The following is a 138156-nucleotide window of genomic DNA, read 5'->3' on the forward strand; positions in this document are numbered from 1 at the left end:
GATGGAGGGAGAACAGGGTCACACACACCTGACGGTGCTCAGGGGTTCCTCCTGGCTCTGAGCTCAGAAATTACTCCTGGAGATGCTCAGGGACCATATGAGAGATGCTGGGGATTGAACCCTGCTCGGCTGCATGCAAGGCAAATGTCTTCCCCACTGTTCAATGGCTCCAGCCTCACGCCTCAAATTTGTGGGCACTCTTTCCTGCCTCCAGTATTGGGGGGCATTCCTCCCTCCACATGGCCATGACCCATTCCTGCCGCACCTGGCCCTGAGCTGACTTCACAGTTCCCCATCTCTGCCCCTCCACCCCAGTCTCTCTGGCCTCTCCTGGCTCCCCACAGGTCCCCCCAAATCCTGCTTTGCCTGTTACAGCTTTAACCCTGAGACAGCTCGGTGGGCGGGGCATGACTCAGTGGGCGTGGTGTGTTGCTCAGTGGGAGGGGCATGTGGCTCAGTGGGCAGGGCACACATCTCATGGGGTGGGCACACACCAACTCTCTGGGTCCCCTTTAGCAGTGTCTGGTCCACAGCATGTCCCAGCACTGCCCTATGTAGCCCTGAAAGGCCCCACTTCTGCAGGGCCTGAGCACTAACCACTCTTGAGGAAACTACCCCAAAAAAGAAAAGGGGGAAGCAGAGAAAAGACTGTAATTCAGGCTTTGCATAGGGAGCACCCTAGACTGACTTGCAGCATTATGGTCCCTGAGAACTGAATGAGGAGTAGTTGCCTGAACACTTCTAGGTGTGGTCCCCAAATACAAAGCCCTGAGAGCTCATGATGTCCACTCTTTCCTTGTGATGCCTCAGATTGGCTCAACAAGATTCAGCAGACGCTGAACCCCTAAAGAACCTTGGGGTGCTGGAGGCAGGGCCTGTGCCTCCACCTTCAGAATGGGACTTCTCCTTAGGACTTTCCTTTCATATCAGATTGAGAACATCCTCAGAGCAAGAACTATGCCTCTACCATTAGTCTGGAGCCCTCCACTGCTCCAGTCACTGGACTGACCCCTTCCCAGGGTGTTCCATTCCCTACAGCCAGGTTGATTCCAGGACAGGGGGTGTCCAGGCTACAGTCTGACACTGCAGGACCAGCAGAGGGTAGCTGGGAAGGAATGAACCAAAGTGAGGTCTTTCTAAGGCCTTGCAGTCCACCTGACCAGCAGGGGCATCAGAGCTCCGGCCCAGGGTGGGAGATTTTGGGGGTCACCACTTAGAGAGGAGAACAGCTGTTTGGGGTATCTCCACTCTGGGGGAACTGGGGAGACCTGGTGAGGGGCTGACTTTCAGGGTTAGCGTGTGCCTGGCATGAACCCTACAAGGAAAGCTGAGATGAGATCCAGAGTCTGCACCTGGCTTGGAAATGAACGTGAAGTCCCACTATCGAAGATCACATCAGATCTAGACCCAGACAACCAGGCAGAGGAATCTGGGCCATAACTGATGCTTTGGGGCAACTCAACCCCAACTACTGGGGGCATCAGTGGGGGGGGGGCTGGCTGCACCCAATATCTCACCCAGTGGTGTGAACTGGGCAGAGGCATGGCTCGAAGCTGGACCTCGGGAGGGGTCCCCTCCCCACACTCGCCCTGCTCTGGCCTCCGGGCAGCTTAGGTGTCAGCCGGCGCCAGGCCGGTCCTCGGTCCCTTGGCCTCACAATCCCAGCCTTTGTCCAGCTGGGCCAGGACTGGCCGGCTCCCACCGGCCCCAGGGCCCCTGGAAACCAGAGCAGCTGGCCTGCCACCAAGTATTTTTCCAGGCTGCGCCAGGGGCCCTGGGGAGACAGGGCAGGATGGGAAGGGATGGGTGCTCATTCATCCGTGTTCATTCATTGCTCCCTTGGACAGAAACTATTTATTGAGCGCCCAATTGGAAGTGGGGAGTAGGGGCAGGCACTGAACTGGCAGAGGCAAAGGGAGGTGGGGTGGTATCGGGGAGACACATTCCTGGGTGAGCCCAGACCCTCCATTCATCTTTGATATTACGTTCTAGATGCAAATATAGATGCCAACGCATGCCAACAACCTCTCCAGTGGGGGGAAAGAGGCCAAGGGGTGGGATGCAGGGTGCTACCATTAAGGCCCATCTACCCACACCAGGGCAGCAGGGTTCAGGGTGGGGAGAAGATGGGAGTCAAACTCAGGGCTCCACCCACAAGCTGCTGTTGGTCACCCGGGCCCCAAACCAGCCCTTCCAGTAGACAGAGTCCTGGCCCGCGTGTTCGAAGCGAACGAAGCGGACGCCGGGCCCGTAGTCGGTGAAGGTGTGGGAGATCTGGGGGAGCGGGGTATGAAGGGAAGAGTCAAGTTCAGAACCCCAGAGGCCATCTCACCTATACCCCTAAACTGACCCAAGCTAAGGGGATGCCTGTGTCCCGCCCAGTTCCTCTAGCCATGTCCACTTGGGCTGCCAATGGAGGATGGGTGAGATAGGGGTGTGTCTACCCCAGGCCCCACCCCTCTCACACCTGCCAAGAGCTGCCATTCCATTGGAGGATGAGCAAGGTGTGGTGGGTGGGGTTGTGGATGGCCCCGCCCCAGTCCTGCCCACCAAGAACTGCCATTGGAAGATAGGCATGGCATGGTGGGCATGGTGTGGGTAGTCCTGCCCATCTAAAGCTGCCATTGGAGGATGAGCAAGGTGTGGTATGGGTGGCCCCTCCCCCTTATGCTAGGCCCCGCCCCTTGTGCCAGGCCCCACCCCTTGTACCAGGCCATGCCCCTTTGTACATCACCTCAGTCCAGCCATCCTCGCTGTCCTGTGGCACAGCCACCTGCCCGCTGTTAAACTCTGCCAACACATCCTCATGCTCAGACAGCAGCTTCACCGTGAGCTCGTATAGACAGCCCGCATCGCTGCGGCCCGAGTACCTGAACCCAGGGAGCAAGAGGAGTGTGGTGGGCACTGCTAGATGGACAGTCTCATCTACCACCCACCCCTGTGCCCCTTTCACAAATCAAGAAAGTAAGGCCAGACAGAAAAGGCTCCAGGGGAGCTGTGACCAAGGACTGACTCAAGCCCAGGTGGGCTCCACCAACCCCATCCAGAGACCCATCCAAGGTCTGTACTGACCCAACACACGCCACCCAGTTCTATCCCGGGCACAGCTAGAAGTGACCCCAAAAAGAGCGATGCTGGACATCACCCCAAACCCAAAAGACCTCAGGAGGGAGGTGGTTCTGCCACCCGCAAGCCCAGGCCCATGTGGCCGCAGTACCGGCCGACCCAGGACTCACCAGTCCTTCACCACGATAGCCGGCTGGGTGGTGTCCAGTAGCTCCTCCCAGTAGCCCTCGGCCTGCAAGTCGATGACCTGCGCTTTGCGACACCACCTGGATGGGGACTGGCGTTAGGAGCAGGCTGGAGGGCACAGGTGGGGGGACCCCCAATCCCAAGGCTCACTTCTCGGCTTACTCAAAGGAGGAGGCGAAGAACTTCCTGACACTGTCATCCTGGCTGAACTCGGCGCCACAGTCCCCGGGCAGCTCCTCTACCCTCCAGCCGTCCCCACCGTGCTCCACGTCACACCAGCCCTCCAGGTCCTCTGCAGAGACAGACTGCTCAGGTCTCTCTGTCTCTGTCTCTCTCTTCTCTTCTCTTCCCATCTCCCCCCTCCACCTCTTACTTACACACACACACACACACACACACACACACACACACACACACACACACACACACATAGTTTCCAGGACAAAAGCAGAGAAGGCTGGTAGCCATCTTCCTGGACACACATACACACACACACTCGCCTTGCATGCTGCCACCTGGTTTGACCCTCTGACACCAGGTCCTCCAGGGCTGAACCCTGAGCACAGCGCAGGAGTCTGCCTTGAGCACTGCCAGTGTGCTTCTCCCCCAAATAAAAAGATACAACTAGGGGGCTGGAGAGATAGCACAGTGGTAGAGCATTTGCCTTGCACACAGCAACCCAGGACTAATGCTGGCTCAAATACCAGCATCTCATATGGTCCCAAAACCCCAAAACCAAAAAAATAAAGATACAATTAGCCTGAGCCACTGGGTTTGAAATCTGCCTGCCCATCTCTAGGCAGTTTTGTTTGTTTGTTTGAATTTGAAATTGCAAATTTTGAAATTGCAAATTTGAAATCTCCAGGCAATTTTGTTTGTTTGAATCTGAAATTGCAGATTCAACTGGTCCTGCAAGACAGGGGCTGGATCTGGGGGTGCAGAAACATCTGTACCCAGGACCAGAGGGGTTTGGAAAGCATGATGGGCAGGGGCACCCATGGCCAGTTGTACTCCTGAGGGTTCCTGGGGTTCATCACATACACACACCATTTTCACCCCACACTTACCTTCCCCGCAAGGGTTGCGCAGTAGGTTGCGCCGCCGCTTGCTGAGAAAATAGAACTGCTGCCAGTGGTCGCGCTCCTCCTCAGTGCCCTCGGCCACCAGGCCCTCCTGCTGGCACTTGAGCAGCCAGAGGGGGGCACCGTCCACTAGCTCCTTCCAGCGCAGGCACACCAGGCGGCAGGCCTGCACTAGCTCGGACCCGGGCAGCTCGGCCAGCACGCGCAGCAGCAGCTGCTCTGGCAGCTCCTCCAGGTGGCCGCCCGCCTCGGCCTCCACCTCGGCCGCAGCCTGGTCTCCCTCCTCCGGCCGCTCCTCCCCAGCACTTGGCTCCTCTGTGCCCGCTGCCTCCTCCGGCTGCTCCTCCTGAGCGGCTTCCTCGGGCTGGCCCACGCTCTCTGTGAAAGGATGGAGGGTTTGGGGACTGGGGTGCCAAGTACACCCCTAGCAGGCCAGCCCCCTGGCTTCAGAGATAATGCGGGGTTTCTGCACACCCACTGATGCCACTGCAGTTGGGGAAGGAGTTTGTGCCCCAAGACTGCCTCAAGTACTAGAACCAGGCCCAAGATTGGTTTCCCAGAGGTAAGACAGCAGGGAAGACTTTTGCTTGCCTTGCACACAGCCAATCCGGGTTCAATCCCCAGCATGAGAGCAGAGCTGGGAGTAATCCCTGAGCATCTTCAGGTATGACAAATAAACACTGGTTTCTTTTTTTGTTTTGTTTTGTTTTGTTTTGGGGCCACACCCGGCGGTGCTCAGGGGTTACTCCTGGCTTTCTGCTCAGAAATAGCTCCTGGCAGGCACGGGGGACCATATGGGACACCGGGATTCGAACCAACCACCTTTGGTCCTGATCGGCTGCTTGCAAGGCAAACGCTGCTGTGCTATCTCTCTGGGCCCTAAACACTGGTTTCTAAGGTCTCAGTTTCCGTTGCAGTCAGGCCCTGCATGAGCCCATAATAGCATTTTTCTTTTTGGTTTTTGGGCCACACATGGTGGCGCTCAGGGGTTACTCCTGGCTCTGTGCTCACAAATCACTCCTGGCAGGCTCGAGAGACCATATGGGATGCCAGGAGTCAAACCCAAGTCCGTCCTGTGTCGGCTACGTGCAAGGCAAATGTGCTATCTCTCCGGCCCCAGGGATTAATTTTATTAGTGGCCTCCATCTACTTCAATTCCCCCACTGTCCTTTACCAACTCCAAGTAAGCCCTCATGGGTTTTCCTCTCTAACATCTTCTCGAAATCCAAGCTACTGTCCTATCTAGCTTCTGACTAGGTTATGCTGTTTTGTAAACACCTGCTCAGAGCCAAACTGAGGGCAGAAGCAGACACTCCCTCCTCCCCAGAGCCCGGCATCTGCAACCCCTGCTCAGCACAGTCTGTGGCTCGGATCTAGGGACACTTGGCAATTGGTGCCATTTTAAGCAGCTTTGTCTCATTTACTCTTTAAATCCTCTCTACCTCTCAAAGGTTGTCCCTCAGGCTGGGCCTAATTTACTGAGAAGGAAGCTTGGGCACCCAGAGGTGAGACAGCAGAGAAGCACTTAGCAAAAGAGTGGCTGCAGCTGTCTTTTACCCCCGGCTGATGCCTTAAGGGCAGCAGAATTACCATCACTGCTGCCTCAAGAAGAGTCATAGCATCGGGGCCAGAACTGGAGCACAAAGAGGAGGGTGTTTGCCTTGCACACAGCTGACCCGGGTTTGATCTCTGGCATCCCATATGGTCCCCTGAGCCAGGAGTGTTCCCTGAGTACAGAACCAGGAATAACCCCTGAGCATCATCAGGTATGGCCCCCAAACCGAAAAACAACACAAAGTCATTGCATGGGTCAGTGAGATCCAGTACAGTAGGTAAGGCGGATGCTTTGATGCCTTTGGTATGCCCCATATGGTGCCCCCAAGGCACCACCAGGACTGATCCCTGAGTAAAGAGCCAGGAGTACAGAGCAGAGCCAGGGCACTGCCAAGCATGATGCAGAAACAAATTAAAGTTGAGGCCAGAGCGATAGTGCAGTGGGTAGGGCGCTTGCCTTGCATGTATCTGGCCCAGTTTGGATTTCCCGGCATCCCATATGGTCCCCCAAGTACTCCAGGTATAATTCCTGAACTCAGAGGCAGAAATAAAGCCCTGCACAGTACCAGAGTTCTCAGAGCTGGAGCGATAGCACAGCAGCAAGGCATTTGCCTTGCACGCAGCCAACCTGAGACTGACCTGGGTTTGATCTCTGGCATCCCATATGGTCCCCTAAGTCTGCCAGGAGCGATTTCTGAGCAGAGTCAGGAGAAATCCCTGAACACTGCCGAGTGTGGCAAAAAAAAAAAAAAAAAAAAAAGGCAAAAGAAAAAGAGAATAGAGAATAGAAGTTCTCATAGGTGCTATCAGGATGGGGTCCTGTAGATCAGAGATGCAAAGTGTTGCCAGTGGTCAAAGGTCACACAATCGTTCCTGATAGGGATTGGGGGTCTAAGATAGGGGCCCCAGAAGGAAAAGGAGCTGGTCTCTGTGTTTCATGGCCAACCCAAGGGTTAGTATGAGAGAGGGTTCACTTCACTCCTTTCCTCTCCCTGGCCTCAGTTTCTTCACCTATATCACGGGGCTTTCCTTGGATGTATGGTTGGTTGGGGGTGGCGGTGCCCAGGGCTACCCCCAGCTCTGTGCTCAGGGATCCCTCCTGGCATCCACCATGGACAAAGTGAGTACCTTGACCCCTGCCCCGTCTCTCTGGGCCTAGGTTTATCTGAGCTCATTACTCAGGCTTTTATTCTTTTCCAGTTTTGGGGCCCACACCTGACGATGTTCAGGGGTTACTCCTGGCAGGCTCAGGGGACCATATGAAATGCCGGAGATCAAATATAGGCCTGTCCTGGGTTGGCCAAGTGCAAAGCAAACTCCCTGCTGCTGTGCTATCACTCCTGCCCACAGCGGTAGGGCATTTGTTCCATCGTAGGGCATTTGTTCCATCGCCAGCATCCCATATGGTCCCCCCGAGTCTGCCAGGAGTGATTTCTGAGTGCAGAGCCAGGAGTAACCTCTGAGCGCTGCCGGGTGTGACCCCCCCCCCAAAAAAAAAAACAACCCAGAAATGATCACCTTGGGGGTGATGGGGGAGACCCAGAGAAAGGGGAGGGGTCTCAGGGCCATGCTCGGGAAAGCTAGCACCAGGGCAAAGAATAGGCAGCACACACACACACACACACACACACACACACACACACACACACACACACACACACACACACACACACACACACACACAGCCAGGGTCTGGGCAGTCGAGTTTCCTTCATCAGCAGCTTTTTGTTTTGTTTCTGTTTAGGAGCCACACCTGGTGGTTCTCAGGGCTTACTCCTGGCTCTGTGCTCAGGAATCACCCCGGGCAGGGCTCCGGGCACCATATGGGATGTTGGGGAACTAACCCCGATCAGCCGGGTACAAGGCAAGCGGGCCCTCGCAGCTGTGCTACGGCTCGGGTCCACATCACTAGTCGTTCTGATCTCCACGGTGGGGGTTTTGGCAAATAGGCGCAGAGAAAGCTGACTGGCATCTCCAAGTGAACCAGGGCGAAGGATGAGGAGCAGAAATACGGCTCGACACCCCATAGCCTGCCTCTGGAGACCTGGGCCCCATGTCCTCACCTCTCTACCCCCTCCCCCTGCCCTGCCCTGGCCCCGAGGATACCTGATGCTATTCCGAAAGGTGCACCTCACCCGGCCTCCCCCCTCGGGGCCCCAGGCCTGGCACTCAGGCCCCAGATCTGATTACAGGCCCCCCACCCCCGCTTGAACCCAGACAACTCTCCACATTGTTGCTGTCGGAAAGTTATCTGGCCTCTAGCAGCCTCTCCCCGACTCCCTCACTCACCTGGGCTGGGCCCAGAGTCCAGGGAATAGGGGGACCCTGGAAAAACACAGGAGCCCACTTGGGGCCCTCGAAAAGGTGTGGCCAGAGGGGCTGAGAGCAAGAATGGGGGTTGAAGCAAAGGTTTTGGGGATGGGAGGTGGCCTGAGTGGCCTCTATAGGTATCAATCTGGCCCCATTCATTGCCTCCCCCAAGTAGTGTCCCCCATACTCATAGAGATCTGCTGAGGGCCAGTGGGGGGCATGCAAGTAAGTCCTGCTCCTACCCTGACTCAGCAGGTCCCCCCTTGCAGGCCCGGCAGGCAATGAGAGAGATTGGGGGGTTTGGGGCTGGTGCCAGACTGGATGACTGAGCAGTCTCCAAAAACCCTGAGACTGTCCCAGCACCCCCAGCAGCATCCAGCCACTGGCACGAAGCCCTGCAGACAGGAGAGCCCAGAAGGAAGGTTCCCCAAGGGGGAGACACCGGGAACCCCAAGAAATCCCCAAGACGGGGAGCACAGAGGACAGACAAGAAGTTAATGGGAGGACACGCTTACCGCTCCTACATCTCCCCAGACGCGGATCTGGGGTCCTTAAACTCTCCGAAAGAGGGAAGAGAAATTGGGGTCACTCCCCTGCTATATAGGTGGGGGGTCCCCAAAATCCCCCTTCCCTGCCTGACAGCCACCTCTCCAGGCTTCCCCCCCCCACCGAGATCCCCCTTAAAAGACGGGGTCTTAAGGATCTTGCTTAGGTAGAAGTTTGGGGCGCTGAGTCTCTCTCGGGTTTGGGGGTGATGGGGAGCCCCGTGTTCCCTCCAGGCTGCAGCCAGCGAGTCCGGGCAGTGGCGGCGGCTACCTGGGTCCCCGTCTCCGTCCATCGCTGCAGAGGGCGGCCGCTGGAGGAGAAGGAGGAGCCGGAGCTGCGGGGCTGCGGGTGTCCGAAGGCTGGCGCTTGCCCGCGTCTGGGTCGGGGACCGGCGGCCGCGCTTCTTAAAGGCTCCCGGGGGCCCCGCCCCGCCCCGCCGCCCCGCCTGGGGCCTCCTGGCGCCCCGCCGGCCCGGAGGCTGGGCAAGGTCAGGAGTGCGATCTGGTTTGTGATTTTTTTATTGGGGTCCGAATTGGGGCGCTTCCCAGCTTAGCTGCTCCCGGGGGTGGACTCCAGGGAGAGTCGAATTGGTTGGACGCAGGATGCGGGCACCTGGCCCAGTGGAGGGATGGAGGGAAGGAGGGAGGGAGGCTCCGCCCCGAACACGCGCCCCAGGTAAAAGACCGGTTGGGGCGTGGCCTTGTTGGAGAAGGGGCTGATTCTGATTGGAGAAGAGCCACTTGGGCGTGGCTTGGTTGAAAGAGGGGGCGGTGATTGGTGGGAAGCGCCTAGAGGGCGGGACGAGTCTAATTAGGAAGCGGGGACTTGTTGACAGTGGGGCGGAGCCTGGTTGGAAGACGCGCAGGGGCCTCATTGAAGATGGTTGGAGGCAGGGTAGATCCTGATTGGGGGAGAGCCCACGAGGAGGCGTGGTCTGGTTAGAGGAGGGGCGGAGATTGGTGGGAAGTTCTTAGAGGGGCGTGGTTAGTCTAATTAGGAGGCCGTGTTAGTCTGGTTGGAAGACGCTCGGGGCCTCATTGAATATGGGGCGTGGCCTGGCTGGAAGAGAAGCGGGGCTTGATGGGGGACAAGTTATGGAGGGGCGTGGCTTGGTAGGGGCGGGGCGGGCTTATTGGAAGAGAAGAGAAATCTGATTGGAGGCCGCGCAAGGCCTCATTAAAAATGGGGCGGGGCCTGCTAGGAACCGGAACTGTACCCAGCCGGGCTAGGAAGCGAGTCCTTGAGGGGGCGGGGCCCGTCTGGGGGCGGGGCTGAGGTCGGTTGACGTGAGCCCTGATTGGTTGCGAGTTATTGAGAGGCGTGTCCTTCTGGGGGCGGGGCCTACTCACCTCCTGCAGGCCTGACCGACTCCTCCAGGGCGTCCTGGCCGGGTTGACGTCGCAGCTGCCGGGCTCGGGGACCACTCGGTGGGAGCACCGCGGCGGGTACGTGAGCCGGCCTAGGCGGGCCTGGAGGGCCGAGGATCGGCGGGGCCGGGTGGCGACGCAGAGCTCGAAGGACCGCCTGGTGCAGACCAAGGCCTGGCCGCTGAGGATGCTTGGGGATCCGGGTCCCAGTTTTGGGGGACATTTGGAAGTCTTCGCGTGGAGCCTAAAGTGATGGGGGTCCTGGGGGGAAAACTTAGCCCACGGGGATGGGAGGGATAGGAAAAAGACGTTGCCTTCCCCCTCCCCACATTGGCCTCTCCTGCACAGGAGACTGTGATCAATGCACCCCCAAATTTTTCCCCTTTGGGGGGTTCTGAGGGTGGGAGAGAGATTGGGAAAAAGCAGACCAAGGTCTCCAACCCACAGACTCGGCTCCTTCCTGTCCTGCCCGTGTCCCTGACCTCTGTGTAGGTCCCTCTGTCCTTTCAAAGCTGTCACAGGTCAGTAAAAATCAGTGCTCTGAGATGGAGACACCGCAGCATGGAGGGCACTTAACTGGTCTTGCATGAATCCAACCCAGCAGCACCCCATGTGATCCCCGGAGCCCTTGCCAGGAATGATCCCTGACTGAGTTCAGAGCCAGGAGTCGGCCCTGAGCTCCTCCATGGGTGCCCCCACCCCAACAACAGCCACAGAAATCAGCTCAGGGGAAGATGGAAACAGAATCCTGTGCTCCCCCTTATTGGAACACACCCCAGAAAGCAAACACCTGACCTGGCTGCATTGTCCAGGCTCCCAGGACTGTGACTTCCTGAGACAGTGAATAGCAGAGCTGGGATGGGGAACCTCCACCCCACCCTGGCCTGGCCTGGAGGGAACCCAGTGTTCAGCCATGCTTTTTCCTTTTCCCTGATCACAGGAGGAGGCCCAGAGAGAGGCCACAGCCATGGCCCTAGAGAACATCAACGAGCTGCCTGAGAACATCCTCCTGGAGGTGTTCGCCCATGTGCCCGCCCGCCAGCTGCTGCTGCGCTGCCGCCCTGTCTGCAGCCTGTGGCGGGACCTCATCGACTTGGTGACCCTGTGGAAGCGCAAGTGCCTGCAGGAAGGCTTCGTCACCGAGGACGGGGACCCAACGGTGGCCGACTGGAAGGTCTTCTACTTTCTGCGTAGCCTTCGTCGGAATCTCCTTCACAACCCCTGTGCCGAAGGTGGGGTGCAGAACATGACTGGCATCCCCCCCAACTCCGTACACATACTGTCATGACAAATCAATGCACATTTCTTCAGCACTTACTGTCAATGAGTTACACGGGGCAATTTAACTCCTTTTCTCCTGAGGCTGGAATGATAGCACAGTAGGTAGGGTGCATGTGGCAGAACCGGGTTGAATACCCGGCATCACATATGGTCCCCCGAACCTGTAATTTTTTAGCACAAAGTCAGGAGTAACCCCTGAGTGCCACTTGGTGTGGCAAACAAAAACTATCTCCTATCCTCCTCTTGGTGGTCCTAAGCAGTAGGTGCCATGGTGTGGACCCATTTCCCACATGCATAAACAGGCCACAAATAGTCTTTTCTGATTCTATTCTTCAGGTTGTTTATTTCCCCCCAGAACCTTGGAAAATGTTCACCAGTGGGGACTAATTGTGCCCAAGATATAGGAAACCAGGATTCCTCTCTGATGGCCTGGTGCCCACACTGCAGGGCTGGTCTTGGGGCCATCTCAGTGGGAACAGATGGCTCTGCAAACCAGTGTTGCAGGTCTCTGTAAGCAGATCACAGCCCAGGCAGACCCAGGCTCTGTCACCGAACTCTGTCTTTACTAATTGGCTAGACACTGGGCTGAGCTGGGCATGTCACTCTGCAGCCTCAGCCCACATTTGGGAGCAGAACAATGACCAAGCAGCTCCTGGGTGCCCTCCAGATGTCTCTTTCACTGGACTCTCCGCCGCAATGCTCTCCAGCAGCTGCTGGCATCCTATAAGGTCCCTGCGCCAGGTCTGCCTTGGAGCTCAGAACCGCTTTATCTTTCCTCGTTTATTTTATTCTGGAGAGGGGTACATGTGGAGATGCTCAAAATTGCATTACTCCTGGATCTCCCTAAGATCATAGGGAATGCTGGAGATCTAACCAGAGTTAGATGCAAGACCAACAAGACATGCAAGACCAACGCCCTCCCAGCTTTCCTCGCTAGGCCTCAACTCCTTTTAGAGGGTTCTCTCTCTCTTTTTGTTTGTTTCTGGGCCACCCCCAAAAACAACGTTGGTGCTCAGAGGTTCTGAGCTCAGAAATTATTCCTGGGCCGGGCGGTGGCGCTAAAGGTAAGGTGCCTGCCTTTCCTGCGCTAGCCTTGGACGGACCGCGGTTCGATCCCCCGGTGTCCCATATGGTCCCCCAAGCAAGGAGCAACTTCTGAGCACATAGCCAGGAGTAACCCCTGAGCATTACCGGGTGTGGCCCAAAAATCAAAAAAAAAAAAAAAAAAAGAAATTATTCCTGGCAGTGCTCAGGGGATCAGATGGGATACCAAAGATAGAACCCTGGTTGGCCGGATGCGAGGCAAATGCCCTACATCGCTGGGCTATAGGTCCAGCCTCTAGAGGCTTCTCTTAAAATGTAAGTATAAGGATTAGAGTGATACTTGACTTGTACATGGCTGACCCGGGTTTAATCCTTGGCACCACATATGGTCCTCCGAGTCCACCAAGAGTGGCCCCTGAGCCCAGAGCCCGAATAAACTCTGAGCATTTCTAGATGTGACCCAGAAACAAACAAAAGAAAAACTTGGGGGCCGGAGCAATAGCACAGTGGTAGGGCGTATGCCTTGTATGCAGCTGATCCAGGATGGACCTTGGTTCGATCCCCGGCATCCCATATGGTCCCCTGAGCCAGGAGTGATTTCTGAGCACAGAGCCAGGAGTAACCCCTGAGTGTCACAGGGTGTAGCCCAAACAAGAAAAAGAAAAAGAAAAACTCTGTGTGTAAGTGATAGAAATAGTATTAAACCACAAAACCTAAAAGACTTTTGGCTGGGGCCGGAGAGATGGCGCTAGAGGTAAGGTGTCTGCCTTGCAAGCGCTAGCCAAGGAAGGACCGCGGTTCGATCCCCCGGCGTCCCATATGGTTCCCCTAAGTCAGGGGCAATTTCTGAGCGCTTAGCCAGGAGTATCCCCTGAGCATCAAACGGGTGTGCCCCCCCCCCAAAAAAAAAAAAAAAAAAAACAACGAAAACTATTGGCCTTTACAGAAAAACTGCTCAGTCAGTCCCTGTTCTAACCCCCAGGTTCTGAGAGGGAAAGCAACTTCCATTGGGTCACACAGTCCACTGGTGACTGACTGGGGCGAGCAGACCCATTTTGTAGAGGGAGGCATCAGGGCACTCTGTCATGGGGGTGGGTGGGCACTAGGAATTCTAGAAAGCATTCACGCTGGCACCATTGGCATCTGATGGGAAGCAGGCTCTGGGCCTGCAATGCCGCCCAGTCTGACGGTGACGAGCAGGACCCCCTCTCCCCACAGAGGGCTTTGAGTTCTGGAGCCTGGACGTGAACGGAGGGGACGAGTGGAAGGTGGAGGATCTCTCCAGAGACCAGAGGAAGGAATTCCCCAATGACCAGGTCAAGAAATACTTCGTGACTTCTTATTAGTAAGATCCAAGACTGGGGGAGGGGGTGCGGTGGGGCCAGCCCCAGTCCCTTCACGGATCAGGGGCCTCTCCTGGCCCCCTGGTGCCCTAGAACTGAGCCCCAAGCCCGCCCACCACTCCCCTGCCCCTCCCCAGCACCTGCCTCAAGTCCCAGGTGGTGGATCTCAAGGCCGAAGGGTATTGGGAGGAGCTCATGGATACCACACGTCCGGACATCCAGGTCAAGGACTGGTGAGTGTCTGGGGCAAGGGCCTGGGGGGGGCTGCCATGCAGGCACCCCATCCCCACCCTGCCCCCCACCTCCACGGCTCTATGCTGATGGAGGCGCTGACCCTCTGCTTTGCAGGTTCGCAGCCCGGCCAGACTGCGGGTCCAAGTACCAGCTGTGTGTTCAGCTGCTGTCGTCCGCCCATGCTCCTCTAGGGACCTTCCAGCCAGACCCGGCCACCATCCAGAAGAAGAGCGATGCCAAGTGGAGAGAGGTGTGTGGCCTGACTCTGGAGCAAGGAAAGACACCTCCCCATGACGTCTCACAGGTCTGGGTACCCATCCCAGCTCTGTGGACCCATCCCAGCTCTGCCACTCCAGCCCAAGGCTCTGGTATAGTTCTTGAGTGCTGAGATCCCCAAGAGGTCAAAATGTTTGTTGCTGCTTATTATTTGTTATTAATATTATTCATGACTGCTGAAAAGGCCCTAGATAAGAATTTTAGGTTCAGGGCCAGCACGAACAATATACCAGCTAGACCATTTGCCTTACATACTGCTAACCAGGGTTCGATCCACAGCATCACATATGATCCCTTAAATACCGCCAGGTATGGCCAAAAAAAAAAAAAAAAATTAGAACTTTTAGGTTCTACAGATGATTCTGTCACATCCAATCAGTTCTTTAGCTCAGACTTTGTGTTAGGAGAGTAGCTTTAGACAATATGTAACCAAAAAGAAAAATAATAATAATAGCAATAAAGGTAGCAGTATTCCAATAAAACTTTATAAAAATAGGCAGTGGATGGGACCAGAGCAAAGCACAGTAGGTAGAGAATTTGTCTTGCATGCAGCTGGCCCAAGTTCAATCCCCAGCATTTTTTTTATGGTCCCCCAAGCCTGCCAGAAATGTTTTCTAAGTGCAGAGCCAGGAGTAACCTTTGAGCAATGCCAGATATGGCTCAGCAAAAAAAAAAAAAAAAAAAAATGCAGTGGGCTCAAAGGCCTCTGGGTGCCAATTTCTGAACCAGTCAAGTGTGGTTCAATAGAATATGCCATGGTGATAGAAAAGATCTCAACCGGACTGACCCCAATGGCAGCCAGTGCTCTTCTAGGCCTGCAGTATGGACTGAATTATTCATTGGTTTACAGGATCATTTATTGTGGCAGAAGTGGCCACACAGGCTCAGCCATGGCCAGTGACAACCAGCCAGTGCGCCTTTGGTTCCTTGGAGCTGTGACATGTTCCCAGCAGGGTGTTGTTCTATTTTACCTCTGAGGCAGAGAACAGGGAGAAGCAGCTCTGCTGACTTCTACATGGGTGGTATCCCATAGCTCGGCCCATCCTGACCTCTCTCCTCCTCTGCCCGCCTCCCCTCACCCCAGGTCTCCTACACGTTCTCCAACTACCCGCCTGGCGTCCGCTACATCTGGTTCCAGCACGGTGGTGTGGACACTCACTACTGGGCCGGCTGGTACGGTCCGAGGGTCACCAACAGCAGCATCACCATTGGGCCCTCTCTGCCCTGACGCCCCAGGGGCCCCTGGCTGCAGTACCCTGGCTGGGAATCTGCTGTCAGGGAAGGGCTGGCCCTGCATGGGGAGGTGGCGCATGGGATCCCCAAGTTTCCTAGTGTCTCCTGTGTCTCCATTCTTTTGATCTGCAGAACCCCCAAAAATGCTGGGGTTAGAGGGAGCTTTTTCACCCCAACCATAACCTGCAGGACAGGCCTTCAGAGGCCCTTTTAAGAGCGAGGGCCCATGATTGAGGTAGTATTCGTCACTCCTTTCTCTGCCATTGCCCCCAGAAACTCCCAGAACAGACAACTTTGCCTGGCCACCTGATGGTGCAAGTAGCAGGAAAGGTCATGTCTGGCTGATCACCCTGAGCGTGGAGGACAGGCCTGGTCAGGGGGTGCAGCCCTGGGCTCTGGGGTGGGGAGGAAGGCCAGATGGAGATTTTTTTCATGGTCAGTCAACTCCAGATATCCCCGGACTCCTGAGAAGTTCAGACAGGCCGGGCTGGTTCTAGGAGCTGGGCTATGTGAGCCCTGAAGTGGTGGGATGGATTTGGGGTTTCAGGGAGCTCCACCACCCCCGTCCACCTCCATGCCATGACCAGCTCTCTGAGGCTTGGAGAGCACATCAAGCCCCCACACCACCGTGAACAGCTCCGTCCTCTCCCTTCTCTTGGAAGGACTTGGAATTCCAATCCAACCCACCGTGCTTTGCGCGGCCCAATAAAAGCTGTTGGTATCAGATAGTGTCTGATAGAGGGCAAACTTTACCTGGGGGAGGGTTGGATACTGACCCAGTTCGTGGCCAGCCAGAAATGTGGAAAGGGATCAAGACACCCCAAAACCAAGTATCTGGAACACACCTTGAGTGAGCGATCCTGCAACGGCTCCATCTAGATCTTCCCCTGGACTCTGGCCAGTTATGCTGGGGCCTTGGTGCTGCTTTTGCCTCTCTGCCAAGAGCACTGAGAAAATGCCCGGCACCCAGTAGGTGCTAAGTTAAATGTTCATGGTTCCAGCTATACCACTCCTAGGAATATACCCTAGGAACACAAAAATACAATACAAAAACCCCTTCCTTACACCTATATTCATCGCAGCTCTATTTACCATAGCAAGACTCTGGAAACAACCAAGATGCCCTTCAACAGACGAATGGCTAAAGAAACTGTGGTACATATACACAATGGAATATTATGCAGCTGTCAGGAGAGATGAAGTCATGAAATTTTCCTATACATGGATGTACACGGAATCTATTATGCTGAGTGAAATAAGTCAGAGAGAGAGAGAAAAACGCAGAATGGTCTCACACATTTATGGGTTTTAAGAAAAATGAAAGACATTCTTGCAATAATAACTTTCAGACACAAAAGAGAAAAGAGCTGGAAGTTCCAGCTCACCTCAGGAAGCTCATCACAAAGAGTGATGAGTTTAGTTGGATAAGTAACTACATTTTGAACTGTCCTAATAATGAGAATGTATGAGGGAAATTGAGAACCTGTTTAGAGTACAGGCGGGGGTCGGGTGGGGAGGAGGGAGACTTGGGACATTGGTAATGGGAATGTTGCACTGGTGATGGGTGGTGTTAAGAAAAAAAAAAAGAAAAAAAGAAAAATAATTGTGCCATTTTGATAGGACAAACAGACATTACTTCAGTTATACACCAATTACTTTATGAATCACAAGCTACAGAATACTACAGTTGGGGGCCGGAGAGAGAGCACAACAGTGTTTGCCTTGCAAGCAGCCGACCCAGGACATAAGGTGGTTGGTTCAAATCCCAGTGTCCCATATGGTTCCCCATGCCTGCCAGGAGCTATTTCTGAGCAGATAGCCAGGAGTAACCCCTAAGCACTGCTGGGTGTGCCCCCTCCCCCAAATAAAAAATACTACAATTGTCTCATCTTTGCTAAAAAAAAAAAAAAATGTTCATGGTTCCAGGGGTCTTTGCGCTCATAGTGCCCAGAGACTGCCCAGCTGCCCTGATGGGGAGCACAAGGCAGGGTTTCCCCATCAGAAGCCACCTCTTTGGGTATGTCCTCTGGGAAAAGGGAAATACTAAAAACCACTGGGAAGTTGGTGCCTCCTTCGCCTTTGCTGGATGTCCGTCATCCCCGGAGGCCAATCCCAGGAGGGACGAGAACTGGCCCCAGGGCTGGGGATGAGGCTCTAGGAGGGCCTGGGCAGGACGGATCTGGGGTGTCCCGGTGCATCCGTCAGGGAGCCTGGAAGGGGAGCGGGGAGGCCGACAGCAGGTGGCCAGGGCAGTCCTGGCGACCGGGGCCCAGCTCGCAAGGGGCTGGTCACGCGCAACCTCCACTCGGCCCTGCCGCTGGGCGGCGTCCGCGGATACTGGCCCGGTTTGGGGGCGGTTTCTGCCGGCACCTCCCGGCAACCCGCACTTCCCTGGGCCCGGATCCTGGTTCCTAGCTGGGGAGACGCGTTCCAGGCTGCGGCCTTTGCGCCTGGGGTGGTGGGAGGAGACAAGGCGCGGGGACCTGGGGCAGCCCCGGGTGCAGAGCGCTTCCTCGGCTGCATGGGCACCATCCTCCCGGCCGACCCCAGTTTTTTTTAGAAGTTGGCGACATTTAAAACGGGCCCCCCCTTGCACATTGAGGGAGGTTGAAAGTCAGTCCCTCCAGCAAAGGAAGAAAACCTTGTTTTCTGTTTTCTTTATTTATGTTGAGCATTTTGCACCGCCCTCCACTGAGGCGAAGCCCTGTCTGGGTGTGGCTGTTTCTGTTTTGCCATCCACCCGCATTAAGAAGGCAAAGGGTGAAGACGGTTGTGGGGCCCCACAGCCACTGGAGCTGTATTTTTATTTTAAAATTTATTATTTATTTGGTTTTGGGGCCACATCTGGTGGCGCTCAGGGGGTTTCTCCTAGCTCTGCGCTAAGATATCTCTCCTGGCAAGGTAGGAGGTATGTATGTATTTATACTTATATATAAAAGCAAGCTCTTAGTGGATCCTAAACAATAAGTAGTTCAGAGGATAAGGCACTTTCTTCCCTTTGACTTCTAAAACCTTTATTAGTTTGTTTTGTTTTGGTTTGGGGGCCACACCTGGGGACCTTCAGGAGTTACTCCCGGCTATGCGCTTAGAAATCGCTTCTGGCTTGGGGGACCATATGGGACGCGGGGAGATTGAACCACTGTCTGTCCTAGGCTAAAGAGGGCAAGACAGATGCCTTACCACTTGTGACACCAATCGGCATTTGGGAGGGAGGGCACACCTGGCGACGCTCAGGGGTTACTCCTGGCTCTGTGCTCAGAAATCGCTCCTGGCAAGCATGGGGGACCATATGGGATGCCAGGATTTGAACCACCGGCTATCCTGGGTCAGCTACTTGCAAAGCGAAAGCCCTACCACTGTGCTATCTCTCTAGCCCTAAAACTTTTATTAGAATCTTTACCACAGATGTGGTCACTGTATATTTGCATCTCATTACAGATGTGACCTCTGTGTTGTTTGAGGGCCTCATGGAACAGGGAACCTTGTGCAGGTCTCACACACCCAGCTGTGGTTGCATACGGCTGTTGGGGGGGGGGTCCCATTAGCAGAGCCCCAGGATAGTAGTGGGTGCTGGTACAATGGCCTCTCATGTGAACTTACGGGCCCCCTGGAGATGGCCTGTGAGGTCGATCACCTGTGATTCTCCAGGCCCGAGCGCACCCCTGGGGATCCCGGCCATGGCCCTGCTGAACATCAACGAGCTGCCCGAGAACATCCTCCTGGAGGTCTTCGTCCACTTGCCTGCCCGCCAGCTGCTGCTTTGCTGCCGCCCTGTCTGCAGCCTGTGGCGGGACCTCATCGATGTGGTGACCCTGTGGAAGCGCAAGTGCCTGCGGGAAGGCTTCATCACCGAGAATGGGGACCAGCCGGTGGCTGACTGGAAAATCTTCTACTTCCTCCACAGCCTCCACAGGAACCTCCTGCAGAATCCCTGTGCTGAAAGTAAGGTGCAGAGCAGGGCCTAAAACATTCCCTCCAAGCCCTGCTTGATGCCTGCCATCTTCCCTCACTGTTGCTTCAGATGTGAGCATGACATATTTTTATACATACAGATATCCACGAATTCATAGTTTGTGAGACTTTAGAGCATGAACACAAGATTATCTGGGATCAAATCTAGGCTTTGACACCTATAAGTCATCTGCTCTACAAATTGAACCACATGCTGCCTGCCCTCCTCCTCCTCCTCCTCCTCCTCCTCTTTCTTTTTTTTTTTTTTTTTTTTTTTTTTTTTGGTTTTTGGGTCACACCCGGCAGTGCTCAGGGGTAACTCCTGGCTGTCTGCTCAGAAATAGCTCCTGGCAGGCACGGGGGACCATATGGGACACCGGGATTCGAACCAACCACCTTTGGTCCTGGATCGGCTGCTTGCAAGGCAAACACCGCTGTGCTATATCTCCGGGCCCATTTTTGTTTTTGTTTTTGTTTTTGTGTCACACCCACCAGTGCTCAGGGGTTACTCCTGGCTCTACACTCAGAAATTGCTCCTAGCAGGCTCAGGGGACCATATGGGATGCCGAGATTGGAACCACTGTCCTTCTGCATGCAAAGCTAACACCTTATCTCCATGCTATCTCTCCAGCCCCACTCCTCCTCCTCCTTCTTTTCTTCTTCTTTCACCCCATCATCTTCCTCTTCTTTGTCCTCCTCCTCCTCTCATCTTCCCCTTTTTCTTCTTACTCGTCTTCCTCTTCTTCCTCCTCTTCTTCTCACTCTTCCTCCACCTTCTCTTATTATTATTCTCTTTCTGGGTCTCTGGGACTCCAAAGATTCCTATGTTGTTTTTGTTAAGTTTATCAAAGACTTCTATTTTTATCTGTTCACATACTTTGAGTAGTTTATTCATTGTCTGATCATTTGCTTTAAGGTTCTTTTCCAATCTCTTCTGATTGTTTTGCATCTTATCATCCGACTCACTGACCCTGTTTTCAGATGCTGTTACTCTGTTGGAGAGGCTTTCATTGAGTTTTTCATTTCATCTGCCGAGTTTTTCAGTCCTCTTATTTCAGTTTGGAGTTTTCTGAGTTCTGTCTTTGTGGTCTGTTCAACTCGTTCTATGCTTTCTTTGAGTTCTCTGAGTATCCTCCACATTTCTACTCTCAACTCCTTATCTGAGAGACTAATTATGTGGTTGATACTTTTCAGGTCATCAGAGCTGCCATCCTTATTCTCTATACATGCTCTTGCCCTGTATTTTTTTCCCATTGACACCCTTGTAGTGTGGCTTTTACTGTGTGTTGTGGTGGGGTTAATGGACTAGGAGATGGAGTGGTCGAGCTCCTCAGGCTCCACCTTCTCGGGTGGGGCCAATTTACCAGGTTTGGGCCTTGGAGATAATGGTCAGTGGCATCTTCTTGGTTGTCTCCTGCAGAAAAGCCTGTTTTATTAATCTGTCTCCTTGTCATTTCACCTGGGCCACACACTTCTTGTCTGAGGGACCTAATGGATGGCATCTGTCACAGGACCCACCTAGACCATGCCCACCTGAATATACTGCATGGATCACATCCATCTACTTAAAAAGATGCAACCCTGGGGCCGGATAAATAGCACAGTGGTAGGGTCAGGATGGACCCCAGTACTATTCCTGGCATCCCAAATGTTTCCCTGAGCCCGTAAGCTGGCAGGTCTGAAAGCTGTAGGATAATGGTGGAGAAATGATCTTCCAGGCAGTCAGATGAAGTTTCAGGAAAAATTTAGCTGTATTACAAGGCCCTAACTACCATGTGGGCAGAGAAGCCTCCTCTAATCCTCTGCACTTACTCTTGCCAGATATTCTCAGAGCTCTGTGGCTTTGGACGTCCAGTCCCAATTTAAAGACTCTCTCCTTCCTCTTCCATTTCACACATGGTCAGTGCTCAGGGGTTGCTCCTAGCTCTGCACTCAGGAACCACTCCTGGCAGGTGTGGGGGACCATGAGATGGTGGGGATCAAACCCAGGCTGGCCCATGCAAGGCAAATGCCCTCCCCACTGTACTATTGCTAAGGCTCTGTTGTTTTAAATATAAATTAAAGAGTCCTACAGGTGATGTGGGGATGGTGAGGCCTTTCTCAGTTAGGCCCAGCTCCCGCAGCACCTATGTCCTGATGGGTCTGTAGGTTGCATGGTGACAGCAGAAAAATTCACAAAGCAGTCAGATGAAGTTGCAGGAGTCAGCCAGCTTTATTTCATGGTCCTAACCACCACGATCATTTCCTTACATGGCTTCTAGCTGAGCCTTTTCCTAGCAGCCACTTCTCTGCTCCTTCTCTGGCTCTCTCTGCCTCTGTCTCCCTTTCAGCTGCTCTTCAGACTTGGTTGCTGACTGACCCCTTTGCTGCTTCTTTGCTGATCTCATTTTTGCTAATTTCTTTGTTGATTCTCTCTGCTGATCCTCTTGTTGGTTCTCTCTACTGATTCTCCTTCTCTCTCTAATTCTCCTTCTTTTTTTTTTTTTTTTTTTTTGGTTTTTGGGCCACACCCAGTAACGCTCAGGGGTTACTCCTGGCTATGTGCTCAGAAGTTGCTCCTGGCTTGGGGGACCATATGGGACACCGGGGGATCGAACCGCAGTCCGTCCAAGGCTAGCGCAGGCAAGGCAGGCTCCTTATCTTTAGCGCCACCGCCCGGCCCCCCTAATTCTCCTTCTTATCCCCTCTCTCCCCCAAAGCAGACTCCTCCTCCTGCCCTTTCCAGGTGTGGGTGGTTCTGATCATTCAGGTGGGATAAACAAGAAGTTGGGGGCAGAGAGATAGCATGGAGGTAAGGTGTTTGCCTACATGCAAAAGGAAGGTGGTTCGAATCCAGGTTTCCCATATGGTCCCCTGAGCCTGCCAGGAGCGATTTCTGAGCGTAGAGCCAGTAGTAACCCCTGAGCGCTGTCAGGTGTGACCCAAAAACCAAACAAACAAAAGAAAAGTTGGGAGAGGGAATACCCACAGGGCCCCACTTCCAGACCTGCTGTAGCCTCAGCCACCCCTGTGGACCAGGATATAGAGGGGGAGGCCAGGCTCTGGAGGGAGGAAAACTTCCCTCCTTCTAGTTCATGTTCAGAGCCACAGTCTGGGAAGTTGAGTAATGCTCAGGATTGGGAGGGGGGAACCCCTAGAGCTTGTGCAGACCCTACTGAGGCCCGCCTCAAGGCCCTGCTTGTTGACCTGTTTCCTAGAGGGCCTGGACTCATGGCAGCTTGACAAAAATGGAGGGTACAAGTGGAAGGTGGAGACACTCCCTGGAGATCACGGAAAGAACTTTCCCCACAGCGGAGTCACAAAATACTTTGTCACATCTTTTATGTAAGGCACTTGGGGCTCCCAAACTGGGCTCAGCTTGGTGGCCGGGGTCACAGGGGACAGAATAGGGTGCTCTGGCTGAGGCTGGAAGCCCACCAAGTGGGAGGGTAGCTCTACCCAGGGGGCTTTAAACTGTGGACACATAGAAGGGGACCCAGAGCATCCAGCCCAGGGGTAGGGGTCTTGGGCCATGCCAGGTCCACAGGGTGCTGCCATGATCTGTTCCCACTCCACTCCCCCAGGATGTGCCTCAAGTCACAGCTGGTGGACCTCAAAGCCAATGGCTACTGGGATGAGCTTCTGGATCACTACCAGCCAGACATCCTGGTGAAGGACTGGTAAGGGTGGACACCTGCTGATGGGGTGTCCCAGTGCAGAGACACACACTCTGCTCCAGCCTCTGAACAGCCCCCCATTTGTCCATTCTGAGGGTTCTGGGGTATCTGATACCCCAGGATAGGACCCAGCTGATCTTGGTAGTGGCCCAGCCTGAACCCCCCACTGCCCCACAGGTTTGCGCCCCGCCATGATTGCGGCTGCACCTACCACCTTAGTGTACATCTGACTTCAGCAGATCTCATTACCCTGGCATCCTTTGAACCACCACCTGTGACATTTCCCCAGTGGAACGACGCTACGTGGAGAGAGGTGAGGCCCCCTTAACCTAGCCCTACTGGTCTTAACCCCCTGGTCTCCCAGAGGCTCCAGTTTTGCCTCGTCCAAGCTGCATGGGCACTTGGCTCTGTCCCTACCTGGGCCTCTAGTGACTGGTTTCTCCTTCCTGCACCCTTAGGTCTCCCATACTTTCTCAGACTACCCTCCTGGCGTGCGCTACGTCCTCTTCCAGCATGGGGGCCACGACACCAAGAGATGGGCAGGCTGGTATGGGCCCCGTGTCACCAACAGCAGCGTCACAGTCAGCCCTACCAGAAGTGCCCCAAACCCAGGCCCCGAGGTCACAGCTTGATCCTGTCTGGTCCCTACAGGGGGCCTGGCCAAGGCTCTTGGACAAGGCCACAACCCACTGGGACTTCCTTGAGCTATAACAAACATTTTCAGTAAAGCTTGCCTGGGCCAATCTCCAGGGCTTCCCCGGGCCACATGCCTGGGCAAGCCGGTGAGTTGGGCCCCTTGGTGGAGCTTGAAGGTACCCTAGGCTTTCCCCCATTATCCATTCAGCTCCTTAGGGAGGGTCTGGGTAGGGCTCCGAACTTCTAGTAATCTCTTTCCAGTCTATATTTTCAAAATACATTTTCAAGATACATTAATAGTACTCACTATCTTTGAATTATGTTTTTATTTATGCAGAATATCCATTTTGTACTCTGCCATTTTGCACACCCCTACAAAAGATCATTTTTCTCTTTAACTTCCTTAACCCCTATCATCATTACTCCTCATTTACCCTTTCTAACTTAAGTACTGTAGAGTCCTAAGTCACAGACCAAAGTGGTGCCCTGGAGTTAACACCCACCCAACTATTCCAAAAGGCATAAAAAGGACACATATGTCTTTTCAACCTTTTATGGGTGTTTTCTTTGATGGCTATAACTTTTGCTGAATATTTTTTTATACAGTGACGATCTGCCCCCCTTTTTTTATCTTCTCTTTGTGAACTACTCAATATGGAATTTGGTGTGAAAGAATCCCTCAGTTTAATGCTTATGTTTGAACCCAGTCATGGGTATTGTTAGACGTGTTCTTACGCCCTCATATACTCAGATAACATCACGTGGCTTTATTTCTTGTTTGCCTAGGCACACTAAAACGGGAAAATACTATACATACCAATAAGTTCTTATCTAATAAAGATGGGAACACACAAATCTTGTAGTGCAATGTGACCTTACACCCTGAACATTGACACAAAGACCTGGCACAGGCCTCAGAAGAATGGGCATTCTCCATTCACCCCTGATCTAGAGAGGACATCTACAAAACATCCAAGGTTGTCTATAACATCACCTGGAGGCAATCCTCTACCAGAGAAGATCCTACAGCTGCTCTGACATCAATCTACTCAAAAGAGACTTCCCTTAACACTGAGAAGACTTAACAAGAACAATGACTTGCTTACTGGACAGGGCTTGCTGTATTGCCCCTTAATTGTGAGGTGAAACTAGAGGATACTCTACACCAGCCTGACTTCAATGTAGGATGTGCAGATTTCAGGATCTTTAATACAGAAACCTGATGCCAACAATAGGACTGCGTGAAAAATAAAACTGTATTGGCACTACAGACAATGACTTGGATTGAATAAACTGGTTTGCCTGGAGCCTAGAGTTGGTCTTATGCCAGGAAACTTCAGGGGTAGTGGTCTCCTTGTATTTAGACCAAAACTATTCCTTTCTATGACCCCCATATTTTGGTGGGCCTATGCAAACAATATTTGCCACTCTAACACCGTTTTTTACTGTGCCCTTTTGACTAACCCTTAAAAAAAACATCTTAAACTTTTGATGTTAACTTAAACTAATATGTATGTGCATGAATATATAAAAATTCTATGCCTTCAAAGTTAAGGAGTCACATAAATCTCATGGCTTTAGGTTGCTTTGTGTACTGCTAAGAAATGTTATAACGTCCTACAATCTGGGGACTTGTGGACAAAGTAATTGTACATGGGTTCTGCCTTATTTTTCTTAATGTTCTTTTGACTGTAAGTTCAATATTTAGGTGTCAGCAAGGGGATTTCTTCTGAGAACTCTGTTTATGGGCGATTGTTCTTTCACTGTAACTTTACCTTGTCCTCTTTGCATCATTGTTCTCATAATTAAAAATTAAAAATTAAAAAAAAAAACTTGCCTGGGCCAGAGGCTGGTGGTGGGGATGGGCACCCCATCCATAGCCTGCAGGAGAGGCCTTCAGGGGCCCCTTTTAATAGCTAGGGCCCCAGATTGAGGTGGTACAAGTCATTCCCTACTCTGTCCTTGCCCCAGAGGCTCCCAGAACAGGTGGCCTGGCCACTTGATGGCACAAGAAGCAGGAAAGGTCACCTCTGGCTAATCACGTTGAGCAGAGGGCAGACCTGGTCAGGGGGGCACAGCCCTGGGTTCTGAGGTGGGGAAAAGACCGGATGGAGATTTTTTTTTTTTCACACCGTCAGTCAACTCCAGACATCCCTGGCCGGGCTGGAGATTTTTTTTCACTGTCATTCAACTTCAGACATCAGTCTGGCCGGGCTGGCACTGGGAGCTGTGTTGGGTGAGCCATGAAGTTGTGGGATGGATTTGGATTTCAGGGACCACCACTACCCCTTCTACCTCCATCCCATGGCCAACTCCTCGAGACATGAAGAGCACATCAAGTCATCAAGCCTCTACACTACCTTGGACAACTCCAGCCCATCCCTCCTCTTGGAAGGACTTGGAGTTCTGATCAGACCCACTGAGTTTTGTGTGGCCCAATAAAAGGTGTTGGTATCAGAGTGTTTCTGATAGAGGGCAAACTTCAACTGGGAGACTAGCCCAGCCCCTGGAGATCTGCCCAGTCTGTGGCCAGCTGGCAATGTGGAGAGGGATCAAGACACCCCAAAACAAGTTATCAGGAACACATGAGTGAGCTATCCTGCAATGGTTCTATCCAGAACTCCCCCTGGACTCTAGCCAGCACTACTGGGGCCATGATGCTGCCTGTTCCGCTATGCCAAGAGCGCTGAGAAAGTGTTGGCACTCAGTAGGTGCAAAGTTAAATGTTGTTATATTGGGGGTTGTGGGAATCTGCATGCTCACAGTGCCTAGCTACTGGCTAGCCGCCCTGATGGTGAGTGCAAGACAGGGTTTCCCCATCCCTTGGGGTGTGTCCTCCAGGAAGTGGGGGAAGGAAAATACTAAAACCCACTGGGAAGTTGGTGCCTCGTGGGTGTCAGCCATCCCCGGAGGCCAGTTGCAGGAGAGGCTGGAACTGGCCCCACATTTGTCCCTATAACTCCGGAGCTGGACATGAGGTTCTTGGAAGGCCTGGCCAGATAGAGGGACAGATGGACGGAGGCCTGAGCTTCAGGACAGCGAGGTCTGGGGGAGCCTGGAGGCCGGGGAGGGGCGATAGCAGGTGGCCCTGGTGTCAGGGACCCTGCTAGCAGGGCCAGCGGGGGGTCCCCAAGCAGGTCTCCCGCAGCCTCCGACTCGGGCCTGACCACTGGGCGGCGACCGCGGGTCCCCGGCCCGGTTCCTGGGCGTCTTCCTCCCGCACTTCCCTGGGCCCGGTTCCTGGTTCCTAGCTGGGAAGACGCGTTCCAAGCCGCGGCCTTTGGGGCTGGGGAGGTGGAGTGGACAGGCCTCCGGAGAAAGGCTCGGGGCCCCAGGACAGCTCAGGGTGCTAAACGGCTTCTCGGGGTGCAGACGGACTTCTGGGGTGCAGAGCGACTTCTTGGGGGCGCAGAGAGGAGCTGGGGTGCAGAGCTGCTTCTTGGGGCCCAGAGGGGCTTCTTGGGGTGCAGAGCGCTTCCTCTGTTGCATGTGCAGTGGCCAGGCCAGTATACCCACAGTGAGAACTTGAATGCGGATCCCTCCCCTCCCCCCGAACCCCAGTTTTTTTTTTTTTTAGAAGTTGACGACACTTAGAAAGGGTCCCCTTGCACCTTTAGGGAGGTTTAGAGTTAGTCCCTCCAAAAAAGGAGGAAAACCTTGTTTTCTGGTTTTGTTGTTGTTGTTGTTTTGTTCTTTGGAGCATTTTGCACAGCCCTCCCCAGCGATGAAAGCCTGTCCGGGCGTGGCTGTTTCTGTTTTGCCACACACACACACACACACACACACACGTTAAGAAGGCAAAGAAGGGCCGGAGAGATAGCATAGAGGTAGGGCATTTGCTTTGCATGCAGAAGGATGGTGGTTCGAATGCTGGCATCCCACATGGTCCCACCGAGCCTGCCAGGAGCAATTTCTGAGTGTAGAGCCAGGAGTAACCAAAAACAAAAACAAAAACAAAAACAAAAAAAAAGAAGGCAAAGGGTGAAGACAGTTGTGGGGCCCCACAGCCACTGGAGCTGTATTTTTTTTTTTTTTTTTGGTTTTGGTTTTGGTTTTTGGGCCACACCAGGCAGTGCTCAGGGGTTACTCCTGGCTGTCTGCTCAGAAATAGCTCCTGGCAGGCACGGGGGACCATATGGGACATCGGGATTCGAACCAACCACCTTAGGTCCTGGATCGGCTGCTTGCAAGGCAAATACCGCTGTGCTATCTCTCCAGGCCGTGTATTTTATTTTTAACTTTATTTTTATTTATTTTATTTATTTTATTTATTTATTTTTTGGTTTTTGGGTCACACCTGGCAGTGCTCGGGGGTTACTCCTGGCTCTACGCTCAGAAATCGCTCCTGGCAGCCACAGGGGACCATATGGGACACCAGGATTTGAACCACAGACCTTCTGCATGAAAGGCAAACACCTTACCTCCATGCTATCTCTCCGGCCCCTATTTATTTGATTTTTGAGCCACGCCTGGTAGCGCTCAGTGCCTGGCTTTGCACTGAGAAAACGCTTCTGGCATGGTATGTATGTATGTATGTATGTATTTATATATGTATATATGTATTATATATAAAAGCAAAATTTTGGTGCGTTCTAGATAATAGTTCAGGGGATAAGGCACTTTCTCACATTGGATTTCTAAAACCTTTATTAGTTTTTTTGTTGGTTTTTTTTTTTTTTTTTTTTTTTTTGGTTTTTTTTTTTTTGGTTTTAGGGCCACACCTGGGGATGTTCAGGAAATTGCTTTTGGCTTGGGGACCATATTGGATGCCGGGATTGAACCACTGTCCGTCCTAAGCTAGGGTGGGCAAGGCAGCTGCCTTACTGTTTGTGATACCAATGGGTTTTTTTGGGGGGGAGGGGGGCACAGCTGTTGGCGCTCAGGGGTTTCTCCTAGCTCTGTGCTCAGAAATCGTTCCTGGCAGCCACAGGGGACCATATGGGATGCCAGAATTTGAACCACCGACCATCCTGGGTCAGCTGCTTGCAAGGCCCTACTGCTGTGCTATCTCGCCAGCCCTAAAACCTTTATTAGTATCTTTACCACAGATATGATCACTGTATATTTGCACCTCATTACAGGTGTGACCGCTGTGTTGTTTGAGGGCATCATGGAACAGGGAACCTTGGGCAGATGCTGTTTCACAAGTAGAAAGAGGAAAGGGAGTGACCAGACAGAAACCAGTGAGTATGAATCTGGCCTCACGCTCAGCTTGTCCCAGTTCGATTCCCTTCATCCCATAAGGTCTCCAAGCACAGCCAGGTGTGTCCCAAGAGCCCACCCCCATCCCCGAGAGATAGCACATCAGTAGGGCATTTGCCTTGCATGCACCTGACCCTGGATAGACCAGCGTTCAATTCCCAGCATCCCATTTGGTCCCCAGAGCTGGCCAGTAGCAATATGTGGTAGCAGAGTCAGGAGTAACCCTTGAACGCTGCTGGGTGTGCACCTCCAAAAAAATTTCAACAGCCCCCCACTGGAGCAGTAGTACAGCAGGGAGGGTATTTTTGTTTGCTTGCTTTTTATTGGTTTGGGGCCACACTCAGTGGTACTTAGGGGTTACTTTGACTCTGTACTCAGACATTAATCCTGGCAAACTCAGACTAATGGGGAGCCAGAGATCGAATCCAGGTCGGCCTCCTGCAAGGCAAACATCCTCCATGCTGTGCCATCACTTCAGTCCCAGGGAGGACAGTTTATCTTGCACAGGGTTTGATTCCTTGGACCCCAGAACAAACAGAAATACACATATAGATCAGAGATCTGTCCCCCTTAACACTGCCTGGCTCAGGGCTAATTCCTGGCTTTGTGCTCAGGGATCACTCTTGGTAGGCTGAGGGGACCATCTGGGATGCGGGGGATCGAATCCAGGGCATCCTCATGTGAGACCAACATTTTAGCTGCTGCATTATTTGTCCCCCACTTGCACTGTTGATGTGGAGGCAGGTCTCACACACCCAGCTTTGCTTGCATGCAGCTGTTGGGGGGTGTCCCATCAGCAGAGCCCCAGGATAGTGGTGGGTGCTGGTACGATGGCCTCTCATGTGAACTCCTGGGCCCCCCTGGGAGATGACAAGGCAGGTGAGGTATGATCACCTGTGATTCTCCAGGCCCGAGCGCACCCCTGGGGATCCCGGCCATGGCCCTGCTGAACATCAACGAGCTGCCCGAGAACATCCTCCTGGAGGTCTTCGTCCACCTGCCGGCCTGCCAACTGCTGCTGTGTTGCCGCCCCGTCTGCAGCCTGTGGCGGGACCTCATCGACTTGGTGACCCTGTGGAAGTGCAAGTGCCTGCGGGAAGGTTTCCTCACCAAGGAAGGGGACCAGACGGTGGCTGACTGGAAAATTTTCTACTTCCTCCACAGCCTCCACCGGAATCTCCTGCAGAATCCCTGTGGGGAAGGTAAGGTGCATAGCAGGGCCTAAAACATTCCTTCCAAGCCCTGCTTGATGTCTGCCATCTTCCCTCCTTAAACCTCAGTTCTAAGCCCTGCCCAGTCCGCCCAGTCCCCTGATATGCTCCCTGCCTGTTGTGTTCTCCACTAATAGCCTTTTCCTTCAGCCAGAACTGTTTTATTAATATTTTTACAGTTGCTTTAGATGTGAGCATGCATAAGTATATGACATATTTTTTTTTTTGGGTCACACCCGGCAGTGCTCAGGGGTTATTCCTGGCTCCAGGCTCAGAAATTGCTCCTGGCAGGCACGGGGGACCACATGGGACGCTGGGATTCGAACCGATGACCTTCTGCATGAAAGGCAAACGCTTTACCTCCATGCTATCTCTCCAGCCCCAGTATATGACATATTTTATACATGCAGATATACACGAATTCATAGTTTGTGAGAATATTAGAGCTTGAACATGAGATCATCTGGGATGAAATCTAGGCATTGACACCTATAAGTTATCTGCTCTACAAATTGAACCACATCTCTGCCTCCTCCTCTTTTCTTTTCTCATCTTTTCTTTCTTTCCTTCTTTCTCTTCTTCTCCCTCTTCCAGTGCATCTTCTTTTTCCTCTTCTTTCTCTTCTTAATCCTCCTCTCTTCTTTTTTGTCTTCCCCTTTTTCTTCTTACTCTTCTTCTTCCCCTTCTTTCTGTTCTTCCGCTTCTTTCTCTTCTTCTTCCTTCTCTTCCTCTTTCTATTCTTTCTTATTATTATTATTATTATAATAATAACTCTTATTATTATTCTCTTCCTGGGTCTCTGTGACACCAATGATTCCTAGGTTGTTTCTGTTGAGTTTGTCAAAGACGAAATTATCATCTGTTCACATTCTTTATTAGTTTATCCATGGTCTGATCATTTGCTTTAAGGTTCTTTTCCAGGGACCGGAGAGATAGCACGGAGGTAAGGCATTTGCCTTTCATGCAGAAATCACGCCTGGCAGGCTCAGATGACTATAAGGGATTCCCGGATTCAAACCACTGTTCTTCTGCATGGAAAGCAAATGCCCTACCTCCATGATATCTCTTCAGCCCCTCATATGTTGTTTCTGTTGAGTTTATCAAAGATTCCTCTGTTCATATGGTCCCCCAAGCCAGGAGCGATTTCTCAGCTTGGAGTCAGGACTAACCCCTGAGCACTGCTGGGTGTGACCCAAAATCAAACAAACCAAAAAGACTTCTATTTTTTATTTATTTATTTATTTTTGTTTTTTTGGGTCACACCTGGCTCTCTGCTCAGAAAATCGCCCCTGGCAGGCACGGAGGACCATATGGGATGCCGGGATTTGAACCACTGTTCTTTTGCATGCAAGGCAAAGCCTTACCTCCATACTATCTCTCCAGCACCAAGATGTCTATTTTCATCTGTTCACATTCTTTGAGTAGTTTAACCATTATCTGATCATTTGCTTTAAGGTTCTTTTCCAATCTCTTCTGATGTATGGAGTTGTCTTGCATCTCATCCTCCGCTCACTGACTTTGTTTTCAGATACTGTTATTCTGTTTTTGTTTGTTTTTTTGGGCCACACCTGGTGGTGCTCAGGGATTACTCCTAGCTATCTGCTCAGAAATAGCTCCTGGCAGGCATGGGGGACGATATGGGACACCAGGATTGAACCAACCACCTTAGGTCTTGGATTAGCTGCATGCAAGGCACCTCTGTGCTATCTCTCTGACCCCAGATACTGTTATTCTTTTGGAGAGTTTTTATTGAGGTTTTCATTTCATCTACCAAATTTTTAAGTCCTTTTATTTCAGTTTGGAGTTTTCTGAGTTCTATCTTTGTGGTCTGTTCAGCTCAATTTATGCTTTCTTTGAGTTCTCTGAGTATCCTCCACATTTCTACTCTAAATTCCTTAAAGTAGAAGCTAATTATGTGGTTGATACTTTTCAGGTCATCAGAGCTGCCATCTTCATTCTCTAAACATGCTGTTGTTTCCTCATTGACACCCTTGTAGTGTGGCTTTTACTGCATGCTGTGGTGGGGTTAATGGGCTAGGAGGAGGCTGGAGAGATAGCATGGAGGTAAGGAAGGCATTTGCCTTCCATGCAGAAGGATGATGGTTCAAATCCCGGCATCCCATATGGTCCCCTGAGCCTGTCAGGAACGATTTCTGAGTGTAGAGCCAGGTGTAACCCCTGAGTGCTGCCAGGTGTAACCCTAGTCCCCCCACCCCAAATGGGCTAGGAGATGGAGCGGCTGCACTCTCAGCCTCCACTTTCTTGGGTGGGTCCAGCTTACCGGGTTTGAGCCCTAGAGATTATGTTCGATGGCATCTTCTTGGTTGCCTCCTGCAGAAAAGCAGACAGGGAGCGAGGCAGCAGTCCTTTATAATGGCTCTCTTGTGCCCAAACACATGGTAGGGATTAGTAGCCCCCTTCTTGGGTAAGGCTAGCATACCTGGTTTGGGCCCTGGAGATCATATTCAATGACATCTTCTTTGTTGCCTCGTACAGAAAAGCTTGTTTTATTAATCTGTCTCCTTGTCATTTCACCTGGGCCACACGCTTCTTGTCTTAGGGACCTAATAGATGGCATCTGTCACAGGACCCACTTAGACCAGGCCCACCTGAATACGCTGCATGAGTTGCATCCATCCACTTAAAAAGATGCAACCCGGGGCAGAAGCAATATCACAGTAGTAAAGCATTTGCTTTGCACAAGGATGACTCAGGATGGACCCCGGATCGATCCTGGCATCCCGTATGATTTCCTGAGCCTGCCAGGAGTGACTTCTGAGCGCAGAGCAAGAGTAACCCCTGAGGGCCACTGAGTGTGACTAAAAATAAATAAATAAACTCAATCTTAAAAAGATGCAACCTTTGGGAAATTTTTTCTTTTTTCATTTTGAGCCACACTCCACAGGCAGTGCTCACGGGTTACTCCTGGCTCTGTGTGTCTGTAGGTTGCAGGGTGATGGCAGAAAAATTCACGAAGCAGTCAGATGAAGTTCCAAGAGTCAGCCAGCTTTATTTCACGATCCTAACCTCCACGTTCATTTCCTAACATGGCTTCTATGCTAAGACTTTTCCTAGCAGCTCCTTCTCTGGCTCTCTCAGCCTCTGTCTTCCTTTCGGTGGCTCTTTAGACTTGGTTGTTGACTGACTCCCCTTTGCTGATTTCCTTGTTGATTCTCTCTACAGATTCTCCTCTCTCTAACTCTCCTTATCCCCTCTCTCCCCCCAGGCAGACTCCTCCTCCTGCCCATTCACCCATTCCAGGTGTGGGTGGTTCTGTTTATTCAGGTGGGATAGATAATAGTTGGGGGAAGGGGATATCCACAGGGCCCCATGTCCAGACAAGCTTTAATTTCAGCCACCCCTGGGGACCCCAATATGGGGAGAGGCCTGGGCTCTGAAGGGAGGGAAAATTCCCTCCTTCTGGTTCATATTTGGAGCCACAGTTTGGGAAGTGAAGTTAGTCTCAGGATTGAGGGAAACGCCTCAAGAGTCATGTGTAGGGGCCGGGCGGTGGCGCTAAAGGTAAGGTGCCTGCCTTGCCTGCGCTAGCCTTGGGCGGACCGCGGTTCGATCCCCCGGTGTCCCATATGGTCCCCCAAGCCAGGAGCAACTTCTGAGCACATAGCCAGGAGTAACCCCTGAGCGTTACCGGGTGTGGCCCAAAAACCAAAAAAAAAAAAAAAAAAGAGTCATGTGTAGACCCTACTTGAGGGCCCAGCTCAAGGCCCCGCTTGGTCTGTTTCCTAGAGGGCCTGGACTCATGGGAGACTAACCAAAAAGGAGGGCCCAGGTGGAAAGTGGAGACATTCCCCGGAGACTATGGAGAGAACTTTGCCCACAGTGGAGTCGCAAAATACTTTGTCACATTTATATGTAAGATATTTGGGGACTCCCAAACCGGATTCAGTTTGATGGCTGGGGTCACAGGGGACAGAATGGGGTGCTCTGGCAGATGCTGGATGCCTACGAGGTAGGAGGGCAGCCCTATCTGGGAGCTGGGGCAAGGGATCTTTAAACTGTGGTGGACACGCAGATGGGGGATCCAGGGCATCCAGCCCAGGGATAGGGGTCTCAGGCCATGCCAGGCCCACTGGGGGCTGCCATGCTCTCCTCCCCCTTCACTCCCCCAGGATGTGCCTCAAGTCACAGCTGGTGGACCTCAAAGCCAATGGCTACTGGGATGAACTGCTGGACCACTACCGGCCAGACATCGTGGTGAAGGACTGGTAAGAGTGGGCACCCACTGTTAAGGGGGCCAGTCTGGTGCAGAGACACACCCTCTATTCCAGCCTCTGAACAGCCCTCCTTTTTTCCATTCTGAGGGTTCTGGGGTATCTACTACCCCAGGTAGGACCCAGCTGATCTTGGTAGTGTCCCTGTAACTAGGCCACTCTCTGGGGACAAGGGACTGGGTGGTATTTCCCAAGGCAGCCTTTGTCTGCCAGCTCTTGGAGTGCAGAGAGATACACAGTGCCTGGAGCCCAGCCTGAACCTCCTACCACCCCACAGGTTTGCGCCCTGCGGTGATTGCGAAGGCACCTACCTCCTTAGTGTGAACCTGACCACAGAGGATCTCAACTCCCTGGCATACTTTCAGCCGCCACCTGTGACATTTCACCAGTGGAACGATGCTAAGTGGAGGGAGGTGAGGCCCCCTAAACCCAGCCCTACAACAACCCCTGGTCTCCCAGAAGGCTCCAGTTTTGCCTTGTCCAAGTTGCATGGGCCCTTGGCTCTGTCCCTACCTATCAACCTGACTTCCTGGTGACTGGTTTCTCCTTTCTGCACCCTTAGGTCTCCCATACTTTCTCGGACTACCCTCCCGGTGTGCGTTATGTCCTCTTCCAGCACGGGGGCCGGGATACCCAGAACTGGGCTGGCTGGTATGGGCCCCGTGTTACCAACAACAGCGTCACAGTCAGCCCTACCAGAAGGACCCTTAACCCAACCCCCAAGGGCACCGCTTGATCCTGTCTGGCCCCCACAGGGGGCCTGGCCAAGGATCTCAGACAAGGCCACAGACCACTGGGACTTCCTGCTAATCGGGGCAATTGCACCGTAATAAATATTTTCAGTAAAACTTTCTGGGCCAGAGGCTGGTGGTGGGGTGAGCACCCCATCCATAGCCCACAGGAGAGGCCTTGAGGGGCCTCTTTTCAGAGCAAGGGCCCCTGATCGAGGTGATTCAAGTCACTTCCTTCTCTGCCATTGCCCCAGAGGCCCCCAGAACAGACACTGGCCTGCCCACCTGATGGCAAAAAAAGTAGGAAAGGTCACGTCTGACTGATCACACTCAGTAGAGGGCCGGCCTTGTCAATGGGCACAGCTCTGGGATACAGAGGAAAGCTTGTTAGTCAACTCTAGACATCCTTGGACTCCTGAAAAGCTTAGGCAGGCGAGGCTGGTTCTAGAACCTAGGTTGGGTGAGCCATGAAGTTGTGGGGTGGATTTGGGATTTCAGGGAGCTCCACCACACCCGTCCACCTCCATGCCATGGCCAGCTCCCAGAGGCTTGGAGAGCACATCAAGCCCCCACACCACCGTGAACAGCTCCATCCTCTCCCTTCTCTTGGAAGGACTTGGAATTCCATTCCAATCCACCATGCTTTGTGCAATCCAACAACACCCCAAAACCCCAAAACAAGATATCGGGAACACATCTTGAGTGAGCAATATTACAATGGCTCTATTCAGAACTCTCCCTGGTCTCTGGCCAGCACTGCTGGGGCCTTGGTGCTCTCTGTGCCACGCTGCCAAGAGCACTGAGAAAGTGCCAGCACCCAGTAGGTGCTAAGTTAAATGTTCTTGTTGGAGTCTGCGTGCTCACAGTGCCCAGCGACTGCCCAGCTGCCCTGATGGTGAGCACATGGCAGGGTATCCCCATCAGAAGCCACTTCATGGGGTGTGTCCTCCCAAAAGTGGGATGTGTTGCCTCCTTTGCCTTTGCTGGGTGTCAGCCATCCCCGGAGGCCAATTCCAGGAGGGGCTGGAACTGGCCCGACAACTCCAGGGCTGGGGATGAGATTCTAGGAGGGCCCGGGCAGGACAGAAGACAGACGGACAGGAGGTCTGAACTTCGAAACAGCGAGGTCCAGGGAGTCTGGGGTGTCCACGGTGCCGGAGCTCCCCGTGGCATCCGCCAGGGAGCCTGGAAGGGGAGCAGGGAGGGCTGGGACAGGCCTGGGCAGGGGGCAGCAGGGCGGTCCCTGAGTGGGTCACGTGCAGCCTCTGACTTGGGGCCCAGCCTCTGGGCAGTGTCCGCAAGTTCCAGGCACGGTTCCGGGGCAGCTTCCACCTGCACTTCTTAGGGGCCCGTTTCCTGGTTCCAAGTTGGGGAGACACGTTCCAGGCTGCAGCCTTTGAGTCTGGGGAGGTAGGGAGGAGAAAAGGAGCTGTGCCCTGGGTGCAGAGCTGCTTCTGGAGGTGCAGAGAGGCTCTCAGGGTACAGAGACTTTGGGGCCACAGTGCTGGCGCTTCCTCTGGTGCTTGCACCAAGTCAGGCTTGTATCCCTGCAGCTGCGCAGAGCGAATCCTGGAGGGACTTTAGACTCCCATGTGAGGACTTGGATGCGGATTCCCCTGACTCCCAGGTTTTTTTTTTTCTGTTTTTATTTTCTGTTTTTTTTTTATTGTGACTGAAGTTCATTTACATAGAATTATTTACGATACAGTGACAATGAATGAAGGGCATTCCCACCACCAATGTTATCCTCCCTCCACTGGTTCCCAGCATGTCTCCCACATCTCACTCCTTTACCCCCCAGAATCCTACTGCAAATGCTCGCTGCCTTACATCTTGTTATAGGTTGGGTATCTATTCTGTTTGGTGTTCCACTCTGGTCATTTTTTAATTTATATTACATGTTCATATGACTGGTCCTGGTATCATTTTCCCCCCTCAATTTATGAGGCTGAATGATTCAAATTATGCTATTCTGTTGGAGGTTAAAAGGTTAAGGAAAAGAGGAGAAAGAATTTGGAATCAACTACTAAAAAAAAAAAAAATCACCTAATAGTATCCACAAAAGTGGAAAAGAAAGAAAAAAGTGGAAGAAAAAGGAGAAGGAAGATAATATCAAAAAACAAACAAAAAAATAAGACAAAACAACACCAGAAAAGGTGATGCAGTGGCAGGGTTTGTGTTACCCCACCTTTTTTTTTTTTGTATAGGCACAGCAACTGTTGGGGAAGAAAGGAAATTCCCGTGGCCTAAGAGATTCAGGGTTTCTCCATTCTTGAAACATATTGTCATGGGAACAACCACTGTCTCTATACCTTCTCATTGCCATATCCCAGGGTTTTTGTTTGTTTGTTTTGTTGTTGTTGTTTTTTGTTTTTGTGGTGTCAGGAACCTTTCTTCTCTGTGGTGGAGAAAATAAGGCCACTATAGCAAGCAATCTTGGTCTTTGCGCAGGGCCTAGGATAGTCTTTAAGGTTCTAGAGGTACTGCTCCACCATTGTTGGTGTGTTCAGTTTTCTGTATCATGTGCTCCATGTTTTTGCTCGTTCCCTAAGCTGAAGTCTAGAAAATTATGGTTCCAATGGTTCTGCTCAGTCTTTGTTGTCAGAATTGGGCCTCTGTACTAAGAAGTCTTGATTTTTGTGAAAGACCTGGGCTATAGCCTAGGGTGACCCCAGTTTTTTTTAGAAGTAGGTGACACTTAAAAGAGGTCCCATTGCGGGGCCGGAGAGATAGCATGGAGGGTAAGGCATTTGCCTTTCATGCAGAAGGTTATCGGTTCGAATCCCGGCGTCCCATATGGTCCCCCGAGCCTGCCAGGAGCGATTTCTGAGCATAGAGCCAGGAGTAACCCCTGAGCAATGCCAGGTGTGACCCTAAAACAAAAACAAAAACAAAAAGGTCCCATTGCACGTTTAGGGAGGTATAGAGTCAGTCCCTCCAGAAAAGAAAAAAAAATCTTATTTTCTGTTTTATTATTTTGTTTGTTGTTATTTTTGGGGGGGGGCACATCTGGTGACACTCAGGGGTTCCTCCTGGCTCTGCGCTCAGAAATCGCTCCTGGCTTAGTCCATCCTAGGCTAGCATGCATAAGGCAGACGCCTTACCGCTTGCGCCACCGCTTCAGCCCTCTTCCTTCCTTCCTTCCTTCCTACTGACCTTCCTTCCTTTCTTCCTTCCTTCTTTCCTTCCTTCCTTTCTTCCTTCCTTCCTTCCTTTCTCTCTCTCTTTCTTTCTTTCTCTCTCTCTTTTCTTCCTTCCTTCCTTCCTTCCTTCCTTCCTTCCTTCCTTCCTTCCTTCCTTCCTTCCTTTCTTTCTTTCTTTCTTTCTTTCTTTCTTTCTTTCTTTCTTTCTTTCTTTCTTTCTTTCTTTATTATTTTTTTGTGTGGTTTCTGAGTCACACCCAGCAGTGCTCAGGGGTTATTCCTGGCTCCAGGCTCAGAAATTGCTCCTGGCAGGCACGGGGGACCATATGGGACTCCGGGATTCTAACCGATGACCTCCTGCATGAAATGGCAGAAACCCTGTATGGGTGTGGCTGTTTGTCTGTTTTCCCCACACACATGTTAAGAAGGCAAAGAAATGGGGCTGGAGAGATAGCATGGAGGTAGGGCGGTTGCCTTGAATGCAGAAGGACGTTGGCTCAAATTCCGGCATCCCATATGATCCCCCGAGCCTGCCAGGAACAATTTCTGAGCATAGATCCAGGAGTAACCCAGAGCGCTGCCGGGTGTGACCCCCCAGAAAACACAAACAGGGCCTGGAGAGATAGCACAGCGGTGTTTGCCTTGCAAGCAGCGGATCCCGGACCAAAGGTGGTTGGTTTAGGGAGATGAGCCAGGATCAGGCATATGGATGTCCTGCTCATCCACCAGGATCCAGGGGAAATCTTAAGTGGGGGGACTGTAGAGTCTGATTCCCTGGATGTTGTTTTAGTTTGTTTATTCCACAGTTCCCAAAAAGGAAAGGGAACCCCCATCTCACCTATCCAGCCAGGATAGGGAAAGCTATTCAGTTATATTAGTCTGCAGTAAATAATCCACACAGATCTGAGGGTAAAGAGGCAAGAAACTCGAACATGAGCAGTTCAACAACAAGCCAGCTGCTCCACTCAGGAAGCCCATAAGCCTGCAGCAAAAAGCTGCTTTCTCAGCTACCTGCCTCCTATATATTCCCCTTCAAACCACTCCCACCCCCAGGGGGAGGGGGAACAGCAGGCAGAGAGAACAGATACAAGAGAGAACTGATACAAAGACCTCTCTCTATATACCTCTATATACAGGGACAAGGGGGACAGCAGAAGGGGACTAGTCCTCAGACTAGAGGAGGCTGCACATTCAGAAACTGGTGGGCAGGACTCTCTCTCTCTCTCTCTCTCTCTCTCTCTCTCTCTCTCTCTCTCTCTCTGGTTTTTGTTTGTTTGTTTGTTTGTTTGTTTGTTTGTTTTGGGGCCACACCCGTTTGATGCTCAGGGGTTACTCCTGGCTAAACGCTCAGAAATTGCCCCTGGCTTGGGGGTCCATATGGGACACCAGGGGATCGAACCACGGTCCTGATCCTTGGCTCGCACTTGCAAGGCAGAAACCTTACCTCTAGTGCCACCTCGCCGGCCTCTCTCTCCTCTCCTCTCCTCTCCTCTCCTCTCCTCTCCTCTCCTCTCCTCTCCTCTCCTCTCCTCTCCTCTCCTCTCCTCTCCTCTCCTCTCCTCTTTCGCCAACCTGAAACAGCCAATGACAGGTGGCCTAGGGGAGGCAACAGAAGACTGAGCAACCCCGGCTGCATAGCATGGCCCAACACATCACTTAGCATAGCCCTAACACCTCTGCAGACAGTCCAGCCTCTGCTCACCTTGATGACTGGGATCAAATCCATGTTCTGGTGGCAGCTTCCCGTGTGTGCACCAAGACTTTGGATGTGCACCCTGGGGGGGGCATTAAGACAGACCCCTCAACATCCCCATTCATTTCCCCAGCTACAGGCAAGAGTAAATCAGGCACTCAGCAGGACAGGGGAAAGAGAAGCTACACAAACTTAGCACAGGTCTGAGTTTTCTCCCACAAAGTCCCCAGCCTTGGTGGGTCCAACCCACAATATGAAACTGAGTATCCCTCGGCACCACCAGATGAGGGCCAAAAGCAAACTCAAAAAGAGTCTACAGAGAGCCAGGAGCCTGCTGAAGTCAAAGGGTGTCTTTCTGGAGATATTGGGCTTTCAGAGAACAAAAGGCAGGAAGGAGGGACCAGAGTGGTAGTACAGCGGTAGGGCATTCATTTGTCTTGTCTTGTACGTGACCAACCCAGAGAGAACCCAGATTAAATCCCTGGCATCCAATATGGTCTCCTGAGCCTGATAGGATTTCTGCACCGATTTCTGGGTTGCAGCAGAGCTAGGAATAACCTCTGAGCGTCGACCCGTGTGGCTGGCCCCCGCAAAGTGTGGTCCTGTAGAAAAGGTCGAGACTTGGATTGATCCCAACAGCCGCCAGCACTCTTATAAGCCTGCAGTAAAGGTTGAATTATTCATTTGCAGGGCCGGGCGGTGGCGCAAGAGGTAAGGTGCCTGCCTTGCCTGCACTAGCCTTGGATGGACCGCGGTTCAATCCCCCGGTGTCCCATATGGTCCTCCAAGCCAGGAGCAACTTCTGAGCGCATAGCCAGGAGTAACCCCTGAGCGTTACCGGCCCAAAAACCAAAAAAAAAAAAAAAAAAAAAGAATTATTCATTTACTTACAGTATCATTTATTGTGGCAGAAGCAGCCACACAGGCTCAGCCATGGCGAGTGACAACCAGCCAATGGGCCTTTGATTTCTTTCCCACCAGGGTGTTGTTCTATTTTACCGCTGAGGAAACTGAGGTGTAGAGATGGGACAAGCAGCTTTGCTGATCCTACACAGGTGACATCCTATAGCTGCCTCTCTGACGTCTCTCCTCCTTTGCCTGTCCCCCCTCTCAACCCAGGTCTCCCACACGTTCTCCAACTACCCGCCTAGCATCCGCTAAAACTGCTTTCAGCATGGTGCTGTGGACACTCACTACTGGGCCGGCTGGTGTTGTATTCATTATAAAGTCTTAGTGTTATGATGAGGCCTTACAATGTAAGGCTTACATGATTTGGCCCGGCCCCTGCAACACCTACCGCCAGTGGGTCTATAGTTAGCAGGGTCATGGCAGAGAAATAATTTCACAGGCAGTCAGTTGAAGCTTCAGGAGATAGCCAGTTTGATTACAAGGCTCTAATTTCCATGTGCATTTCCCACATGGCTTCTAAGCTAAGCAGCCTCTTTCCTGCTCCTCTTCGTCCATCCTGGCTGCCTATCCCCTCTCTCCTCTCCCCTCCCACTGGCAACCCTATTATCCTCTCTCCAAGATACCCCTGTCCATCCCAGGTATGGGCAGGTCTGATGACCCAGGTGAGATAAGCATATGGAATGGGGGAAAATGTAACATTTCCCCCTTCCTTTTTAAAGAAAGAAACGAGAAAAGGTTAGCTTTTGTTTTCCTGACCTCTGCCAAAGACAGGAACTCTAAAAAACCAATGCAGGGGCTGGAGCGGTAGCATAGCAGTAAGGTGTTTGAGCCAATACAGGACAGACTCTGGTTTGAATCCTGGCATGCTATATGGTCCCCTGAGCCTGCCAGGAATGACTTCTGAGTGCAGAGCCAGGACTAACCCCTGAGTACCACCGGTGTGACCCAGAAACCAAAAACAAACAAAAAACAATGATGGGACCGGACCGGAGAGATAGCACAGCGGTAAGGCATTTGCCTACAAGCGGCTGACTCAGGACCCATGGTGGTTTGAATCCTGGCATCCCATATGGTCCCCCATGCCTGCCAGGAGCTATTTCTCGCACAGAGTCCTGAGTGCTGCCAGGTGTGGCCTAAAACAAAACAAACAACAACAACAACAACAACAAACCCAATGCATAAAGTTTAACATGTATAATTGAAATATCAGCAGTTTCCATAAACAGAACATTTCTGCAAATACACTTGTAGTTGAAAATTCTTTTTTTTCTTTGGTTTTTGGGCCACACCCAGTGATGCTCAGGGGTTACTCCTGGCTATGTGCTCAAAAATCACTCCTGGCTTGGGGGACCATATGGGACCTCGGGGTATCAAACCATGGTCCATCCTAGCTCAGCACATGCAAGGCAAACACCCTACTACTTGCGTCACCACTCTGACCCCTGTAGTTTAAAACTTTTAACACTATTTCCCCCCAAGCATTATAAGTCTGGAACTTCCTAGTTTCTTTCCATAAACTTCTCTAAACAAAATTACAGAACATTTCTGCAGAAAATACAGTTTGAAGGGACCAGAGAGATAGCATAGTGGAAGGTCATTTTTGAATTACATATGAATTATTGAGTCCAGGATGGTTGTGAATGATAGTGAGATGGAGGAATGGTGAGGCCTTTCTCTTCCAGCCCCGGGGCTATGCATCTGCAACCCCTCCAGCTGGCAGGTCTGCGTGTTCAGGGTGGCTGTGAGGAAATGATCCACAGGCAGTCAGGTTTCAAGAGGCATCAGCTTTGGTAAGGTCCAGCCACCATGTGTGGTTTCTCAGCTTTTAACCTTTTTTTTTTTTTTTTTTTTGGTTTTTGGGCCACACCCAGTAACGCTCAGGGGTTACTCCTGGCTATGCGCTCAGAAGTTGCTCCTGGCTTGGGGGACCATATGGGACACCGGGGGATTGAACCTCGGTCCATCCAAGGCTAGCGCAGGCAAGGCAGGCACCTTACCTTTAGCGCCACCGCCCGGCCCCGAGCTTTTAACCTTTTGAGCCTGCTCCATAAGCAGCCCTGCATTCAAACCTATTTCTGATATCTTTCCCCTCTGCTGCCTTCTTGCTGGATCCCCTTTTATACCCTCAGGAAAAAAAAAATTTTCCCTGTTTTTGAGTCACACCCAGCAGCGCTCAGGGTTTACTCTGGCTCTTTGCTCAGAAATCGCTCCTGGCAGGCTCAGGACACCACATGGGATGCCTTACCTTCATGCTATCTCTCTGGCCCCAGATGCAGTAGATTTTCAATCAAATTTTTCAGTTGGACTTCGCTGTTTTCTTCCAACTTTTTTTTTTTTTTTTTTTTTTTTTTTGGTCTTTGGGTCACAACCGGCAGTGCTCAGGGGTTACTCCTGGCTGTCTGCTCAGAAATAGCTCCTGACAGGCACAGGGGACCATATGGGACACCGGGATTCGAACCAACCACCTTTGGTCCTGGATCGGCTGCTTGCAAGGCAAACCCTCTGTGCTATCTTGTGGGGAGCCTAGCTGATGAAACCTGGGACAAAGGACACCTCAGTAATTCCTAATCTGGTCACCCACGTGACCAAAAGGCCCATGCCTTGAGAACAAAGGAAATAGACAAAAATAAAGTAATTCAGAGCAGCCCAATATATCCAGCCAGAAAGAAAAATATAGAGTTTGCCTTTGTGTTAGGAAACATTATTAAGAACTCTGTTTGAATCTTATGCCTTTTAGTAAAACGTGCTCAGGTCTACTACCTCTTTGCCCCTCCCTACTACCTGCCCCAGTTTATGCTAATGAATGCTTGTAACTGTGATTGGTGTAAAACTTGTAACACCCCTGACGTGTTTCAGCCCTTAAAAGCTGATCCCCCAACAATAAACTTCCCTTTTTGAACAGCATGCGTTGTCTTGAAGGCTTCTGTTACTAATTTCTCTAGTTCTTCTTTACAGGTCGGTTCTGCTCGAGTGAACCCACTAATAACTAGCAACTTTCATCTCCACACCCCCGCGGGTCGGGGGACTTCCACGGAAGTTGCACTATCTCTCCGGGCCCTTCTTCCAACTTTTATATTTTTTCCCATCACCTATCACTAATTGTCCAGATGCTGGGCTTCTCCCAGGCCGCTCACCATGTGGCTTTACTTCCATGAAATTTCTGGGCCCACCAGACAGGTCTGGGCAGGAGCCGCTGTTCCACTTGCCTGGTTCAGAGCTTGCCTCTCTGGGCAACAGTGCTGTTTGGATGCCTGTAAGAACTTCCTGCTGCAGTACCCTGGTTGGTAATCTGCTGTCAGGGAAGGGCTGGCTGGGCAGCGGGAGATGGCACATGGGACTCCCAAGTTTCTTAGTGTTTTCATTCTTTTGCTCTGAAGAACCCTCAAAAATGCTTGGGTTAGAGCAGGGGTCTCAAACTCAATTTACCTGGGGGCCGCAGGATGCAAAGTCGGGGTGAGGCTAGGCCGCATAAGGGATTTCACAAAAAAAAAAAAAAGTCCTCAAACATCATTATTAACAGTTTTAATTATTTCTTCTGAACATGAATAGAATATTGAGTGAAGATCATGAACAGTTCTTCTGAACATGGCATCTTTTGCCTATTCCTTGCTGCCAGAGACTTGACAGTGCTTCTTCTCACAAATCTGAACCACATTTGGCTTTAGAGAGGAAGCAGCTGAGACCCTCAGTATGGCTTGAAGATGATCATCATTAAGTCTAGACCTGTACTTGACTTATTGAAGTTCAATGTGGAGAATAATTTTTCACACAAATATGTGCTCCCAAAAAGGCACATGGTGTGCTTGAACATTCGGGAAAGCTCAGGGAAGCTGGGGGGCAATTCTCTCAAAAATTGCCCATGCATGTCTGCTTTTCCACTAATCTCCCTGAACTTGGCTTTGAGATCAGAGTTGCATTGCAGGTCAATGAGCTCCATTTGAAGCACAGGAGGGACATCTTGCACATCAAAGGAAAAGGGGTCCACAAAAATTTGGAAAGTGGCTCTGTGCTTTTTGAAGTCTGCAAATCTGTGATCAAATTTCTTCTCTAGCTTAAAAGTGGCATCAACATATTTCTCATCACTGAATGGTATGCCTGCATCCACAAGTTCCTTGCATGCTGGGAAATGGCAAAGGTTTGTCTGAGAGAGCTGGGATTTCCATAACACAAGTTTTGTGGAGAATGCTCTCACGTTGTCATAGGCAGCACTGATAAGCTGCCACGGGCCTTGTAACATCTTGTTTAGCACATTCAGCTTATGTATGATGTCAACAAGAAAAGCTAAGTCCATGAGCCATTTGTGATCACTCAACTCAGAAACATCATTCCCATACTTCTCCATGAAGGCTTTCACTTCTTCTCTCAACTCAAAAAATCTTTTCAGGACATTTCCCCTGCTGAGCCAATGTACCTCGGTGAAATAGAGCACATCTCCATATTCTGACTCCATTTCCCCTAAAAAAGCATGGAGCCTCCTGGCTGTAAGCCCCTGGATCTGATTTGGTTGATGCATTTCACAACAACAGACATCACATCGTCACATGGCAGGCATTTACTGCAAAGGGCCTGCTGATGAATAATGCAGTGAAGAGCAATGGCCTTCTCTACACCCTCCTTTTCAAGTTTTTTTTTTGAACAAGTGCCACCAGTCCATTTTTCCTCCCTGTCGTCGATGGTGCTCCTTTGGTTATTATTCCAACAAACCTCTTCCATGGCAAACCTACATTCTCAATGGCATCACACAGATGCCGAAATATCTCATTAGCGGTGGTCTGGCCATGCATTGGAATTACTGTGAGCATCTCCTCTGTCAATTCAAAATTGCAATCAACACCATAGACATAAATTGTGAGCTGCGCAGTGTCTGTTATATCTGTGCCCTCATCAAGAGCAACTGAGTATGCATCAAAACATTTGGCTTTCTCACACAGTTGATGATAAATGTCACTTGACATGTCAGAAATGCACTCTGCCACAGTGTTGGCAGAAAGGCTGATTTTGCTAAACTAACCTTTCTTTTCTGGACAGATAATACTTGCAGCCTATAACATGCATTTTTTTTTTTTTAACAAACTCTCCTTCTGTGAATGGTTTCCCTGCCTTAGCAATCATCTCACTAACCATGTAACTAGCTTCGACGGATGCAACATTCTCTTTGGTTGCTTTCTTGAAGAAATCTTGTTGCCTCATTAGACATGCTTTAAGATTGGCAACTCGCTTGGCCTTCTCATTTCCTTGATATTTTGTACATTCCTCAGCATGTTTAGTTGAATAATGACGTTTCAAGTTGTATTCCCTGTGAACTGCAACTTTCTCTGAGCAAATAAGACATGTGGGGATGCCCCTGTGCTCAACAAAGAAATACTGCGTCTCCCACTTTTCCTGAAATTGTCTGTGCTCGTCATCAATCTTTCTCTTCACTGCAGGCTTTGATGAAGTCATGATGAAGGTATGACAAAATCTAATTCTGTAATAAACTTCTCTCCCTTCTTTCCCTTAGGCCTCTGATAATGCAAGGGACAGGGGGCAGGAGCAACAGAAATGACATCTGTGCTAGGCGCAAAGTATTTGTGATTATTCACTTATCAAATGTTCACGATAAAAAATCGCATTAGTAAGAAAAAAATCGCGTTAACATTTGCATACCCCAAATGGAACTTCTCGGGATATGTGAATGTTTAATGTGATTTTTTTTCTTGCTAATGCGATTTTTATTGTGATTATTCGTTAAGCAAATAATTGCGAATACTGCGATATTTGAAGGCTGGCCGTATAATTGTGAATACTGCGATATTTGAAGGCTGGCCGTGGGCCACAAAATGTATGGAGGGCTGCAAACGGCCCGCGGGCCATGAGTTTGAGACCCCTGGGTTAGAGGGAGGTTCTTCACCCCGACCATAGCCTGCTGAAGAGGCCTTCATGATCTCCTCTTAAGAGCAAGGGCCCATGATTGAGGTGGTAGGAGTCACTGCCTTCTCTGCCATTGCCCCAGAGGCCCACAGGACAGTCGCCTGGCCACCTGATGGTGAAAGTAGCAGGAAAGGTCACATCTGGCTGATCAGCCTGAGTGGGGAAGGCAGGCCTGGTCAGGGGGCACGGCCCTGGGCTCTGGGGTGGGATGGAAAGCCAGATGGAGAGTTTTTATTACTTTTTTTCTAATTTGTTTTTTGAGTCACACCTGGTGGGACTCAGGGGTTACTCCTGCTCTGTGCTCAAAAATTGCCCCTGGCAGGCACAGGGGGCCATATGGGATGCCGGGATTTGAACCACCATCCGTCGTGGATGACTGCTTGCAAGGCAAACGCCCTACCTCTGTGCTATCTCTCCGACTTAGATTTTTTTTCACTGTCAGTCAACTCCAGACATCTCTGGATTCCTGAGAAGCTCTGGCAGGCCGGGCTGGTTCTGGGAGCTGGGTTGGATGAGCCATGAAATCCTGGGATGGATTTGGGATTTAAAGGAGTACCATCACCTCCATCCACGTTTCTTTTTTCTTTTTTGGTTTTTGGGCCACACCCGGTAATGCTCAGGGGTTACTCCTGGCTATGTGCTCAGAAGTTGCTCCTGGCTTGGGGGACCATATGGGACACCGGGGGATCGAACCGAGGTCCGTGCAAGGCTAGCGCAGGCAAGGCAGGCACCTTACCTCTTGCGCCACTGCCCGGCCCCTTCTTTTTCTTTTCTTTTCTTTTTTTTTTTTGGTTTTTGGGCCACACCCGGTAACGCTCAGGGGTTACTCCTGGCTATGCGCTCAGAAGTTGCTCCTGGCTTGGGGGACCATATGGGACACCAGGGGATCGAACTGTGGTCCGTCCAAGGCTAGCACAGGCAAGGCAGGCACCTTACCTTTAGCGCCACCGCCCGGCTCCTTCTTTTCTTTTCTTTTCTTGTCTTTTCTTTTCTTTTCTTTTCTTTTCTTCCTTCCTTCCTACCTTCCTTCCTTCCTTCCTTCCTTTCTTCCTTCCTTCCTTCCTTCCTTTCTTGAGCACACCCAATGACACTCAGAGATTACTTACTCCTGACTGTGCTCAGAAAATGCTCCTGGCTTGGGGGACCATATGAGACGCTGAGTCATCGAACCACTATCCATCATAGGTTAGCATGTGCAAGGCAAACAAACACCCACTACGCCACCGCTCCAGCCCCAACCCCCATCCACTTCTATGCCATGGCCAGCTCCAAGAGGCTTGGAGAGCGCACCAAGTCCCCAAACCACCACTGTGAAGGGCTCTGGCTTCTCCCTCCTCTTGGAAGGACTTGGAATTCCCATCCAACCCACTGTCTTTGTGCAGCCCAATAAAAGGTGTTGGTATCAGAGAGTGTCTGATAGAGGGCAAACCTCACCAGGGAGGAGATTGGCCCAGCCCTGGGACACTGGCCCAATCTGTGGCCAGCTGGCAAATATGGTGAGCCATCTAGACACTCCAAAACAGGGTATCTAGAACATATTTTGAGAGAGAGAGAGAGAGAGAGAGAGAGAGAGAGAGAGAGAGAGAGAGAGAGAGAGAGAGAGAGAGAGAGAGAGAGAGATCTAGAGACTTAGAGATGGCTCTATACAGAACTTCCCCTGGACTCTGGCCAGCACTGCTGGGGCCGTGGTGCTGCCTGTGCCACTCAAGAGTGCTGAGAAAGTGCTGGCACCCAGTAGGTGCAAAGTTAAATATTCTTAAATTGGGAGTTAGGGGGTGTCTGCTGCTCCCAGTGCCTAGCTATGGCCTAGCGCCCTGATGATGCATAAGGCAGGGTTTCCCCATCAGAAGCCACCCCTTAGGGTGTGTCCTCCGTGGAGTGGGGTGTGTCGTCCGGGAAAAGGGAAATACTGAAAACCACTGGGAAGCGGCGCCTCCTGGATGTCAGCCATCCCCGGAAGCCAGTCACAGGAGAGGCTGGAACTGGCCCCACGTTTGTCCCCACAACTCCGAAGCCAAGCATGTGGTTCTAGGAGGCCAGACAGAGGAGGGCAGAGGACAGACGGACGGAGGCCTGAGTTTCAGGACAGCGAGGTCTGGGGGAGCGGAGAGGCTGAGGAGGGGCGATAGGGAGAGGCAATAGCAGGTGGCCTGGTGGCAGGGACCCTGCTAGCAGGGCCAGCGGAGGGGAGGGGGGTCCCCAAGCAGGTCTCCCGCAGCCTCCGACTCGGGCCTGGCCACTGGGCGGCGACCGCGGGTCTCTGGCTCGGTTCCTGGGCCCGGTTCCTGGTTCCTAGCTGGGAGACGCGTTTGGGCCTTTGGGGCTGGGGAGGTGGAGTGGACAGGCGGAGAAAGGCGCGTGGCCCTGGGGCAGCTCAGGGTGCTAAAAGGCTTCTCGAGACAGACGGGCTTCTGGGGCGCAGAGAGGATCTCTAGGTGCAGAGCACTTCCTCTGCTGCATGTGCCCAGGTCTGACCAGTATCCCTGCAGTGAAGACTTGAATGCGGATCTCAACCCCCACACCCAGTATTTTTTAGAAGTTGGCAACACTTAAAACGGGCCCCCTTGCACCTTGAGGGAGGTTTAAAGTCAGTCCCTCCAGAAAAGGAAGAAAAATCTTGTTTTCTGTTTTTTTGTTTTTGTTTTTGTTTTTTTTGTTTGTTTGTTTGTTTTTGGGCCACACCCGGCGTTGCTCAGGGGTTACTCCTGGCTGTCTGCTCAGAAAAAGCTCCTGGCAGGCACAGGAGACCATATGGGACACCGGGATTCAAACCAACCACCTTTGGTCCTGGATCGGCTGCTTGCAAGGCAAACGTCGTTGTGCTATCTCTCCGGGCCCTGTTTTCTTTTTCTTTATTATTATTATTATTATCATTATTTTTTTTTGGAGCATTTTGCATTGCCCGTCCTCGTGTAACAGTTTCTGTTTTGTCACTTCCCCCACACACGTTAAGAAGGCAAAGGATGAATATAGTCTTAGGGCCCCAAAAGCACTAGGGCTGTATTTTTATTTTAAAATTCATTTTTATGTATTTGGTTTGGAGGCCAAACCTGGCGGCGCTCAGGGATTTCTCCTGGCTCTATGCTCAGAAATTGTTCCTGGCAGGTTATGTATGTATGTATGTATGTATGTATGTATGTATGTATTTATATTAATACGTATATATATAAAGGCAAAATCTTAGAGGTCCCTAGATAATAGTTCAGTGGATAAGGCACTTTCTTGCATTTGACTTCTAAAACTTCATTAGTATCTTTACTACAGATGTGGTCACTGTATATTTGCATCTCATTACAGATGTGACTGCTGTGTGGTGTGAGGGCCTCCTGGAACAGGGACCGTGCGCAGATATGGTTTCACAAGTAGAAAGAGGAAAGGAAAGACCAGAGAGAATCCAGTAGGTAGGGATCTGGCCTCGCACTCAGCTGGTCCCAATTCAATTGCCTTCATCCTATAAGGTCCCCAAGTACAGCCAGGTGTGTCCCAAGAGCCCCCACCCCACCCAGGGGCCAGAGAGATAGCACATCAGTAGGGCATTTGCCTTGCATGTAGCAATACCTAGATAGACCAGCATCCCATATGGTCCCCTTAGCCGGCCAGCAGCGATTTCTGATTACAGAGCCAGGAGTAACCCTTGAGCACTGCCAGGTGTGGCCCCAAATAAAACAAAACAACAACAACAAAAAAAACCAACAGCCCCCAAAAAAACCTGTTTCATTACAAAGAGGATCAGAGCTGGAGCAGTATACAGCAGGGAAGGTGTTTTCTTTTGCTTGCTTTTTATTGGTTTGGGGCCACACTCAGTGGTGCTCAGGGGTTACTCCTGGCTCTGTACTCAGAAATCAATCCTCACAAACTCAAGACTAATGGGGTGCCAGAGATAGAACCTGGGTCAGCCACATGCAAGGCAAACATCGTACTTGCTGTGCTATCACTTCAGCCCCAGGGAGGACAGTTTATCGTGCATGGGGTTTGATCTCCTGGACCACAAAACAAAAAAATATACATAGAGATCAGAGAAAGGCCTGGGAATCTGTCACCCTTAACATTGCCCGGCTCAAGGCTACTCCTGGTTTTGTGCTCAAAGATCATTCCTGGCAGGCTTGGGGGACCATCTGGGATGCTGGGGATCACATGAGACCAACGCTTTAGCTGCTGCATTATTTGTCCCTTGCACTGTTGATGTGGATGCAGCTCTCACACACCCAGCTGTGGTTGCATGTTGCTGTCATGGGGCCCCTCAGTAGAACCCCAGGATAGTGGCAGGTGCCAGTAGGCCGCTGAAATCTCATATAACCTGTGATTCCCCAGGCCCGTGCAAAGCCCTGGGGATCCCGGCCATGGCCCAGCTGAACATCAACGAGCTGCCTGAGGACATCCTACTAGAGGTTTTCGACTACCTGCCAGCCCGCCAGCTACTGTGCTGTCGCCCTGTCTGCAGCATGTGGCGGAACCTCATCGACATGGTGACCTTGTGGAAGCGCAAATGCCTGCGGGAAGGCTTCCTCACCAAGGAAGGGGATCAGACGGTGGCTGACTGGAAAATCTTCTACTTCCTCCACAGCCTCCACCACAACCTCCTACAGAATCCCTGTGCTGAAGGTAAGGTGCAGAGCAGGGCCTAAAACATTCCCTCTCACCCCTGCCTGATGCCTGCCATCTTCCCTCCTTAGGCCTCAGTTCTAAGTCCTGCCCAGTCCGCCCAGCCCCCAGATGTGCTCCCTGTCTGTAATATACACAGCAGAAGGAAGAATTCATAATAGGCCAATTTGATGTTAGTTGTGATTAAAACATACTATCAGTACCATAACATACATTTTAAAAATATTTCTTTTTGGGGGGGGGGTGTCACACTGGTGACGTTCAGAGCTTACTCCTGGCTATGTGCTCAGAAATTGCCCCTGGCTTGGGGTCTATATGGGATACTGGGGGATGGAACCGCAGTCCGTCCTATGTTAGTCATGTGCAAGTCTAATGCCCTACCGCTGTGCCATCTCTCTGGCCCTTCAAAAATATTTCTTAGGAATTGTCCAGTTATCCACATAGGGCAGAAGCATCCCAGCGGGCCTCCTGGTGAAATATTTCTTAGGAGATTTCGAAACATTAATCCACACTAAGGAGATGGCATCTTACCAGGCCTTCTGTTTATTCTCCTCTAGAAATATTAAAATTCCTTTTGTTATGATGTGACAGGTTCCTGGGACAAGGAGTGGACTGGTGACTTGGCATAGTAGGGAGGGTATTGCTTTGCATATGGCTTACCTGGGTTCGATCTTTGGCACAGGCCACTAAACACCTCCAGGAGTGATCCCTGAGTCCAGAATCAGTTAAGTCCTGTTCACCACTGGCTTTGGCCCAAGGTGTGTGTGCCTCTTGCTGCTCCCTTTCTCTCTCTCAAATTCTTCTTTTTTTTAATTTTTATTTATTTATTTATTTATTTTGGTTTTGGGGCCACACCCGGCGGTGCTCAGGGGTTACTCCTGGCTGTCTGCTCAGAAATAGCTCCTGGCAGGCACGGGGGACCATATGGGACACTGGGATTTGAACCAACCACCTTAGGTCCTGGATCGGCTGCTTGCAAGGCAAATGCTGCTGTGCTATATCTCCGGGCCCAAATTCTTCTTCTTATCCCCTCTCTCCCCCAGGCCAACTCCTTTACCAGTCCATTCTATGTGTGGGTGGTTCTGATCATTCAGGTGAGATAAACAAATTAGGGGAGGGGCCAAAGAGATAGCATGGAGGTAGGGCATTTACCTTGCATGCAGAAGGATGGTGGTTCTAATCCCAGCTCCATTTTGGTCCCCTGAGTCTCCCAGGAATGATTTCTGAGTGCAGAACCAGGAGGAACCCCAAAGCACTGCTGAGTGTAACCCAAATACAAAGCAAAGCAAAACAAACAAAAAAAGTTAGGGGAGGAATACACACACACTCCCCCTGAATGCTGAATGTTCCAGAAAGGCTTGTTTTCTAAGGACAAATGTATTTTCATTTATGGTTTGGGACACACCAGAGTTGTGCTCAGGGTTGCCCTTGGTGGTGCTAGGGAAACCCAGGTCTCCCACACTCAAATGCAGCCCCATAACTGCGGGACATAGGTCTCTGGGTCTGCCAGGCTGACACACGCACACACACACATGCTATCAGAGGCTGGGCCTCCCATCCAGGGACACAGGAGTGGAGCTGGCAGAGAAGCCACCTCCAGCTGTCTGCTTACCCTTGCAAGGTGTTCTCATAACTCTGTGACTTTGAACATCCTAGACCCAAACCAAGGATTCTCTCCACCTTCCTCTTTCATTCCACACAAGGTCAGTGCTCAGGGTTGTTCCCAGCTCTGCACTCAGGAATCCCTACTGGCGGGTTTGGGGGACCTTGAGTTGCTGGGCCTCAAACTCAGGCCTGCTGCACTGCTGCATGCAAGGAAAATGCCCTCCATACTCTGCTACGGCTAGGGCTCTGTTGTTTCAATATAAATTAAGAGCCCTAGAGTTGGTGTGGGGGTGATAGGCCGTTCTCAGTTAGGCCTGGCTTCCGAACCCATATGGTCTGATGGTCTATAGGTTGCATGGTGACGGCAGAAAAATTCACAAAACAGTCAGATGAAGTTCCAGGAGTCAGCCAGCTTTATTTCACGGTCCTAACTGTTGAGGCACCTCCTCACATGGCCTCTATGCTAAGCCTTTTCCTAGCAGCCACTTCTCTGCTCCTTCTCTGGCTCTCTCAGCCTCTGTCTCCCTTTCAGCTGCTGACTGACTCCTCTTTGCTGCTTCTTTGTTGATTGTCTTTGCTGATTTCCTTGTTGATTCTCTCTGCTGATTCTCTCTACTGATTTTTCCTTTTCTCTCTAACTCCTTCTTATCCCATCTCTCCCCCCAAGCAGACTCCTCCTCCCGCCCATTCCAGGTGTGGGTGGTTCTGATCATTCTGGTAGGATAAATAAGAAGCTGGGGAGGGGATACCCACAGGGCCCCAATTCCAGACCTGCTTTAGCCTCTGCAACCCCTGGAGACCAGGATATAGGGGGGAGACCAGGATATAGGGGAGAGACCAGGCTCTGGAGGGAGGGAAACTTCCCTCCTCTTCGTTCATGTTCAGAGCCACAGTCTGGGAAGTGGACTTAGGCTTGGGATCAGAGGGGTGGGGAAGACACCCCTAGAGCTATGTGCAAACCCTCCTGGAAGCTCTGCTCAAGGCCCCACTTGGCCTGTTTCCTAGAGGGCCTGGACTCATGGCAGATTGACGAAAATGGAGGGCTCGAGTGGAATGTGGAGACACTCCCCAGAGACTATGGAGAGAACTTTCCCCACAGCGGAGTCACAAAATACTTTGTCACATTTTATATGTAAGACACTCAGGGGCTCCCAGACAGGACTCAGCTTGGTGGCCAGGGTCACAGGGGACAGAATAGGGTGCTCTGGCAGAGGTTGGATGCCCACGGGATGGGAGGGCAGTCCTACCTGGGAGTGAAGCAAGGGGTGTTTAAACTGTGGTAGACGCACAATGGGGACACAGAACACCCAGCCCAGAGCTAGGGGTCATTGGTCATGGCAGGTCTACTGGAGGCTGCCATGCTCTGCTCCCCTTCCACTCCCCCAGGATGTGTCTCAAGTCGCAGCTGGTGGACCTCAAAGCCAAAGGCTACTGGGATGAGCTGCTGGACCACTACCGGCCAGACATTGTGGTGAAGGACTGGTAAGGGTGGGCACCCACTGTTGAGGGGGTCAGTCTGGTGCAGAGACACACCCTCTGTCTGGCCTCTAAACAGTCCCTGTATTTTTCATTCTGAGGGTTCTGGGGTCTGATACTCCAGCGTAGGACCCAGCGGATCTGGGTAGTGGCCCAGCCTGAACCCACAACCTCTTCACAGGTTCGCACCCCGAGGTGATTGTGGCTCCACCTATATATTTAGAGTGCATCTGACCTCCAAGAAACTCATCCCCCTGGCATCCTTTGAGCTGAAACCTCTGACAATTCCCCAGTGGAACGACGCTAAGTGGAGGGAGGTGAGGCCCCCTTTACCCAGCCCCACAACAGCCTCTGCTCGCCCAGAAGGGTCAGTTTTGTCTTGTCCAGGCTGCATGGGTCCTTGGCTTTGCCCCTATCTCCCAACCTGAGCTTCCCGGTGACTGGTTTCTCCCTCCTGCACCCTCAGGTCTCCTATACTTTCTCAGACTACCCTCCCGGTGTGCGCTACATCTTCTTCCAGCACGGGGGCCACGACACCCAGGGCTGGGCAGGCTGGTACGGCCCCCATGTCACCAACAGCAGTGTCACAGTCAGCCCCACCAGAAGGACCCCAAATCCACCCCCTCAGGGCATGGCTTGATCCTGTCTGGTCCCCACAGGGGGACTGGTCAAGGTTCATGCAAGCCCACAGCCCATTGGGACTTTCTTGTGTTGTAATAAAAATTTTCAGTTAAACTTGCCTAGACCAGAGACTGGTTGGAGATGGGGGGCACCCCATCCATAGCCACAGGAGAGGCCTTCAGAGGCCCCTTTTAAGAGTGAGGGCCGTGGGGCCGGGCGGTGGCGCTGGAGGTAAGGTGCCTGCCTTACCTGCGCTAGCCTTGGAAGGACCTCGGTTCGATCCCCCGGCATCCCATATGGTCCCCCAAGCCAGGAGCGACTTCTGAGCGCATAGCCAGGAGTAACCCCTGAGCGTCACCGGGTGTGGCCTAAAAACAAAAACAAAAAAAAAACAAAACAAAAAAAAAAAGAGTGAGGGCCGCTAATGGAGGTGGTACAAGTCACTCCCTTCTCTGCCATTGCTCCAGAGACCCCCGGAACAGGGGGTTTGGCCACCTGATGGCACAAGAAACAGGAAAGGTCACATCTGGTTGATCATGCTAAGTGGAGGGCAGACCTGGTCAGGGGGTACAGCCCTGGGCTCTGAGGTGGGAAGAAGGCCAGATAAAGATTTTTTTTTCACTGTCAGGCAACTCCAGACATCCCTGGACTCCTGAGCTCAGGCAGGCCCGGCCAGTTCTGGGAGCTGAGTTGGATGAGCCCTGAAGTGGTGGGATGGATTTGGGATTTCAGGAAGCACTATCACCTCTGTCCACATCCATGCCATGGCCAGCACCCCCAGGCTTGGAGAGCACATCAAGCCCCCACACCACTGGCCTCTCTCTCCTCTAGGAAGGACTTGGAATTCCGATGCAACCCACCCGTGCTTTGTGTGGACCAATAAAAGGTGTTGGTATCAGAGAGTGTCTGACAGAGGGCAAACTTCACCCGGGGGGAACTGGCCCAGTTCGTGGCCAGCCAGAAATGTGGAGAGAGCTCAAGACACCCCAAAACATGGTATCTAGAACACATCTTGAGTGAGCCATCCTGTGACAGCTCGATCCAGATCTTCCCCTGGACCCTGGCCAGTTATGCTGGGGCCTTGGCGCGGCCTTTGCCACTCTGCCAAGAGCACTGAGAAAGTGCCCAGCACCCACTAGACACTTAAGTTAAATGTTCTTGTTTTGGGGGCGGAGTCTGCGTGCTCCCTGTGCCTAGCTATTGGCTGGCCCCTGATGGTGAGCATAAGGCAGGGTTTCCCCATCAGAAGCCACTCCTTGGGGGTGTGTCATCCGGGAAAAGGAAAGTAAGTAATCACCACTGGGAAGTGGGTGCCTCCTGCGCCTTTGCTGGGTGTCAGCCATCCCCGGAGGCCAATCCCAGGAGAGGGGAACTGGCCCCACGTTTGTCCCAACAACTCCTGGCCGGGGATAAGGTTCTAGGAGGGCCAGGACCTGACGGAGGACACACGCTACGGGACAGCGAGGTCTGGGGCGTCCCCGGGGAGCGGGGACCCGGGGCCCTGCTTGCAAGCGGCAGCGGGGGAATCCCGGGCTGGTCACGCACAGCCTGGCCTCTGGGCGGCATCCGCGGGTCCAGGCCCGGATTTGGGGCGCCTTCCTCCCGCACTTCCCTGGGCCCTGTTCCTGGTTCCTAGTTGGGGAGACGCGTTCCAGGCTTCGGCCTTTGCGCCTGGGGAGGTGGGGAGGTGGGGAGGACAGGTGGAGAAAGGCGCAGGGTCCTGGGGCAGCTCTGGGTGCTAACCGGCTTCTGGGGGTGTGTGCAGACAGGCTTTTGGGGTGCAGAGAGGATCTCGGGGTGCAGAGCGGCTTCTCAGGGCCTTGAGCGGATTCTTGGGGTGCAGAGTGCTTCCTCTGTTGCATGTGCCCTCACCAGACAAGTATCCCCACATTAAGGACTTGAATGCGGATCCCTCCTCCCGACCCCCAGTATTTTTTAGAAGTTGCAACACATAGAACGGGCCCCCTTGCACCTTTTGGGAGCTTTAGAGTTAGTCCCTCCAGAAAAGGAAGAAAACCTTGTTTTCTGTTTTCTATTTTCTTTTTCTTCTTTTTCTTGGAGCATTTTGCACAGCCCTCCCCAGCGGGGAAACCCTGTCAGGGTGTGGCTGTTTCTGTTTTGCCACCCACCCACTGACCCACGTTAAGAAGGCAAAGGGTGAAGACAGTTGTGGGGCCCCACAGCCCCTGGAGCTGTATTTTTATTTTAAGATTTATTTCCCTCCCCACCGCCCCACCCCTTAAGATTTTTATTTATTTATATGGCTTTTAGGCCACGCCTGGTGGTGCTCAGAAGTTTCTCCTGGCTCTGCGCTGAGAAATCGCTCCTGGCAGGGTATGTATGTATGTATTTATAATTATATACAAAAGCAAAATCTTAAAGGTTCAGGGGATAAGGCACTGTCTTCCATTTGACTTCTAAAACTTTTATTAGGTTTTTGTTGTTGTTGTTGTTTTTAGTTTTTGGGTTTTTTTTTTTTTTGGTTTTTGGGCCACACCCGTTTGAGGCTCAGGGGTTACTCCTGGCTATGTGCTCAGAAATCGCCCCTGGCTTGGGGGGACCATATGGGATGCCGGGGGATCGAACCGCGGTCCGTTCCTTGGCTAGCGCTTGTAAGGCAGACACCTTACCTCTAGCACCACCTTCCCGGCCCCTTAGTTTTGGGTTTTTGGCACACCTGGGGACGCTCAGGAATTACTCCTGGCTGTGCGCTCAGAAATCGCTTCTGGGGGCTGGGCGGTGGCGCTGGAGGTAAGGTGCCTGCCTTGCCTGCGCTAGCCTAGGACAGACCGCGGTTCGATCCCCCGGCGTCCCATATGGTCCCCCAAGAAGCCAGGAGCAACTTCTGAGCGCATAGCCAGGAGTAACCCCTGAGCCTCACAGGGTGTGGCCCAAAAAAAAAAAAGAAATCGCTTCTGGCTTGGGGGACCATAAGGGATGCCAGGGGATAGAACCAGTGTCCATTCTAGGCTAGGGAGGGCAAGGCAGACGCATCACCGCTTGCGACACCGATCTGCTTTTATTTATATTTTTTGGAGGGGGGGCACACCTGGCTGCGCTCAGGGGTTACTCCTGGCTCTGTGCTCAGAAATCGTTTTTGGCAGCCACAGGGGACCATGTGGGATGCCAGGATTTGAACCACCGACCATCCTGGGTCAGCTGCTTGCAAGGCCCTACTGCTGTGCTATCTCGCCAGCTCTAAAACCTTTATTAGTATCTTTTTTTTTTTTTTCTTTATTAGTATCTTTACCACAGATATGATCACTGTATATTTGCATCTTCTTACAGACGTGACCACTGTGTGATGTGAGGCCCTCATGGAATAGGGAACATTGTGCAGATGCTGTTTCACAAGTAGAAAGAGGAAAGGGAGTGACCAGACAGAAACCAGTGAGTATGAATCTGGCCTCACGCTCAGCTTGTCCCAGTTCGATTCCCTTCATCCCATAAGGTCTCCAAGCACAGCCAGGTGTGTCCCAAGAGCCCACCCCCATCCCCGAGAGATAGCACATCAGTAGGGCATTTGCCTTGCATGCAGCTGACCCTGGATAGACCAGCGTTCAATTCCCAGCATCCCATTTGGTCCCCAGAGTCGGTCAGTAGCAATATGTGATAGCAGAGTCAGGAGTAACCCTTGAACGCTTCTGGGTGTGCATTTCCAAAAAAATTCCAACAGCCCCCCTGTTGTGTATGTAAATATTTTGGGGGATTACTATGTTGCTCACCCTAAACTGATTAGGTGATTGTGCCCTACCCTAGGGTGTGACCTGGCATTCTGCCCCCACCCTAGGGTAGGACCTGATTCTGCTTCCACCATTGGTTGGTATCTGATCCCACCATTGGGTGGTACCTGACTCTGGGGTATAAAAACAAGGGTCTGTGGAAGGCCGGGGCTTTTTGGCTGGAACTGAAGCTGAGTCTTTGGACTTCAGTTTTGTCCTCCGAATAAAGCGATTATTTCCACGAGCCTGACTGTCTGCGAGCTGTTTACCCGCCGTTTCACCTCAGAACCGTGGGCTAGACAGGGTGGCAGACGCGTGCTCCGAGCTGGAAGAAAAAGGCCTCATCCTCCATCCCACCATCAGTCAATCTCTTCAGGGGCTGACTTGCTACACCCCCCAAAACCTGTTTAATTACAAAGAGGATCAGAGCTGGAGCAGTAGTACAGCAGGGAGGGTATTTTTGATTTTTGCTTGCTTTTTATTGGTTTGAGGACACACTCAGTGGTACTTAGGGGTTACTTTGACTCTGTACTCAGAAATTAATCCTGGCAAACTCAGACTAATGGGGAGCCAGAGATCGAATCCAGGTCGGCCTCATGCAAGGCAAACATCCTCCCTGCTGTGCCATCACTTCAGCCCCAGGGAGGACAGTTTATCTTGCACGGGGTTTGATTCCCTGGACCCCAAAACAAAAAAAAAAATACACATATAGATCAGAGATCTGTCACCCTTAACACTGTTAGACTCATGGTTAACTCCTGGCTCTGTGCCCAGGAATCATTCCTGATAGGCTCAAGGGACCATCTGGGATGCTGGGGATCAAACCCAGGGCATCCTCATGTGAGACCAACAACTTAGCTGCTGCATAATTTGTCCCCCATTTGCACTGTTGATGTGGAGGCAGGTCTCACACACCCAGCTTTGCTTGCATGCGGCTTTTGGGGAGTGTCCCATCAGCAGAGCCCCAGGATAGTGGTGGGTGCTGGTATGATGGTCTCTCTTGTGAACTCCTGGGCCCCCTGGGAGATGACGTGGCTGGTGAGGGTTGATCACCTGTGATTCCCCAGGCCCCAGCACACCCCTCGGCAGCCCAGCCATGGCCCTGCTGAACATCAATGAGCTGCCCGAGAACATCCTCCTGGAGGTCTTCGTCCACCTGCCCGCCCGCCAGCTGCTGCTGTGCTGTCGCCCTGTCTGCAGCATGTGGCGGGACCTCACTGATGTGGTGACCCTGTGGAAGCGCAAGTGCCTGCGGGAAGGCTTCATCACCAAGGAAGGGGACCAGACAGTGGCTGACTGGAAAATTTTCTACTTCCTCCACAGCCTCCACCGCAACCTCCTGCAGAATCCGTGTGCCGAAGGTAAGGTGAAGAGCAGGGCCTATAATATTCCCTCTCGCCCCTGCCTGATGCCTGCCATCTTCCCTCCTTAGGCCTCAATTTGAAGCCCTGCCCAGCCCACCAAGCCCCCAGATATGCTCCCTGCCTGTTGTGTTCCCCACCAATTGCCCTTTCCTTCAGCCAGAACTGTTTCATTTTTTTTTTTTTTTTTTTGGTTTTTGGGTCACACCCGGCGGTGCTCAGGGGTTACTCCTGGCTGTCTGCTCAGAAATAGCTCCTGGCAGGCACGGGGGACCATATGGGACACCGGGATTCGAACCAACCCCCTTTGGTCCTGGATCGGCTGCTTGCAAGGCAAACGCCGCTGTGCTATCTCTCTGGGCCCCCTGTTTGATTTTTTTTACAGTTGCTTTAGATGTGAGCATGCATAAGTATTTGACATATTTTTGTACATACAGATAGATATACACAAAATCATAGTTTGTGAGAATATTAGCACATGAACACGAGATCATCTGGGAACAAATCTAGGCATCGACACCTCTAAGTCATCTGCTCTACAAATTAAACCACATCTGTAGCCTCCTCCTTCTCTTTTTTTTCTCATCTATTTTCTTCCTTCTTTCTCTTCTTCCACTGCATCTTCTTCATCTTCTTTCTCCTCCTCTCTTCTTTCTCTTTCTCTTCTTCTTCTTCTTCTTCTTCTTCTTCTTCTTCTTCTTCTTCTTCTTCTTCTTCTTCTTCTTCTTCTTCTTCTTCTTCTTCTTCCTCTTCCCCTTCTTCCTCTTCTTCTTCCTCCTCTTCGTCTTTTTTTGGGGGGGGTCACACCCGGCAGCGCTCAGGGGTTACTCCTGACTCTATGCTCAGAAATCACCCCTGGCATGCACGGGGGACTATATGGAATGCCAGGATTCAAAACACCGTCCTTCTGCATGTAAGGCAAATGCCTTACCTCCATGCTATCTCTCCGGCCTCCCTCTTCCTCTTCTCACTCTTCCTCCAACTCTTTTTTTTTTTCCGGTGTTTGGTTTTTGGTTTTGGGGTCACACCCAGCAGTGCTCAGGGGTTACTCCTGGCTCTATGCTCAGAAATAGCCCCTGGCAGGCTCAGGGGACCATATGGGATGTCAGTATTCGAACCACCGACCTTCTGCATGAAAGGCAAACGCCCTACCTCCATGCTATCTCTCTGGCCCCTCTTTTTTTTTTTTTTTTTTTTTGGGGGGGGTCACACCCGGCGGTGCTCAGGGGTTACTCCTGGCTGTCTGCTCAGAAATAGCTCCTGGCAGGCACAGGGGACCATATGGGACACCGGGATTCGAACCAACCACCTTTGGTCCTGGATCGGCTGCTTGCAAGGCAAACGCCGCTGTGCTATCTCTCCGGGCCCGTCTTTTTTTTTTTTTTTCCAGAAAGGCTTGTTTTCTAAGGACAGATGTATATATGTTCCTTTATGGTTTGGGACACACCAGAGCTGTGCTCAGGGGTTCCCCTGGTGGTGCTAGGGAAACCCAGGTCTCCCACACTCAAACACAGCCCCTTAAACAGCTGGACATGGGTCTTTGAGTCTGCCAGGCTGACACACGCACACACATATGCTATCAGAGGCTGGGCCTCCCATCCAGGGACACAGGAGTGGAGCTGGCAGAAAAGCCACCTCCAGCTGTCTATACTTGCTCTTGCCAGTTATTCTCAGAGCTCTGTGCTTTGAACGTCCAGTCCCAATTCAAGGACTCTCTCCTTCTTCCTCTTCCATTCCATACATGGTCAGTGCTCAGTGGTTGCTCCCAGCTCTGCACTTAGGAACCACTCCTGGTGGGCTTGGGGGACCATGAGATGCTAGGGATCAAACCCAGGCCTGCCGCAGGCAAGGAAAATGCCCTCCTCACTGTGCTATGGCTAGGGTTCTGTTGTTTCAATATAAATTAAAGAGTCCTAGAATTGGTGTGGGGATGATGAGGCCTTTCTCAGGTAGGCCTGGCTCCTGCAGCCCATATGGCCTGATGGATCTGTAGGTTGCTTTGTGACAGCAGAAAAATTCACAAAGCAGTCAGATGAAGTTCCAGGAGTCAGCCAGCTTTATTTCATGGTCCTAAATGTCATGGACACCTCCTCACATGGCTTCTATGCTAAGCCTTTTCCTAGCAGCCACTTCTCTGCTTCTTCTCTGGCTCTCTCAGCCTCTGTCTCCCTTTCAGCTACTCTTTAGACTTGGTTGCTGACTGACTCCTCTTTGCTGCTTCTTTGTTGATGCTCTCTTTTCTTTCTTTTTTTTTTTTTTTAAATATGGAACACTTCACGACTTTGCATGTCATCCTTGCGCAGGGGCCATGCTAATCTTCTCTGTATCGTTCCAATTTTAGTATATGTGCTGCCGAAGCGAGCACTGATTCTCCCTTTTCTCTCTAACTCCTTATTCCCTTTCTCCCCCAAGCAGACTCCTCTTCCTGCCCTTTCCAGGTGTGGATGTTTCTAGAACAGGGGTCTCAAACTCGCAGCCCGCAGGCCGTTTGCGGCCCTCCGTACAACATTTTATGGCCCGAGGCCAGCCTTCAAATATCGCAGTATTCACGGTTGTTCGCATTTCTGTTTAGGGTATGCAAATGTTTAATGCAATTTTTTGCAATTTTTTATTGCAAATATTCGGAAAGTGAAATCCCTTATGCAGCCCTGCCTCACCCCGACTTTGCCTCCTGTGGCCCCCAGATAAATTGAGTTTGAGACCCCTGTTCTAGAAGCTGGGGAATGGATCCCCACAGGGCCCCACTTCCAGACCTGCTTTAACCTCTGCCACCCCTGGGGAGCAGAATATAGGGGAAGGCCAGGTTCTGGAGGGAGGGAAACTTCCCTCCTCCTAGTTCATGTTTGGAGCCACAGTCTGGGAAGTGAAGTTAGGCTTGGGATCACAGGGGTGGTGAGGACACCCCTAGAGCTATGTGCAAACCCTCCTTGAAACTCGGATCATGGCCTCTCTTGGCCTGTTTTCTAGAGGGCCTGAACTCATGGCAGATTGACAAAAATGGAGGGCATGAATGGAAGGTGGAGACACTCCCCGGAGACTTTGGAGAGAACTTTCCCCACAGTGGAGTCACGAAATACTTTGTCACATCTTTTTGGTAAGACACTTGTGTACTCCCAGGCAGGACTCAGCTTGGTGACCAGGGTCACAGGGGACAGAATAGGGTGCAGAGGCTGGACGCCCACTGAGTAGGAGGGCAGTCCTACTTGGGAGCTGAAGCAAGGGATGTTTAAGCTGTGGTAGACGCACATGGGGACACAGAGCACCCAGCTCAGGGCTAGGTGACACGGGCCATGGCAGTTCCACTGGGGACTGCCATACTCTGCTCCCCCTCAACTCCCCCAGGATGTGCCTCAAGTCGCAGCTGGTGGACCTCAAAGCCAATGGCTACTGGGATGAGCTGCTGGACCACTACCGGCCGGACATCGTGGTGAAGGACTGGTAAGAGTGGGCACCCACTGTTGAGCGGGCCAGTCTGGTGCAGAGACACGCCCTCTATTCCAGTCTCTGAACAGCCCCCCTATTTTCCATTCTGAGGTTTCTGGGGTATCTGATACCGCAGTGTAAGACCCAGCTTATGTTAGTAGTGGCCCAGCCTGAATCCCCCACCACCCACAGGTTCGCACCCCGAGGTGATTGTGGCTCCACCTACCTCCTTAGTGTGCGTCTGATTTCAGCAGAATTCATCACCCTGGCATCCTTTGAGCCTCCACCTGTGACATTTCCCCAGTGGAATGACGCTAGTTGGAGGGAGGTGAGGCCCCCTTTATTCAGCCCCACAACAGCCCCTGCTCTCCTAGAAGGCTCCAGTTTTGCCTCGTCCAGGCTGCAGGGGCCCTTGGCTCTGTCCCTACCTCCCAACCTGGGCCTCCTGATGCCTGTCTTCTCCTTCCTGCACCCTTAGGTCTCCCATACATTCTCGGACTACCCTCCCGGTGTGCGCTACATCTTCTTCCAGCACGGGGGCCACGACACCCAGGGCTGGGCAGGCTGGTACGGGCCCCGCATCACCAACAGCAGTGTCACAGTCAGCCCCACCAGAAGGACCCCAAATCCAGCCCCTGAGGGCACAGCTTAATCCTGTCTGGTCCCCACAGGGGGCCCGGTCAAGGCTCATGCAAGCCCACAGCCCATTGGGACTTTCTTGTGCTGTAATAAACATTTTCAGTAAAACTTGCCTGGACCAGAGACTGGTTGGGGACGGGGGGTGGGGGGGGCACAGGAGAGGCCTTCAGAGGCTCCTTTTAAGAGCGAGGGCCCCTGATGGAGGTGGTATGAGTAATTCCCTGTCACCCCACCTCCATCTTCTACATAACTTTACCTTAGGGTAAGACCTGCCCATTTCTGGGAGGGGTCTTGAAGAGGTCTCAAAAGGTTAGCCTGAGGAGCAGGAGAAAAGGAATTTTAGATTATTGATTGAGGATGGAAACAGCAGGAGGAGAGATGGCTGAAAAAAATCAAGAGGCAGGCAAGCTGAGGAGAGCATGCTTAAATAGGTTTAAGATAATAGGCCACACATGTTGGCCAGGGCTGAATAAAGATGATATCGCCTGGGGCCGGAGAGATAGCACAGAGGTAAGGCGTTCACCTTAGATGCAGAAGGATGGTGGTTCAAATCCTGGCATCCCATATGGTCCCCCGAGCCTGCCAGGAGGAACCCTGAGTGCTGCCGGGTGTGACCAAAAAAAAAGATGATATCTCCTGAAGAAGCCTGACTGTGAGTTTTCTCCCCACCGCTATCCTGAACTTGCAGACCCGCCGGCTGGCGGGGATTGGAGACATGTGTCCTGGGCTGGAGGAGAAAGACCTCTCACCCTCCACCACCATCCAAGCCCATCCAAAGGGCTTTTATTCAACAATTCCCTTCTCTGCCATTGCCCCAGAGACCCCCAGAACAGACACTGGCTTGGCCACCTGATGGCACAAGAAGCAGGAAAGGTCACCTCTGGCTAATCACACTAAGCAGAGGGCAGACCTAGGAGGTGCAGCCCTGAGTTCTGAGGTGGGAAAGAAGACCAGATGGAGATTTTTTTCACCGTCAGGCAACTCCAGACATCCCCAGACTCCTGAGAAGCTCAGGCTGGCCGGCCAGTTCTGGGAACTGGGTTGGGTGAGCCCTAAAGTGATGGGATGGATTTGGAGTTTCAGGGAGCTCCACCACCCTTGTCCACCTCCATCCCATGGCCAGTTCTCTGAGACATGGAGAGCACATCAAGACCCCACACCACCTTGGACGACTCTGGCCCATCTCTCCTCTTGGAAGGACTCGGAGTTCTGATCAGACCCACCGCACTTTGTGCAGCCCAATAAAAGTTGTTGGTATCAGAGAGTGTCTGATAGAGGGCAAAGTTCACCTGCAAGAAGACTGGCCCAGTCCCATAGCCGGTTGGCAAGTGTGGAGAGGGATCAAGACACCCCAAAACAAGGTATCTGGAACACATCTTGAGTGAGCGATCCTGTGACGGCTGGATCGAGATCTTCTCCTAGACTTTGGCCAGTTAGGCTGGGGTCTTGGCGCTGCCTGGCCCCAAGAGCACTGCAGAAGTGCCTGGCACCTAATAGACTACCCTCCTGGCATGCGCTACATCTTCTTCCAGCACAGGGGCCATGACACCCAGGGCTGGGCAGTCTGGTACAGCCCCCGCGTCACCAACAGCAGTGTCACAGTCAGCCCCACCAGAAGGACCCCAAATCCAGCCCCTGTCTGGTCCCCACAGGGGGGCCTATGAAGGCTCATAAATGTTCTTGTGTTGGGGAAAGGGGGAGAGGGGTCTTTGCACTCACAGTGCCCAGTGACTGCCCAGCCACCCTGATGGTGAGCACAAGGCAGGGTTTCCCCATCAGAAGCCATCCCTTTGGGGTGTGTCCTCCGGGGAAATGGGGTGTGTGGTCCAGGAAAAGGGAAATACTAAAAACTACTGGGAAGTTGGTGCCTCCTGCACCTTTGCTGGATGTCAGCCATCCCCAGAGGCCAACTGCAGGAGAGGCTGGAACTGGCCCCAGGTTTGTCCCCACAACCCCAGGGCATGGGTGAGGTTCTAGGAAGACCCTCGCCGGACAGAGAATGGACGGACAGAGAATGGACGGGAGGCCTGAGCTTTGGGAAAACCAGGTCTGGGGTGTCCAGGGCGGCAGAGCTCGCCATGCAACTGCCAGGGAGCCTGGAAAGGCAGCAAGGAGGCCGGGGCGAGCCAGGGCGGGGCGAAGAAGGCAGCCAGGGCAGCCCTGGCGTCATGTCCATCCGGAGTGCAGGAGAGGAGAGGCAGGGACTCCCCGCCCCAGCCCAGGTAGGGACCCAGCAGGGGGGGCGGGGGGCGGCTTCCACCCGCTCCTCCCTGGGCCCTGGTTCCTGGTTCCAAGCTGGGGAACCGCGTTCCAGGCTGCGGCCTTTGCACCTGGGGAGGTGGGAGGAGACAAGGCGCAGGCCCTGGGGCAGCCCTGGGTGCAGAAGGGTTTCTAGGGGTGGAGAGAGGTTCTCGGGGTGCAGAGACTTTTGGGGCACAGAGCGTCTTCATGGGGGTACAGGGCGCTTCTCTGGTGCTTGCAGCTGTGCGGGGCAAATCCTGGAGGGACTCTGGACCCCTGGGTGAGGACTTGACTGCGGATTCCTCCAACCCCCAGTTTTTTTTAGAAGTTGGTGACACTTAAAATGGGCCCCCTTGAACCTTTAGGGAGGTTTAGAGTCAATCCCTCCAGAAAAGGAAAAATATATAATTTTTTTCTTTTCCTTTATTATTATTATTGTTTTTTTGTTTTGGTTTTGGGGGCCACACCCGGTGATGCTCAGGGGTTACTCCTGGCTCTGTGCTCAGAAATCGCTCCTGGCTTGGGGGGACCATGTTGGATGCTGGGGGATAGAACCGGGGTCCGTCCTAGACTAGTGCCTGCAAGGCAAACGCCTTATGCCCTGCATCAACGCTCCGGCCCCCTTTATTATTTTTTGGGGGAACATTTTGCACCGTCCTCCCCTATGGTGAAACCCTGTACGGATGTGGCTGTCTGTTTTTCCTACCCACCCCACCCCCATGTTAAGAAGTCAAAGGATGGGGCCGGAGAGATAGCATGGAGACATGGCACTTGCCTTGCATGCAGAAAGACGGTGGTTCGAATCCCGGCATTCCATATGGTCCCCAACCTGAACCTGCCAGGAGCGATTTCTTTTTTTTTTTTAATCTTTATTTAAACACCGTGATTACAAATATAATTGTACTTGTATGATTACGGTCATGTAAAGAACACCCCCCTTCACCAGTGCAGGATTCCCACCACCAATTTCCCAGATCTACCTACTCCCCACCCCACCCACACTTGTACTTGAGACAGGCTTTCTTTTTCCCTCATTCATTCACATTGTTATGATAGTTTTCAGTGTAGTTATTTCTCTAACTGCACTTATCATTCTATGTGGTGAGCTTCATGTCATGAGCTGCACCTACATGGGAGGATGTGGGGAAGTAAGGGTTGGGACTGAGGCAGTAAAATATTAGAAATGAGCTTTGTAGGGCAGTATCAAGGTCCCAATACAAGATGGATATTATGGATATATAGAATATATGCACACAATAATATCAATATGAAAAAAAAGAGAAAAAATTTCCACTGACTGTCCCAATATAAACCAGTGCTAGAACAGCCTGCCCTCCTTCCAGAGCACATTCCCATTAGTGTAGGGAGAGATAGGGGGAAAGCCTGTTAACCCCTATAGAGTCCACCTAGACCGGTGCCCAGGGAAAGACTGAAGTCCTGGGGAGAAAAACCCTATACCTGGCAAGAGCTGGTCTCCAGAATCAAGGACGAAATTGGAAGCCAGATGTCTGCCCACCCTCCTCCCCATGCACCTCCCCCCTGGAGTATGGAGGGAGGGGGGAACCTGAGGACCACTAAGAGTCCACCTGAACCCACTTCTGGCTATCTGAGCTGGCACCCAGGGAAGGCCTGGAGTCAGGGGACAAAGAAAAGAATGGCTGGGGGCCTGCCAAGCCTCCCAACACTCCCCAGGCTAGGGAGAAAGGTTCTGGTATGGGGACCAGGAGCGATTTCTGAGCATAGAGCCAGGAATAACCCCTGAGTGCCGCCGGGTGTGACCCAAAAACCAAAAAAAAAAAAGGCAAAGGGCAATTTTGGGCCCCCACAGCCATTGTGGATGGTTTTATTTTATTTTTTTATGTTTATATATATATATGTTTATATTTATATATAAAGGCAATATAGTTCAAGGGATAAGGCACTTTCTTGCATTTGACTTCTAAAACTTTTATTAGTATCTTTACCACAGATGTGGTCACTGTATATTTGCATCTCATTACAGATGTGACCACTGTGTGGTGTGAGGGCTCGTGGAACAGGAAACCTTGTGCAGTTTCACAAGTAGAAAGAAGAAAGGGAGAGACCAGAGAGAATTCAGTGAGTAGGGATCTGGCCTTGTACTCAGCTGGTCCCAGTTCGATTCCCTTCATCCCATAAGCACAGCTAGGTGTGTCCCAACAGCCCCCCGAAAAACCTGCTCCTTTACAAAGAGGATCAGAGTGGAATAGCACAGCAGGGAGGGAGTTTTTCTTTGCTTGCTTTTTTTTTTTTTATTTTGTTTTGGGCCACACCCTGTGGTGCTTACTCCTGGCTCTGTGCTCAGAAATTACTCCTAGCAGCCCTACCCAGGATCTGGGGCCAGGGCCCTTTAATCTGTGGTGGACACATAGATGAGGGTCCAGATTGCCCAGCCAAGGGTCAGGGGTTAAGGGCCATGGCAGGTCCACTGGGGGCTGCCATGCTCTACTCCCCCTCAACTCCCCCAGGATGTGCCTCAAGTCACAGCTGGTGGACCTCAAGGCCAATGGCTACTGGGATGAGCTTCTGGACCACTACCGGCCAGACATCATCATGAAGGACTGGTAGGCACCCATTGTCGGGGTGGGCCATTCCAGGTACAGAAACACACACCCTGCTCCAGCCTCTGAACAGCCCCCCAAATTTCCATTCTGAGGGTTCTGGGGTATCTGCTACCCCAGGTCAAGACCAAGTTGATCTTGGTGCTTGCCCTGTGACAGGGCACTCTCTGAGGACAAGGTGTTGGTGATGCCCACTGAAGCAGCCTTTGTCTGCCCGCTCTTGGGGTGCAGAGAGATATACAGTGCCTGGAAGCCAACCTGAGCCCCTACTGCCCCATAGGTTCGCGCCCCGAGCTGATTGTGGCTGCACCTACCACCTTCGTGTACATCTGACCTCAGCAGAATTCATCACCCTGGTGTCCTTCAAGCCCCCACCTGTGAAGTTTCTCCAATGGAACGATGCCTCGTGGACAGAGGTGATGCCCCCCTCCACCAGCCCCACAACAGCTCTGCTCCCCCAGAAGGGTCCAGTTTTGCCCCATCTGGGTATATGGATCCTTGGCTCTGTCCCTACTTCCCCACATGGGCCTCCCAGTCACTGGTTTCTCTCCCCTACACCCCCAGGTTTCCATACTTTCTCGGACTACCCTCCCGGTGCGTGCCATGTTCTCTTCCAGCCTGGGGGCAAGGACACCCAGTTCTGGGCTGGCTGGTACTGGCCCCGTGTCACCAACAGGAGCGTCACCATCAGTCCCACCAGAACAACACCGAACCCAGCTTCCAAGCATAGGGTTTGATTTTCCTTCTGTGGTCCCCAGTGGGGTCCCGGCCTGTTGGAGGCTGTTAGAGCTAGAAAGCAAAATGGAGTCTCTGATGCCTGATACATAAGGCCTGTGTACCTGACAGGCGGCCACTGTGGCATTTACCCCCTGGACCTAAAAGAAATGTTAACCAAACAAGTCAGATGTCCCAGTAAACCGCCCGAGTTGATAAGATAAGATCACATCCTGTTAAGCTACCATTGTGAAAGAATGTCTGTACGATATAAGGGTATGCTGTAAAACTGGAAAGTCCATCCTGCACGACCCCCCTATTTTTTCTATAGATACCATGGAAAAGTACTGAAAGCTACTTTCTTATGCTGTAGAACTATATAAGCTTGTCTTGCCTTAATAAATTCAGCTCTTGATCAGCCAGCTTGACTTGAGCTCACTTCTTTCTCAGCCTCTTTCCTCCTTTTTAGGTCGGATCCTGCTCATGACCCACAAATTACTTCGTGATCCTCAGTCCACCCTGCGGGCAGGGTCCTAGGGGGTCGCACCGGCCAAGGCTCTCGGGCAAGTCTACAACCCACTGGGACTTCCTGCTTCCTGCTCATCTGGCAATTGTGCTGTAATGAACATTTTCAGTAGAACTTGTCCGGGCCAGAGGTTGGTGTTGGGGTGAGAGGGCTTTCCTGACCCCAGGGAGCATCAGCCCAGCTCAGCCCGTAGAGCTGCTTTATTGAAACAACTCAGCGCCGTGTCAGGAGACAGTGTTGGCCAGCAAACCCCAGAAGGCTGAGAAATCAGGGTCCCACACCCACAGGGTCCTTTAGGTAAAGGCCTTAGTGCAGGGACCTGGGCCTGTGTGGCACAGTGCGGCCACTGGGTGGTCCAGTCCAAACACAGAGGCAGTAAGAATAACACTTGGAATGAGGGGTTCCACAGCCCCACCCTGGCAGAGACCCTCAGAATGTAACAGACAAGGCAGCAGTGTTGAGCAGGCATCCTCAGCTGCTTTTATGAGCTCATTCATCCACATAGAGCTGCATCTAAGGGACAAGAATGGTGGCAGGATGCAGGGGAGTGGGGTGGCAGCTGGGGAGGAGGATGGGGGAAAGCCTGAGTTGTCTGGGCACCCCCCCCCTCACTGGCCTTCCCTGAGACTCTGCAGGCCCAATCTCAGCAGCTCACCTTTTAAACGTCAGAGGTTGGGCCCGGAGAGAGAACACAGCGGCGTTTGCCTTACAAGCAGCCGATCCAGGACCAAAGGTGGTTGGTTCGAATCCCGGTGTCCCATATGGTACCCTGTGCCTGCCAGGAACTATTTCTGAGCAGACAGCCAGGAGTAACCCCTGAGCATCGCCGGGTGTGGCCCAAAAACCAAAAAATAAAATAAAATAAAATAATAAAATAAAATGTCAGAGGTCATGGTTTCAGGGCGATCAGCTGGGGATCATGCATGTGGATATCCTGCTCATCCACCAGGATCCAGGGGAAGTATTTTTTTTTTTTTTTTGGTCACACCCAGCAGCGCTCAGGGTTACTCCTGGCTCTCCACTCAGAAATCACCATGTGGGATGCCGGGATTCGAACCACTGTCCTTCTGCATGCAAGGCAAACACCCTGCCTCCATGCTATCTCTCCAGCCCCCAGGGGCACTCTAGCTCTGATTCCCTGGATGTTGACTAAGGGTTTGGTTATTCCACAGTTCCCAAAAGGGAAAGGGAGGGACCGGAGCAATAGCACAGCGGTAAGATATTTGCCTTGCACGCAACCAACACAGGACAGATGGTGGTTCAAATGCCACCAGCATTCCATATGGTTCCCTGTGCCTGCCAGGGACAATTTCTGAGCACAGAGCCAGGAGTAACCCCAGAGCACTGTCGGGTGTGACACTCCCCAAGAAAAAGAGAAAGGGAAACTTCCTATCTCCTACCAGTCAGGATCAAGGAAGCTGTTCAGTTATATTAGTCCGCAGTAAATAATCCACACAGATATGAGGGTAAAAAGAGACAAGAAACTCGAATATGAGCAGTTCACCAACAAGCCAGCTGCTCCACTCAAGAAGCCCACAAGCCAGGGGCCGGAGTGGTGGCGCAAGTGGTAGGGCATCTGCCTTGCATGTGCTAACCTAGGACAGATCGTGTTTTGATCCCTTGGTGTCCCATATGGTTCCCCAAGCCAGGAGCGATTTCTGAGCGCATAGCCAGGAGTAACCCAAGTGTCACCAGGTGTGGCCCAAAAAACAGCAACAACAAAAGTGTGGTCCAGTAGAATATGTCATGGTAATAGAAAAGGTCTAGATTTGGACTGACCCTAACTAAATTAAATATTAATTATTCAGTCCTAGTAATGGTGTGGATTGATGGATGGTGAGGCCTTTCTTGGCTCAGCCTGGTGCCTGCAACCCCTTTGGCCCGCAGGTCTGTAAGGTGCAGGGTGATGGTGAAGAAATGATCCACGGGTAGTCAGCTGAAGTTTCTTTTTGTTTGTTTGTTTTTTTGGGGTCACACCCGGCGGTGCTCAGGGGTCACTCCTGGCTGTCTGCTCAGAAATAGCTCCTGGCAGGCACGGGGGACCATATGGGACACCGGGATTCGAACCAACCACCTTTGGTCCTGGATCGGCTGCTTGGAAGGCAAACACCACTGTGCTATCTCTCCGGGCCCTAGTCAGCTGAAGTTTCTTGAGACATCCAGCTTTATTACAAAGCCTAACCACCATGTGCATTTCTCCACATGGCTCCTATGCTAAGCTTTATAAGTAGCCTCCTTCAGCTGCCCTCCATCCATCCTTGCTGCATCTGCTTCCCCTCTCCTGCCAGGCAACCCTTAATTACCAACCACAGACCCCTCCAAGCTGTAGGAGGGTCTCACCATCCAGGTGATAAAGACAGGGAGTTGGGGTAGGAGTTAACACCCAAAGGCTGCCAGCACCCTTCTAGGCCTGCTGCATGAGCTGAATTATTCATTTGCTTACAGGATCATTTATTGTGGCAGAAGTGGCCACACAGGCTCAGTCATGACCAGTGACAACCAGTCAATAGGCCTTTAGTTCCTTGAAACTGACATGTTTCCAGCAGGGTGTTGTTTTATTTTACCACCGAGGAAACTGAGACACAGAGGGGAGAAGTGGTTCTGCTGACTCTGCACAGATGGTATCCCCTAGCTCAGCCCCCACTGACCTCTCGCCTCTGCTGCCCCCTCCTGCACAGGTCTCCCACACGTGTTGTATTAATATAAAATATAGAATCCTGGTGTTGTTGGGGCTTGGGCCTTTCTTGGTTCTGCGCCTGCTGCCTCTTAGCCAGCAGGTCTGTAGGTTGCAGAGTAACAGCAGAAATTTGATCCACAGTCAGTCAGTTGAAGATTCAGGAGATAGCCAGCTTTCTGGCCCTAGCCACCATGTGCATTTTTCATACATGGCCTCTAAGCTAAGCTGTATTAAGCAACCTCCATCAGCTGCCCTCCAAGCACCCTTCCTTAGTCCTTTCTCCCCCTGCCCCAGGCAGCCTCTATTATCCTCTTTTCCAAACAGGTGTGGGTAGGTCTGAGCATCCAAGTAAGATTAGCATATGGCATTGGGGGAGAGGTACCATTTTCCCCTTCCTTATTTAAACAAAAAAAAATGACAAAAGTTACCATTTTGTTTTCCTGTTTTCTGCCAAAGGCGGGAATTCTAAAATAAGCCAAAGCAACAAAGTTTAAAGTGTATAATTAAAATATCGATATTTTCCATATCTTATACATATCACAACTTTTTTTTTTTGTTGTTTTGGTTTTTGGGTCACACCCAGCAACGCTCAGGGGTTACTCCTGGCTCTGCACTCAGAAATTGCCCCAGGCAGGCACAGGGGACCATATGGGATGCCGGGATTCAAACCACCATCCTCTGCATGCAAGGCAACACCCTACCTCCATGCTATCTCTCTGGTCCTATATCACAACATTTTTACCTAGACTTCTCTGAGCATAAACATTAGAACTTTTATGCAGATACACTTGTAGTTTGAACTTGTAGTTTCCCAAGTACTACTATAAGTCTGGAACATCCTAGTTCCTTTCCATAAACTTCTCTAAACAAAATTGCAAGTACATTTCAAGTAGATATCTGCAGAAAATATAGTTTGAAAACAGGCTGTGAGGGGCCAGATTGGTGGCCTTAGAGGTAAGGCATCTCCTTGCATGTGCTAGGCCTAGGACAGACCACCGTTCAATCTCCCAGCGTCCCACATGGTTCCCCCAAGCCAGGAGCGATTTCTGAACGCATAGCCAGGAATAACCCCTGAACATCAACGGCTGTGGCCTCAAAACAAAAACAAACAAGCAAAAAAGAAAACATGTGGGCCGGAAAGATAGCATAGTGGTAGTGCGTTTGCCTTGCATGCAGAAGGACGGAGGTTCAAGTCCCGGCATCCCATATGGTCCCCCGAGCCTGCCAATAGCGATTTCTGAGCATAGAACCACAAGTAACCCTTGAGCTCTGCCGGGTCTGACCATAAAAAATAAAAACAAAACAAAACAACAACAACAACCCCCCAAAAAACAGTCTGCTGGGCCTGGAGAGATAGCACAGCCGCAGCGGCGTTTGCCTTGCAAGCAGCCAATCCAGGACCAAAGGTGGTTGGTTTGAATCCCGGTGTCCCATATGGTCCCCCACGCCTGCCAGGAGCTATTTCTGAGCAGACAGCCAGGAGTAACCCCTGAGCAACGCTGGGTGTGGCCCAAACAAACAAACAAACAAACAAAAAACAGCCTGCTAAATAAAGATACAAAATATGGTATCATAGCAATCAGGAAATATTTAAAAAATATATAAAACGGGGGGTGGTGGAGAGATAGCATGGAGGTAAGGCATTTGCCTTGCATGCAGAAATGGTGATTCAAATCCTGGCATCCCATATGACCCCCTGTGCCTGCCAGGATTGATTTCTGAGTATAGAGCCAGGAGTAACCCCTGAGCACTGCTGGGTGTGACCTAAAAACAAAAAACAAATAAAAAAACAAAAAAAAATTTTTAAATACTTTACATGGGGCCGGAGAGATAGCATGGTGGTAAGGCATTTGCCTTTCATGCAGGAGGTCATCAGTTCGAATCCCAATGTCCCATATGGTCCCCCGTGCCTGCCAGGAGCAATTTCTGAGTCTGGAGCCAGGAATAACCCCTGAGCACTGCCGAGTGTGACCCAACCCCCCCCCCAAATACTATACATATAAATAAGTTCTTTTTTTTTTAATTTTTTTATTTTTAATTATGAGAACAAGGATGCAAAGAAAGAGGACAAGGTAAAGTTACAGTGGAAGGACAATCACCCATAACATAAGTCTCAGAAGTCCCCTTGCTGATATCTTAACTTTGAAATTTCAGCCAAAGAACATTAAGATAAATAAGACAGTATCCATGTAATTACTTTGTCCCTCAAGTCCCCAGATTGTAACACATTATAATATTTCTTAACAGCACACAAGGCAATCTAAAGCCATACAACTTATGTAACTCCTTAAACATTACAGGCATAGTATTTTTTTACATTCCATATACAGGCATATTAGCTTAAGTTAACCTCAATTTTAAGTGGGTTCTTTTTAAGGATTAGAGTCAAAGGAGCACAGTAAAAATGGTGTTAGAAAATAAGTTCTTATCTAATAGAGATAGGAACAAACAAATCTTGTAGTGCAATAGGACCTTACATCCTGAACATTACATAATGATCTGGCACAGGCCTCAGACGAATGGGCATTCTTCGGGGGAAGCCATCTACGAAACATCCAAGGTTGTTTATAACGTCACCGGGAAGAATCCTCTACCAGGGAAGACCCTACCGCTGCTCTGACATCGACCTACTCAAAAGAGGCTTCCCTTAACACTGAGAAGATTTAACAACAACAACAAACTGCTTACAGAACAGGGCTCTCTGCATTGCCCTTTAATTGTGAGGTGAAACTAGAGGACGCTCCACACCATCCTGACTTCAATGTAGGATATGCAGATTCCAGGATCTTTAATACAGAAACCTGATACCAACAACAGAGATGGTGTGAAAAATAAAAGTATTGCTACAGACAATGACTTGGATTGGACAAACTAATTTGCCTGGAGCCTAGAGTTGGTCTTATGCCAGGAAACTTCAGGGGTAGGGTCTCCTTGTATTTAGGCCAAGGCTTTTCCTTTCCATGTCCCCCATATTTTGGTGGGCCTATGCAAACAATAATTGCCACTCTAACGCCATTTTTACTATGCTCCTTTGACTTTAATCCTTAAAAACAAAAAAACACGCTTAAACTTTTAAGGTTAACTTAAACTAATATGCATGTTTATGGAAATGTAAAAAAAATACTATGCCTTCAATGTTTAAGGAGTTACATAAATTTTATGGCTTTAGAGTGCTTTGTGTACTGCTAAGAAATGTTATAATGTACTACAATCTGGGGACTTGAGGGACAAAGTAATTGTACATGAGTTTTGTTTTATTTTTCTTAATGTTCTTTGGCTGAAAGTTCAAAATTAAGGTGTCAGCAAGGGGATTTCTTCTGAGAATTCTGTTTATGGGTGATTGTCCTTCCACTGTAACTTTACCTTGTCCTCTTTCTTTGCATCTTTGTTGTCATAATTAAAAATATTTTTTTTAATTTTTTGCATAGGTGCAGTAAACATTGGGGAAATTAGAGAGGAAATTTCCTTGGCTTAAGAGATACAGGTGTCTTCACCCATGAAGCATGCTGTCATAAGACTGGCTACAGGCTCCGGGTATGTTGGTTGTCCAACCCCAACGTCTTTCTTTATGGTCCCAAGAAAAGTTCTGCTCAGTTGCAGTTGTCAAAGTCAGTCATTAGAGATCTTGGTTTTTGCACAGATCTTAGGATGGAGCATCTTCTTTAATTGAAAAACAATTTTTTTGTTGTTGTTGTTTTGTTTTTGGGCCACACCCAGCATTGCTCAGGGGTTACTCCTGGCTGTCTGCTCAGAAATAGCTCCTGGCAGGCACGGGGGACCATATGTGACACCGGGATTCGAACCAAGAAAAACAATTTTTTAATTGGAATATTTAAGAGGAGAACTGTGTGAGGCCAGAGAGATAAGGCACTTAGCATGGTGCTTCTCATCAGAAGTGATCTTTAAGTGTAGAGTAAGAATTAGGCCCTGAGTGTTACCCAAAAACAAAAATTGAAAAATATTAAGAAAGGAGATAAGCATGTTATGTATTAGAATATTCAAGTCTATTTTATTGACTTGAGGGTATTTCTTTGTTTCAGTATAGTGCTGTTTTAATGAAGCAAGCAGAGGGAAGCCTCAAAATGTCTGCCGTGCTTAAAAGGCCCAACAGAGTCAGCTGTACCCACAGTCCTAAAAATATAAAAAATTGAATACCCCCTTAAACAGTGACAATTGTGCCCACTGTTTTATTTTTGTTTTTCTTTCTTTGTGATCTGTTCAACAAGTAATTATGGTAGAAGAGTCTTTCGCTTTAGAATTCATGTTAGAACTAAGTTAAGGGGATTATTGGACTTGTTCCCTCAGCTCCCCAGAGGCATCAATAATACATTGTGGCATTGTTTCTCTTTTGCATAAGCACGTTAAAATGGGAAAATACTACATATTGCTAACAAGTTATTATCTAATAGAGAAAGGAACACAAACGTTATAATGCAGTTAGGCCTTATACCCTGAACACTGGCATATTGACTTGGCTCAGGCCTCGGAAGAATAGGCATTGCCCATACACCCCTGAACCATTGACCATCTACAGAAACAACCACAATCGTCTACATCACCAGGCGGCAAACCTCTACCAGGGGAGACCCTGCCGCTACCCTGGCATTGACTTTACTCCAAGGAATGTTCACTTGACACCCAGATGACTCAGCAACAGCAGCAACTTGCTTGCAGGGCAGGACGCTCTGCATCTGATGGTGAGGTGAAACTGGAGGACGCTCCACATCCTGACTTCGAGGAAGCACAGAAACCAGATAACAACAGCTAATATGTGAAAAAAAAAATTCGCCGTGACCACAGAGAATGAATCAGAGGTTGGACAACCTAGTATGCCTGGAGCCCAGAGTCGGTCTTATGCCAGAGAACTTCAGGGATAAGGTCTCTTTGTATTTAGGACAAGGCTTCTTTTTTTCCATTTTACCCATATTTTTCTGGGCCTATGCAAACAACAACAATTGCCACTCTTACACCGTTACTGCTGTATCTTTTTAACTCTTATCCTTTAAAAAAAAAGTTTACTAAACTTTTTGCTGGTGCTTCAATGACTTCATTGTGAGTCAATAGTTTTCAAAAATATTCTTTCCTTTCTCTTCCATCTCTTTTGTTTTTATTTTATTATTTTTTTTAATTTTCTATTTTTTTTAAAACATGTTGCTTTTGGTCTTCCTAAAAATCTATTTTATCAGTTATGTCAACTAAGTAATGTTTTTTCTTTAAATAAATTAATTTAAAAAAACATTATTTTTGGATTTTTGGGCCACACCCAGTGATGCTCAGGGGCTACTCCTGGCTATGCACTCAGAAATTGCTCCTGGTTTGGGGGACCATATGGGATGCTGGGGAATCAAATCACGGTTTATCCTGGTCAGCCGCGTGCAAGGCAACAGTCCTACTGCTGTGCCATTGCTTTGGCCCCTATAAAACACACTTTTACCAGCAAGACAATACCGATGCGAATAGGATTAAAAAATTAACCTGATGGGGCCAGAGAGATAGCATGGAGGTAAGGCGTTTGCTTTGCATGCAGAAGAATGATGGTTTGAATCCCAGCATCCCATATGGTCCCCTGAGCCTGCCAGGAGCAATTATTTTTTTTTTTTTTTTGGTTTTTGGGCCACACCCAGCGGTGCTCAGGGGTTACTCCTGGCTGTCTACTCAGAAATAGCTCCTGGCAGGCACGGGGGACCATATGGGACACCGGGATTCGAACCAACCACCTTAGGTCCTGGATTGGCTGCTTGCAAGGCAAACGCCGCTGTGCTATCTCTCCGGGCCCGCCAGGAGCAATTTCTAAGCCTAGAGCCAGGAGTAACCCCTGAGTGCTGCCTGGTGGGACCCAAAAGCAAAAAAACAAACAAAAAACAAAAAAACAAAAAAAAAAAACAACACAAAAGAAAAAGGTTAACCTGAAACAATTCAGATGCAAGAGGTTTTAAAAATTAGGTTTTCCAGAGCCAAAGAGATAGTATGGAAGCAAAGTGTTTGCCTAGCATGCAAAAGGATGGTGGTTCGAATCCCGGCATCCCATATGGGCCCACATGCCTGCCAGGAGTGATTTCTGTTTTGTTTTGTTTTTGGGCCACACCCGTTGACTCTCAGGGGTTACTCCTGGCTATGCGCTCAGAAGTTGCTCCTGGCTTGGGGGACCATATGGGACGCCGGGGGATCGAACCGTGGTCCGTCCAAGGCTAGCGCAGGCAAGGCAGGCACCTTACCTCTAGTGCCACCGCCCGGCCCCGTGGAGTGATTTCTAAGCACAGAACCAGGAGTAACCCCTGAGCGCTGCCAGGTGTGACCCCCCCAAAAATTAGGTTTTCTGTTGGGCTTCACTGGGCTTCTGTTCTTTCATCTCCTTTTTCTTCATCAAGTTAAGACACCGGCAAGCTGGGGGTGATTTCCAAAGGTTTGCTGGCTCATATTGTGGTTTTAGCTCCACAAAACCCCAGGCCCCATGGATCCACATGGATCCCACTTGCCTGCTCGAGCTGCAGCTCGCCAAGGAAGTGAGCATCTTGGGATGCATGTTGGCTTTGGCATGGAGTTCACCAATAAGGCCAGTGCAAGGGTGGGTAAGGGTCTCTTCCAGCCGTAGCCTTTGAAAGGCCAGACTCGGGAAAAGGAGGGAAGACTGCGAACCACAGACCACTTGCAGGGAAGTATTGTCAGAGCAAGACTTTGTTTATTGAAGGTAGGGACAGGGCTTTTAAGGGAGAACTTTAGGCAGGAAACAGAATGTGAGTAATACAGCTTAGGCATTACAGCAACATGATGGCATGTGAAAACAAGTCACGAGGCAGCATCATTGATTCGGATGGTATGCAAAGATAGCCGTTACAATGCCCATGACCTCAGGAAATCTGTAAAGATAGCGGTTGCAATGTTCTTTTTTTTTTTTTTTGGTTTTTGGGCCACACCCAGCAGTGCTCAGGGGTTACTCCTGGCTGTCTGCTCAGAAATAGCTCCTGGCAGGCACGGGGGACCATATGGGACACCGGGATTCGAACCAACCACCTTTGGTCCTGGATCGGCTGCTTGCAAGGCAAACGCCGCTGAGCTATCTCTCCAGGCCCCGGTTGCAATGTTCATGGCACTATTAGCCTAGATAGTTTGGCCTGGATGACTTTCTCCTTTATTCATCATGTACTCGTAACAGCAGGGAACACAAGTCTCTGAAAAGAGACTTTCTTTTATATTCAAGGCCAGTTTGCAGAAATCCCCTTTTACCCAGCTTCTCTCCTCAAGGGTGCACAGCCCTGTATTGCCGCTTCCTTATCTGGGAGTTAAGCATCACTGAGGTCATTTGGGCCAGAATCTGAGTGGGCCAGATTCTAAGACTCAGAAACTGTTGGTCGTCATCCTGATACCAGCCTGCTATCAATGAATCCTTCTTTCTGACTTTATTCCAATTAGTGGGCTCTGTAAATTTCTGCAGATTGGGAGGCCGAGGTCCTCAGAAAAGGCACTTTTTGAAAGGGAAAGTTCGGGGTCCTAGGCCTCTGGGGGGTGCGCCAAACATTTAGCCCTCCCCCCCTTTCACCGTCTGCTCTCTCTCCTGAATGGGTCTTCGCCATGTTCAGATTAGGCATCATGTGGTGCAATCTTTTGGGCTTTCCATTCTTCAGCTGAAGAGAGCCAAGATTAACCACAGGGCCAGGACACTCACCATCACCGAGGTTTTCTCGGGTCCAGGGTTCAAGGCCTATGTCCATGTTCAAGCGCTAAGTTGTTGTATTAACATAAAATATAGAGTCCTGGGGCCGGAGAGATAGCATGGAGGTATGGCATTTGCCTTTCATGCAGAAGGTTATTGGTTCGAATCCTGGTATCCCATATGGTCCCCCGAGCCTGTTAGGAGCGATTTCAAAGCATAGAGCCAGGAGTAACCCCTGAGCGCTGCCGGGTGTGCCCCAAAAAACAAAAACAAAAAAAAATAGAGAGAGTCCTGGTGTTGGTGTAGGCTTAGGCCTTTCTTGGCTCGATGACTGCAGCCCCTTAGCTGCTGGGTCTGTAGGTTGCAGGGTAACAGTGGAGAAATGATCCACAATCAGTCAGTTGAAAATTCAGGAGATAGCCAGCTGTATTTCACGGTCCTAGCCACCATGTGCATTTTCCTCACATGGCCTCTAAGCTAAGCTTTATTAAGCAGCCTCCATCAGTTGCCCTCCAAGCACCCTTCCTATGTCCTTTCTCCTCCTACCCTAGCCAGCCTCTATTATCCACTATTCCAAACAACAGCCCCTCCCAGGTATGGGTGGGTCTGACCATCCAGGTAAGATTAGAATATCACATTGGGGGAGGGGTAACTGTTCTCCAACTGACCTGCCTGGCATCCACTACTTCTGGTTCCAGCACAGTGGTGTGGACCTGGTATGGTCCCAGGGTCACCAACAGATCATTGGGCCCTCTCTGCCCTTGACACCCCCAGGACCCCCAGGCTGCCGAATTCTGACTATAATCTGCTGTCAGAGAAGGGTTGGGCCAGGCACTGGGAGGCGGTGCATAGGACCCTCAAGTTTCCCAGTGTCTCCACGTTTTTACTCTTCAGAACCCCCAAAAATGCGGGGGTTGAAAGGAGTTTTTTCACCTTGACCATAGCCTGTAGGAGAAGTCTTCAGGGGCCCGCCCACCGTTTAATAGCGAGAGCCCTTGATTGAGGTGGTACAGGTCACCCCCTTTTCTGCCATTGCCCCAGAGGCTCCCAGAATAGACAGTGGCCTGGCCACCTGATGGTGCAAGTAGCAGGAAAGGTCACCCTAAGTGGAGGGTAGGCCTAGTCTGGGGGTGCAGCCTTGGTCTCTGGGGTGAGGAGGAAGGCCAGGTGGAATTTTTTTCACTGTCAGTCAACTCCAGATATCCTTGGACACCTGAGAAGCTCAGGCTGGCCGGGCTTGTTCTGGGAGCTGTGGTGGGTAAGCTGTGAAGTGGTGGGATGGATTTGGAATTTTAGGGACCACCACCATCCTGTCCAACTCCATGCCATGGCCAGCTCCCTGAGACATGGAGAGCACATCAAGCCCCCACACTACCTTGAAAGACTCCAGCCTCTCCCTCATCTTGGAAGGACACAGAGTTCTGATCTGACTCACCGTCCTTTGTGCAGCCCAATAAAAGGTGTTGGTATCAGATAGTGTCTGATAGAGGGCAAACTTTGTCCTGGAGATTGGCCCACCCCTGGGAGACTAGGCCGGCAACTGTGGAGATGGATCAAGATGCCCCCCAAAAAGGTATCTGGAACACATTTTTTTTAGTAGAAGTAGTTGGGCCCACCTACTTTTTTTTTTTTTGGGGGGGGTCACACCTGGCAGCACTCAGGGGTTAGTTACTCCTGGCTCCACACTCAGAAATCATTCCTGACACGCTCGGGTGATCATATGGGATGCTGGGATTCAAACCACAGACCTTCTGCATGAAAGGCAAACACCTTACCTCCATGCTATCTCTCCGGCCCCCCTTTTATTTTTTTTTAACATAGTCTTTTTTTTTTTTTTTTTTTTAATTTTTGGGTCACACTCAGCAGTGCTCAGGGGTTACTCCTGGCTCTACGCTCAGAAATCTCTCCTGGCAGGCTCAGGGGACCATATGGGATGCCAGGATTAGAACCACCGTCCCTCTGCATGCAAAGCAAATGCCCGACCTCCATGCTATTTCTCCAGCCCCTAAACAAAAAAACTATTTAAGCACCATGATTATAAGCATAATTGTAGATGGTTTTCCATTATAAACAGAACACCACCAGACTACCAGAAGGCATCTGGAACACATTTTGAGTGACAACGTCTCTATCCAGAACTCCCCGTGGACTCTGGCCAGCGCTGCTGGGGCTTTGGCCCTGCCTGTGCCACTCTGCCAAGAACACTGAGAAAGTGCCCAGCAGGCACCCAGTAGGTGCTGACTTAAATATTCTTGGTTCTGGGGAGGGGAGGGAATCTGTGAGCTCACAGTGCCCAGCTACATCCATCTACCCAGATGATTACAATGCAGATTTCCTTGCAGATGCCATCCCAAGTGCCAGTCAGCAACGCTCTGCTCCATCAGGTCTATGGTCCTGGAAAAAAGGGGAAATAGTAAAAGCCACTGGGAAGTTGGTGGCCCTTGCTGGGATGTCCAGCTCATGGGAGGCCAATCCCATGAGAGGCTGGCGTTGGCCCCACCTTTGTCCAACAGCCCCAGGGGAGGGATGAGGCTCTAGGAGGAAGGAGGACAGACAGACAGACAGACAGCCGGACGGGAGGCCTGCGCTTCAGGACAGGAGGTCTGGGGGATCCCCGGCGCCGGAGCACCCCGTGCACCTGCAGGCCAGGCCAGGGGGTGCGGGGGAGGCCGGGACTCGGGGGGCCGAGCCAGGCAGCGTGACGCGGGCCGGGCCGGGGCGGGGCGACCAGTGCGGCCTTGGTCATCACGTCCACCCGGAGCGCCGGTGCGGCCGGCCCGGGCCTCCCGGCCCTGCGCGCAGGTCGGGGTCCAGCTGGGGGACTCGGGGGGCGGCGGGGGGTCCCTGGGAGGTCACGCGCAGCCTCCGACTTGGGGGCCGCCTCTGGGCAGTGTCCCCGGCCCGGTTCCTGGGCATCTTCCTGGGCCCGGATCCTGGTTCCAAGCTGGGGAGACGCGTTCCAGGCTGCGGCCTGTGCGCCTGGGGAGGTGGGAGGAGACAAGGCGCGGGGATCTGGGGCAGCCCCGGGTGCAGAGCGACTTCTAGGGGCGCAGTGAGGCTTCTTGGGGGTACCCGGCCAGGCCTGTATCCCCGCAGCTGAGTGGGGGCAAATCTGGAGGGACTTTAGACAGCAGCCCCCCACCCCCGGTGATGACTTGAATGTGGATCCCCCCCTTCACCCCCAGTTTTTCTTTTTAGAACTTGGCGACACGTAAAATGGGCCCCCTAGCACGTTTAGAGTCAGTCCCTGCAGAAAAAGGAAGAAAACCTTGTTTTCTTTTCCTTTATTATTATGTTTATATTTTGGAGCATTTTGCACCACCCTCCCCTTTGGCAAAACTCTGTCCTGGTGCGGCTGTTTGTCTGTTTTCCCACCCACTCCTACCCCCATGTTAAGAAGGCAAAGGGTGAAGGTAGTCTTGGGGCCCCACGGCAAATGGGGCTGTTGAGTTGGATGTTGAAAAGATGTTTTGGGGAAGTCCCTTTGTACCTCACCCCAGCCTTGTGCTAGTGTTTCCCTTTGATTTCAATCTTCACCTTTCTTTTTTTTTTTCAATTTATTTTTTGGGGGGTGGGGATTCTGGGTCACAGAAGGCAGTGCTCAGAGTTTGGGTTCTGCACTCAGAAATTACTCCTGGTCTGCTCGGGGGATGTGGGATGGCAGAGATCAAACCTGGGTTATCTTTGAACATCTTTTTTTTTTGGGGGGGGTGGCACACCCAGCGATGCTCAGGGGTTACTCCTGGCTGTCTGCTCAGAAATAGCTCCTGGCAGGCACGGGGGACCATATGGGACACCAGGATTTGAACCAACCACCTTTGGTCCTGGATCGGCTGCTTGCAAGGCAAACGCCCTGTGCTATCTCTCCGGGCCCATCTTTGAACATCTTATCTTCCCCGGTCACTCTGGATTCCTCTTTTTTCTTTTTTTGGCCACAACCAGCTGTGTTCAGGGCTTACTCCTGGCTGTGCACTCAAGGATCATCCCTGGCAAGCTCAGGAGATGCTATGGGGTACCAGGGACCAAACCCTAGTTGCCTGCACTTACCTGCTGTGCCATTGCTCCAGTCCCTCAGATCGCACCTCAGAGGTCACCTCCTTTATCCAGCTGCTGCCAGCCATCACTGACTCTTCCCTAGTGACCTCAACTGACTCCCAGAGCTAAGCCAGCAGTTCAGGAAGAAGGGGATCTTTCTCTACACTGGCCTCACTGTTTATGAAGCTTTGACGTAATCTAGGAGATATAAAACTGATTTTATGGGGGCCAGAAGACTAGTGTAGTGGGTAAGAAGCTTGCCTTGCATGCCATGTGATCTGAGTTCAATCATTGGCGACACCTACCTAGGACCCCCCAGCCAGGCCAGGAGTGACCCCTGAGCACCAAAGGGCATAGCTCCCTTAAAAATAAAATTAAAAGATGTGGGGCTGGAGAGATAGCACAGCGGTAGGGTGTTTGCCTTGCATGCAGGACAGCAGTTCGAATCCCGGCATCCCTTATGGTCCCTGGAGCCTCCCGGGGTCAATTTCTGAGCATAGAGCCAGGAGAAGTTCCTAAGCGCTGCCAGGTGTGACCCCCCCCCCCTAAAATTTAAAGATTTATAATCTAAGTGAATTTTTAACATTGAAGTAACATTAAAGCAACATAGGGAGTTTATGGTACTTAGTTAGAAATTTCAGTAAGTCTGGATAACTGAAACCTAGCTCTGCATTCAGGAAGGGGAGTTCTAGCACCAAGCCAGAAGTAGCCCCTAAACATATATGTATATATATGTACTTATATTTATACTTATATATAAAGGCAAAATCTTAGAGGTCCCTAGATAATAGTTCAGGGGATAAGGTGCTTCTTGCATTTGATTCTAACACTTCATTAGTATCTTTACCACAGATGTGGTCACTGTATATTCGCATCTCACTACAGATGTGACCACTGAGTTGTTTGAGGGCCTTCTGAAACAGGGAACCTTGTGCAGATATGGTTTCAAAAGTAGAAAGAGGAAAAGGAGAGGCCAGGGAATCCATTGTGTTGGCATCTGGGCTCACACTCAGCTAATCCCAGTTAGTTGCCTTCAACCCATAAGGTACCCCAAGCACAGCCAGGTGTGTCTCCCCAAAACCTACAAAGAGGATCAGAGTGGAGCAGTAGGACATCAGGGTTTTTTTGCTTGCTTTTTTTTCGGTTTTGGTTTTGGTTTTGGTTTTTGCTTAGGGGTTACTTCTGGCTCTGTTCTCAGAAATTACTCTGAGCAAGCTCAAGGGACCATATGGACTGCCAGAGATCAAACCCGGGTCGGCCACATGCAAAGCAAACATTCTACCTGCTGTACTATCAGTCCCAGGGAGCACGGTTTATCTTGCACTGGGTTTGATCCCTGGACCCCAACACAAAAAACCTGGATCACAGAAGGGCCTAGAGATCTGTCACCCTTAATATTACCAGGCTCAGGGCTTACTCCTGGCTCTGTGCTCAAGGATCATTCCTGGCAGGCTTGGGGGACTATGTGGGATGCCAAGGATCATGTGAGGCCAACCCCTTAGCTGCTACATTATATGTTTCCCACATGCATTGTTGATGTGGTGGCAGGTCTCACATACTCAGCTGTGGTTGCTTGCGGCTGTCAGGAGTCCCATCAGCAGAGCCCCAGGATAGTGGTGGGTGGGGTGGGCCCCTGGCCTCTCACGTGATCTCCTGGATCCCCTAGGAAATGACGTGGCTGGTGAGGGTTTATAATCTGTGATTCCCCAGGCCCGTGTGCACCCCAGGTGATCCCCTGCCATGGCCCTGGTGAACATCAACGAGCTGCCCGAGAACATCCTCCTGGAGGTGTTCCTCCATGTGCCTGCCCGCCAGCTGCTGCTTTGCTGCCGCCCCGTCTGCAGTGTGTGGCGGGACCTCATCGACGTGGTGACCCTGTGGAAGCGCAAGTGTCTCCAGGAAGGCTTCGTCACCGAGAATGAGGACCAGCCGGTGGCTGATTGGAAAATCTTCTACTTCCTCCACAGCCTCCACAGGAACCTCCTGCAGAATCCCTGTGCTGAAGGTAAGGTGCAGAGCAGGGCCTAAAACATTCCTTCTCGCCCCTCCTGCCTTCTGCCCCCTCTTCCCTCTTTAGGTCTCAGTTCTAAGCCCTGTCCAGTCCCCAGGCGTCCTCCCTCCCTGTTGTGTACTCTGATAGCACTTTCCTTCAGCCAGAACTATTTTAGCAATCTGTCTTCTTGTCATTTCACCTGGGACACATGCTTCTTGTGTCAGGGACAGCATCTGTCACAGGACCCACCTAGCCCAGGCCCACTGGAGTCCACTGCACAGGTTGCATCTGTTCACATAAAAAGATGCAACTTGGGCCCGGAGAGATAGCACAGCGGCGTTTGCCTTGCAAGCAGCCGATCCAGGACCAAAGGTGGTTGGTTCGAATCCCGGTGTCCCATATGGTCCCCCGTGCCTGCCAGGAGCTATTTCTGAGCAGACAGCCAGGAGTAACCCCTGAGCACTGCCGGGTGTGGCCCCAAAACAAAACAAAACAAAAAAAGATGCAATTTGGGGGCCGGAGAGATAGCATGGAGGTAGGGTGTTTGCCTTTCATGCAGAAGGACGGTGGTTCGAATCCTGGCATCCCATATGGTTCCCCGAGCCTGCCAGGAGTGATTTCTGAGTGCAGAGCCAGGACTAACCCCTGAGTACTGCCAGGTGTGACCCACAAACCAAAACAAAACAAAACAAAACAAAAAACAAAACAATGCACCCTGGAGGCAATTTTTCCTGTTTTGGATTTTGTGCCACACTCAGGCAGTGTTCAGGGGTTATTCCTGGCTCAGTGCTCAGGGATCACTCCTGGTGGTGTCCCGGAGATGCAGATCAAACCCAGGTGAGTTGTGTCACAGGCAAGTGGCTTCCCTACTGTACTGTAACTCCTTCCCTTTTCTTCCCTTTTGGTTTTTGGCCACACCTAGTGACACTCACGGATTACTCCTGGTAGGCTCGGGGACCATATGGGATGAAGGGATCGAACCCAGGTTGGCCACATGTAAGGCTGTCGCTCCAGCCCCACTTTCTTTCTGTTATAAAGTATAAAGGAGGCTCCTAGGACCGTGTGATGTTATTCTGTATTGCAGAACAACCCTTGATGGGGTTGGCTGATAGAGGGATAGAGGATGAGGTCTTTATCCTCCAGCTCGGACCACCGTCTGTCACCCTGTTCAGCCGGGTTCTGAGATGAATGCGGCGGGAATAAAGCTAACAGGCAGTCAGGCTTCAGAAGATATCAGCTTTATTCCATCAATAAGGCTGAAGCCAAAAGCCCCAGAATCAGTCCCAGAGAAAAAAGCCTCTACCTTCCACAGACCCTTGCTTTTATACATGAGAATCAGGTACCACCCTAGGGTGGGAGCAGAGTCAGGTACCACCACCCAAGGGTGGGAGCAGAATGTCAGGTCACACCCTAGGGTAGGTTCAGTAACATGGAAATGTTTACATACACAACAATTCTGGTTGGCCCCAGTTTTATAGGTGGGGCATTAAAGGGTCCTGATGAACATCTTATACCAAGACCCAGAGCTGCATGACATTTGGGGCTGGCCCTGATGGCTAATATCTCAGTGCCCCAATCAGAGGCCCACAGCAGCTGAGGGACATTTAATCCACCTGTCCCAATTCCCTGCAAGGAACGCCCAGTTCAGTCTTTCCACACAACATGGCCTGGACCCAGGCCCCGCCTACCATACCCTCATCTCCTTGAGCCTCTTCTGGGTGCCTGGCACCGTCCTGGTTTCTGCTGGAGTCCTGAGTCCCATGGGGTGGAAAGCTCAGGAGGAGGAAGGGACTCCTGGTACTGGGAGTAGACTGGTGACTTGGCACAGCAGGGAGCGTACTTGTCTTGCATGTGGCTTACCTGGACTCAATCTTTGGCACCTGATATTGCCCCCTCCACGCACCTCCAGGAGTGATCCCAGAGTCCAGTCAGTTAAGTCCTGTGCTCCGCTGGGTGTGGTCCAAGAAAAAAAATAGGGTGGGGGAGTGACTTGGGAAATCTCTCCTGCTGAATGTTCCAGAAAGGCTTGTTTTTTTTTTTTTTTTTTTTTTTTTTTAGTTTTTGGGCCACACCCGTTTGATGCTCAGGGGTCACTCCTGGCTATGTGCTCAGAAATCGCCCCTGGCTTGGGGGGACCATATGGGACGCCGGGGGATCGAACCGCGGTCCTTCCTTGGCTAGCGCTTGCAAGGCAGACACCTCACCTCCAGCTCTACCTACCCGGCCCCGAAAGGCTTGTTTTCTAAGGACAAACGTATATATATATATATATATATATATATATATATATATATATATATATATATATATATATATATATATATATATATATGTGTGTGTGTGTGTTCATTTATGTTTAGGAACATACTAGAACTGTTGTGTGTTGGTTGCCCTTGCTGGTACTGGGGGAACCCAGGTCTCCCACAGTGAAACAAAGCCCGTGAGCTGCTGGTCATGGGTCTCTGGGGCTGGTCATGGGTCTCTGGGTCTGCCATACTAAAATACACACACACACACACACACACACACACACACACACACACACACACGTGCCAAAAGAGGCTGGGCCTTCCATCCAGGGACACAGGAGTGGAGCGGGCAGAGAAGCCACCTCCAGCTGTCTACACTTGCTCTTGCCAGGTGTTCTCAGAGGTCTGTGGCTTTGAACGTCCCAGACCCAAACCAAGGACTCTCTTCCTCTTCCGCTCCACACCTGACCAGTGCTCAGGGGTTACTCCTGGCTCTGCACTCAGGAATCACTCCTGGCAGGCCTGGCGGACCATGGATTGCTAGAGATCAAACCCAGGCAGGCTGTATGCAAGGCAAGTGCCCTCCCCACTGTGCTATCGCCATTGCTAGGACCCCAGTTCCTGACCTGCTTTAGCCTCTGGCAGCAGAAGGCTCTTCCCAACCCTAGGGACCAGGATATAGGAGGGAGGCCTTGCTCTGGAGGAAGGGAAACTTCCCTCCTTTTAATTCACTTTCTGAGCCACAGTCTGGGAAGTGGAATCAGGCATAGATTTGGGAGGGAAGCATTCTGAAAGCTATGTACAGACCCTACTTGGGGGCCTGGCTCAAGGCCCCAATTGGCCTGTTTCCTAGAGGGTCTGGACTCGTGGAAGATTGATGACAATGGAGGAGACGAGTGGAAGGTGGAGACATTGCCCGGTGAACATGGAAGAAACATTCCCAGCAGCGGAGTCACAAAATACTTTGTCACATCCTATGAGTAAGACACTCAAGGACCTCCAAACAGGACTCAGCTTGGGGGTCGGGGTCACAGGGGACAGAATGGGGTGCTCTGGTAGAGGCTGGATACCCATGGGTGGGAGGGCAGACCTACCCAGAAGCTGGGGCAAGGGAGCTTTAAACCACGGTGGATGCACAGATGGGGCCCCAGAAGTCCTCGCCAAAGGTCAGGGGTCGTGGGCCATGCCAGGTCCACTGGGGGCTGCCATGCTCTGCTCCCCTTCCACTCCCCCAGGATGTGCCTCAAGTCACAGCTGGTGGACCTTAAAGCCAAAGGCTACTGGGACAAGCTCCTGGACCACTACCGGCCAGACATTGTGGTGAAGGACTGGTAAGGGTGGGCACCTGTTCTTGGGGGGGGAGGCTACCTCAGTGCAGAGACACGCCTCTGCTCCAGTCTTTGAACAGTCCCCAACTGTCCATTCTGAGGATTCTGGGGTATCTGCTACCCTAGGGCAGGGCCCAGCTGAGCTTGGTGCTGGCCCTGTGACCAGGCCATTCTCTGGGGACAAGGCCCTGGGTGGTGCTCCCCTAGGCAGCCTTTGTCTGCCCGCTCTTGGGGTACAGGGAGATACACAGTGCCTGGAGCCCAGCCTGAGCCCCCACCACCCCACAGGTTCGCACCCCGAGCTGATTGTGGCTGCACATACCACCTACATGTGCATCTGACCTCAGCAGACTTCATCACCCTGGCGTCCTTCGAGCCTCCGCCTGTGGTATTTCCCCAGTGGAATGATGCCACGTGGACGGAGGTGAGTCCCCCACCAAGCCACCAATAGCCCCTGCTCTCCCAGAAGGGTCCGGTTATGCCCCCTCCAGGATGAATGGGCCCTTGGCTCTGTCCCTACCTTAGCCTCTCAGTCACTGATTTCTCCCCCTTACATCCCTAGATCTCCCATACTTTCTCGGACTACCCTCCCGGCGTGCGCTATGTCCTCTTCCAGCACGGGGGCCAGGACACCCAGTTCTGGGCTGGCTGGTACGGGCCTCGAGTCACCAACAGCAGCGTCACCGTCAGCCCAACCAGAAGGACCCCGAACCCAGCCCCCAAGAGCACAACTTGACCCACAGCCTACTGGGACTTCCAGCTCACTGGGCAATTATGCTGGAATAAACATTTTCCATAGAACTTGTCTGGGCCAGGGGTTGGTGGTGGGGTGGTGGGGTGATGGGGCTGCCCTGAACCGCACACCCTTAGGCTCACTTGCCGCTGACCCTCTTGCTCCAGGGAGCACAAGCACAGCTCAGCCATAAAGCTCCTATATTGAAACAACTCAAAGCACAGTGTTGGGAGACAGACAGTGTTGGCCGGCAAACCCCAGAAGGCTGAGAAACAGGGTCCTCCTGGTAAAGTCCTCGATATGGGACCTGGGGCCCAGGGAGAGTCTTAATGGGGGGGGACGACACTGTAGAGTCTGATTCCTTGGATGTTGTGATAGGGTTTGGTTATTCAATAGTTCCCAAAAGGGAAAGGCAAACCCCATATCCCCTATCCAGCAAGGATAGGGAAAGCTGTTGAGTTAAATTAATCTGTAGTAAAAAATCCACAGAGTTAGAGTGGTGGTACAAGTGGTAGGGTGTGCCTAGCACACTAACTTAGGACAGACCACGGTTCATTCCTCAGTGTCCCATGTAGTTCCCCCAGGCCAAGAGCAATTTCTTTTTGTTTTGTTTTGTTTTGTTTTTTGGGCCACACCCATTTGATGCTCAGGGGTTACTCCTGGCTAAGTGCTCAGAAATTGCCCCTGGCTTGGGGGGACCATATGGCACACCTTGGTCCTTCCTTGGCTAGCGCTTGCAAGGCAAACACCTTACTTCTAGAGCCACCTCTCCGGCCCCGCCAAGAGCAATTTCTGAGTGCATAGCCAGGAGTAATTCTGAGGGTCACCAGGTATAGCCCAAAAACCAAACCAAACCAAACCAAAACAAACAAAAAAAAAATCCACAGAGATATGAGGGTAAAAAGAGGCAAGAAACTCGTATATTTAGTTTTCTGCTTCCCTTATATTGTATTCACAGATCTACTATATTGTTATCCATATTGATAACCTTAATGCTTTATATCTGAAAGAAAAAGAATCCAATTAAATAGCTAAACATTGGGGCCAGCGAGGTGGCACTAGAGATAAGGTGTCTGCCTTGCAAGTGCTAGCCAAGGAAAGATTGAGACCGCGGTTCAATCCCCCAGCGTCCCATATGGTCCCCCCAAGCCAGGGGCAATTTTTTTTGGGGGGGGGCCACACCGGGTGGTGCTCAGGTGTTACTCCTGGCTGTCTGCTCAGAAATAGCTTCTGGGGCCGGGCGGTGGCGCTGGAGGTAAGGTGCCTGCCTTGCCTGCGCTAGCCTAGGACGGACCGTGGTTCGATCCCCCGGCATCCCATATGGTCCCCCAAGAAGCCAGGAGCAACTTCTGAGCGCATAGCCAGGAGTAACCCCTGAGCCTCACAGGGTGTGGCCCAAAAACCAAAAACAAAAAAAAAAAGAAATAGCTCCTGGCTGGTACGGGGGACCATATGGGACACCGGGATTCGAACCAACCATCTTTGGTCCTGGATTGGCTGCTTGCAAGGCAAATGCCTCTGTACTATCTCTCCGGACCCGTTAGGGGCAATTTCTGAGTGCTTAGCGAGGACAAGCCAACTGCTCCACTCCAGGATCTTGCAAGCCTACAGCAAAAAGTTGCTTTCTCAGTTACCTACCTCCTATTCCTCTCTAGGGAAAGGGGGAGAGGAAAAAGCAAGCAGAGAAAACAGATATAAAAGAGAACTGATACAAAGAACTCTATATATCTCACATTTACCCCTTCTTTAGTATAAAAAAGTTTAAAACAACATGGAAAATGAGAAATGGGCCCTAAAATGACAAGATAAATGTAAGCTAAACAACAAGCAGCAGTTTGCATTGCTGCACCAAATGGAAAAATGCTGAGAAACTTTTAGGCCTGAAAACAAGGTGTCCAAATCCAGAAACGAGTCAAGAACCAGCTACAAATTCCAATGAAGATTATTTCACAATCCCCAGAGTTTATGCTGAAAGGTTCTGGATCGGTTGCTTGCAAGGCAAACGCTCTTCCTCTGTGCTATCTCTCTGGCCCCTGAAAGGTTCTTAGAAGAGTGTCACTACTCGGATTACTCCTGTCTATGCGCTCAGAAATTGCTCCTGGCTTGGGGGACCATATGGGATGCTGGGGGATCGAACTGTGGTCCATCCTAGGTTAGCGCATGCAAGTCAAACGCCCTACCACTTGTGCAACCGCTCTTTTTTTTGTTTTGTTTTGTTTGTTTTTGTTTTTTGGCCTCACCGGCGTGCTCAGGGGTTACTCCTGGCTGTCTGCTCAGAAATAGCTCCTGGCAGGCACGGGGGACCATATGGGACACAGGGATTCGAACCAACCACCTTTGGTCCTGGATCGGCTGCTTGCAAGGCAAACGCCTCTGTGCTATCTCTCCGGGCCCTTTTTTTTTTCACTCTCCCCACCAATCTTGTCTTTTTTTTTTTTTTGGTTTTTGGGCCACACCCAGTGACGCTCAGGGGTTACTCCTGGTTATGCGCTCAGAAGTTGCTCCTGGCTTGGGGACCATATGGGACACCGGGGGATCGAACCGCTGTCCGTCCAAGGCTAGCGCAGGCAAGGCAAGCACCTTACCTCTAGCACCACTGCCCGGCCCCCCAATCTTGTCTTTTTAACTCAGGGTTTAACTGTGATCAATTGAAGTCTTCTAGAGGAAATTCCACATAAGTTTGTAGTTTTTCTTTTTTTTCTTTTTCTTTTTTTAGGTTTTTGGGCCACACCCGACAGTGCTCAGGGGTTACTCCTGGCTGTCTGCTCAGAAATAGCTCCTGGCAGGCACGGGGGACCATATGGGACACCGGGATTCGAACCAACCACCTTTGGTCCTGGATCGGCTGCTTGCAAGGCAAACGCTGCTGTGCTATCTCTCCGGGCCCAAGTTTATAGTTTTTCAATTTGCTTGCCATCAATAGCAAAGTGTTTCAAATGTATTATCACCACTAGTGTTAATTTCCACATATATATTTTCTTCAAAAAATCTCATTTAGTGTTGCAGAAGTTGCAATAATCTATGTCATCATCTCTCAACTCTAAAAAAATACATTAAGACTGTTAATGTATTTATACATTATATAAATAATATAATTTATATTATTATTAGAGATAGCACAGCGGTGTTTGTCTTGCAAGCAGCCGATCCAGGACCAAAGGTGGTTGGTTTGAATCCCGGTGTCCCATATGGTCCACCTTGCTTGCCAGGAGCTTTTTCTGAGCAGACAGCCAGTAGTAACCCTTGAGCACCGCTGGGTTTGGCCCAAAAACCAAAAACAACAACAACAACAAAAAAAGTGTCAAGTTTGGACTATTCTACAATATGCAATATGAATTCATGTAGCATGAGTTTCTCAAATTTTGTAGTCCAGTGAAGGCAGGTTCCACTCTCTCCTGTTCTGTCCCAGGGTGTTGGGAATGGTCACTATTAACAGTCTCACTCAAGCTGCTGAGGTTTCAGCAAAGTGACTGTTGTTGTAAGTCTCTCAAGTGGTTTGTATTTAATCAGAAGGAGAGTTTGCAGTCACAGGTGTCCAAGCCTTGTCATTTGTGGTTTCCCGATTTCTGACAAGGTGCAGTTGGACCCAGAATTTCTTGGCAGAGTTATCATTTGTAAAAACGTAAGCATATCCTCTCCCTCTAATGAGAAGATAACCGAGCATTTGATTTATCAATAACCTTAATCCAAATAGGGTGTGGAATGTTTCCTGCTTCTGCATGTCTTCTTTAAAATGCCTGTCAGCTGCAGTGTAAGATTCTCCTTGGGGTAAATTCAAGTACTTTAATGAAAATAAAGTCAATGACAAAAGGTCAGTCGGTTGCAAACCTCTTTTTCTGTATTTTTTTTATTTTTATTTTTGATTTTTGGGTCATACCCGGTAGTGCTCAAGGGTTACTCCTCCTCTATGCTCAGAAATCGCTCCTGGCAGGCTCGGGGGACCATATGGGATGCCGGGATTTGAACCACCAACCTTTTGCATGCAAGTCAAACACCTTACCTCCATGCTATCTGTCCAGCCCCTCTTTTTCTGTATTTTAGTAGTTGAGTTTTTAAAGTTCTGTGAATCCTTTCCATAGTGGCTTGCCCACAACAGTTACAGGGTATTCCTTTTATATACTTAATTTGTCACTCCTTACTTAAGAATTCAAAAGTTTTACTGATGTAGATGGGTCCATTATCAGTTTTAATGGAATATGGAATTTCTTTTTTTTTTTTTTTTTTTTTGGTTTTTGGGCCACACTCGGCGATGCTCAGGGGTTACTCCTAACTCTCTGCTCAGAAATAGCTCCTGGCAGGCACGGGGGACCATATGGGACACCGGGATTCGAACCAACCACCTTTGGTCCTGGATCGGCTGCTTGCAAGGCAAACACCGCTGCGCTATCTCTCCGGGCCTGGAATATGGAATTTCTATTTCAGAAAAACACTGCAGTAAAAAGTAGAAACTTCTGGGGCCGGAGTAAAGCATTTGCCTTGCACATGGCTGACTTAGGACGGACTGCGGTTCGATCCCCCGGCATCCTATATGGTCCCCCAAGTCAGGGGCAATTTCTGAGTCCATAGCCAAGAGTAACTACTGAGCATCACCGGGTGTGGCCCAAAACCCAAAAAAGAAAAAGAAAAGAAAAGAAACTTCTTTAGCTCTCTGCAAAGACATAGGTATTACCCATATAAATCAGAAATAAGTGTCCACAATCACAGGGAGATATGGGGCTTGTTTGTTTTTTGTTTGTTTGTTTGAAAAAAGTCTGTATAAGTAACATCCACCTGCCAAAATTCAGTAGTCTGTAAACTTCTAGGATTTGCTCTGGCGACATTAGTTTTTTTATTTAGAGGTGCATATATGGTGCATTTTTCTACAAATTGCCATGGAATATAATAATTCGCATGTAGACGGTAGGCATTAGTATGAAGAGCTTAACTTTCTTCAGAAGGTGTTTTAAATATAGCCATTACCAATGGATCAGCAATCTTATTCCCTTGAGCCATTGGTCCTAGAAGTCCTGAATGTGCTGCAATATGGGTTATGAAGATGGACTCATGGGGCCGGAGAGATAGCATGGAGGCAGGGCGTTTGCCTTGTATGCAGAAGGATGGTAGTTCGAATCCGGCATCCCAGATGGTTCCCCGAGCCTGCCAGGAGCGATTTCTAAGTATAGACCCAGGAGTAATCCCTGAGCACTGCCAGGTATGGCCCAAAAACCAAAAACCAAAAAAAAAAAAAAAAAAAAAAAGATGGGCTCAGCCATTTCTGGAGAATATACTGTAATTGTTTAAGTAAATTCTGTATGGTTTGGGTTATTTGCATTGAGAGGGAAGCTGTGATTATTCCAGGGAATAGGCCCACAACATACCCAGAATCGCTTACAATATTACATGGTCCTGTTATGTGGGAGAGCAAATAAATCAGGATGGCTAATTTCACCTGTTCTGCAAACTTGTAATTAGAAAAACTGTTGTTTTTGTCACTCCATAAGGCTGAGGCTAAATGCTAATTTCACCTGGAGAGGCAGATCAGTCCACTTCTGGAGGGATCTATGGAAGGTTACAAAGGGGTTGTCTGAGGGATGTAGAGAGACAGATTTAGAAGGAAATGGCTGGAGGAAGAGGAAACAGGTTGAAAGGCTGGATGGCTGAAATAGGCTGCTTAAAAGGTTTAAGCTTAGGGGCCTGAGAGACAGCATGAGGTAAAGCATTTGTTTGCCTTGCATGCAGAAGGACAGTGGTTGGAATCCCGGCACCCCAAATGGTCCCCCGAGTCTGCCAGGAGGGATTTCTGAGTGTAGAGTCAGGAGTAACCCCTGAGCACTGCCAGGTAAGACCCACAAACAGAAAAACAAAACAAAACAAAAAAGGGTTTAAGCTTAGAAGCTACTCTTGATGGCCAGGACCTTGAATAAACCTAATGTCTCCTGAAACTTCATGACTGCTGTGGATCATTTCCTCGAGGCTACCCTGAATCCTGAGACCGGCCAGCAGACGGATGGCCCAGGCCGGCAGACAAAGGTCTCACCATCCATTCATCACCATCCAGGACTCTATAATTAATATGTATTTCTACACTTTTCAGTGAATCTCCAGAAATTCTTCCCTTCCTGGAAGAAGACCCATCTATCTAAAACACCTGGGCATCTGGTATTGGAAATGACTGAATAATTGAAAATATAACAAACGGGGCCAGAGAGATAGAATGGAGGTAAGGCGTTTGCCTTGTATGCAGGATGGTGGTTCGAATCCCAGCATCCCATATGGTCCCCCTAGCCTGCCAGGAGCGATTTCTGAGCATAAAGCCAGGAATAACCCCTGAGTGCCCTTGGGTGTGACCTAAAAATAAAAAACAACAACAAAAACAAACAAACAAAAAAACAAATGTGTGTGTGTGTTTTTTTTTGTTTTTTGTTTTTTTGGGGCCACATCCGGCGTTGCTCAGGGGTTACTCCTGGCTGTCTGCTCAGAAATAGCTCCTGGCAGGCACGGGGGACCATATGGGACACCGGGATTCGAACCAACCACCTTTGGTCCTGGATCAGCTGCTTGCAAGGCAAACACCGAAGTGCTATCTCTCCAGGCCCTCAATTTCTTATTTAAATACTGGCAGGATTATTGTGTCTGGATCAAAACCCAGCAAAGAAACTGTTCTGAGCCCTGCTTTAATGATAAGGGCAGAAATCAGTTCTTGGGGCCAAAGAGATAGCATGGAGGTAAGGCGTTTGCCTTTCATGCAGAAGGTTATTGGTTCAAATCCTGGCGTCCCATATGGTCCCTCGTGCCTGCCAGAAGCAATTTCTGAGCATGGAGCCAGGAGTAATCCCTGAGCACTGCTGGGTGTGACCCAAAAACCACACACACACAAAAATCAGTTCTAAATTGGGCATCATAGTGTTTGTTATGTAAATATACCCATTCTAAAGATCCAGACAGAGTTAGGGTTAAATTCTCTGGGAATATAATTTCCAAGGCTCCACTACCAGAGTTTGCAGGGCTGAGATACTTTATGCTACAGAATTTCCTTAAACTGGACCAGCAAGCATTATTATTGATGGGAGGGATCCCTGATTTTGTGGGCCTGGGACTGGCCCCTGCTCTAGTTTCTCTGCATAGCAGGTATGGGCCCCAGGGGAGCAGACTTTATAAGGAATCAGAATTTCTTTTGATTTGACCTGGCTTTCCACAATGGAAGCAACTATTTTGTCTCCTCCCGTGGTAATGATCAAAATAATTCACTAAGGAGAAACAATCTATAGCCCAGTGATGACCCTTTGTGCTCTTAGGGCAAAATCCTGGCTTCCTGATTGTGTTTTGTCCCCTCTGGGAAAGGGTCTGGGTACCCTTTGTTGATGTGAAAGACTTTACAGAGTTTATGGAGGTTGGGAGTTCGGTTATATGTGGCAAATTCCGACATGCTTTGAGCAAATCATTAATATCCGTTGTATCAATCAGAGGCAGCAAAATTGCCTTACATTTTTCATTAGCATTGTGTTAAGCCAAGTTCTTTTCAAGAAATGTTCTCATATTCAGGTCTTTCACTCATAATTTGAGTGTATGCTGTAACCTCCCTATAAGAACCATATCTGACTCAAAATTGCCGTGGGTAATTTTGAGGAAATTCCCTGAATATTCATTAATTGAATCTATTTTTTCCCAGGTGCATAAAGCTATATATTTAACAATGTTCAATACAGTCCATGGTAAAGCAGATTTGCCCATGAATAGTCGAATATTGATTCTCACCCATAAACATTTCTTATAAGGTCACTCCAGCAACTTGTTTTCTAGTATTATCAGGGCAATAAAGCTTGGTTTTAACTCTTTTTGCATAAAACATTTCCCACTCAACACACTGAGGTGTGGTTGGCCTCATATTCACTATTGTTTGGAATCATGGAGAATCCAAGCTGATTTTTTTACACCAATACTTTAATAACTCCACACAATATGGTGATATTGGACCGAATTCTGTATAGGACTTTTTAAACTGAGTTACTTCGCCCATCACAAGAGGTTCATAGACTGAGTCATTTACCCCAGATAAAGGGACTGGACCTTGGTTGACAAGATTACTTCGACAAGGGCTTTGTGGCATGGCTGATGGATTTGGTGATTCATTCTCTGCTTCAGAACCAGATTGCATATTAATTATCATGCCATCATTAATAGAATTGGGGTTCACCTGCGGATTTAGTACAGGTGGTGTGCGCTAGTGGTTGATATAGGAGGAGAACTATGTTTTTCTAACCCTTTAGCTTGGGCCCAAGTCTGCATAGGATAAAGGCTTTTATTTTCTATAGTGGGAAGTGATTCACTATTCTTAATTTTTGTGTGTGTGTGGGGGTTTGGGCCACACTCGGCAGTGGTCAGGGGTTACTCCTGGCTATCTGCTCAGAAATAGCTCCTGGCAGGCACGGGGGAACATAGGGGATGCCGGGATTTGAACCAATCACTTTAGCTCCTGGATCGGCTGCTTGCAGGGCAAATGCCGCTGTGCTATCTCCCTGGCCCCTCTTTTTTTGGTCACTCCCGGCAGCACTCAAGGGTTAATCCTGACTCCACGCTCAGAAATCACCCCTGGCAGGTTCAGGGGACCCTATGGGATGCTGGGATTCAAACCACCATCCTTCTGCATGGGAAGCAAACGCCCTACCTCCATGCTATCTCTCTGGCCCCTATTCTTATTCTTTTTATCCCTTAATAGCTCAAAAGGATGATATTTTCCAATATTCAAACTCCAGCAATAATCAAGGATAGGGGCCGGTGAGGTGGCGCTAGAGGTAAGGTGTCTGCCTTACAAGCGCTAACCAAGGATCAGGACCATGGTTTGATCCCCGGCGTCCCATATGGTCCCCCAAGCCAGGGGCAATTTCTGAGCGCTTACCCAGGGTAACCCCTGAGCATCATAAGGGTGTGGCCCAAAAAAACAAACAAACAAAAAATTAAGGATATATGCAGGACAGGAGAAGTAGCAATGTAATTATATAATTTCATTGGCAATGCAGACCACAGCCAACCTAAAGCCAAAAGGTAACACAAAAACGAACCCAATCTGTTTGAAACAAGATGGCATAATCCACACATTTAACCACATCAGTCATCAGAGAAGAATTGAGGGGATTTTCCAAAGAACTATTTCACTCACAGTTGCTGAGGGCTGAGTTGCAGTCTGTCCACGTGCCAGATGAATCAAGGTGATGATCTCTGGGTGTTGGGTTAAAGTTTGGTTATCCCACAGATCCCAAAAGGGAAAGTGAATTCCCATTTCCCTATCTGGCAAGGACAGGGAAAGCAGTTCCAACCCTACAGATCTGCAGTAAATAATCCACACAGGTATGAGAGTAAAAAGATGCAAGAAACTTGAACACAAACAGTTCACCAGCAAGCCAGTCACTCCAATTCCGGAGCTTGCAAGCCTGCAACAAAAAGCTTCACTTCCTCAGCTACCTGCCTCCAAACTGTGCCCCTCCCCAAAGTGGGGAAGGGGAAAAAGCAGGCAGAGGAAACAGATACACAAAAGAAATATTACAAAGACCTCTATATACCTCACAGCCCCTTCTCACTGTCCCCATTCACTTCCCCAGCCAGCTTCTCAGCAGCCCACAGGCGAGAGTAAATCAGGTACTCAGCAGGACAGGGGGTAGGAGGGGCTCCACGAACTTAGCACAGGTCTGGGTTCTCTTCCACAAAGTCCACAGCCCTGTGGGTCCAACCCACAAGTATGAAACTGAATATCCCTCGTCACCGACAGGTGAAGGCCAAAATCAAACCCAAACAGTGTCTACAGAGAGCCTGGAGCCTGCTGAAATCAAGGGGGTCTATCTGGAGATATTGGGCTTTCAAAGAACAAAAAGGCAGTAAGGAGCAACCAAAGATAGCACAGTGGTAGGGCGCTTGCCTTGCACGTGGCAAAACCAAGACAGATGGTGGTTCAATTCCCAACATCCCATATGGTCCTCCATGCATGCTAGGAGTGATTATTGAGCACAGAGCCAAGAGTAACCCCTGAGCACCTCCAGGTATGGCCCAAACCAAAAAAAAAAAAAAGGTGTAGTCCAGTCAAATGTGCCATAGTGATAGACATGCTGGGATTGAAGGGAGCTTTTTCACCCCAACCAGAGCCTGCAGGAGAGCTCTTCAGAGGCCCCTTTTAAGAGCGAGGGTCCCTGATTGAGGTGGTTCAAGTCACTCCCTTCTCTGCCATTGCTCCAGAGGCTCCCAGAACAGACACTGGGCTGGCCACCTAATGGTACAAGCAGCAGGAAAGGTCACATCTGGCTGATCACCCTGAGTGTGGAGGACAGGCCTGGTCAGGGGGCATATCCCTGGGCCTGGGGTGGGAAGGAAAGCCAGATGGAGATTTTTTTCACTGTCAGTCAACTCCAGACATCCCTGGCCTCCAAGAAGCTCAGGCTGGCTGGACCTGTTTTGGGAGCTGAATTGGGTGAGCCGTGAAGTGGTGGGATGGATTTGGGGTTTCAGGGAGCACTACCCTATCCCACCCCCATCCACCTCCATGCCATGGCCAGCTCCCCAAGGCTTGGAGAACACATCAAGCCCCCACACCACCTTGAACTGCTCCAGCCCATCCCTCGTCTTAAAAGGAAACCGAGTTCTGATCAGATCCACCGTGCTTTGTGAGGCCCAATAAAAGCAGCCCATGTAGTGGACTCCTTCAGCCAGAATTGCTTTATTAATCTGTCTCCTTGTCATTTCACCAGAACCACACTCCTTGTCTTAGGGACTTAACAAATGGCAGCTGTCACAGGACCCACCTAGCCCAGACCCAGAGTCCATTACACGGCCTGCATCTGTCCACTTAAAAGATGTAATGAGGGGGCCAGAGAGATAGCACAGCGGTAGAGTGTTAGCCTTGCAATCAGCTGATCCTGGAAGGATGGTGGTTGGGGGCAGGGGGCGGAGAGATAGCATGGAGGTAGGGCAGTTGCTTTGCATGCAGAAGGTTGGTGGTTCGAATCCATCCCATATGGTCTCCCAAGCCTGCCAGGAGCGATTTCTGAGTGTAGAGCCAGGAGTAACCCAAACGCTGCTGGGTGTGATCCAAAAACCAAAAGAAAAAAAGATGTAATGGGAGCTGGAATGACATTGGACAGACCCAGGTTCTATTCCCAGCATACCAGAGCCTGCCAGAAATGATTTGAGCACACAGCCAGGAGTAACCCCTGAACGTCACCAGTTATGGCCCTGAAGATCAAAGAGGGAACCTTCCAGACAACAAAGTTATGAAATACTTTCTCGCATCCTATGAGTAAGACACTCAGGTCTCCAAACAGGACTCAGCTTTGGTGGTCGGCAGCAGGCAGCCCTACCCAGAAACTGGGGCAAGGGGCTTTAAACTGTGGTTGATGCATAGAAGGGGACCCAGAGCGCCCAGCCAAGGGTCAGGGGTCACGTGCCATGCCAGGTCCACCGGGGGCTGCCACTGTCCTGCTCTCCCACCATCCTCCAGGTTTTGCCTCAAGTCACAGCTGGGGGACCTCAAAGCCAAAGGCTACTGGGACGAGCTGGTAGACCACTAACAGCCAGACATCATGGTGAAGGACTGGTAAAGTGGACACCCGCTGTCGGGGGCAGGGGCAGTCCCAGTGCAGGAAAGCCCCTTGCTCCAGCCTCTGAACATCCCCAACTGTCCATTCTGAGGGTTCTGGGGTATCTGAGCTTGGTCCTGGCTCCATGACCAGCACAAGGCCACTCTCTGGGGACAGAGCGCCATGTGATTTGCTTGTCTGCCTGCTCTCGAGGCATAGAGAGATACAGTGCCTGGAGCCCAGCATGAGCTCCCCACCTTCCCACACCACAGATTCGCGCCCCTCACTGATTGCAGCTGCACCTACTGTCTTCACGTGAAACTGACCTCAGCCAACTTCATCACCTTGGCATCCTTCAAGCCTTGGCCTGTAAAGATTCCCCAGTGGAAAGATGCCAATTGTACAGAAGTCAGACCCCCGCACCCTCAGGCCACTGACAGACCCTGCTCTCCCAGGAGGGTCCAGTTTTGCCCCTCCAGGTTGCATGGGCCCCTGGCTCTGTCCCTACCTCCCCACCTGGGCCTTCTGGTTTCTTCTTCTTGCACCCTTAGGTTTCCCACACTTTCTTGGACTACCCTCCCGGTGTGCGCTACATCCTCTTCCAGCACGGGGCCCAGGACATCCTATTCTGAGCAGGCTGGTACGGGCCCCGCATCACCAATAGCAGCGTCACCATCAGCCCCACTAGAATGGCCCCAAACCCAGCTTCCAAGGGCAGGGTTTGTGCTTGTTTCAGCAGCACATACACCAAGCGCAGGCTTTGATCCTCCTGTGGTCCCCACCGGGGACCTGGCCAAGGCTCTCAGGCAAGCACACAGGCCACTGGGACTTCCTGCTCATCGGGCAATTGTATAGTACTAAACATTTTCAGTAGCACTTGCTTGGGCCAGGGGCTGGTAGCGGGGGCGAGGGGGCTGCCTTGATCCGTACACCCTTAGGCTCACTTGCCGCTGACCCTCTCGCTCCAGGGAGCACCAGCCTGGCTCAGTCCATAGAGCTCCTTTATTAAAACAATTCATAGCGCAGTATTGGGAGACAAACAGTGTTGGCCGGCAAACTCAGGAAGGCTGAGAAATCGGGGTCCCAGCACCCCACAGGGCCCTCCTGGGAAAAGGCCTTGGTGCGGGCCCCGGGCCCTGAGTGGTGCGTTGTGGCGGCTGGGCAGTACAGTCCAGACACAAAGGCAGTAAGAGCACTTGGAATCGGGGGTCCCGTGGCTCCGCCCTGGCAGAGGCCCTCAGAGGGGACAGACGAGGCAACAGTGGGGAACAGGCACCCTCAGCTGCTTTTTTGAGCTCGTTCTTCCACATAGAGCTGCATCTAAAGGACAAGAACGGACGTTTGGATGTGGAGGCTGGAGTAGACAGCTGGAGATGGGAAGATATGAGGTGTCTAGGCTCCCCCCCCCCCCCCCGCCGCCCTCCCACCCCCCGCTGGGCCCCTCTGAGACTCTGCGGGTCCAGCCTCAGCAACTTACCTTTAAAATGTCTGAAGTCATGGTTTTCAGGGGGATTAGCCGGGGGTCATGCATGTGGACATCCTGCTCGTCAGCCAGGATCCAGGGGAAGTCCTGGGGGGGTGGGGGACAAGGGGACAGCAGAAGGGACTAGTCCTTAGACTAGATGGGGCTGCACATTTGGAAACTGTCGGGCCAGAACTCACTCTCTTCCTTCTCTCTCTCTCTGGATGGATGGATACACATACAGACTCTTACACAGAGCTCTATCCCTCAGTGCAGAGTGAGTGGCCATGGATAGAGCCAATGACAGGTGGCCTGGGGGAGCCAACAGGCGAGTGAGCACCCCCTGCCCCCACAAAGCCTAGAGCCCATTTCTCAGTGCCTCCCATAACGTGGCCCACACACAGCCCCCAGACCCCTGTACCAGCCTATCGTCTGCTCACTTTGATGACCTGGATCTTCTCCATGTTCCGGGTGGCAGCTTCCCGCGTGTGCACCAAGACTGTAAATGTGCACCCTGGGGGGGGGACATCAAGACAGGCCCCTCAACATCCCCATTCACTTCCCCAGCCAGCTCATCAGCAGCCCACAGGTGAGCCTAAATCAGACACTCAGTAGGTCAGAGGGCAGGAGGGGCTCCAAATCAGCAGAGCTCAGAGGTTACTCCTGACTCTACACACAAAAATCGCTCCTGACCATATGAGATTCCGGAAATGGAACCCAGGTCTGTCTTGGGTCAGCCGCATGCAAGACAAACACCCTACTACTGTGCTATCGCTCTGGCTCCACAAGGGTTCTCTCCCACAAAGTCCCCCAGATTTGGCGGGTCCAACCCACAAGTATGAAACTGGAGCATCCCTCAGCACCGCCAGATGAGGGCCAAAAGCAAACCCAAAAGGAATCTCCAGAGAGCTTGGAGTCAGTTGAAGTCAAGGGGGACTTTCTGGAAATATTGGGCTTTCAGCGAACAAAAAGATAGGCAGGAAAAAAACAAAAACAAAGCTGGGGCCAGTGCTAATACGTCAGGCAGTGCATTTGCCTTGCAAATGGCTGACCGGATTCGATCTCCAGCATCCCTTATGGTCTCCCAGACCTGCCAGGAGTAATCTGTGAGTGCAGAGCCAGCGGTAACCTCTGAATGCTGCCAGCATGACCCAAAAAAACAAAAATAAAATAAAGCTGGGGCTGGAGCAATAGCACAGTGAGTAGGGTGTTTGCCTTGCTTGATGCCAACTGAAATTCAATCCTCAGCATCCTATATGGTCCCTTAATTTCTGAGCACAGAGCCAGGAGGAACCCTTGAGCCTCTCAGATGTAGCTAAAAAACAAAAAAACAAACAAAAAAAAAAAAGACAAAGCTGTGTGCATCCAAACAGGGTCCTGAGATTCAACCAAACCAAGGGTGCCACCAATGGCACACCCAGGGCAAGGGGACAGGAGCGAGACTGGGGTGCTCACCTGGGGGATTATGGTCCAGAACTGCATCGCAAACGCTGATCTTCAGGATAAATGCTCGGAGCAGCTGTTCCACGTGTGACAGCAGCGAGTCGGAACTGGGGAGGGGGGCAGTAGTCACCCTATGCCCTCCGCCCCCTGTACCCCTCAGCTCAGAGCCAGGAGGCCTCTTCCACCTGATCATCCAACCCAGACTAGGCTGGGCGAGAGGCAGAAAGTGCTCCTGAGGTGGTTCATGCACAGCCCACACACTCTTCACACCTCGGACCCAGCCAGGAAGCAAGGTGGGGTCTGATTTGGGTACCCAGACACGCCTGAGCAAGGCAGACAGTTAATGCAACCCAAATCCAGAGGCTGAAGCGATAGCACAGCGGTAAAGCATTTGCTCTGCACACAGCCAACACAGAATAGAAGGTGGTTCGAATCCTGACATCCCATATGGTCCCCTGAGACTGTCAGGAGCAACTTCTGAGCCTAGACCCAGAAGTAACCCCTGAGAGCACCCGGGTGTGACCCAAGACCAAAAAAACAAAACAAACAAACAAACAAAAAAAAAAACTGCCTAGATCAAGACCCAACACCTGCCATTGAACACTGGACTGGGAAGCTATGCCTTGGACTGAATTGGACTCTGACACCTGTGCAAAGGTTGCAACCAGCCATGTGTGGTGGGACGAGGGATGGGGCTCTGTCAGCTGGGTGACAGGCCATCAGTGGGGGGTAGGACTGTCAGCTGGCCCTGACTGGGGGGAGGAACCAGGAAGACCAGGCAGCTCACTTGATGGACAGCAAGGGAGGCTGGGTGATCTCAAAGACGAATTTCTCCACTGGGCGATGCTCTTTGTCCAAAATCACCACCACCACCTTCTCCACATCATTCTGCAAGGAGAGGCTCTAAGAGTCAGGGGCACTCCCCTCGGCCCTCCCCAGCATCCCTGCAGCCTCCATGGTGGTGGTGGAGGGAAGGAGATGTTCAGAAGGCAGACTCAGGATAGCAGCATACTCCTGACAGGACTGTGCCCAGAAATGAGGTCCACGGGGGACCCCACAGTGTCTATAAGCAAAGGTGGATGAAGCTGGAATGGCAGTGACGGCAGCGTGGAACCCAGAAGTCTCTGAGGCGGAGAGAAGCCAATCTGCCAGCCAAGGTGAACTTGGTGCCCTCAGCCCAGACATGCCCCGCTGCCCAGCACTGGCCAGTGATGAGGGGGTGATGGGTAGGGTGGCTGGCACCTCACCTTCTCCAGCAGTGGCTTGACGCAATGCAGCGTGTCTTGGATGTATTGGTTCAGCTCTGGATGACAGGACATCTGCACATAAGCAATAGCTGTGAAGCACCGCCCACGGGAACCACCTGCCACCTCAGCCCCAGGGGTTCCCAGGGGAACCTGGCCAGGAAGACCAATGTCCCCAGATGGGAGCAGGATGGAGAGACATGTGTGAATAGGCAATAATTCACAGTGCAGAGCACATGCTCTGTGTGCGCAAACTCTGGGTTCAATCAACCCCTGGCTCTAAATGATCTCCCCAACACTGGCAGGAACAACTCCCAAATCATCAACTGGGAGAGTCACCCAGAGTTCTACCAGTGTGGCCCAAGATAATAATCTATTTATTTTAGTTTTGGGGCCAGACATGGTGATGCTCTGGATGATTCCTGCCTCTGTATTCAAATATCACTTTTTGGCAGTGCTCACGAGGATCTTATGGGATGCTGACGACCGAACCCCAATTAGAAGTATGCAAGGCAAGCACCCTACCTTTCTTTCTGGTCCCTAAATAAATTTAATACAACCATGGAGCCTGGGATTGGTCCAGTGGCAAAGCTCTCATACAGAAGGTTTCTTATGATCCGGAAAACCACAATTAATAAATATAACCATGAGGGTATGCCTCATCTGAGGGATAAATCTTTCAGCAATGGAGACTCCAATATAGAAGAACAACGGTGGCGAGGCAGGCCACTGGGAAGGCAGCAATCAGGCCAGTGAAGGAGTGGGCTGGCCAGGAGATGGAAGCCTTTGAAAACGATAGCACAGCGGGTAGAGTGCTTGCCTTGCACACAGCTGACCCAGATTCCATTCCTAGCATCCCATCTGGTGCCAGGAGTAATTCTTGAGCACAGAGTAGCCAGGAGTAAACCCTGAGCACCACCAGGTGTGGCCCAAAAGTAAAAAATAAATAAATAAATAAATAAATAAATAAATAAATAAATAAATAAATAAATAAATAAAAGGGCCGCAGCAATAGCACAGCGGTAGGGCATTTACCTTGCATACAGTCAAATCCAAGATGGATGGTGGTTCGAATCCCAGGCCCAGCATCCCATAGGGTCCCCCTGAGCCTGCCAGGAGTGGATATCTTTGGGTCACACTCAGCAGCGTCAGAAATCGCTCCTGGCAGGCTCAAAGGGGTGGGGGGCGCGCTATGGGATGCCGGGATTCGAACCATCGTCTTTCTACATGCAAAGGCAAACACCCTACCTCCATGCTATCTCTCCGACCCCCAGGAGCAGACTTCTGAGCGCAGACCTAGGAGTGAGCCCCTGAGCGCCACCTGCTGTGCCCCAAAAACAATAAACAAAGAAAATGCATCCTTGCAGCATCCTAGATGATGCAGGCCCTGCGGGGGGTGGGAGGGAGGGAGGGAGGCGAGGCAATGCAATGCAATGCAAGGTGGGGGTGGTGGGGTTGACTCACCTGGACCGGCACGTTGTACTTCTTGCGCTTCTGGAAGATGCCCACCGGGTAGACCTCCCGCACGTAGAGGATCAGGTGCACCGCCACCTCCAGGAACTCGCACAGCACGTCGGCCACCACTGCGGAGGAGAGAGAGGCCGGGGCGTTAGCTCCAGGCCTGGCCCCCCAAGCCCGCCAGCCCGTCCCCCAGCTCCAGCTCCAGGGATGGGGATCACCCCGCTCCTACCTACCCTGGCCGAAGTTGAGGTCCTGCCGCGTCAGCGTGGTCATCCTTCCCGCCGACCTGGGGACGGGGCAGGGGTGAGGCCCGGGCTGCACTCGGACCCAGGGCCTGTCTTTGGGGGGCGGGCAGCGGGAGATCACACAATCCCCGGTCCGAACCTCCCCCCCGGGTCGACCCGGGTTCGACCCCCGGTGCGGGGAAGACGCCGCCGAGGCGCGCGACACTTGCGCCTCCCGCTCAACCCGCAGTTCCGGCGCGGGCTACTGACGTCAGAGGCGCGACGCCGGGCCCTAGCCCTCATTGGCCACGCCCACCAACAAAATAGCCAATCGGGTGGGTTGTAGGTGTGGTTGATCTTAGAGGCGGGGCGTATCTAGGGCGGGGCGTTGTTAGGGCGGGGCTTCATCCGTGCCCAGGATTGCTCCAAGTGGTTCCCTGGAGCATCTCCTGGAGTAAGCCTTGAGGGGCCTAAGAGATAGCATGGAGGCAAGGCGTTTTGCCTTGCATGCAGAAGGACGGTGGTTCGAATCCTGGCATCCTATATATTTCCCCCTCGAGCCTGCCAGGAGAGATTTCTGAGCGTAGAGCTAGAGACATTGGGAGACTATGTGATTCTGGTAAATATTAATATTGATTTAAAGTTAATATTAAAAAGCATTACTAGTAGGGTCGGAGTGATAGTACAGCCTCCGGTAGAGAGTTTGTGTTAAATGCAGTCGACCCAGGTTCGATCCCTGGCATCCCATATAATTTCCCCAAGACCACCAGGAGTGAGTGATTCCTGTGCTCGATACCATCGATAACCCCTAAGCACCGCCAGATGTGGCCCCAAGACAAACAAACAAAAATATCATTATTAGCCTAGACTCTAGGCTTATATGGTCCTCAAACTACGGCCTGCGGGCCACATATTGTATTTTTTCCCATTTTGTTTCTTCACTTCTATGCAGTGTGCATAGAAATTTGTTCATAATTTTTGTTTTTACTATAATCTGGCCCTCCAACAGTCTGAAGGACAGTGAACTGGCCCCTGTTTAAAAAGTTTGAGTACCCCTGGAGAGTGAGCATTTATTGCTTGTCAAAAACTGATTATTGTTGTTGTTTACTTGCTGATGCTGTTTGGAGACCACACTCAGCTGTGATCCCAAGGAATCTAGTGTTCAAGCCATTTACGTACATGATCTAATCTCTCAGGCCTGGAGCACTGATTTTACCAATTTGTTTAATTTTGTTTTGAAATCACACCACAGTGTGCTTAGGACTACTCTGTGTTCCAGAATTCTAATCCCACATGCAAGACCACATACCTTAACCCCTGTATCATCTCTTTGGCTCAAACACTGATTAGTCTTTGATTTGGGCCACCTTCAGCGTTGCAAAAGCACTTACTCCTGGTTCTGTGCTCAGAGATCACAGCTGAGTGTGGCCCCAAAACAAAACTAAGGAAGGGGCCAGAGAGCAATGATAGTAGGACATTTGCCTTGCATACAGCAACCCAGGTTCAATCTCTGGCACCCCATATGGTTCCTTGAGCAGTGCCAGGAATGATCCCTGAGTGAAGAGCCAGGAGTAAGTCCTAAGCACCAAAACAAGCAAACAAACAAACAAAAAAATCCACCAAAAAAATATGGTCAGAGAGGAGGTTCAGGAGCTGGGCAGTAAATCCAGGGATCTTGTCTCTGAGAGGAATACCAGAGCTTGCCAGGAGTCACCTCCATACAGGCCAACAGGGATTTGCACTGTTTACAGCTCAGCATGAGAGGCCTGAACCCCCTTTATCCTAGATGCCATCAACTTTTCCAAAGGGGATTAGGGAGTATGTAACCAAGCCAGCTGCAGAAACACAAAAAGATTCTTAAAAACGGAATCTGCATATGAATTAAATCCTTAAACACCAGTTCCTGCCTCCCTCCCAACCCCCAGACAGACTGGTACATAGCCAGGCCTTCAACTGGCCCTTTCCCAGTCTCTCAACCACTGGGAAGGCCCCAGAACTGGCCCTGGACACCATTGACAGATTCAGTCACACGGTTGTTTTGACCACTGAGGATAGTGAGGGGCCTGGGGATCTCACTTCCTAGACCCTCTAGAAGCAATTCCAGCAGCTTTCTTTTCTTTTCCATTTTGGTTTTGGGACCCACATCCTGCAGTGCTCAAGGCTTACTCCTGGCTCTGTGCTCAGGAATTACCCCAAGTGGGCTCAGGGTGCCAGGGATGTGAGGTGCCAGGGATAAAACCTAGCCTGGCTACTTGCCAGACAAGCATCCTATCAGGCTCCTCCAGCTGCTCTTTCATCAGTAACAGGAAGTGGCTTCCTTACTCTGGAGTTAGGGGTGGCTCAGAGCCCTATTCCTGGAGGTGGGGTTGGACACACAAATGCATGCTCATTTTCAGGCCTCTTGACCGGATCCTCACCCCCAGCATCAGAGAAAGCTTGGGTGACATAAGACCCAACATTCACACTCTTCCAGTGGGGGAAACTGGGGTCCCAACAGCCTTTAACATGGTTGTACTCTTATCTAACTGTCAATCAGAAATCCACGCTGGGAAAAATGCCCAGGTCTGAGGCCTTGGATTCTGAGCCAACCATCAACAGGACGGCAGGCTGGGAGACAAATGAGAAGAGAGCAGAAGTGATATGCCCTCTGACCCCCAGAGGCCTTCATCTCCTCATTTGTGAAATGAACAGGCCGGACAGATGCTCCCCAAACCTCCGATGGCCTTGAGTTTCTCGAGAGCAGAGAAGCTGGGGCCCAGCAAGCCACAAGCCTCATCTGTCATTTTCATCCTCGGCTCTGCGGCAGCTGGTTTTCATATCTTAATCGCATCAGCATGATGGATGGGCAAGAGGGGGGGGGACCAGATCACATTACGGGATTCATTTATTACATTTTGGAATACCCATTGCCTGGGAGACTGTTTTTGTCAAAGCTATTTGCATATTTTTTTAACCAAGACAATCTCTAAGAGGCCATTGGAGAGGGAAGGCTGGATGTTGGGGAGGAGAATGAGCTTATTTGCCAACTGGAGCAGGTTCCCGAGGGTCTACGGGTAGGACAAAGAGAAAAATCACTCTCGGGAGACAAATACAAAGACACCGAGAGAAGCCAAGATGCAGGGAAATGTGTTAGAGAAAGGAATGTGTGCCCCACACACTCTCGAGAGCCTGAGAACCACGGTGAAAGGTTTTCATTGCAGGGTCTTGAGGCACACTGAGTCCCAGCATACAGTGAATCAAATGTTCACACCCCTAAGATGCTTCACACACCCCACTTCTATATACTGATGCAGGCACATCAGAGATCCCTCCCTTCCCTAAGGATCCCAGAAGAACAAGTCAGGGATTGGGCGAGACAGAGTCAGCCACGTTTAGGCTGGGATAGTCCCACTGACACCTTGACACCCAGAGACCCAGTCATCGGTGCAGCCCCATGAGCAGATACAGTCTTTTCATCCTCTTAGTCCAGTCCTCACTGAGAGCTGGGCCCAAATCAGATTCTCAATGTATAAGTTTAGGAATGAGAAAGCACAAGGATAAAATGCTGAGAACAGGAGCCAGAGCAGACAGCACAGCAGGGAGGATGTTTGCCTTGCAGCCAGCTCAGGTTCGATCCCCAGCATCCCCAAGCCTGCCCAGAGTAATTTCTGAATTCAGAACCAGGAGGAACCCCTGAGTGCTGCTGGGTGTGGATCCCAAAACAAAATCAAACAAAACAACAAAAGATGTTGAGAACACAAGTCAGGAGGTAAGTCCCCATGGGCAGAGCACTTTCCTTTAAAGACGCTGATCCAGGTTCAATCTCTGACACCCCATATGGTTCCCTGAGCCCTGCCAGGGGTGAGTCCTGACCATCGCAAGTTATGACCCTGAAACTAAAATAAATAAATAAATAAATAAATACATAAAAAAGAAGGAAAGGGGGAAAAGGAAAAAAAAATGTCCAAAGCAGCTGTTGGTGTAAACCTGCCTGTCTTTCTATCAGTTAGTTTGATGCAAGAGCAGAAACTTCTATATGTTGGCTGGAGCAGTGGGTAGTGGGTGGAAGAATGCCGGGAATAACTACATCAAATTTTATTTTTTGGTGTGTATGTGTTTAGGACTCAGGCTAATCCTGACTCTATGTTCAGGAGTGCCCCTTGGCAGTATTTAGGAGATCATAGGTGTGCTGGGGGTTTCAAACCTGGGCCAGCACATGCCAGCAGCAGTCTGCTAAACCTGTACTAGTTCCTTTACTAATTCCACAGCCCCAAGAGCTACTTTTGACAAGAAAGCAAGGACAGCTGGGAGATAGCTTGGTGACTAAAGTGCTAGTTTTGCAAGCCTGAGGCCTAACATTCATTCCCCAGTGCTGACACATACACTCGGCCAATGACCCGGCTCTGCCCTATGACCCGGAAGTTCTGGCTGGACTCCCCAGTGTTGGAAGTCCTTTCTGCCAGTATCACAACCAAATGAAAAATAGTCTAAAACTAAAATAAGGATCCACCTTGGTGAGCACTACAACTAGAACTCATAGATGACCTCTGAGGCCAGGAATGGGACCTCTAGAGGGCTGAGCACCACAGTCTTCCCCGAGAGCACAACAGCTAGAGTGCAGGAAAGTCTTTTAACTAAAGAGAAGGGTCCCTGGGGTGGAGCAATAGCACATGGGAAGGGCGTTTGCCTTGCACTTGGCCAACCAACATTTGATTCCCAGCATCCCATCGGGTCCCCTGAGCGTGCCAGGAGTAATTTCTTTTTGGGAGGTGGGGGCACACCTGATAGTACTCAGGGGTTACTCCTGGATCTGAGCTCAGAAATCACTACTGGCAGGCTCAGGGGACCAATATGGATGGGATGCTGGGGATCAAACCTGGGTCTGCTGTGATCAAGGCAAACATCCTACCCTCTGTGCTGTCGCTTAGGCCCCCTAGGAGTAATTTCCGAGTTCCAAGCCAGGAGTAACCCTTGAGTGACACTGGGTGTAGCTCAAAACCAGTTAGAGAGAGGGAGAAGAAGGAAGAGGGGGGGGTAGGAGGAGGAGGAGGAGGAGAAGAAGAAAAGAGAAAAGAAGAGAGAGAGAGAGGTCCCTGCTGAGCCCATGTGCAAGAGCCACAGAAGAAAGAGAAAAGAGAAAAGAAAAGAGAGAAAGAGAGAGGTCCCTACTGAGCCCATGTGCAAGAACCACAACCAAAAGTGTGTATAACTCACTCACACCTGCAAACACCATGGCTGCAGGGGTGTGTCTAAGGGGCTGTGCAGCCCCTTGGAACCCCCCAAACAAGCTTGTTCAACCATCATCACAACAATGCAACAACCAATGAGAGAGAGGGGAGAAGAGCTTATTTCAAAGATATATATATATATATATATATATATATATATATATATATATATATATATAATGGCAGTTTTGACACTGATACTAAGCTCACAGTTCACTCTTTTTGTTTTGCTTTGGTTTCTGGTCCAACCCACGGTACCCAGGACTTACTTAGAGGTCATTCCTGAAGGGCTCCAGAGACCCATGGGGTTGTCAGTAATCAAACCCAGGTTGGTTGAGTGCATAGCAAGAACCCTCCTTGAAGAGCAGCTCTCCAGCCATGACATTCATGCTTTTTCTTTTTCTTTTTTCTTTTTTTTATTTTTTGCGGAGGGGCATACAATGCGGCACTCAGAGATTACTTCTGGCTCTGAGCTCAGAAATTGTTCCTGGCAGGCTCAGGGGCCATATGGGATGCTGGGGATCAAACCAGGGTCCATCCCCAGTCTGTCACATGCAAGACAAAACACCCTACTGCTGAGCTATTGCTCTGGCCTCACATTCATGCCTTTTTTTTTTTTTTTTTGGTGGGGGGGCCACATCCAGTGGCACTCAGGGGTTACTCCTGGCTATGCTCTCAGAAATCGCTCCTGACTTGGGGGATTGAACCGAGGTCCGTCCTGTGTCAGCCGCATGCAAGGCAAATGCCCTACCACTGTGCCATTGCTCTGGACCCACTCTTATGCTTTTTTAATGGCGTAGCTGAGAGCAGCACACACTGCATACCACTCACCACTCTCCGATGCTAGAATGTTTCCATGTCTCAGAAAATGAGACCCGGGGCTAGAGCAATAGCACAGTCATAAGGCATTTGTCTTGTGCATGGCCAATCCCAGAAGGACTCTGGTTCAATTCCCAGAATTCCATATGGTCCCCCAAACCTGCCAAGAGCAATTTCTTTTTTTTTCTTTTCTTTTTTCTTTTTTTTTTGGTTTTTTTTCGGGCCACACCCGTTTGATGCTCAGGGGTTACTCCTGGCTAAGCACTCAGAAATTGCCCCTGGCTTGGGGGGACCATATGGAATGCCGGGGGATCGAACCGCGGTCCTTCCTTGGCTAGCGCTTGCAAAGCAGACACCTTACCTCTAGTGCCACCTCGCCGGCCCCCAAGAGTGATTTCTGAGAGCAGAGCCAGGAGTAACCCCTGAGCACCACTGGGTATGACCCAAAAAGAAAAAAAAAGAAAAGTAAAGAAAATGAAAATGAGACCCACACGTAGGTGTCCTCCAGCCCTGCTTGCTGCACTCCATCCTGTGGTCCTGAGTCCGGGGTCACTCCAAACAGTCCATGCAAATATTTTGTTTTGTTTTGTTTTTGTTTTTGGGTCACACTCAGCAGCACTCAGGAGTTACTCCTGGCTCTATGCTCAGAAATTGCACCTGGCAGGCTCAGGGGACCATATGGGATGCCAGGATTCGAACCACCGTCCTTCTGCATGCAAGGCAAACACCTTACCTCCATGCTATCTCTCTGGCCCCAGTCCATGCAAATATGATGGAACTGTGTATGCCTACTTGTTCCTGCCCCCATCTCACCCCATCTCAGGCTTGTGATTCACACAGGGGCAGGTGCTGGCCTGTCCTTCCATTTTTATGGTCCAAATAACATCTGATCTTATATGTGAACAGATCCCTTTTATGTTTGTTTGTTTTGGGGCTACATCCAGCGGCACTAGGAGTTACTCCTGGCTTTGTGCTCAGATATCACTCCTGGCAGGCTTAGGGGACCATATGGGATGCTAAAAATCGAACCCAGTCGTCCTGGGTTGACTGTATGCAAGGCAAATGCCCTACCGCAGTGCTATTGCTCCGGCCCTGAGGTCTCTTTTATATCATTTCCTGGTCACTTGTTTCTACCTGGTTGTTGCTATTCTGACAACTCAGCCTTCACATTTTACAGATGAGGAAACTGAGCCTGGATGAGATAGGAGTCCAGTGCTCTCTGAATGCCCACCTCTCTTCGTGTGACCCCTCACCCCTAAAAACTGAACATGGCAAAGATCCGCCTATTAGGACAGGGGGACCAACCTTAGCAGCAGCTTATGAACTAAATTGCCTGCTTCCTGTTGACATTTTGCTTCAGGGTCAGGAAGGCCTGGCCACAGCTTCCCCCATGGATGGGAAAATGTCTCCTTAGTTCAGATCTAGACTCCCACTCCCTCTTCTCTGCACCCACCCCACAGGCTGGGCCCTAGCCCCACTCCAGGCCACTCTCCCCTTTTAGGAATCAAAGTGGATTTGCCCAGCCTTAGGCCAGGTCTTCCCAGGCCATGCTTCTGGGTATCCAGCACCTCCCAATTCATTCACACTGTGAGTCACTCCCAAGCCTGGAGTCTGTATATTCCCAGGGCCCTCACCTCATCTTCAATCCCAGCACAGCCTTTCCTGCTCCAGGGCCTTGGTACTGGCTTTCCTAGCAGCCCACGGGGGTCCTTTCCCCACAGCTCTGTGTCCCACTTTTTTCTTTCTTTCTTCTTCTTCTTCTTTCTTTCTTTCTTTCTTTCTTTCTTTCTTTCTTTCTTTCTTTCTTTCTTTCTTTCTTTCTTTCTTTCTTTCTTTCTTTCTTTCTTTCTTTCTTTCTCTCTTTCTTTCTTTCTTCCTTCCTTCCTTCCTTCCTTCCTTCCTTCCTTCCTTCCTTCCTTCCGTCCTTCCTTCCTTTCTTTCTTTCTTTCTTTCTTTCTTTCTTTTCTCTCTCTCTTTCTCTCTCTCCCTCTCTCCCTCCCTCCTTCCTTCTTTTTGTTTTTTTGTTTTTGGGTCACGCCCGGCAGCACTCAGGGGTTACTCCTGGCTGTATGCTCAGAAATTGCCCCTGGCAGGCTCAGGGGACCATATGGGTTGCCGGAATTCAAGCCACCACCCTTCTGAATGCAAGGCAAATGCCCTACCTCTAAGCTACATCTCCTACCCTTCTTTCTTTCTTTTTTCTTTCTCTTCTTTCTTTTCTTTCTCCTTCCTTCCTTCCTTCCTTCGTTTGTCACACCAATGATGCTCAGGGGTTGGTTACTCTTGGCTATGCACTCAGAAATCTCTCCTGGCTTGGGGGACCATATGGGAAGCCGAGGATCAAACTCAGATCCATCCTGGATCAGCCACGTGCAAGGCAAACGCCCTACCACTATGCTATCACACTGGCCCAATGACCCCACTTTCTTTCCTAGACCAAAATTCTGCCTTAACTCAGTGGCCTTCCTTGGCTGTCCATGTATGACAGGTCCCCATCTTCTCCTAAATGTGTCTTTTTTTTTGGGGGGGTCGTACCTGGCTGTGCTTAGGGTTTTTGGTTTTTTGTTTTGTTTGTTTGCTTGTTTTTGGGCCACACCCGGCGGTGCTCAGAGGTTACTCCTGGCTGTCGGCTCAGAAATAGTTCCTGGCAGGCACGGGGGACCATATTGGACACCGGGATTCGAACCAACCACCTTAGGTCCTGGATCGGCTACTTGCAAGGCAAACACCTCTGTGCTTAGGGTTTAATACCAGCTCTGCACTCAGGAATTATTCTGGAATCACTCCTGATCAGTTCTGGGAATCATATGGGATACCGAGAGATCAAACCCAGCTTGGCCGAATGCAAGGCAAAGGCCTTCCCTGCTGTGCTATGGCTCCAGCCCCTGGTAGATGCGCTTTTTTATCTTCCATTCTGCCCCAGTGGCCAGATTCCCGCCGATATATGCTTGTTTGTTGTCCAGTTGCATATTCAGTCTCTGTGCCCAGAACACCAGAGCACCCAAGCCGCGTCCTAGAGTCTGTACAGACAAAGCTCCACTGCAGCCAGGAGCAGGTGGGTGGTGGATGGGCCACCCTTCTGGGAATCACGTCTAACCGGTTGCTCTCACTGCTCCATCCCTGGGCCCATCAGTTCGTAAAATCGCAATAACCACTGCAGGTGGGTTTTTCTAGAGCGTTGCCTGTGCCCAAGGCTTTAGAAACAGGATTTGTCAGAGTACCACGCCTGTACTGTTCCAAGTAGACACTTGGAACCTGAGAGTTAGGGATATTGATGAGAGGGCTGGCCTAACTGCAAGAGGCGGGTGGTTCCTGAACCCCTGAACCATCCTCTTCAGCTTGCCCTCTGGAGAACTAAGAAAACAGTCCCCAAAAGCGCTCAGGACATGCTCAGGACGCTGCGATCATAGACCGGGTGCTCCCACCGCTCTTTAACCTCGGCTGCATCTTTGGTCCCCTGTGACCCCGCCTTGACTTATGGGGACTGAGGGACCCATCACACCGCATTGCTGAACTCCCGGGGCCGGGCGCGCGGCTTTGTCCCTGCAGGGCTGCGCCGGGGCCTGGCTGAGCCTCAGAGAGACTTTGCACTGGGCTTGGTGACAGGACAGGACGGGGAGGCGTGTGTGCTAGTGTGACCAGGAAAATCTTTCTCATCTTTCCTCCCAGGGGGTGCTGAGGAAAGGGTGGGGTGGGGATGCTCAGATGTCACCTGGCAACCCCCTTCACACTCCAGCACCGCAGAGCGACCCCCGGGGTCTCGAACCCCTTCCTCCATCCCTCCCAAGCACTTTCCAAGGGTTGCAAAGACCCTCACCCCACGGGGATCCTGGCCCGCCTCCCCTGCCCCTGTCACATTTGACAGCTTGAGCGGAATAATCCTTTTTTGGGGGGACCCGCCAGCCCCTGCCCGTCCAGACGCGGCGGCGGCAGCTGAGGGCTCAGCTTCCATCTATTGTTGGGGTTCGCCCGGGACCCCCTGCCACTCGCCCTTTGTCGGCCGCTGGACCAGCTGCGCCACCGCTGCCCACGTCCCACCCGTGCCACGCGCCCCCCGGGCCGCGCCAAGGCAGCTTTTACGCACCGGGAAGGAAGGGGCCGCCTCGCCCGGTGCCCGCTCGGTGGCCGTGGCCAGCGGCGCCCGCCTTTGTCTGCCTCCTTTGTCTGCCTGCCCCGCGCCCTGGAGCCCGCGGCGGTGCGGCCTCTGGGGAGCGGGCCCCGAGCGCAGAGCGCAGCTGGCCAGGGCGCACGGGCCAGGAGCGCCAGGGGCGCACAGGGGAGAGGCGGAGTTGGGGTGAATGGGGGGAGGCGGCCCTATCTCTATCCGTGGGGGTCCCCCCATCCCCAGATCCCGCCTCCGCCCCCTTTTTCCCGCCCCCCGCCTGGTCCCCGCCCGCCTACCCACCCGGCTCCGCCTGGTCACATCTCTCCATCGCCCGCGCATCATCCCATCCCGCCTCGCCTCTCCTGCCCTCGGCTGCGCGCTCGGGTCTCGTTGGCCCCAACAGGTAAGGCCTGGCCTGGGCCCGCCCTCCGACTCACCTGGCTGTGTCTGGGCTCTGGGATAAAAGGTGGGAGATCTGGCGCGCATGGCACCGGGGCGCACCCGGCTCCGCCTGCTGCCCGCACACAGAGCCGTCGGTCCGCCGCTCCCTCGGCTCCTCCTGGCCGGACACTCACTTTTCCACGCGCGCTCGCGCTCCTCGTGACCTTGGGGACTCGATTTCTCTTTGTGCCAAAGAGTCTCCGCGTGGTCTTTTGGACCCGGGACCCGGGACCCCCCCACCCACCCAAGCAGTTGCTTTTCAATGCTTCCAAGCTGCCCCTTCTTGACCTTTGGCTTCTGTGCAGCCGCTAGAAAGGGTTGGGGATATGTTGGGTGTGTTGGGGAAACCACCTGGAGTGCCCCTCCACTCCCTGAGCTCTCGCCTGAAGGAGGTTAGTGGGGTCCCCGACGGCATGGACCGCTCTCCCAGCTTGAGGTTTCCCGCCAAGGCTTCTCACCTTCCTACCCAGGGTCGGGGGGCTTCTAGTGTGTCCCTCTATTCTCTGTCCCCATCCAGTGTGAGAACTTATAGTGTCCTGGTACTGACGTCTCTGGGCCTCTGGGGCCAGACCCTCCGAGACTGGGACAAAGAAGGGCTCTTCTTGGAGCCTCAGTGTCCCCCCTTCCTTGCATCAGACATGGCACCCAGATGGATAGCGGCCACTAAAGAGGCTGCTGGACCAGGAGGAGGCTGGAACACCTTGGCCAGGAGATTCGGACTCAGCGACACAGCACAGAGACGAACTTGTCCCTTGCCCACACACACACACACACACACACACACACACACACACACACACACACACACACACACACAGCTTGTTTCCCAAATTGCTTTTTTTAGAAGTCAGCATAAAAGGGTCTCTGCTTTGGGACTGAGATCAGAACAGCGTCCGGGCTCCACCAGTAGCTGGTCATTAGCACTGGGGCATCCCTGCTGGCATTTCCAGTTCTGAGCCTCTGTCAGATTTCTTTCTTCTTTTTTTAATCAACTAAAATATTTATTTTGTTACTTTTTAGGGTTTGGGTCACACCTGGCAGTACTCAAGGGCTTGGTCCTGAGCACACTTGGCTTGGTGCCTATGGTCACTCCTGGTGATGTCCAGGGAGGGAATGGAGCCTCCCCTGCACAAAGCCTGTGCTCAGTTCACAGAGGCATCATTGCTCCAGCCCAGATTCTTTCTCATGGCTCTTTCACCAGCCACTTCCTCCAAGGAAGCGTCTGTGAGTCTCCAGACCTGCCGTGTTGTCACCCAAATGCAGACAGACCCTCATTTTCAACATCTGAGTGGCGATTCCCATTCCCAGGGGGGCTCCATGGGTTGGCAGGAGCAGCCTGGAAAGAGGAAGAAGCCTTCCAGAAGGCAAATCCTGCTTCCCCTGGCTGAGTTTTTGTTTCAGTCACAGCAGGGCTGGCAGCTCGTGCCTTTCTCTGTTCAGAGGCAAGGATGGGACTGGGAGTGTACGAGTATATGTGCTCGCACGCACACTCACACATACTCACACACTCACATACTCACCTATGCACACACAAGCACACACTTACATTCACACAGGGACACACATGCACTCAACAGAACACGCACTCACATGCATAAACAGATGTACTCACATTTGTATACTCGGACACACACATATACTCACACACTCAGCATACACTCACCCATGAACACATTCACATGGCATACATGGATGCACTGTTACAGGTCAGCTAGCTTCAGGCTCATGATCCTAGCTGGTAGTTCAGTCCTGTTGGAGCAACCAGAACCTTCCAGAACCTTTCAGTGCCTTCTCTAGTCCCCTTAGAAAAGCCCTCTTAACATTCCAGTGACCCTAGGGCTGGAACTTGCCCCTGGTCCACATGACCACTGTGGCATCCTCTTTGTCTTCAGTCCACCTCTCCAGCCCCCAAACCCTCACAGTGGTTCCCCAATCAACAAGTAACCTACTGAACTGCCCTGCAGCCTGGGCCATCAAAATCTCTTCTGCAAGATAATGGTAGCCAGGGAGATGCCAGGCTGGCTTAGACCTGTTCTGCCCCCCCTACCTCCCATGGATGCCACTGCGCACCCCACCCAGAAGAGGACAGACAGACAGATGCATCTCCGTTTCTCCCTCTGTGGGGATACACCTTGGCCACTATAACCCACAGTCATGGTGTTTAACAGAAGCACGGGATGGTCAGAGAGAGACAGTGGCACAGAATCCTGTGAGGGTGGACCTGTCTGCTTTGAGGTGCAGAAATATCTGATGGAGCTGCTGGAAACTAGAAATGCAGGGAGGCTGAGGGGGGCACAGCCCAGGATTTTGGGGTTCTTATAGACCAGGAGCACCCCATAGGTTTGAGGTCTTACCACCCTCATGGGCTCATCTTCATCGCCTTGCACCTATCTATGCTGCATGGGTCCATTCAAACCTAGAAGCCCTCTTCTTATCACATGCATCCATACTCACACATCCATGTACACACATGTGCCCATGCTTACACACATGTATGCATGCACCAACTTTCTACTGTCCTTTTGCTCCACTTAATCCATTTTCAAAAAGGGGGAGTAGGCCACCGGTGTGGGGGGAATCATTCTCCACCAAGGACAGCAGGAATCGGGCCCGGGAAACCAGGAATTACTCAGATCCCATAAAGGACTGGCTTTGGAGGTGGGTCCCACCCATGGGTGCAGGACTGCTTCCTGCATTCTCCAGTTGCAGAATGCTGGGTGATGAAGAGGGGCCCAAGGGAACCTCAACTCCCTGGGCTCCAAGTTAAAGCATTTCTGCTTCAGCTCGAGCTCTCTGTGTGCTAAGGAGCCAAGGTGGGGTGTGGCACAAATGCCCCCAGAGATACTGAAGCTTTGGACTTTCCTGGAGCACAGAGCTCTGTCCCATGTCCATGTGAGCTCTAGTGCAAGGCAGCTGAGGTCTACAAAATGGAGACACAGGAGGGGCAGGGGGAACTTTGCTTCATGACCACATGGGACAGTGTTTGTGATCAGGGTACACACCCTAGCTTTAAAAGGCAGAATCCAGCCTTGAGTGCCCAGAGGTGCCTGGAGGGAGGGGCACTAAATGACCCAGGAGCCCAATGTCCCCCAGACCCATTTCCCAGGAGCCAGATGTGAGTCGTCTGCTAGTCGCAACATCACAGGTTTCCAGAAAGCCCAAGCTAACCTAGTGTCCCCAAGGCCCTCAGAGGCCCCTTCATGCCCAGGGACCAAGATGAAGTCAGGCTGTCCCCAAGGGGGTCAATTCAGGATTTGAACTGTGGGGAGGACCGGGCAGAAGCCCTCCTGCCCAGCCCAGCCCAGCCCCTCTCTGGACTCTCCTGGAAAGACAGAGATGCCCCCAAGAATTCTCTGTTGGATTTGGGGTCTCAGTGAGATTTCCCGGCCAGGCAGAGTCCCTAGGATAGCGAGGCATTGGGCGCAGGGCTGGGGGCGCTCTCGATGTTTTGTTCAATCAGCTACTCTTCTCTTCCCTTTGTTTCCGTCATGTTGGGGGTCTCAGTTGCCTCTCATGCACCCTTGGTTTGTTGCTTGTTGTGGCCCTAGGGATCCCTACAGCACTGGCAGGTGTGGCCGGATATGGTTGTTAAGTCTCATCGAGGAAGGGGAAGGGGGCACTTCATTCATCTTTTGTTGTTTTGCTTTGTTTTGTTCTCAGGACTGACTCCTAGCTCTGCTCTGTGCTTGGGGAGCTTAGGGATTACTCCTGACAGGGCTCAGTGTGAACCCCATGCGGTGCTGGGGATGGAACCAGGGTCACATGCATGCAAAACAAGCACCCTCCCTGCTGTACTATCACTCTGGCCCCCAAGAAGAGGCTTTTATAGGACAAGAGAGTGGGGGGCCGGATGGGAGACAGATGGTAGGGCCTGGAATAATCAATAAATTCACTCCAGGGAGGGAAGATGCCTCGAGACAGACTTGGGGTCTTTTCAGACTTTTCTGCTGAAACGTCCGCCTTCAGGGTCATGGGCTTGATGTCTGCACGATCCCTTCTCACTTATGTGTTCTGGTTTCTGAGCCTGAATTCAGGTCTTTATTGAAGGGTTGATGTGTGCTGGTTTCATGACTTCATGATCCCCAAACCCTTAGCCTTCATCCCCCAAGACACCAGATTCCCAAATGCAAAGTGGCTGTGGGAGAGGGGCTCTAGGGTCCAGGACACCTCTCTTGGGGACCACCTGCCTTTGTCTGCCTTTGAGCTGCTCAGTCCCATACCAGCACCTGAGGGGCTTGAAAAGAATCCCCAATGTACCCTGGTCATTTTCATTTTCTTCTTCCAGGTCCAAAGCTGGGAGTTCCTTCAGGGAAGTAGGGGACCCCATGTGTGGTTGTGTGTGTGCTCCAAGTGGAGGGTGCAGAAGTGAAGATGGGGGGGCCGGAGAGATAGCATGGAGGTAGAGTGTTTGCCTTGCATGCAGAAGCTTGGTGGTTCAAATCCCGGCATCCCATATGGTCCCCCAAGCCTGCCAGGAGCGATTTCTGAGCTTAGAGCCAGGAGTAATTCCTGAGCGCTGCCGGGTGTGGTCCAAAAACCAATAAGAAAAAGAAGTGAAGATGGAACCCCGATTCCACACTGCTCCACTTCAGGGTGGAGACCAATCAGTGGGTTGGTCCGAGTGGCTCATTCTGGAGTGGGGGACCCAGTGTCCAGGCCGGGGTTGGTCCCTGTGTGTCCTGACAGCTAGGCATTAGGGTGGTTTCTGATTTATCCCCGTCTAGAGGGTCGGGGTGCAGACCCAGGACCTGTGAGGTGTGATCTGGTTTCAGAACCAAACAGCAAGCTCTGACCTGGCCATATGGGGGTCACACTTCCTGCCGGCTGGGTCCTGGGCTGCTCAGTGCTGGGTACTCTGCTAATGAGTTCTGGAGTGCAGAGATCCATGTCTTGGCAGCCTGTCTGCCGAGTGGCTTTGTGCCAGGCTGGCATCTCAGCTGCGGGGCTGTGCCAAGATCCACGCACACAAATGCCGTGGGCAGGCTGGAGGGTAAATCAGTGCCAGGATCCCCCCAGAATCGTGGCCCCGTATGCACATGGTTGCCCAAACCTCCCAGCCCCCACAAGTCCTGGGAAGCCTCCATGTGCTCATCCTTTTCCCATGTTTGCTATGTCCTTCACCTGGGGTGGGGGAAATGACAGGAATGGAGCCCCTGCCTCTCTGGTGTGGGACTTCTAGGAGGTGGCAGTGAGGCACAGAATGGACACACCTCCCACTCCCAGAATGAATGCAGGGCTTCTGGGAGGGGCAGCTCTGGGCAGGATTGGGGGACAGTGGGGAGCCCAGAACAGTGGCTGAACCAGGTAGAGGAAAGTGCTTGCCCAAGGAGAGGGCAGGAAAATGGGGGACTTGGATGAGAGGCTGAACACTGCCAGCTCAGACCCTCTGGAGAGATTTTGGGTAGGTAATGGGGACTGTGTCTCTGTGCCTTGACAAGGCTCAGCTGGGAGGTGGGGGGACTCAGCTGGGCCAGGCTGCATAGATGTCAGCACTGGGAAATAGGGGTGCAGAATCCGGAAGGGGGTTTCTCAGGACTCATTGCTGGGGCAAGGGGAGTGATGGGAACTTGGGGCACTTGGAAGAAGCGGAAGGCGGTGGCCACAGCATCCCCTGGGTCCAGGATGAGCATTGCAGGGGCTGCCTGGGGCCAGGCTGGGAAGGCGCTGGGGTTCAGGGATTTCTCCTGGCTCTGTGCTCAGGGATTATTCCTGGCTCGGGGCCTGGGACTCACTCCAACTCGGGGCTCATTCCTGGCCTCGTGCCCTAAGCCCCTTTTCCCTGTGTGTCTCATCCCCAGACTCATGAGCCTCGGGACCCTCAAGAAGACCAGGTTTTGGGTTCATCCCCTGGATGTCAGAGTGCAGAGGTCCCCAGGGACTTCACTTCTGGTGTGGCAGGGGTGCCCTGAGGGTGGAACCACTTCCCTGCACCTCAGGAGTCGGGTTGGCCCTTACAGCCCCTCAGGTGGGCACCTCAGGTCTCAGAGAAAACAAAGGAGGCAGGAGACCCCAAAGCTGGGGCAGAGCTGAGGCCGTCCTGGGTTAGCCTTGAGCAGAGGTCTGAGTGACAGGATGCTGCTGCTGCTAGTGGGGTGACTGACAAGTGACTGACGGATGACTGACAGGGTGAGGCACCTTTGAGCTGTGGGGCTGAAGGGGAGAGTGAGGGGGAGAGGAGATGGAGTGCAGAGGGTCCAAGGGGAAGGATGAGGAAGGTAAATAAGAAGGAAGAGGGGCTGGAGAGATAGCATGGAGGTAAGGCATTTGCCTTGCATGCATAAGATCGGTGGTTCGAATCCCAGCATTCCATATGGTCCCCCAAGCCTGCCAGAAGCCATTTCTGAGTGTAGAACCAGGAGTAATCCCTGAGCGCTGCTGGGTGTGACCCCCCCAAAAAGAAAGAATTTTCTTGAGGAGCAGGAGAGATAGCATGGAAGTAGATAGAGCGTTTGCCTTGCATGCAGAAGGACGGTGGTTCAAATCCCGGCATCCCATTGGTCCCTCAAGCCTGCCAGGAGTGATTTCTGAGCACAGAGTCAGGAGTAACCCCTCAGCACTGCTGGGTGTGACCCCCCAAAAAAAACATAAAACAAAAAAAAAAGAAGAAGAAGGAGAGAAGGGGTAGGGAGGGGGAGGAAGGGGAGGAGAGGAAAAGGGGGAAGAGGGGAAGAGAGGGAGGTGCAGGAAGAGAGAGGGAGGGAAAAGGTGCTGACAGCCCTCCTCCCCCAGCTTCCTTCCATTCACAGAAATCTCTCAACCCCTTGGTTGCACGCGTCACCCAGGACATGCTTCTGTCTGTCTGGTTCTAGGATTCTGTCTAGCTGGGCACTAGAATGTGTCTGCACTTGCACAGACGAGGTTTGGGTGTTGGGAGGAAACCTGGGCAGGTCCAGAGCCATTAACCCCCAGACTTCAAGTCCAGTGCTGGATGCCCCGTGGCCAATCCCACCTCCCATGCAGAATCTGAAGGTCTTGGGGGGCACCGAGAGTGGGGGCTCACCCCTGGCTGCTGCTCTGAAATTCCTACAGGTGCCTGGGGAACCAGATGGTCCCCGCAATGGACCCCCATTCTCCTGCTGTCTCCGTTCACAATGCCTGTTCTCTTGCAGGAAGGATCTCATGGCCCTGCCCGGTCCTGCTGCTCACTTTCTGCTTCTCACCCTGATGGTGCTTCCAGAGCTGAGCCCTGCCGGCTCCTTGGGACCTGGGATCCCTGCTCGGAATCTCCCCAAGAACCATATCAACCCGCCTAGCCCAGCACTGTGGACGCCACCGGCTGGCCACCACCACAGGAGGGGCCTGGGCAAGAAGGAGCGGGTTCCAGGCCGACCAGGCCGGGTCCACAATGGAGCTCTTGTCACCACCACCACTACCAGGCAGGCCTCTAGGCTCCCAGTGGCAGGAGAGCGGTTGCCTGGGCAGAGTCCCCCTCGCCTACTGCAGGAGAAGGACTTATTCCTGAACTTGGCCTTGCCCTACCCGGAGAAGGACAACCGGTCTCCAGGGCCAAAGAAGGCCAGGAAACACGGCAGAGAGCACAAGAGACGCAGGGAGAGGTTGAGACTGCACCGAGGTAGCTGAAGGGCTGCGGGGAACAGGGTGGTTGAGGGGCTCAGACCCTAATGGTCATGAGGTCACCAGTGCACCCCTCTGGTTCAACTTTGAGGTCTTGGAGGGTGGTGGATATGGGGCCAGCAGGGGGAGACAAGGGGAGGCAAGAGGCTGGGCTGGAGCAGGAGAGGGAGAAATCTAGGTCCAAAGACACTTAGCAGCAGGACCCTGATCAGGCCCATTTGAGCAGGCCACGCCCAGTGACTTAGGCCACGCCCAGGCCACGCCCTGTCCCCCTTGATCTTGAGTTTCTCCCTGGCTCGGGGTCCCCACCTGTATTCAGGGGGAGATACAGGTAGGAGACAGCACATTAAAGCCCCTCTTACCTACCGTGTCTCAGGCCTGGCACAGGGCCCCAGCTCTCTGATGCAGAAGGCTCCCTTCTCAGATGATGGGGTGACCGATGCCACCATGGAGGACTCGTCCACCAGCTTGGCCCCCACTATCCTCTACCTGACCACCCTGGGAGCCACCCCTGCCACCGAGGAGTCTCTGGTGCTGCCCAGCACAGCCCTGTGGCCGCAGGTAAGGGGGGAACCAGACAGTCAGGGGCTGGGGGGAGTCTTGCCTGCCATAGTGCGTGCCCTGGCCATTTTCAGGGAGCCAGGTTCGGGGGACAGTGGCCACTGAAATGGGGTGGGGTTGGCCTGCATTTGGGGAGGTCCTGCTGCACCCTGCTCTGTGCACAGCTCCAATGATGAGGCAGCTGTGTGTATGTCATGTTTAGATTTAGGGTCACAACCTGTAGTGATCAGGGGCCACTGCTGATGGGGCTTGGGGGACCATATGGTGGGGCTGGGCATCAAAGTGGGGTCACCTGCATGCAAGGTACTATCTCCTAAGTCCAACAATCTCATCTTTAAAACATGACCAAGTATTAGCTAAACCTATTTTGTTGTTTTGTTTTTAGTTTTTGGGCCACATCTCGTGGGGCTTAGGGCTTACTCCTGGCTCTGAGCTCAGGGATCATTCCTGGAGGTGCTCAGGGTTTGATATATGGGATGCCAGGGATTGAACCCATGTTGACTGCATACAAGGCAAATGCCCTCCCCGATGTGCTACCGCTATGGCCCCCTTAGCTGCATCTTTAAAACCTGCTTGCTTCAGACCTAAAAAACTATCTGGGTCAGGCGTCAGGGTACCATCTTCTATCCCTGGTACCACAGGGCCAGAATAGCACCGTTAGGGCTCAGGGTTGTCAGGCGTGTCCCCCGTCTGGCCGTTGAGCACCTGTTGTGAGTCCTTACCTTTCCCCCCAAAATGTCAGGAGGAGAGAGATCAAAGGAAACAGGTAATTGTGCAAAGACTGTTATCATTGGTGATCTTATTTATTGATTTTTTTTATTTGGGGGGGGGCAGACACAACTGTGCTGAGGCCTTTCTCCTGGCTCTTCCTCCTGGCTCTGTACTCAGGAATGACTCCTGGCTGCACTGGGGAACCATATGATATGCTAAGGATTGAACCCAGATTCTGCCCACTGTACTATAGAGCTCCAGCAAGGGTCATTTTTTATTTGATTTTATTTTGGGGGGGGCCACACCTGGCGGCATTCAGGGTTTACTCCTGTCTCTGCACTCAGAAATCACTCCTGGCAGGCTATCAGGTGTTAGAGATCGAACATGGGTTCATCCTGAGTCGTCCACTGTGCTTTCACTCCAGCTCTTGATTTTGTTTTTGTTGGTGGTGGTTTGGGGTCATACCCAGTGATACACAAGGGTTACTCCTGACTGTATACTCAAGAATTACTCCTGGCAAGTCTGGGAACCATATGGGATGCCAGGAATGGAACCCTAATCAGTCACATGCCAGGCAAGAGCCCTTCCTGCTGTGACTTAGATCTGCTAAAACTTACTTCACAGTGAGCCGTGCAATCAATAAAATGCCCATTTAGAGAGATCAAGCATTTTGGGAAAGTGAGAACATAGGTGAGTAGTGCCAGGGATCAAAGCAGACCCCAGTGTCCTACAGAACCATCCCTTGGTCCCCAAATAAAGCTTTTCTACTGGGCTGGAGAGATAGCATGGAGGTAGGGCATTTGCCTTGCATGCAGAAGGACAGTGGTTCGATTCCTGGTATCCCATATGGTCCCCGAGCTGCCAGGAGCAATTTCTGAGCTTAGAGCCATGAGTAACTTATGAGTGCTGCCGGGTGTGATTTCCCCCCCAAAAAAAAGGGGGGCAGAGACTTAGCACAGCAACATGGCATTTGCCTTGCGAGTGGCCCACCCAGGACTGACCCTGGTTCGAATCCCAGCTTCCCATATGGTCCCCCAAGCCTGCCAGGGACGATTTCTGAAGAAGAAAAAAAAAAAGCTTTTTTAAAAGCAGCAGGAAATTGAGCTCATTATATGTGGGTCCAGCACCTGATAGGTTCTTCTGGGAGAAACCCTGGATTCTGTGAGGTGCCTGAAGTCCAGTGAGGGTCAGCCTAAAAGGTTCCGGTACTGGGCCGGAGAGATAGCACAGCAGTAAGGTGTTTGCCTTGCATGCAGAAGGACAGTAGTTCAAATCCTGGCATCCCATATGGTCCCCTGAGCCTGCTAGGAGCGATTTTTTTTTTTGGGGGGGGTCACACCCGACAGCACTCAGGGGTTACTCCTGGCTCCTTGCTCAGAAATTGCTCCTGGCAGGCATGGGGGACCATATGGGATGTCGGTATTCGAGCCACCTTTGCATGCAGGCAAACACCTTACCTCCATGCTATCTCTCCAGCCCAGGAGCAATTTCTGAGCACAGAGCCAGGAGTAGCCCCTGAGTGCTGCTGAGTGTGACCAAAAAAAAATGTTTGGGGCTGGTGAGATAGCATGGAGGTAAGGCATTTGCCTTGCATGCAGGAAGACGGTGGTTCAAATCCAGACATCCCATATGGTCCCCCGGGCCTGCCTGGAACGATTTCTGAGCATAGAGCCAGGAGTAACTCCTGAGTGCTGCCAGATGTGACCCAAAAACCAAACAAACAAACCAAAAAAAAAGGTTCCGGTGCTGTCTATGACTTGCTGTGGCAGGTGCCCCGGGGGAGGGGGCAGGGTCTGAGTGCCTGAAAGCTGATCCTTCCGCAGCAGGAGGACTGCAGCTTCTAGGTCCCTGCTCTGGCCTGGGCAGCCTAGGGGGATGGGGGCCCCCAGGTTCTGCTCCCAGGGTCTGCTGGCTCCTGGTATCACCCCCCCATAGAGGCCTTTGGGCCTTTCCAGTTGCTCTGCTGACCTCTGGGGAGTTCTCTTTGCTCTCTGGCTCTTAGGCCTCCCATTTTGGGGAGATCTTTTCAAGAAAACCCTGGACATCCCTTTGGCCAATCTTGCCCCAGGTCAGCAGTTTGGTGTAAGGGCCTGAGTCTGCGGTGCTAGATCTGAGGTCAGCCTGGTACCACTGGGTGTCTATCGTCACTTATGGGAGCCCCAATTTCCTCCCTCTTCCCAACAACAGGTCCAACCCCGACCCGAGGGGGAGGTGATGCCCACGCTGGACATGGCCCTGTTTGACTGGACTGACTACGAAGATCTGAAGCTTCAGGCCTGGCCACCTGCAAGGAGGAGAGGTGGGGTCCCCCATTCTGACCGTAGACCTGGGTCCTCAGCTTCCCCCACTGGGTGCCTTTTGGACTCACACTTGTTTAGTTCTGGAGGCCTAGAGTCTAATAGGAAATAACACTGCTGGAGAGAGTTGGTTTGTTCTGGATGCTTCCAGAAGATTCTCCGAGTCTTTGCTCCTTTATTTCATTGAGGGGCTTCCTACAAACCCTTGTATGTCTCCTGCCCCTTCACTGCAGTGGCCCATTTGATGTCCTTATGACCTAGATTCGTACCCCCCTTTGTTGCATGTGTGGTCATGCTGGCATGGTCATTTTCTCTATAGAAGTTCCTAAAATCAAACACTGGGGTACTAGGACCTGCCCAGATGGAGGGCTCCCATCCCAATTGAAAGGTCCTGGGCCCTTCCCATTCAGAGCGAGACAAAAGCAAGCACAGGCTGGGAATAACATGGCTCCTAAGTCCATCTGTCCACACTGGAGTCGTTGACCATGTGCCTTCCTGTCCCCAGAGAGACACCGTGGGAGGCTGTCAGGTAACGAGACATCGGTGGCTGAGGGTGACCTGTGCCACCATCACCAAGACTGTCTGCCAGGTATGCGGGGTCCAGCCACACATCCCATCACAACAGCAGGCAAGGGGGCCTTGGAGGGAGTGGGGTTCCAGCTCTTCAGTCTGGTTGCATTTCAGATAGCGAAAACACCCCAGGACCCCCCAGAACCTCCATTAATCCTCAGTATTCCCTAGCCAGACCCCCAACACCCCCACAGCCAGTGTTTTGATTCTGGCAACAGTCATTGTTTTCATTTTTTTTTTTTTTGGTTTTGGGGTCACACCCAGCAGCGCTCAGGAGTTACTCCTGGCATTATGCTCAGAAATCACCCCTGGAAGGCACAGGGACCATATGGAATGCCAGGATTCAAACCACTGCATGAAAAACAAACACCTTACCTCCATGCTATTTCTCCAGAACCTATTTTCATTTATTTTGAGGAGTTGGGTCACCCCTGGCAGTGTTCAGGGGTAACTCCGGGCTCTGCACACTTGGTGGTGCTCAGGGGACCATAGAGGGTGCCGGGTATCGAAACTGGGTCTGCTGTGTGCAAGGCAAGTGCTCCCACTCGCCATCCTGTTGCTCCCCTGAAATCTCCCCAGAACCTGGCACAGCAGATGGGGTCCATGGCTAGGGGTCCATGGCCAGGGCATAGGCTGTCACCCTGGGGTACATGTTTTTTTCTCAGGTTGGGGGGGGGGCTGCCATTTTGGCTGAGCATGCACACTGCCTGTCCCACAGGGTCCTGCTGTGACCTCCGGGAGCGACATTGTGGCCCCCACAACCGTGGCCTTAACAACAAATGCTTCGATGACTGCATGTGCGCAGAAGGTAGGCTGGCCCGGTACCCTCCATTGCCCCATCTGCCCTTTCTGGGCCAAGGAGCTTCTGCATGGGGGGACATGGGGATGGGGCTCAGCTTCCTGTGTGCAGGGTGGAGGGGCAGAGAGAGGGGCAGGAGGGCCCGTGGGAGCAGCTTTATCTGGTTCCTCTCTCATCTATGTCTCATCCATCCCTGGCTCTGTCTGTCTGTCTCTCTCTCCTCCCTCTTTGTCTCTGTCTTTTTTTTTTTTTTTTTTTTTGGTTTTTGGTTTTTGGGCCATACCCGGCGTTGTTCAGGGGTTACTCCTGGCTGTCTGCTCAGAAATAGCTCCTGGCAGGCACGGGGGACCATATGGGACACCAGGATTCGAACCAACCACCTTTGGTCCTGGATCGGCTGCTTGCAAGGCAATCACCGCTGTGCTATCTCTCCGGGCCCTGTCTCTGTCTCTTTATCTCTGTCTCTCTCTTGCTCTGGAAGCCGAAGTGAGATGGGAGAGTTGGGGCCTCTCTAACCAAGCTCAAAGCTGAGGTGAGGGGCCGGCACGATAGCGCAATGGTAGGGCATTTGCCTTGCATGAGGCTGACCCAGGACGGACCTGGGTTCGATCCCAGGCATCCCATATGGTCCCCCAAGCCAGGAGCAATTTCTGAGTGCAAAACCAGGAGTAACCCCTGAGTGTCACTGGGTGTGGCCCAAAACAACAACAACAACAACAACAAAAACTGAAGTGAAGCCACAATTTTCTCCTAGGGAGGCACTCTAGAGCAAGGGCAGACTGGGGGATCCACCGGGTACAAGGCCTTTAGCTGGTTCCCTCTCCTCATGGTGAAAGGATCAAGTCATGACACATTGGAGCCTGTCGCCTGCATTTGGGGAGGGAGCTTTGGTCTACTGCCTGATATGCAGAGGTGCAGGGGGAGGTGAAGTGACTTGGCCACACTCACAGGGCAAGGACAGCTGTGTCGGGTGGGTCTATGGAATGCTGAGAAGGTTTGAGATGATACTGAGGCGGTCCGACCAGAGTAATGCCTGCCTGATACCAGTTTCAAAAGCCAGTGTCTGGGGCCAGAGCCATAGCACAGCCGGGATGGCATTTGCCTTGCATGTGACTGACCTGGGTTTGATCCTCAGGACTCCATAGGGTCCCGCCAATCCACAAGGAGGCATTCCTGAGCTCAGAGCCAGGAGAAATCCCTGAGCACTGCTGGTGTGACCCAAGACAAAAACAAATAATAAACAAAACAAAGAAAAAGACAAGCTCCTGGGGCCGGGTAGGTGGCGCTGGAGGTAAGGTGTCTGCCTTGCAAGCGCTAGCCAAGGATCAGGACCGAGGTTCGATCCCCCGGCGTCCCATATGGTCCCCCCAAGCCAGGGGCGATTTCTGAGCACATAGCCAGGAGTAACCCCTGAGCGTCAAACGGGTGTGGCCCAAAAACCAAAAAAAAAAAAAAAAAAAAAAAAAAGACAAGCTCCTGGGGCCGGAGAGATAGCATGGAGGTAAGGCGTTTGCCTTTCATGCAGGAGGTCATCGGTTCGAATCCCGGCGCCCCATATGGTCCCCTGTGCCTGCCAGGAGCAATTTCTGAGCCTGGAGCCAGGAATAACCCCTGAGCACTGCCAGGTGTGACCCAAAAACCAAAAAAAAAAAAAAAAAAAAAAAAAAAGACAAGCTCCTGAATAATGTGTGGCCTCCCCAACCTCTCCCACTCTCAGAGTTGTTTTTGGGACCCTCACCCTGCAATGCTCAGAGGGTCTTCCTGACTCAGCTCATGAGAGAGCACTTCCCTCCCTCCTCCCTTTCCCTTTCTTCCATCTTTCCTTTCCTTATTCCTTCTTTCCTCTTCCTCCTTTCCTTCTTTCTTTCCTCCTTCCCTCCCTCCCTCTCTCTTCCTTCCTCCATTTTATTCCCTCTTTCACTCCTTCCTCCCTTCCTTCACTTCCTTACCTTCCTTCACCTTCCTCCTTCCCTCCCTTCCTTCTTTCCCTTCCTTTCTTCTTCCTTCCTTCATCTTCCTCCTTCCCTCCCATCCTCCCTTTCTCTCTTCCTCCTTCCCTTCCTTTCTTCTTCCTCCCTTCTTTTCTTCACTTTCCTTCCTTCACCTTACTCCCTCCCTTCTTTGCTTCCTTCCTTCTTTCTTTTCCTTCCTTTCTTTTTCTTTCCTTTCTTTCTTATCTGCTTGTCCTTCCTTCACTTCCTTTCCTTCCTTCCTATCTTCACTTTCCTTCTTTCTTCCTTCCTTCTTCCTTCACCTCGCTCCTCCCATCCTTCCTCCCTCTCTTCCCCTTCCCTCATTCCCTTCCATTCTTCCTTCCCTTCCTTCTTGTTCTCTTTCTTCCTTTCTTTTATCTGATTGTCCTTCCTCCCTTCCTTTACTTTCCTTCCTTCTTCCTTCCTTCCTTTACCTTCCTTCCTCCCATCCTCCCATCATCATTTCCTTCCCTTCCTTCTTCCTTCCTTCCCTCCTACCCTCCTTTCTTCCTTCCTTCACTTCCTTTCCGTCCTTCACTTTCCTCCCTTCACTTGCCTCCCTCCATCCCTTCCTTTCTTCCTTCACATTCCTCCCATCCAATTTCTTCCTCCCTTCCTTTCTTCCCTCCTATATTCACTTTCCTTCTTTCTTCCTTCCTTCTTCCTTCACCTCGCTCCTCCCATCCTTCCTCCCTCTCTTCCCCTTCCCTCATTCCCTTCCATTCTTCCTTCCCTTCCTTCTTGTTCTCTTTCTTCCTTTCTTTTATCTGATTGTCCTTCCTCCCTTCCTTTACTTTCCTTCCTTCTTCCTTCCTTCCTTTACCTTCCTTCCTCCCATCCTCCCATCATCATTTCCTTCCCTTCCTTCTTCCTTCCTTCCCTCCTACCCTCCTTTCTTCCTTCCTTCACTTCCTTTCCGTCCTTCACTTTCCTCCCTTCACTTGCCTCCCTCCATCCCTTCCTTTCTTCCTTCACATTCCTCCCATCCAATTTCTTCCTCCCTTCCTTTCTTCCCTCCTATATTCACTTTCCTTCTTTCTTCCTTCCTTCTTCCTTCACCTCGCTCCTCCCATCCTTCCTCCCTCTCTTCCCCTTCCCTCATTCCCTTCCATTCTTCCTTCCCTTCCTTCTTGTTCTCTTTCTTCCTTTCTTTTATCTGATTGTCCTTCCTCCCTTCCTTTACTTTCCTTCCTTCTTCCTTCCTTCCTTTACCTTCCTTCCTCCCATCCTCCCATCATCATTTCCTTCCCTTCCTTCTTCCTTCCTTCCCTCCTACCCTCCTTTCTTCCTTCCTTCACTTCCTTTCCATCCTTCACTTTCCTCCCTTCACTTGCCTCCCTCCATCCCTTCCTTTCTTCCTTCACATTCCTCCCATCCAATTTCTTCCTCCCTTCCTTTCTTCCCTCCTTCCTTCTTTTCTTTCCTCTCTTTCCTTCCTTCCTCCCTCCCTCCCCTCCTTCCTTTTCTTTCTTTCTCCTTCCTTCCTTCACCTTCCTCCCATCCTCTCTCCCTTCCTTCTTTCCTTCCTTCCTCCCCCTCCCTCCCTCCTTTCTCTCCTTTCTTCTTTTCTTTCCTTCTTCCTTCCTTCACCTTCCTCCCATTCTCTCTCCCTTCCTTCCTTCTTCCCTCCCTCCCTTCCCTCCTTCCTTCTTTTCTTTTCTTCTTCCTTCCTTCACCTTCCTTCCTTCCCTCCTTCCTTCTTTTATTTCCTTCTTCCTTCCTTCACCTTCCTCCCATCCTCTCTCCCTTCCTTCCTTCCTTCTTTCTCTCCTTCCTCCCTCCTTCCCTCCCTTTCTTCCCTCCTTCCTTCTTTTCTTTCCTCTCCTTCCTTCCTCCCTCCCTCCCTTCCTTCCCTCCTTTCTTTCCTTTCCTTCTCTCTCCTTCCTTCCTTCCTCCCTCCCTCCCTCCCTCCCTCCCTCCCTCCCTCCCTCCTTCCTTCCTTCCTTCCTTCCTTCCTTCCTTCCTTCCTTCCTTCCTTCCTTCCTTCCTTCCTTCCTTCCTTTCTCTTTCCTCCCTCCTTTCTTTCCTTCCTTTATCTTTTCCTCCCTCCTTTCTTTCCCTCCTTCCTTTCCTCCCACCTTCCCTCCCTGCCTTTCTGGAGCCCACCCTGGCTAGAGAGGGCAGAGAGGCGTTGGTGGGCCTGTCCTGATCCGCCCACCCGACCTTCCCCAGGCCTGCGCTGCTACGCCAAGTTCCACCGGCACCGCAGGGTGACCCGCAGGAAGGGCCGCTGCGTGGAGCCGGACACGGCCGACGGCGACCAGGGCTCCTTCATCAACGTCTAGCGGCGGGCCGCGGCTTGGGCGCCCTCCGCTGTCCGTGCGCGGTTCTGCAGCCGCTGGCTCTGAATTTCCCAGATGGGCAGACTCCAAGGACAGAACAGCCAGCCGGTGTCTCCTTGGTGCCAGCACTAAATCTGACATTACCAATTTCCAGGCAGACTAAATTCGAGACAGACACCACCTCATCTGGTCATCCCTATCGCCTGTCAAGAAGGCATTATCCCCATTTTAAGGCTGAGGAAACTGAGGCACAGCTGATTGATTAAGACTTGTCTGGGATGGGGCTGGAGAGATAGCACAGTGGTAGGGCGTTTGCTCTGCACGCAGTCAAACCAGGATGGACGGCAGTTCGAATCCTGGCATCCCATTAGGTACCCCGAGCCATCCAGGAGTGATTTCTGAGCGAAGAGCCAGGAGGAACCCCTGAACGCTGCCAGATGTGACACAAATACAAACAAACCAACAAACAAAAAAGGACTTGTCTGGAGACTGGAATGGGCACTTGTCTTGCACACGCTGACCCGGGGTCAATCCCCAGCACATTATATGGTCTCCGGAGCATTTCTAGGAATAATTCCTAAGTGCAGTGCCAGGAGAAACCCCTGAGCACTGCCGGGTGTAGCACAAAAACAAAAAGACTTGTCCAGGGTCTCAAAGCCTTAACCAGAGAAGAGACTCCAGGGAGCTGGCTGGACTGCAGGATTCAGTGGATCCTGAGTGCAAACTCAGTCGATCCTGTTGGAGTGATGATTTACTGGGTGCTGGATTCAATTGATCCTGCTGGAAAGTAGCTTCAGTGGATCCTGTTGAAGTGACAATTCAATGGATCCAGCTAGAGTGCAGACTCAGTGGATCCTGGGAGTCTACTGGAGTGATTATCCAATCAATCCGTCTGGAATGGGGCCGGAGAGATGGCACAGCGGCATATTTGCCTTGCAAGCAGCCAATCCAGGACCAAAGGTGGTTGGTTCGAATCCCGGCATCCCATATGGTCCCCCGTGCCTGCCGGAGCTACTTCTGAGCAGATAGCCAGGAGTAACAAAAAACAAAACAAAACAAAACAATCCGTCTGGAATGCAGATGAGTTGATCCTGCTGGAATGTAGTAGCTTCAGTGAATCCTGCTGGAGTGACAATTTGTTCCATCCTTCATGCCCACGAAGCCTTGGGGAGTGCATGCAGCACCCCAGAAGGAAGGCACAGAGCTAGCACCTGAACCTGAGTGGGATGCCTGGCTCCGCGCCTAACTCCTGACTCCACACCCCAGGACTTCCTCCGGGACCTCCCGGTCTTCCTGTGAGCTGAGCCTACCCAGGGCCTCCCTCGCAGTCATCCTTCTTGCCCTTCACAGAGCTCAAGAGCTTCAAAGAATCAGATGAAAATGTACATCAAGCCCCTGCATGTGTGAGGCTCCCCCATGACTTGGGGAGACGGGCAGTGGGCACAGCCCTAGGATTGGCTTTGAGTTGGGGCCTCCTTCTGGAGCTATGGTCTGCTCCTCTAGGAATTCTTCAGTGGCTGGAGTTGGTGACCTTTAAGAATCTAGAGACTGGGCCCGGAGAGATAGCACAGTGGTGTTTGCCTTGCAAGCAGCCGATCCAGGACCAAAGGTGGTTGGTTCGAATCCCGGTGTCCCATATGGTCCCCCGTGCCTGCCAGGAGCTATTTCTGAGCAGACAGCCAGGAGTAACCCCTGAGCACTGCCGGGTGTGGCCCAAAAACAAAACAACAAAAAAGAATCTAGAGACTGGGGCCAGAGTGGTAACACAGCGATAGGACATTTGCCTTGCACGTGGCTGACTCAGGACAGACGGTGGGTTTGATTCCTAGCATCCCATATGGTCCCTCAAGCCAGGAGTGATTTCTGAACACAGAGCCAGGAATAACCCCTGAGTGCTGCCAGATGTGACCCCCCTACCCCCCAAAAAAGAATCTAGAGTCTGAACAGGTCTGCAGGCACCACTTCCATCGTGTCTATGGGTGCCATAGACATACCCGATTCTGCTGAGGAGTTGGGGTTAGCTCTGAAGCTGAGGTGCTGTCTGAAGCTGACTGTACCCCCAGCCCCAGACCAGGATGCCACCAGCACATCTTCCAACATAGAGAGACCCTCACAGTCATCCCACCTGACCTGGGGGCCTAATTAACAGCACAGCAAGGAGGGCTTTTGCCTTACTCTACCTGAGCACATCTCTGGCATTCCAGAGGGTCCCCCAAGCCTGCCAAGAGTGATTCGTGAGTGCAGAGCCAGAAGTAACCCCAGATTATTGCTTGTGGCCCCAAAACAAAAAACAAAACAAGGGCAAGCTTTGGGTCAAGGACCAGGCAAAAGGCTACTGTGTCCCCATCCTCTCTCTGTCCCTTTGAACCTGCTGCTGGAAGGACCACACCCCTGGATATTTACCCTGTTGGGAAAATCATATCAGGTCAGGGGTCTGGCACCAGGGGAGGCGGCCAGATCTAGGAGAAATC

At 51.5% G+C, this 138156-nt stretch overlaps 8 protein-coding genes and 1 non-coding gene across 18 annotated transcripts; 6 read left to right on the forward strand and 3 right to left on the reverse strand.

Annotated features, from left to right (window-relative positions):
* Window positions 1-1835: 1835 nt before the first annotated feature.
* On the reverse strand, window positions 1836-9173 carry FBXO2 (F-box protein 2). Its single transcript, XM_049775382.1, has 6 exons — window positions 9015-9173; window positions 4320-4712; window positions 3415-3544; window positions 3237-3332; window positions 2735-2870; window positions 1836-2274 (listed from the first exon to the last, which is right to left on the reverse strand). The coding sequence occupies exons 1-6, from the start codon at window positions 9034-9036 to the stop codon at window positions 2140-2142; spliced, it is 912 nt and encodes a 303-aa protein (XP_049631339.1). The 5' UTR covers window positions 9037-9173; the 3' UTR covers window positions 1836-2139.
* A 902-nt stretch (window positions 9174-10075) lies between these two features.
* Window positions 10076-60055, forward strand: LOC126011559 (F-box only protein 44). 9 transcript variants are annotated; one of them, XM_049775380.1, is made up of 8 exons: window positions 10076-10189; window positions 11052-11343; window positions 13655-13752; window positions 13917-14012; window positions 14128-14263; window positions 15374-15462; window positions 19171-19247; window positions 59967-60055. In XM_049775380.1, exons 2-7 carry the CDS (start codon window positions 11079-11081, stop codon window positions 19210-19212), a joined length of 726 nt encoding a protein of 241 aa, XP_049631337.1. In that variant the 5' UTR covers window positions 10076-10189; window positions 11052-11078; the 3' UTR covers window positions 19213-19247; window positions 59967-60055. The 9 variants fall into 9 exon arrangements, with proteins under 9 accessions (XP_049631337.1, XP_049631335.1, XP_049631338.1 ...); XM_049775378.1 differs by lacking the exon at window positions 19171-19247 and adding an exon at window positions 29876-29952; XM_049775381.1 differs by lacking the exon at window positions 59967-60055 and adding an exon at window positions 30022-30138 and having other exon boundaries at window positions 19171-19316.
* LOC126011618 (F-box only protein 6-like) lies at window positions 32409-35258 on the forward strand. The gene is made up of 5 exons (XM_049775441.1): window positions 32409-32444; window positions 33405-33439; window positions 34309-34393; window positions 34530-34823; window positions 34973-35258. Exons 1-5 carry the CDS (start codon window positions 32409-32411, stop codon window positions 35144-35146), a joined length of 624 nt encoding a protein of 207 aa, XP_049631398.1. The 3' UTR covers window positions 35147-35258.
* Window positions 36212-64353, forward strand: LOC126011571 (F-box only protein 6-like). The gene is made up of 6 exons (XM_049775392.1): window positions 36212-36267; window positions 59890-60183; window positions 63151-63277; window positions 63526-63621; window positions 63799-63934; window positions 64085-64353. The coding sequence occupies exons 2-6, from the start codon at window positions 59919-59921 to the stop codon at window positions 64256-64258; spliced, it is 798 nt and encodes a 265-aa protein (XP_049631349.1). The 5' UTR covers window positions 36212-36267; window positions 59890-59918; the 3' UTR covers window positions 64259-64353.
* On the forward strand, window positions 50092-64353 carry LOC126011596 (F-box only protein 6-like). Its single transcript, XM_049775416.1, has 7 exons — window positions 50092-50197; window positions 51108-51398; window positions 54009-54135; window positions 54390-54485; window positions 54661-54796; window positions 54946-55152; window positions 64292-64353. Exons 2-6 carry the CDS (start codon window positions 51137-51139, stop codon window positions 55117-55119), a joined length of 795 nt encoding a protein of 264 aa, XP_049631373.1. The 5' UTR covers window positions 50092-50197; window positions 51108-51136; the 3' UTR covers window positions 55120-55152; window positions 64292-64353.
* On the reverse strand, window positions 62442-62548 carry LOC126012906 (U6 spliceosomal RNA). The gene has a single exon (XR_007497250.1). It is a non-coding gene; the product is annotated as a U6 spliceosomal RNA (small nuclear RNA).
* A 19010-nt stretch (window positions 64354-83363) lies between the features above and the next one.
* On the forward strand, window positions 83364-90974 carry LOC126011570 (F-box only protein 6-like). 2 transcript variants are annotated; one of them, XM_049775389.1, is made up of 6 exons: window positions 83364-83435; window positions 86379-86673; window positions 89764-89890; window positions 90146-90241; window positions 90527-90662; window positions 90801-90974. In XM_049775389.1, exons 2-6 carry the CDS (start codon window positions 86409-86411, stop codon window positions 90972-90974), a joined length of 798 nt encoding a protein of 265 aa, XP_049631346.1. In that variant the 5' UTR covers window positions 83364-83435; window positions 86379-86408. The 2 variants fall into 2 exon arrangements, with proteins under 2 accessions (XP_049631346.1, XP_049631347.1); XM_049775390.1 differs by lacking the exon at window positions 83364-83435 and adding an exon at window positions 85980-85995.
* A 12521-nt stretch (window positions 90975-103495) lies between these two features.
* Window positions 103496-108613, reverse strand: MAD2L2 (mitotic arrest deficient 2 like 2). Its single transcript, XM_049775395.1, has 9 exons — window positions 108470-108613; window positions 108355-108414; window positions 108125-108243; window positions 106664-106735; window positions 106204-106304; window positions 105429-105523; window positions 104414-104487; window positions 103989-104081; window positions 103496-103831 (listed from the first exon to the last, which is right to left on the reverse strand). Exons 2-9 carry the CDS (start codon window positions 108392-108394, stop codon window positions 103790-103792), a joined length of 636 nt encoding a protein of 211 aa, XP_049631352.1. The 5' UTR covers window positions 108395-108414; window positions 108470-108613; the 3' UTR covers window positions 103496-103789.
* Window positions 108614-125941: 17328 nt separating this feature from the next.
* On the forward strand, window positions 125942-135703 carry DRAXIN (dorsal inhibitory axon guidance protein). The gene is made up of 6 exons (XM_049775413.1): window positions 125942-126490; window positions 126869-127053; window positions 129952-130063; window positions 130567-130650; window positions 131350-131439; window positions 135576-135703. Exons 1-6 carry the CDS (start codon window positions 126037-126039, stop codon window positions 135686-135688), a joined length of 1038 nt encoding a protein of 345 aa, XP_049631370.1. The 5' UTR covers window positions 125942-126036; the 3' UTR covers window positions 135689-135703.
* Window positions 135704-138156: the final 2453 nt, after the last annotated feature.

The sequence above is a fragment of the Suncus etruscus genome, chromosome 6 (genome assembly GCF_024139225.1).
Source record: "Suncus etruscus isolate mSunEtr1 chromosome 6, mSunEtr1.pri.cur, whole genome shotgun sequence".
NCBI classification, from domain to species: Eukaryota; Metazoa; Chordata; class Mammalia; order Eulipotyphla; family Soricidae; genus Suncus; species Suncus etruscus.

Excerpts from the sequence above, each read along its gene's own strand:
- FBXO2 (XM_049775382.1), bottom strand. The coding sequence starts at position 9,036 with ATGGACGGAGACGGGGACCCAG. Across the intron at positions 4,713-9,014 it reads GGACGGAGACGGGGACCCAG|AGAGCGTGGGCCAGCCCGAG; the intron begins GTAGCCGCCGCC and ends ATCCTTTCACAG. Across the intron at positions 3,545-4,319 it reads GCGCAACCCTTGCGGGGAAG|AGGACCTGGAGGGCTGGTGT; the intron begins GTAAGTGTGGGG and ends CTGTCTCTGCAG.
- LOC126011559 (XM_049775373.1), top strand. The coding sequence starts at position 11,079 with ATGGCCCTAGAGAACATCAACGAGCTGCCTGAGAACATCCTCCTGGAG. Across the intron at positions 14,013-14,127 it reads GACATCCAGGTCAAGGACTG|GTTCGCAGCCCGGCCAGACT; the intron begins GTGAGTGTCTGG and ends TCTGCTTTGCAG. Across the intron at positions 15,463-19,170 it reads ACTCACTACTGGGCCGGCTG|GCCCGAGCGCACCCCTGGGG; the intron begins GTACGGTCCGAG and ends GTGATTCTCCAG.
- LOC126011618 (XM_049775441.1), top strand. The coding sequence starts at position 32,409 with ATGGAGCGGCTGCACTCTCAGCCTCCACTTTCTTGG. Across the intron at positions 32,445-33,404 it reads CTCAGCCTCCACTTTCTTGG|GCAGACTCCTCCTCCTGCCC; the intron begins GTGGGTCCAGCT and ends CTCTCCCCCCAG. Across the intron at positions 34,394-34,529 it reads ACTACCGGCCAGACATCGTG|GACCCAGCTGATCTTGGTAG; the intron begins GTGAAGGACTGG and ends TACCCCAGGTAG.
- LOC126011596 (XM_049775416.1), top strand. The coding sequence starts at position 51,137 with ATGGCCCAGCTGAACATCAACGAGCTGCCTGAGGACATCCTACTAGAG. Across the intron at positions 51,399-54,008 it reads ACAGAATCCCTGTGCTGAAG|AGGGCCTGGACTCATGGCAG; the intron begins GTAAGGTGCAGA and ends CCTGTTTCCTAG. Across the intron at positions 54,486-54,660 it reads GACATTGTGGTGAAGGACTG|GTTCGCACCCCGAGGTGATT; the intron begins GTAAGGGTGGGC and ends ACCTCTTCACAG.
- LOC126011571 (XM_049775392.1), top strand. The coding sequence starts at position 59,919 with ATGGCCCTGCTGAACATCAATGAGCTGCCCGAGAACATCCTCCTGGAG. Across the intron at positions 60,184-63,150 it reads GCAGAATCCGTGTGCCGAAG|AGGGCCTGAACTCATGGCAG; the intron begins GTAAGGTGAAGA and ends CCTGTTTTCTAG. Across the intron at positions 63,278-63,525 it reads TACTTTGTCACATCTTTTTG|GATGTGCCTCAAGTCGCAGC; the intron begins GTAAGACACTTG and ends CAACTCCCCCAG.
- LOC126011570 (XM_049775389.1), top strand. The coding sequence starts at position 86,409 with ATGGCCCTGGTGAACATCAACGAGCTGCCCGAGAACATCCTCCTGGAG. Across the intron at positions 89,891-90,145 it reads TACTTTGTCACATCCTATGA|GATGTGCCTCAAGTCACAGC; the intron begins GTAAGACACTCA and ends CCACTCCCCCAG. Across the intron at positions 90,242-90,526 it reads GACATTGTGGTGAAGGACTG|GTTCGCACCCCGAGCTGATT; the intron begins GTAAGGGTGGGC and ends ACCACCCCACAG.
- MAD2L2 (XM_049775395.1), bottom strand. The coding sequence starts at position 108,394 with ATGACCACGCTGACGCGGCAGGACCTCAACTTCGGCCAGG. Across the intron at positions 106,305-106,663 it reads TCAAGCCACTGCTGGAGAAG|AATGATGTGGAGAAGGTGGT; the intron begins GTGAGGTGCCAG and ends CTCTCCTTGCAG. Across the intron at positions 105,524-106,203 it reads CCTCCCTTGCTGTCCATCAA|TTCCGACTCGCTGCTGTCAC; the intron begins GTGAGCTGCCTG and ends CCCCCTCCCCAG.
- DRAXIN (XM_049775413.1), top strand. The coding sequence starts at position 126,037 with ATGGCCCTGCCCGGTCCTGCTGCTCACTTTCTGCTTCTCACCCTGATG. Across the intron at positions 126,491-126,868 it reads GAGGTTGAGACTGCACCGAG|GCCTGGCACAGGGCCCCAGC; the intron begins GTAGCTGAAGGG and ends ACCGTGTCTCAG. Across the intron at positions 131,440-135,575 it reads TGACTGCATGTGCGCAGAAG|GCCTGCGCTGCTACGCCAAG; the intron begins GTAGGCTGGCCC and ends GACCTTCCCCAG.